Here is a 116,701-nt window from a genome sequence, read left to right on the forward strand (position 1 = left end):
AGGAGTTCCTGGGCGGGGCCGACAGAGCGGCCGCCCCAGGTGGAATGGGAAGGTGGGCGGTGCTTCAGAGACATTGTCTGGAGTACGCTTTTGACTCTACCAAACCCAAAGCCAGGAAGGTTTTCCTCCTGTGTCTTCTTTTGGAGGATTTTATGTTTACGCCTATGATCCATTTAGAGCTAATTTTTGTACCTGCGAAAATACGGTCTTAGGTAACCTCTTTTGCCTATGGATAGCTAGCACCATTTCTTGAAAGAGCTATCCTTTTTCCATTGAAAAACCTTTGCATTTATGTGAAAAATAAAGTTGTCCTTATATGTGTGGTTTAAGACTTTCCTATTCTGTGTCCATATCTGTCTTATCCTTACAAAAATATCGTGTTGTCCTTGATTACTGTAGCTTTAATATGGAGTTGAAATCAGATAGTGTTTGGCATTCAATTTTGTTCTTTTTCAAAGATGCTTGGAATTTTGTGTTTCCGTATGACTCTTAAAACCAGTTTGTCATTTTCTGTTAAAAAGCTGGGATTTTTGTTGCAATTGCAAAGCATCTGTAGGTCAATATAGGAAGACTTTACAATGTTAATAATATCGAGTCATATGCCCTTTGAACAAAGTAAACCTCACCATTTATTTAGGTGTTAAATAACTCTCAACAATGTTTGATTTTTTGTTAAATCTATCTCTAACTCAGATTTGCCCATAAAGGTATGCGGGAGGGGGAAATCATACTTGTGGATGCTATGTAAATGATATTTTCAATTTCAATTTCTGATTGTTCTTTTCCAGTGTGTAGGAAGACAATTGAACTTTTAAAATTTATTTTTAAATAAAAAATTAATAAACTTAAGTTTTCAGAGTTTTAGGTTCACGGCAAAATTGAGCATAAAGTACAGAGAGTTCTCATATACCTACTGTCCCCACACACCCACAACCTACCCCACTACTGACATCTGCTTACTAGAGTGGCACATTTGTTACAGTGGATGAACCTACATTGACATGATTATCACCCAAAGTTCATGATTTACAGTAGTTTCACTGTTGGTGGTATACATTCTGTGGGTTTTGACAGATGTACAATTAACATGTATACAGTATTGTGGTATACAGAATAGTTACATTGCCATAAAAATCTTCTGTGTTCTGTCTGTTCATCCCTCCCTCCCACCTAATTGCTAACAACAACTGATCTTTTCAGTGTCATCATAATTTTGCTTTTCCAAGATGTCATATAGTTGAAGTCATACAGTAGGTTGGGTAGCCTTTCAAATTGGCTTCTTTCACTTAGTAATATACAGCTGAGGTTCCGCCATGTCTTTTCATGGCTTGATAGCTCATCTCATTTTGGTGCTAAATAATGTTCCATTATCTGCATGTACCACACTTTATCCACTCACCAGCTGAAGGACATCTTGGCTGCTTCCAAGTGTTGCCAACTATGGAGAGAGCTGCTGTATACATCCATGTGCAGGTTTTGGTGCAAATAAGCTTTCAATTCCTTTGGATAAGTACCAAGGAATATGACTGCTGGCACATATGGTATAGTTTTGTAAGAAACCACCAAATTGTTTTCCAAAGTGGCGGTACCATTTTGTATCCCACCAGCAATGAATGAGAATTCCTGTTGTTCCACATCCTCTCTAGCATTTGGTGTTGTCAGTGTTTTGGATTTTGGTCATTCTAATTCTAATAGGTGTTTCATTTTCCTTTTATTTTGCATTCCTCCAATGACATAAGATGTTGAACATCTTTTCATATGCTTATTTTTATCTCTGTATTTTCTTTGGTAAGGTGCCATTTCAGGTCTTTTGCCCATCTTATTTATTTATTGGTTTGTTTATTGTTAACCATCACCCGAAGATATTTTCCATTGATTTTTAGAGAAAGTGGAAGCGAGGGGGAGAGAGAGAAACATCAGTGTGAGAGAGACACATTGAAGGAAGTTGTGGCTGGGGATCGAGACTGCAACCAACGGACATGCCCTTAACCAGAATTGAATCTGGGACCTGGGTCCCTTCAGTCCATGGGCCAATGCTCTATCCACTGAGCCAAACTGACGAGGGCCTCTTTTGCCCATTTTTAAATCAGGTTGCTTTTTTTCTTATTGTTGAGTTTTAAGAGTACTTTATCAGATATGCCTTGCAAATATTACATGTGTTTGATAAGCTGTGGCCTTATCTTCTCATTTTCTTGACATAGTCTTTCACAGAGCAGATCTTTAATTTTAATCAAGTTCACCTTATCAATTGCTGCTTTCATGGATTGTGCATTTGGTGGTGTTTGTTTAAAAAGTCATCACCAAACCAAGGGTATCAGGGTTTTTTCCTATGTTCAAGAATTTTCAGTTTTGTGTTTAACATTTAAGTCTATGATACACCTTGAGTTAATTTTTTTGTAAAGAGTGTTAGATCTGTGTCTAGTGTGTGCACATGGATGTCAAATTGTCAAAGATTTGCCAACTTTATCACATTTTTATTGTTTTTAATAGTTTGTGGAGTCTTTAGGACTTTCTCTTTTTTTATGGTTCAAGAGTCAGGTAGATCTTTAAACATTTTTCTATTTTTATTGATTTCGAAGAGGGAGAGGGAGAGAGAGATAGAAACATCAGTGATGAGAGAGACTCATTGATCAGCTGCCTGCTGCATGCCACCTACTGGGGATTAAGCCCGAACCTCGGCATGTGTCCTGACCTGAAATCTAACTGTGACCTCCTGGTTCATAGGTAGATGCTCAACCACTGAACCACACCAGCCAGGCTAGGGTTTTCTGTATATAGAAGTATGTCACCTGTAAATAGTGACAATTTTACTTCTTCATTCCCAGTTTGGGAATGCATTAGGAATTACTCTCTTTTGTTCAGTTTTTTGGAAGAAGTTGAGAAGGACTGGAATGGCCTTGTAAGTTTAGAGAACAGTTTAATTATAGCTATACATAGTAATGGAACAAATTAAGATGACATATTTGTCCCTCCTGATTTTGTTATGATTATTGAAACCAAATAATTTAGTATTTTTTAATTATTGTGCAGTAAAACTTTTTGGCACGTCTTACCTGGAACCAAAATGTATTTAAAAATTAAATAAACTTACTTGAAAAAAATGAAAAAACATAAAATGCAAAGCATCATTATTTGTTCTAACAAAATTTATTATGCAGTAATTACAAAGGTTAAAGACTCTTCCATCTCAAATAAAAATAACTATTATAATTACACACATAACATAGTACCTTATAAGAATGATTCCAATAAATATCACAGAAATACAGTGCATTTTCAAATCGGAGAGACAAATCCTTTCTCGTTCACAGTGTTTGACAATAGGAAGGCCTATTCACTTAATGATCCTAAGGTCATGCTCTTAGTAACAGTCCACACAGAGCTGAGCCAACCCAATTCCTTCAGAATGTGAAGTACCGGGCAAACCACTCCTGGCGCTGGGGATCTGGAGAAGCCACCGGGGAAGCTTCACTCTGAGGAGGACTGAATTCATAAAGAGAGAGACATGTAACCCAGCATTAAGCTGCTTTGCAAAATGAAGGGTAAAGCACATAAAACATCAGTGTGGATGACCCCAAGGGGCTTTCTAGGTGGATGTGTGTTAAAGGATCGCTACTCCTCTACCTAGATTCAGTTCTCCACGCCATGGGGCCTGAGACTACATCAGCAGCTCAGATGAAGTCAGTCCACAATTACCAAAAACAAAAAACAAACAGTTGAGGAAAACAATGTCACCTTCTTTGAATAAAAAAAATAAAAAAAATTCAGGTATGGCGGGGAATAAGAGAGGACAAGATAACATTCCTCTCTTTCAGTGTCTTTTCTCTTTTGGTTAATTTCAGAATCTGACACAAGCACTTGCTTTTTACAGATGTGTGCTTAAATACAGCTAAAGTAAGTAACTAAACCACAGTATAGTATTTTTACTATAGGTATATATTTATATTAAACTTTCACTTCATAATTCCATACGCAAATACTCTAGGGGAAGAGGAGTGCATTAAAAGGTCACTCTCCCCTCCATCTTCAAAGTTACATAACTCATACTTATCTTAAGTCAAACTAAAGATTCTTTGGGCTAGTTGAGAAAATAAAAGAATCCCTACCGTCTTTGGGGGAAATTACAAGGCACGCAACAATGTGTAATGGCAACTCCAGTAGTCATGTTCCTTGAGCTCATGCACATGCATCTTACTGATACCTGAACATACCCATGCACAAGGGAAAATAAGCAACACAAAATATTTAGCAGGAGACACATTCAAAGGTGAACTTGACTATTTTTAATTCTTGCCATTTTTTCTATTTAAAATAATTAGTTATTAACTATGTCATTAGTCACTTAACCTAGAAAAAGATAGTCTACCTGTAAGACTCTTACTAGTGATGCTGCTCTTAGTAAAAATAAGTTAAAAGTAAATAAATTTAAAGCAGCTCATAATCAGTAATAATAAGTAAGCATAAAATGACAGCACCTTCTGACTTTAATCTTTAATGGATAAATAACTGGATTTTGTTTAAATTTTATTCATTAATATACTTAATCAATACCTCTGAGATGACTTAAAATTGGATTGTCAATTATAAACACTATTTATTTTTGCTTATGTATATCATTAAGTTCCCAGAGCTTACATATTTTTTATTTTGGCAATAAGCCTGTGTATTTATAAGTAAGCCTGGTAAACAAGAAAGGGGGAAAAAAGAAACATATAACACAAGAAACAGAAACAAATAAAAGCCACTAAATTAAAACAAATTTTAAGCTCTCTAATAAGGATGATTATTGAAAAATTAGTGACAACACTAAAAATGAAGCAAGAGTCCATAAATATTAAAATTCTAAGCATGGGAATTACATTAACACCTCCTTAAGCATTTAGAAAATTGACTAACAAATTGGGAAAAATCTTTTTAAAAATCAAAAAAGAGTTCTCTAGAGAGGTGATCAATATATTTTGAAAATACTTCACAGTATTTTCCTAGGCTGTTCTTAAAGTAGTAGATTTCTACAATGTCAGAAGATAAATTTCTCAAGTTAAAAAAAAAAGTAAAGAAAAAAAAATCACTGGTGAGACGGGGCTCACCTCAAAAATGTCTTGGGCTCTTTGGGTGGCACTGGCTGTGGAAGTGGCTTGTTGCTGTTGAACTCAATATCGTGGACTGGAGAATTAGGAATGGGATCCAGACGGTTAGGATGTCCATTGCCCACTCCACCAGATTCCAGAGCACTTAGATTGGGAACACTCACAAACCTGTTTGTTGGTGATTTATCATTCTTCTTCTTTTGCTGCATTAAAAATAATACATGTGAGGATAGTCCCTGCATAAGGACAAGTGAGAAAAGAGGAATCACAGAAGATATAAATTTGGCATGGGAAAATTTTGGAAGCTTTCTGTTACATTGGGATGTTAACATGAACCAGTGTTACCCAAAGTGTGGTCTGGGGATCCTTGGAGGTGTTCTTTATCTACATGGAATCCTCACAGACAGACATGCTGCCAGGACAGAAAGGATGAGGAAGAAACATTTAGGAATGGTTCACGGGGAAGGGAGGAAGAGGTGGGAAGAATGCCAAGTGGTAAAGAATACTGGGAGGGAAAGGGGGAAAGAAAGAGGGAAAAGAGTAGGTCTTTCAGATAGCACGAGGATTTAGGCTAAAATTAGGAGAAGGTATAAAGTTAAGCATAATATTAAAAGAGAGTCCTGTGAACTTTAGCCATCTGTCAGAGGGAGGCAGTCCTTGCCTGGAAAAAAAGGGAATGAGAAAATGCTTGGCAATACAGTTTAAAACAAATCTCACATTTCTACTTAAGATCTAAAGTTGACTTAGAGAAATAATTTGGTCTTAAATTTAATGCACCATCTTTCTGAAGAGAGAAAATTAAATATGCATAATTAAGTCTCCTTTCCCAAATAATTGGTAGTATCATTAATTGGCTCACAATCTTTTAGAAAAAAAATAAAGTTTATAAAACAAATCAATTTTTAAATTTTTAATTGTTCTTTAAAATTAACAGATGAAATGGGGAATACAATAGCAGATTATCAAAATTTATCAGCTTGGCCCTAGCTGGTTTGGCTCAGTGGATAGAGCCTTGGCCTGTGGACTGAATGGTCTCAGATTCAATTCCAGTCAAAGGCACATGCCTGGGTTGTGGGCTCAATCCCCAGTGGGGGGTGTGCAGGAGGCAGCCAATCAATGATTCTCTCTCATCATTGATGTGTCTCTCTCTCCCTTCCTCTCTGAAATCAATAAAAATATATTAAAAATTGTATCAGCTTGTAAATCATTAACGTTAGTCTATTTTATTCACACCTCAGGAATCAATGAACATCATCTTACTATGCAGAATAAAAATTAACATGTAAAATACTTTCAATATTCCCATATTTTACTAATTAAATGTATGGTAAATGTATGAAAAAATTTTTGGAAATGACTCCAGAGGTTGGAAAAAATACAATTAATAGATAAGATGGCCCTTTTCCTTTACTTACAAAGTAATAATCTCACTATCTAGACATTGTTCTCTATAGCATAGTCTGTGACCACGGAGTCTCTGATAAGGAGCCTATGTTAGCCTAACTGAAAAAAGAAAGAATAATATTTTCTTCAGAACTATTTGTGGAAATTGAAGTCATTCTTAGGAGTCAAAAATAATTAGAAAGTTCTGAGAGATATACCTTTTGCATTTTCTTCTTCCAGTCACCAGAGGGCATAATGAAACCTACTGAAGATTTCTATTTTAAGAAATCAAAGGTATCATTGGTAAAGTTCTATAGTAATTGTTTTGTAGCTACAAACCTAATTCTAATAAGCAATAAATACAAGGAAAATATTTCAAGCATATCTTGTTTTAACAAGTCTCATAATCTTGCTTTATAATTAAAAAGTTACCTCACCCTAAATTATGAACTTAAAACTAAAACTGACTACATTCATTCATTCACCAATTATTTATTTCGAGCCTTCTATGTGCCAGGCAGTATTTTAGGCTCTGGAGATACAGTCATTCTATTTTATAAAACATCTAAGTTTAAAGTTTGGAAAGCTTTAATTTGTGAAAGGATACATTCCATGTTCTTAACAGAACTTTTTTGGCCTTTGAAAACAAACATTTCTGACAAACAGCCTAACATACCTAAATTAGGCATGATGTACAAATTAACAAAATCCGAATTAAATATCTTTAGCACTAGCCCTTTTGCCAAAATACATGTAATCCTATGAAGCCAATATACATAATTATTTATTCCTTATTACTTGCTTTCATCACTAGAATAATTTTGGTGCCTTACAAGTAATAGGATAAAATTTTGCAACTGGGCAGATATTTATTGAATACCCATTATACCCAAAGCACTATGACGGGAGCCATAGGAAGCTGGGATACAAAGCTGTATAAGACTTAGTCATGTCCATTTCATTTGTCTCTAAGGCTCTTCTATCCTAAAAGAGTAATAAAGGGTCAGAATAGGTTATGTTCCATTTTAATTAAGGAAAAGTCGTTAAGACTGAGAAAAGTAAAGTCTTTCTCTGACAGTCGGTCCAACCCAACGTCCGTTAAGATGGCAGGCCTCACTTAGGGGGGAGCTGTTGGGTACACAGAGCTGGAGGGTCCCCCAGGAGCTGGTGAGCACTAGGAAATGACAAGAAGTTATCTTGAGGAGCCTTAGAAGATAGTTTTCTTTAGAGATATAAAAAACAAAATGACAGCACCCAAGTTTTATCATATGAATAAAATGTGATTTTAAGAAGCATTATCAACAAATCAATGAATATGATGGGAGTCTCATTCTGGAAATGAGTACATAAAACTTCCATAGATTTTAGTCCTAGATCATTAAATTTAAGAAAACATATTTTGGAAGGTTTAGCCTATGCTACTCTAAATATTTTACAAAGTTTTAATCAAGTTTTAAGCCACATCCCTATTTCACAGTGTGTACAGCACATACCTGGGCCAATGGATTAATGACACCAACAGTGGGACTTGAATTAAACACTTTGTTGAAGTTAGTTTCTCGATTGACTAATTCCAGCTGATAAAACTTATTATCCTCCTACGCAAAAGAATTACAAACATTTTCTAGTGAATGTTCAACAACTTAATTGTTTAAATGCCATTTCATTCAAAATTTAATAAAAAACCTGAATGAAGATTGATATACCTTGCTCAAAGATTCTTTAACCTGACTGCCAGTGTCTTAAATACTGCTGGTGGGTAAGTTTTCAACATCTTTCAAACCCTATGCTCCGGCTCTCTTCTCCACCCTTTAATACCTTTTGCCTTAAGACTGGGTCTAAATGTTTTGTGTGTTCCCATCTCTGTTGCAAAGGGCTGACTGTGCAGTTTGGGGCAGCTTAACCTGCATTCGTGGAGCTGTGTGCATGGTTGAGTTGTTTCCACATGTGAAGATGACACTCGGATAGAGCATTATTTTTGAGTCCCGGAAGGACATTTGATCTTGTCTAAGCTCCTCTCTGAGACATCAATGTATGACGGCAGTTGTAAGCACAGACAGAGACAAAGTGAACAGCCCGTACAGAGACAAACACCTCGCCTTTGTCTTCACCAACAACATGTGCTAACTGAATAACCGGACGGGTGGAAGTAAACAGAAGTAAATGGAACCGTGTGAAATGTAGGATTGTGCTCTAGTAGAACTAGATTCTCCATCTCTCTCTTAGTTACCACTATCATTTTCATCATTAATTTTAGCCCATGTGCCTCCCAGTCCACAGAATCGGGGTGTAGTGGAAAGAGAGTGGAACAACCCATGGCTAGATTCCTGGCTTTGTCACACTCTGTGTTGCTTTGGAAACTTACTTTACTCTTTGAAGTCTAATACCTATCCTGTTGTGAGGAAAATATACAATTCTATCTGTAACACTCAGTAAGAGCTAGAAAAATCAATAGCTATTTCTATGGACCATAGATGAACTGAGTATCTTCGAGAGAGAGCCTGTAGCTTAGACTTCGTCGTGACACCTTTCGTCCATGGGAACAGGGTTCCACGGAACACAGTTTAGGAAATTAACTGACTAACCTACAAGAGTACAATGCAGACTAATGCATGAGTGCGCTGACTATTTTTTCCTACCCAATTCTAATTCTGCACGTATATGCAATACGCTTGCTAATTTGGTGCCTGGAATGTCAGGTAATTTTCCATGAATCTACTGCTATCAGACAGAACACTCTGTGAGGCCTGTGCTCACGCTCACAATGCCTGGAGAATTGGACGGTTCATGTGTAGAAGCAGCATAGCACGTGCTCTATCTTTCCAATGCCTGCTCCTGGGTTCATCTACAAACCCCAATCTATTGACTGCCTGTTGCTTTTGGTAGGAACTTCTAAACCTAGACAACAGACTTGTTGTTGTCTACGTCTGGATGCTAGAAGAGATATGTTAAGGGGAAAGGACATCAGAAATAAGTGCTCTTAGGCTCTCTTTGCACGCTGATGTCCAAAGTTTTTAGTTGAAGGGATCGATGAGCAAATAGAATGATGAGTATTCAATTTCTAGTTTTACTCTGAAAGATTTCTCATGTCAGAGGCAGTAAAAGGCACTATGTTAATTGCCGATCAGAACATGTAATTTTAGAAGACTCTGAAATGTTTTATGAGTTTTAAAATGATTGTGTACTTTTTATTCTTAAGGAATAATGGCTTTAATGAAAACAGTGTATTTGTCAAGTTTGTATTTTCTTCCCTGATGGATTTCTCAGAACCCCTAACACCTCATTGTGAACTGAGAATCTTCGAGAGAGAGCCTGTAGCTTAGACTTCGTCGTGACACCTTTCGTCCATGGGAACAGGGTTCCACGGAACACAGTTTAGGAAATTAACTGACTAACCTACAAGAGTACAATGCAGACTAATGCATGAGTGCGCTGACTATTCTTTCCTACCCAATTCTAATTCTGCATGTATAATACAGACACTTCAATAGAACATTAACTGTACATTGACAATGACATAATATTAAACATTTGATATGCACTAAAAATACTGAAAAAAGAGGCACCAAATTTAAATGTTAAAATTACTTAGAATTTCTCTTCCTTGTTCATAACATTTTAATAAACTTTCAATCACAATGCACATAGGTTATACTTTCAATTTTTGTTCAGCATCACTTAAAAATATTTCCCCATGTTTCCCCAATCAACAGTGTATTGATTTGCTACATGGTTACACCAAAAACAAAATGTCTTACAATTAGTTTCTTTATGACATGGTCCCTTTCTGTAAGCATGGCTTTTAATTCTGTAATCATCTGTACATCTTCCGGTTTTGACTCTCTCATTAGATATTTTTCTTCCATTTCTTCTAGTCTAAAAACAAGAAAATCTTTAGCTCAGTAAGATGACTCAGCAAGGTTTGGTAATACCTACAGTTTTTCATATTAGTCCAGTTGAATTCACACAAAAACTAATAACCAAACTTTTTCCTAAAAACTTTAGAGGGTAATGATAGGACTGTTTCAAGAACTAAAGCGGTATTAAAAACTCTCCAGGGTTAGATGCTATTAAAGGCTTTGCTGTGTACTTTTTGAATAATTCATTCATTTTATGCCATTCCAAGAGTATATGGGATTGAGGTAAGGTAAGCTCTGTAGAAGAAATGATATGCTGAATGCTACTAAATTAGCTGGAAATGTAGGCTTACTGTTAGAACTCACCACAAATACAACATTGTGTTATGACATAAGGCTTGGTAACATATACAAAAGGGACAGGGAAAAAAAAAAATACAGAGGAAAGGGAAACAAGGGAACCACATATGAAATCATTCTTTCCTGGTCTATAAGAAATTCAGTTTTAAAATGCTGTTATCAGCTAATCCATATGCACTGTGAAAAAGGTTTATCAGGTTTAAGAGCATTGTATGTCCTTCTAGACCTAGTCTGCCGTGAATGAAATGACAAGGTAACTGGACCGAAGGCACTGAAGACTAGAATAGAGGCTGCATTTTATGAGCAGAAGAGAGTCTAACATTTTGGAACAGGGCAGAATTCAGAAGATACAAATGGAAACTGCTGGCTTAGTTTGGGAAAAGCACTTTCCACTTTAGAAATTTTAAATAATTAGAACAATTAAAAAATCATTATTGTTTTTAGAATAAAAAGGATAAAACTTAAGCTCAATAAAATTATGGTTAATGAAGATTCACAGAAAAATTTATTCAGTCAACAAGATGAATTTGTAGATGATCTGTCTTCAAGGAACTGGTAACCCATGCCCATCCCCTAATTCCAGAGCAGTATCAGAATCTCTGTATTTTAGTAATTTCAGTAAACTCTTCCACTACCTCAGCCCAAGCTAAAGGTGCGCAGATAACATATTTGGTCCCCTATCCAGTCCCATAGCTAAAGTTCTAACCTGGAGGTGGGGAGAAATGAGGGTGACAAGAGGTGTGGGGTTAGGAAGTAACTGTCTCAGATCAGATGGGATTTTGTCAGTTCAGTGTGAGGTTCCACTATCTCTATTTTTGTTCTTTTGTGACAATGCAGAATGAGTGGAAACTGTGATTCACTGAGCTCACATACAGTGACCTTGCTTTTATCACAATATGGCATTTTATGGACAAAACTTTCTATATTTTATGGGCAAAGTTTTTAAGAAGCTTGAAAAACCAGTCAAAGAAAAAGGCATTTGGGTTTAACACTGGAGTAGCCACAAGATGCCACTGGAGTACTTTCCTTATCATCAAAAGCAAGGTAACAAGAACTACTTGCAGCTGAACAAGAATACTTGGTTGTTAATGGTGGCTAACTGCGCCCCGCCCACCCCCCCCCCCGCCCCCCACCCCCACACACAAACACACTTTATGTCTATCTTTTGTTCTAATACAGCGATATTCAACCTTTTTCATCTCATGGCACACATAAACTAATTGCGAAAATTCTGCAGGACACCAAAATATATATTATTTTTTTGCTGATCTGACAAAAAAAATAGGTATCATTTTGATTCATTCGCACAGAACTGCTCTTGTATTGGTTGTTCTCGTTATTTTATTTGACAATCTAAGGGAAAAGAGGTCAGTGCTCCTGGCTAAATAGTTAGGTATTGTATGTTTTAAAAATTCTGTGGCACACCAGTTAAAAATCACTGATCTAGAACAAGAAGAAGGTAACGTAAAGTGAGTCTAAAATCAGTTATAATTCCCGAGCTACCATTTTGCATAATAAAGGTCTGCTCTGAACCTAAATTCTAATATTTGTTTTCATTTAGCTTAAACATTCTTTACCAACAAAATTATCAGTTAATCTTTTTCACAAAATACCCTTACATCACCAAATTTTTTTTTTTCAAATACCTGGATATTAAAGGGAAAAAAATAATTCATTAAATTGGAGAGACAGAATCAACATAAACACAAATGGGAAAGCATTAAAGGAGAAAACAAGTAATATGATACAGATTTAACTTGCAAGAATATTTTCAAAATTATTAGTTTTTTGAAATTCTAATAGGAAGAACACTTGGTCCTACTTTGATACCACTTCAAGTCAACACTAGTTAACTTCCTTCAGTTGCCTCACACAACATTCTAAGCCGGCATTGCTTCCCAAAGCTTAGGTGTGAGTGATTGAAGGTACAGGAGATGATTTTTAACTTGTTCTCCTTTAGTCTTTCTGATCACAAGAAGAAGAGAGTCTGCTTGGGTCCATATATCTTAAATAACCTTCATAATATATGCTTCTTACCCTGTTTCACAACACTCAGGCAGGCCATGAACATCATGCTAGCTAGAATCTAATAATATTGTTTTATTTTCAAAGAATTTACATTTATATAACTATAGCTTAACCTCTATTTTGAATAATAGATATAATTTTTCAGTAGTGATTATGGTTTTACTGTAGAGATAATTAATCTTTTCTGTTAAATTTTTAAGTTAAAATGAACCAATTAAAAATATTAAGAAAACAATATCAGAGGTAGCCAGAAATAACCAAATTCCCAAAGGAAATGTGAGGGAAATACTGCTTTGAGGTAACCGTACAAGTACATATAGTCTTTTTACTCAAAATATGGATTCCCATTAAAAGTAATACAAAAAGAGAACAGACAGAAGTAGAATATATAAGATTACCATTCAGGGTCACTGTTGGATTCTCCCCAGGCATGCACTGATTTTTTATTTTTATTTTTTGGATTTGAGAATATATAGGTCAATGTCTATGATTTATAGACAACACAAACCTAAAATATAAATGCTGCCCTGACCGGTTTGGCTCAGTGGATAGAGCATCGGCTTGTGGACTGAAGGGTCCCAGGTTCGATTCCAGTCAAGGGCATGTACCTTGGTTGCGGGCACATTCCCAGTAGGGTGTGTGCAGGAGGCAGCTGATCGATGTTTCTCTCATTGATTTTTCTAACTCTCTATCCCTCTCCCTCCTCTGTGTAAAAAATCAATAAAATATATTAAAAAAATAAAATATAAATGCCTAAAAAGCTGTATAAAACTGTATTTTTAAAAGTTTCCAAGTTGATAGTCCTCCCATGCTGCTTTTTAAAATAAATAATGGACAAAAATATCATCAAATTGAGAGTTTGAAGCCAAACAAATGTATTACTAGGCACACGTATATTTTAGAACTAGAGGCCTCGTGCACAAAATAAGTGCACTGGGGGCGGGAGGGGGGGGGTCCCTCAGCCTGGCCTGTACCCTCTCGCAGTCCGGGAGCCCTCGGGGGGATGTCCAACTGATGGCTTAGTGCTGTAGTGGTGGTGGGAGAGGCTCCCGCCACTGCCGCTGTGCTCACCAGCTGTGAGCCCAGCTTCTGGCTGAGCGGCGCTCCTCCTGTGGGAGTGCACTGACCACCAGGGGACAGCGCCTGCATTGAGCGTCTGCCCCCTGGTGGTCAGTGCGCGTCATAGCGACTAGTAGTTCTGCCATTTGGTCTATTTGCATATTAGCCTTTTATTATATAGGATTTTAATTGTATAAAGACAAAAGAACTCGGTTATACCATCCTTCTCTACAGCCTGCAGGAAAAGTAGTAACTGAAGGAGTTTAATGGCAAACATTTTTCCCCCCAAAAAATTGTGGACCCAGATGACTTGTGACAATGGGACTACTACATCCTTATCTCACAAAGTTTATGAAAATAACCTGAATGGTAATTTAAAAATCAAAGGACAAAAACAGAAAGCAACAGATAAGAGAACTCAAACAAATTTTAAAGACTAAGTAATTCTGATATGGTGGGTGCTTCTTTTCAATTGGGGGTTACTGACCTACTTAAAGTCCAAGTACAGAAACTCAGTAATTCCTCCAAGAAGAAATTATCTTTTTGCTTCAGTGTAGTGAGAGGTTAATGTAAAATAGACCATTTTTGCATAATAAAGAAGATCTGTTATTCTAGTATATGTTTACATTTAGCTTAAACAGAGTTCTTTAAAACAGCCCATTCTCTCATTTGTTTCTAAAACAAACAAAAACCATGAGGATTTTTAATTAGCAGGGGAGGGTCCCTGCAGCCCAGCCAGCGTGACTCAGTGGTTGAGCATCGACTATGAACCTGGAGGTCACGGTTCAATTCCCAGTCAGGGTACATGCAGGGGTTGTGGGCTTGATCCCCAGTAGAGGGTGTATAGGAGGCAGCCCATCAATGATTCTCTCTCATCACTGATGTTTCTATTTCTCTCTCCCTCCCCCTTTCTCTCTGAAATCGATGAAGATATAGTTTTTTAAAAAATATTTCCATAGAATGTCTGAAAATCTAAGAAAACTTTAATACCCAGCTCTACAGAAGAGGATTTCTAGTAATCATTCCATGAGATACAGAACTCTTATCACCATTTCTACACTGTTTGGAGAGCATTTTCCATCCTTTAAATCTTTTGCCCCCTCTTCCTTGGAATCCAACGGGATTTGGGGCAGGGACAGAAGAACCTTCCAGCTGCTCCAGAGGCTCCTTGCTCCAGGCTTCAGTCCAGGAGGCTGACACATGTTCCCCTGCCACTACCACCCACTTCCAAGGATCCAGGGGTTTTCTGATTTTGAAGTTTGAAAGCCAGCATGCAGTTGATTAGGAACTTCAAAAAGTATACCTTTAGTCCTTTGGGACAGGCTGGGAACAGTCCAGTGTTGTTCCCCTCAGCTCCTAAAGCTGGGATAGACATTTCCTGATCACCATCTCTGTCTAAATGCAAGCCATTCAGCAGCTCTAAGCAAGCTGCCTTTAAGAATATGGGGCAGAATTATCCAATAGTCTAAAACTGTGTTTTCTAATATAGGAGCTACTAGCCCACGTGTGGGTATTTATGGTATTTACATTTAAATTAAATAAAATTAACTGGAACTTAAAAAATTCAATTCCTCAGTCTTGCTAGCCACAGTTCAAATGCTCAACAGCAGTGTAGCTACTGTACTACGTAGAGCAGATACCGGACATTTTCATTATCACAGAAAAATCTGGACAGTGCAGATTTAAAACGTTTGTTTGTTATAAACTAAAAGAGTAAACACCTAAAGCTAGAGGCAATTATATGATGGCAGCAAGTTTCTGGTGAGAAAGGAAGTATGATTGGTTAGCATAAACCTAGTTGAAGTATAAAACAGATGGTACATTTAGAAAAGTAATAAAATATTTTACTTATGAGTAATACTAATTCTTCACTTACTAAAAATGATCATAATAGAAAAACTAAGTTAGTGATTTACTACCTACTGAAGATCCATAATGTACAAAACCATATAAAACAGAATAACGTGAAAACAGAAACCTAAAATATAAATGCTACACTGCTGTTGAGCATTTGAACTGTGGCTAGCAAGACTGAGGAATTGAATTTTTTAAGTTCTGAAAACAGAAACATAACCTTTGCACTTTGGCAATTGTATAATTGCAGTTTCACCCTCCTCAGGGAACCATCGGCCCATTCCCCACAGATCACTGGGGAAAGGGGCCCAACCAAAGGGAGAAAGATGCATGTGCAGTGAAGCTGGGGTGGCTAAGGAATGTTAATTTACAAAGAGCTAAGGAAGGTGACTGTCAGTCACACCTGGGAACAGAGATCCTTGGCCAGAATAGGCGGGGCCACTGCAAGCCCAGGAAAATGTGGAAACACACAATCCCCTAAACAAAGGAGCTTGTGCTCTTGGCTCTTGGCTCTCTTGCATTCGTCCATGTAGCCCAATAGACAAATGGACTGATGGACTGCAACAGGGAACACAAACCAAGCTAGCCTGATGCTGGACTGGATACTGCTCCATTGAAGCCACAGCTACACTCCTTCCTTGGTCCAACAAAGAGAAATGGGACCTCAGAAACTCAGGGGTTTGATTCACAGAAATGAAGCTTTCTATAACACCTCATCCTCTGGTGTGAGTCTCAGAAAATTCCTTGTCTTGGGATGTCGCAAGAAGCCCATCCCCATGAGCAACAGATGGGAACGTGGAGCTCTCCCCACACATGATAAAGGCACTGAGGTTTACTGTAACTCATTTTTGCAAAATGCCTGCGGTTATGAGCTCTTCTACATGGCAGGTATCTGAGCTCTTACTGTGGCTCAAATTACCTCCAATAACAGCAAGCAACAAAAATCACTGTGGCTGGGGAAATGATCTCTTGGGTCTCCTCACTATTTCAAAAGTAATTTTATGAAGTGGTAAATGTTATAGGAAATTCTCAAAAAAGTTTATTCATGAAACAGTCATTGAGTGCCTACTAATGTGAAAATTTGCATTTATCCAGAGGCCGCTGAAGTAAATGCCAAGGGCAGGAGGTCTATATTGTGTTTCAGTTTACGTGAATGCAAGTATATGCTGATATATATATATATATATATATATATATGATTTACTGTGAGTCTTAATTGGTTAAATGGGTGAAATGTGAGGAGATGATTTTTAGGTTGAGGGAAGGAGCTAGGGTAGTAATGACATAGGAGGTTACTCTAGATTGTAGAGGACAACACAGAGAAACTAAGAAAGAAACCAAGAAGGTCAGTATGGCTGAGCCAAATGCAGCAGCCAGGGAATAAGGTGACTATGGGATGAAGCCAGATAAAGTTTATTGAAGCTATGACTTTGACTTTGACTTTGAGACTGAGGATATGGGATTAGTCACTGTTTTGACTTTACTGACATATGTAGAGATAATTATATATCTTTTATGGACCTTTTATTGATGGATTGGAAAAGGAGAGACTGAAGGTGAATAAACCATCTACAGCAGCTTAGAGTAGATTAATTCTGAGATAACTTGAGTAGGACCAGGGTTTGGGCCACAGAGATTAAGTAAATGCTAGTTGCATTGACTACAGCAGTTTATGAAATAAGTGTCTAGGAAAGAGAAGGGCTATTAAACATTGTTTAAAAATTAAGCAATAATTAGAAATTTGGGTTTTAATAATATTAGAGTTACTATGTATGACTTTATTTGTTATATTTTACCTTTATTGATTTTTAAAATCATAAAACAAATGCTTATTATAGACATTCAAACAATATCTAAGTAGAGTATATAACATTAAAAAGAAAGTCTTTGCTCGTCCTTACCCCCAATAACTCCTAATTCTAGTCCCTAAAGGGAACCACTATCATTAAAATTTTGTATTGATTTTTTTAAGATCTTTTGATCTTTTTATAAAATATGTATTATTAGTATGAGCTACTGGTCATAATATGCTCTTTATACTTAACCTTATAATTGGGGACATCTTTTGAGTTTTCACCATGGATGACAGTTCATGATCCTCAGGGACAGTCTTTAGACAAATTTTCATCCTAGTAGAATTATAGAAGTAGCAGCTAATAAACATAATCATTCGACTGACTTACCCTAATTAAAAAATGTCATACACCACAATTACCATCTGTAATATACACTTCTTTTCTTTTTTAAGTATCATTTAATTACTTCAGAAGAGTAGCTAAGCTGAGGTAAGACACAGTGCTCCTCAGTTTATTATCGGCATATGAATTTTCTTTAATATAATGTGACTTACGACACTTGTAAAGCGGCATTTATTTCCTTGAGTAGCTCGTTAGTCTTATTAAAATCTGCCCGCATGATATTTTTCTCTCTGAGGTAGTCTGCTGTCATGACATCCAGCTCTTTCTCAAGTCTCTTGTTTAAATCTTGTTCATGCAACCTGTTTAATTTATTTTTGGTTAAGAAAATGTTATTCTCAAGTCAAGCTTTCAAACTTTCTATATTCTACCAGATTTGAAATGGCTTTAGGTACAATATATAGGAAACTAATGGAAATAACCTAAAGTAAGTTACTCACTTTAATCTTCCAGCTTGTTAAAGTTGTCTCCTTTAATGCTTTTTGAAATAACATTTTAAAAGGATTTTAGTTAATTTTATACAATTGCCAAAGTGGATGAATGCATATACATCATTCAAAAGATAACATTTCATCTACGTTTTAGATTATAACATAGTCAACAAGGTCAAAAGTGGTCTTCAATATCTTATTAGAAGACAGTCTAGCCGAAACCGGTTTGGCTCAGTGGATAGAGCGTCGGCCTGCGGACTAAAGGGTCCCGGGTTCGATTCCGGTCAAGGGCATGTACCTGGGTTGCGGGCACATCCCCAGTGGGAGATGTGCAGGAGGCAGCTGGTCGATGTTTCTCTCTCATCGATGTTTCTAACTCTCTATCTCTCTCCCTTCCTCTCTGTGAAAAATCAATAAAATATATATTAAAAAAAAAAAAAAGAAGACAGTCTAGTCATAAAAATAGGCCTGTATTGCTAAATACCATCACAACAGTCTGTCAGATAACACTGCAAATTCATCCTGATATAATAATGGCATACATACCTCATCTGCTGGTTAGATTCACTTCGTATTCTGAGAATTTCTTTCCCTTTAAATTCCAATTCTTTGGTTAGGGCACTTATATTTTCATGAAGGTGTTGTACCTCCTTATCCAAGTCAGAGATGTGATGCTCTCTGTGCCTTAATTCATCTTGTAGATCTGTTATTCTGCACAACTGCTCCTTACTCTGCAAAATGCAAATAATTCTTAAAAGTTTTCTACATATTTGCTTTCTGTTTTTATCTGAGGCAAAGAAAATGGAACACTGGAATGTCAAATGTAACACATCTGGCATTACTTCAAAAGCAAACTGCTGAAATGAGAACATGTCAGGGCCTCTTCTCTTTCCATATTTATAAGTGTTTATATGCCTACAGCTTCAATAATGTCAGAGCTACAAGAGACCCAAAAGACCATAAAAGCACATTTCCCTCATTTTACGGATGAGCAGACTAAAATCCAAGAGATGATTTGTCCAAGGAAGATTTATAATCAATGGCAGAGCTGAAGTTAGAACACAGGGCTCTCACATACTAAACAAGTTATGTGGTCTACAATAAGATGCTGGCACCATTGTCATTCAACCTAAAAAGGACCCACATCTATGGAGGCCATCCCAACACACATACACACATATCCCATGGCTTAGAAAGCAGACTATGTCCAAAGGCCACTGAAGTAAATGCAGTTATCTTGTCTGAAAGAGAAATTTCCTTCTGTTTTTTTAGAAGTCAGTTTTCTAAAGTTCTACAGGCCTAGCTAGACATTGTTGATTTCAATGTTAGCAGCCCACTTGAAGAAAATATAACTTCCATCCATGATTATAAGGTGCTCATTTAATACTTTCTAGTAATGAAAAGAAAATTTAGGCTGGTCATTTAACATAGCTGAAGACTAATAAAGTAAAAGTCATAAGTCTAATCTACACTAATAAAAGAGAAAGATGCAAATTAACCATACCTTCACAACGCCCACCAGCCAATTAGGAGTGAGTATACAAATTAACCCAACAAAGATGTTGGGTTAATTTGCATACGCAGGCGCCAAGTGGCCAAGAGCGTTCCTCACCACCCCAGCTGCTCTGGGACTCTGGGCAGTGTAGGAAGGCAGAAAGGCGGCTCCGGGCCAGAGCGAAGGTGGTGCTGGCAGCCAGGGGAAGGAAGGCCCATTCTTGCACGAATCTTCGTGCATCAGGCCTCTATTCCTATATAATAAAAGGATAATATGCAAATCGACTAACCGGTGGAACGACTGGTCGCTATGACGTGCACTGACCACCAGGAGGCAGACGCTCAGCGCAGTAGATGCCTCCTGGTGGTCAGTGTGCTCCCACAGGCTGAGCGCTGCTCAGCCAGAAGCCCTAAGCCAGGCTCACAGCTGGCAAGCGTAGCGGCAGTGGCAGGAGCCTCTCCCACCTCTGCAGCAGTGCTAAGGATGTCTGACTGCCAGCTTAGGCCCACTACCCACAGGTAGTGGGCCTAAGCTGTCAGTTGGACATCCCCCAAGGGCTCCTGGACTGTGAGAGGGTGCAGGCTGGGCTGAGGGACCCCCTCCAAGTGCACGAATTTCATGCACTGGGCCTCTAGTAAACCAATAATAGCCTTCATCGCACTCTCTAGAAAATCTAGATAGTAAATAATAATAACTTAAAAATACTAATTATAAATTACTTTTCAGAAAATTGTGAACCTTCAAATCTACTCACATTTAAGAAATAATCACAGAACAGAATGCTTTCTCTACCTGTCTCCTGCTGATGTCTATGCTTCTCTCTAACTCCATTTTAGCAGCTGCCAATTCTTGGTGATGATTATGCCATAACAAATCAATTGCAGCTGCATGTTGATGGTTTAGTTCTGAACGTAAAGAAGCTGGAATCCAAGGATAAAAAGAGGTTTAGCATATTTAAAAAAATATTACAGATACATATATTTTAAAAAAATTGTGATTTCATGTTAAATTTTTAAGTAGAAGAATGTGCAAATTAATATGACAAGATTATAACCCATTCAGAATACCAAGCATCGCCTTTCCTTCATCTTCTAATTCAAACCGAAGAGTCTGGAGTTCCTGCTCCATTTCTACCCGGAAGCCCTCCATTGACTCTCTGTGTGCATCTTTTAATGACTGAAGCTCTGCAGAATGTTTTTGTTGTAAATGATTTTCAAGAGCCTACAATAGTAGAAAGATATTCAAATTATTATGTTAGACTACAGGAAGAAAACTGCAAATAAAAATAAAATAATTACCAAACCCAATTATTACTTAAGAAAAACAAGGCATTTTTAATTCATTTACCAGAAAATTAAATAAAAGATAATCACCATTAAAACATAAATTACTAGAGCCACTATAAACAATAAACTAATCGTCATGAAACTAGTTTGACTCAATATATTGTGTTTGCATTGGAATATGGACTCTCGCCCTAAAGCAGCTTTCAATAAAGACATTTCTAAAGCTGCTAACAGGTGTGACCCACCTGAAATCAATGAATAATTCTTCTTTCAGATTTAGAAAAAACAAGATGAGGGTATTAACATGAAAAAAACTTCTGATCAGGAAAGAAGAGATGGGGGCGCTTATGAATATCAAATATTGTGTAGCTACCTCCTATAGTCCTTCTTTATGACTGCACTTGTGAACAGAAGCAAAGGCTCTGAGAAGAGGTTGCTGAAAAAGGAAACCAAAGCTTTTTGTGTGATTTGTTTCAAAAGCCTAACCAGAGAGAACAGACTGCATGTGGCTAAGACTAAGGAGGTATATGGCCACAGGGGAAAAGACAGAACTCAGGTACTTCAGGTTTAGAGTGAACGGTGCCAGGAGGGGTTTATCTGACTGTAACCTGTCACATGAAAGGTTTCTGGGAAAGATACTGTATTATAACTAGGGCAGCATTTCTTTAATCATTATTCTAAAATGCTGTTTTTACAAATTAGTATTTGGCTACTTTTGTACACTATTTTAAAAAGTGTTTTTATTTCTGAAAAATAAAACATCGCTGAATAGGGTAAAATACGGGACTTTTAGTTTAGACAACATTACTTGGGTAGCTTGGCTACCTAATGATCAACGATAAAATTGCAGATTCTGATTTCTTTTAAAAATGATTAGTTTTGAAAGGACTGAATGTGTAAAATTAAAGTACTAATATGAGAGCTTTTGTGTTATTCCAATTCAAAAATGGCATTCAAGGAATAGATTACTTAGCAATGCAATAGGCCTCATTTTTAACCAAAGGAATTTCCTTGACCAGATCAAGAGACTTCATCTTACTGTATTAAGTGAACTGTTTTTAAAAGGATGGAACTTTCTTGTTTTAATTTCTTTATAACATACCTGTTCTTATATAATAGTGCCTGCTCCCACATAAAGATTTAAGAGACAACTTATATCTGTAATGATTATAGATATTGAAAATTATTATTAGTAAAACTGTATTTGTCTATCAATCTTTATCTTAATTACCATAAGGTCCTTAGGAGAAACTGGAAAATACAATGTTAAGAAATAAACTATACCAAAATTAATCACAGTAAGACTACGTCAAACTATAATTTTAACAAAGAACTGAGTAATGGATATGGGGAGATTCTATATGCATACATCTACTTGATTTAAATATCTCCTGAATGATTTGTTTATATCACTATTTTTCATATAGCCTTTGGGCTGTACATAGGGGATTGCGCTATTTTTAAATGTCTGTAATTTCACTGTGAGTTTTGTACATTTTTTCATAAGTGTGAGGAAAAAAATATATAAATTATTTGGAATACATGCCTTTTGAAGATCCAGCCTGAAAGAGAAACACTACAAATTTGATGAAAGACTACTGTCATTTCAAGATAGTATTAAGTGATTATAGTGGTTACAGCTCAGTCAGACCATGCTGAACTTATTTAATCACTGTTAGCTCTATAACAAACCAGATGGACTAGTAATCTCATCATGAACTTGGCAATGTAATGGAAAACAGATATAATATATAGGCCCTAGTCTAACTTGTCTGTGATAGTGTGTAACTACTGTATATGTTTAAACACTGTGACCCCTACAGGAAGTCATATACTAGAAAACACCTTGAAATAAAGCCACACACAGTTTCCTCGAGTTAAAACACTGGTAAGAATGTGAAGGCTAATTATTATTAGGCTGCTGGACTTCATTTGAATAGACGTCACATTAATCTTACTCTTTGTTCCTTTTCCTTTTCTTCTTCCATAGTTTGAAACGCAAGGACGTGTGCTTCCTTTAAAGACTTGTGTCTCTGTTGATGTTGTTCCTCTAATTCTTCAAGCTCTTGTGTCAGTCGCTGTCGTTCTTGTGTGAACTGGGCTTGCAGTTGCTGCAAAGAAGTCTGGGACTGGGAAAGCTGCAGCTCCAGGTTCTGTTTCAGCAGAGAGATCTATGCCACAGGATGGGACACGGTGAAGAAGAAACACAAGGCACATTTCACAAACCGCTAATCGAAGGGGGGAAGCATTTCAATGATATTCATTGTAGTAAAACAACTGCCTTAAGAAAATGCCTTAAAATGTTTACCATATGTCATAGGTATTTAATCTTTAGGTAGTACCGCTTTCAATTCTATTTTTTAGTCGTTATCCTAAAAATAGAATTTAGTGACATTAAGTTTGTAGACCAAAGAACACTGCAGCTCACATTTAGAAATACAATGAACACCTATGTTGTATTGCAATAAATATTCACAATATGAAATTAAAACAAAAGACAACTACTGTATTTAGATTATAGTCACTTCAAAGAGATAGTATGAAAAGTTAAACTGCTTATTTGTGAGGTAGTAATGTTGAGTTGTTTGGACTGTGGGCTCTGAGTTAAAATTCTAGCCTCACCACTGGCTAGTACAGTGGGGCCTTGACTTACGAGTGTCCCGACTAATGAGTTCTTCGAGATATGAGCCCGATTTTTTGCTTTGAGTTGAGTTGCGAGCTAAAATTCGGGTTACGAGCCAGCTTCAGATACCCCACCGCTAGTTTGCGCAGCGAACATCACAGTGATTTGACATACGAGTAATTTGAGTTACGAGCTCCTTCACGGAACGAATTAAACTCGTAAGTCAAGGCCCCACTGTATCAACACCTCTATGTGAGAATGAAGTATGTTACTATGCGTAGTTCACTTAGAACAGCTCCTGGAATGTAGTAAGTGCTCAATAAATGTTAGCTAAAATGATTTGAGGATTAAAAAGCTACTCTTGAAAAGATTTATCAGCTCATAATTTAGAATCCTTGTTTAAAAAAAGATTTTTGAGTTTTTATTTAACTCAAAAACCTTGCAAACCTTCAAGCTTTTTAAAAATCATAACCATCCCACAATCCTCTAGTTCAGTGATGGCAAACCTATGACACGCGTGTCAGAGGTGACACGCAAACTCATTTTTTTTGGTTGATTTTTCTTTGTTAAATGGCATTTAAATATATAAAATAAAAATCAAAAACATAAGTCTTTGTTTTACTATGGTTGCAAATATCAAAAAATTTCTATATGTGACACAGCACCAGAGTTAAGTTAGGGTTTTTCAAAATGCTGATATGCCAAGCTCAAAAGGTTCGCCATCACTGCTCTAGTTATACCCTTATAATAATGACAGGTGCCTTTATTTCACTATTGAAAACTGATTTGTTACTCCTTTTGAAAACAGATATCAGCCTCAATGTCTGCATTGCTTCTGGGTGTCTTAAAATACTTAAAATTAAGTCCTTTTTAAAAGATAAAGACACGAAATATGTGTATAAATATATATGCATACTTCCCCTATACAGGAACTACATAGCCATATTCTAACAGAAGTCTAATCTAAGGGGAGCTGAGGGGAAAGGGATAAAAGTTGTCAAATGTAGTAACTTACGACACTATGTGTGTTCATATGCAAGTAAAACAGCTCCTGTGACCAGGAAAGCCAATGGGAAGAGGAAGCTTCATAGTGAGCTTTTGTAAAAGGGAAAAGACTCATTTGAGTGATGAAAGGCAGATGTAGGCTGCCTCCCAATTCACAGAGGAAGGCACTGGCAAAGGAAGAGGAAGGGTGGAGAATCACTAGAGATGCAAAATAAGAAAGGAGGAACTGGAAGACAGAAAGGTCAGAGGCAAGCAGCAGGAAATGGTCAGAGGCTACAGCGACGTTGGGTGGATAACCTAACGTCCGGCAGGGTTTGCGACAAAGTTCTAAATCGGGCTTAGTTGTAAAGGTTAGCACACGCTGTTATGAAGACAGTCAAGCACGGGTGAGAAATGACACAGCTGACATGGATGTCCAATCCGTTTCAATGTATTCCCAAAGGAGTGACTGCCTACTGAAAGTTACATGAATTCTGCTTAATGATTCCTACACAAACCCAAGGTTTCGGAGGTTACTTCATGTGATTGGAACCTGGTGGAACTGCAGCGCTCTGACTCCTTTAAGTGGCAGGAGCACCCATGATTTACAGACGGAGATAAACCCTGCAAGTGTGAAAACGGCAGGAGAATGTCACAGCACAGCTCAGGCCACATTTGGAACTAGGAACCTAAGACAAATTATACTCTCTGATTTCTCACCATTTTATGCAAAGAAGATCAGGATGAAATGAGCAGTAAGGACAACCCAGAAAGAAAAAAATAATAAATCACAAAATGGTAAAAGGCAACAAAAATGTGTGTTTGTGAACACTGATATGTAACTAGCAGTCATTTTCTTCTCAGCGAGCTGGTTCTTGAAATAGAGAAGGAATCAACCCACTGTCTTCCCCAAATCAACTCTAGTCCCAGACCTAGCATGGGAACTCACGTGACTGCCATGTGACAACTTGTCAGAACACGTGTAAGGAAAAGACTATGTTGCATGGAAAAAAAAGGATTGGTAATCAAAGCCATTACCTGGCCCTTGTCCAAGTGAGGACTAAAACCCACCCAGCGGAACAACTGCTCACCAAGCTGTCCGCCCTGGTAGGCATGTGTCCACCCAAAGAGAATGGGCATGTATTTCTGATGTGCACATAGGCACCACCATATGGGCTAGCAGTGGCCCTGGATCCTGTCCTCCAATTAAGTGTGCACTTAGGTTAGTAAGAAACGAATCAGTTCCCAGCAGTGCCTCTTAATTCAGCAATACCTCCTTCAAAAGTTCACACATCAAAAAGAGCTCCCATGTTAATTTGACTACAATTTGACTCACAGTTGAACTATTTAAGGATGAAACTTATGAAGAAATATGACATTTAAAATGAATGAAATACAGTGATGTAATAGTTATACATTTAAAATCTAACACTCTCTCAAACCTCACCAGCTTAAATAAAATACATTTAAATATTTAAATATACTTAAATATTTTACATCATAATATACTTTACCTTGAAAGGACTCCAAAGAAATATTTTTCATTTTAGAATATATGATTAATCTTTGTCTCTATACTCAAGAAAATATAAAGCATGTACAAAAAGACATTATCATGCAATTTAGTGTTCAAATATACTTAGTTTAGATATTTTATATTAACTTTGAAAACACACCAAAGTAATATTCAGGCTATCTAAAATCTTCGGATTCATGCTCAAGACAGTAACATGAACTAGATGCAGAAAGCTTTTATCATGCAATGCAGCATCAAAATTTATTTTGTTATTCTTACAAATAAGTTAGTCGAATTGCATCAAATTGACAGCCTTTATTCAGCATGAAAATGACATGAACTTTAAAAGACAAATAATGAGCAAAGCAATGTCAAATGAACTAATGTTTAACAGGTGAGTATACTTAATGGAAATATACATTAATATAAAACTTCACTAATTCAAAATAAAAGAGAACAAAGATGGATTTTACATTCAATAGTTTGGGCAATCTTAATCAATAGGTTTGTGACAGAATTATAGAAAGGCATTTGTTGAATAAATGAATGAGAAATAGCAATTGCTTCAAATTACATATTTAAAGTCTGAAGTATGTGGTATTAGTCCTTATACATTTGTTATAATTTTAAAATTTAATACTTTTTATTTTGTTAATTTTAAATAAACCAAAAAGAATCCTTATTTCAGAAAAAATTTTAATCCTCATTTTAAAAATTCTTGCCACAGCAGTTTAGATATGAATTATATAACACTAGAGGCCTGGTGTACAAAAATTTGTGCACTTGGGGCGGGTGGGGGGGTTCCCTCAGCCCGGCCTATGCCCTCTTGCAGTCTGGGACCCCTCGGAGGATGTCCACCTGCTGGCTTAGGCCCACTCCCTGGGGGGATCGGGCCCAAGCTGGCAGTCAGACATCCCTCTGGCAGCCTGGAAGCCCTCAGGGGATGTCCATTTACCAGCAGGGAGCAGACCTAAGCTGCAGTTGGACATCCTTAGTGCTGCTGAGGAGGCGGGAGAGGCTCCCATCACCACTGCTGTGCTGGCAGCCATCAGCCTGGCTTGTGGCTGAGCAGAGCTCCCCCTATGGGAGCACACTGACCACCAGGTGACAGCTCCTGCATTGAGCATCTGCCCCCTGATGGTCAGTGTGTGTCATAGTGACCAGTCATCCCCAGTCATTCTACTGTTAGGGTCAATTTGCATATTACCCTTTTATTATATAGGATACTGACTGATCAACAGGTACCAGATACTTTGCAAACAATTTTAAAGGCCAAACTGCACTGATAGTAAGCTCTACCTTTTGATTTCTACCACTTAAAATACTGTTGTTTTCTGAAAATAAGATATTGTAAAAATTTCAAAAGGAAAAATTAAAATAAAAAAACATGGACATATTTTTTGAAGAAAGGAAAGCTTGACCTATTTCCTACAGATCAGTTTCATAAGGAGTCTGTGCCTCAACAATGGTGCTCAAAGAGCTCCTTGAAAACAGCAATGGAAACATCAAACCTGAGGTACTGGATATGCCAGGATGTCAATATGGGGCCTGGCATTAATTACCTATAATATTTGGTTGTTGATGCACTGTTGGTGGTTTTTGTCCCTCCCAAAATATCATCTTGTTACATAAATGAAAGAATACAAAAAATATACAAACAATTTGTCCTCAAAACAAAGCAGTTTGTGAGGTAATAAATGTAATCTGTGGTTCTCAAACCTGTCTGTGTATCAGAATCATCTCTGTAGATTTGAATAAGTATATTTGCCCAGGCCCTGACCCCTTGATATTCTGATTTACAGGGTCTAGAATTGGGCCCAGGCCACCTGACATATTTTTATTCTATATTACCAATGTAGTAAGTATTCATTGTGAAAAAATTTTAAAAATATAGGAGTTATAAAATAAAAGGGAAAGCCTCTTTCATTTCCTTTCCTTGCCAAATCCCAACCCCTAAGGGCAACCAGATACAATGACTTCTCTCTCTCTTGCTAGAATTGCCTGTTTTGTTTTCTTTCACTGATTTTACTAAATCACGTGCAAGTGACTGGACGATTTTCACCAAATGTAGAGAAGACATCTGTCGTGATGTGTCAAAACAGTGGCTACATCTTACACACAAAAGTTACCTTGGGGTCCCAGGGCACAACTCAGGAGAACAGTGAGTGCTTAACATCCAAAGTAGCTGAGACAGACCCACGGGTTGCAGAATGGGGCAGACACGCCAATGTGCATTGCACAGAGGAATAAAGACGATGTCAAATGTAAAACCATGAGGTGTCCTGACCTGCAGGTGTTGTTATGTGATGGAGTGGCTTTTCACACACCCAACTCTATGTAACTTTCTCCAAGATGAATATATGCATGGATTTATCTAACAATGGTTAATGATTTTTCCATTAGGGAAGCCAGTGAGTTTGTGGTTTTACAGGTTGCTTTTTCCCGTCACAGTGGAATAAAAAGTACACATATCCACAATAATCAGGTATACCCCATCCTTTTCAATGACTACACAGAATTTCTAGTGTAAACACTGTTCCTTGCCTCCCCAAGAGCCAATCTCCCCCTTTCCTTTCTCCCCAGTTAGCTGACTTGAGTTTTAGGGATTGAATAGAAATCCCTATCTTAAAGAAGGTAAGAAAGTCACAGAAATCTAATTACAAGGACATGCCAACCTGTTTTAGTTAATAAGGTAAAGGAAGTATGGGAGACTTGGGGAAAAGACGTCCTGATCAAAGTTTAAAAAGCACCTAAGGAGAGCCTCTTGCATAAGCACAGTTGGTCAGGACATGATGGCAGGAGTTGGAGCAGCCATGTTGCCCCTATGACACGGCAAACTTAAGGTCAAAAAGCTAACACAGTGTGCATGGCAATGTGGAAGAACAGAAAATACCTGAGTTCTGAACTAAATATCTTAACAACCACTGTCAACTTGGTGCTCTGCTGTTTGTAGTCAAATGCATCCTAACAGACATAATTCCAGAATATAATACACACAAATTACTTTAATCCTTCTTGATGGAAGTTTGGATCATCTCACCTAGTTTTGCTGTTATAAATCTCTCTCTCTCTCTCTCCTCCCTCTCTCTCTCTCTCTCTCTCTCTCTCTCTCTCTCTCTCTCTCTCTCTCACACACACACACACACACACACACACGTACATCCCCCCAGATAAAAAACCAAACAGTTCAATTTCTGATCAGGGCACATGCTCAGGAGTGTGGGTGTGTGTGGGAGGCAACCTATTGATGTTTCTCTCTCTCTCTCTCTCTCTCTCTCTCTCTCTCTCTCCCCCCATCTCCCTTCCTCTCTCTCTAAAATTAATTTTAAAAGTCTATTGATACTAATTTTTCAAAAAATAAACTAGTTAACAAAAGAAGAAATACATTTATTTCCAATTCTATGATAGTCAACTAGTTAATAGTTTTTCAAAAACATTACTGTATCTTATAAAGTAAATATTAAAATAATGAATTTTATGTGTGAGATGTGAAATCTTGCTTGGCTTTATAACAAAATATAAGCTTACTAATACAATGCGGTAGATGTATGCACATACACAGAGAATGGCTTAAAGTTAGAAGCTTTTATTACCCATATACAAAAAACATCTTATTGAAAAAAAAGTGCATTTTTGTATAAGTTTAAGCTCTAAAGCAGTGATGATGTTTATGCAAAATCAAAAGTGCAACATGCCCTTGTGTACAAACTGTAAGTGCCGCTCACTTACATTGTTGATAGATTTATGCAAAGCTTCACCCAGAGAGTGCCGCTATGAAGAAAAGATCACAGGAATAAAGGGAAACATTCAGAAACCAACTCAGTGAAAGAAAGAGGGGGTAAGAGGGAGAGCAAAGCACAGAACATTCATTATAACGTACTCAAGGAAAAGTAAGTTGAAAACAGTTCTGAGAAAGAAATTAGACAAAAAGGAATTTAAGACTTACAGTATAAATTATCTGTTGTCTTTTAAAACAGTGTCTGATATTTGTGGGCTGGCAGACTTACCTATGCAAAATATCAAAGGCTGGTACATTTAACCAGAGTTCAATTTTAAAGTTGATGGTTATTGAAGGAACTACAAGGCCTCCCAAAAATCTACAATCTATTGCTTCAAAGCATTACACTCAGTATTGATGTTGATTCATGAAGGATTTCTCTGAAGAGAAATGAGCAGATGAGAACTGATACACTAACTTGATTGACTACATAATTTGGGGGCCAGAAAACAAATAAGAGATTATCATTGAAAATGTGAAGGTGAATAGTAAGCTGGTTTTGTACTGGGGGAAAGAAAAAAGAGATTCCCTCATATCTTTTCAATCCTATTATCTAGGACATATCTGGGAAATTTATTTACCATTTGGGTTCGTTTTACAGAAGTTCACTGAAATTCTGAGTGAAAAACCACTGGAAAAAACACTAGGCACTCTCTCTACCCCCAAATATGGAAAAAAATGTGAATTCTGTTTCAACTGCTTTACTTTTTTGCCCTTCAAAATACAAAATAACATTAAAAATTTTTATTACTAATATAAACAGAAAAGTTCCTGTAAAATGGTGTTTTCTTTGGACAATAATCAAATTTTCAGACAGAACATGATTATCTTTTTTCCTGTAATGTGATTTATTCCTTGGCGTGTCACAAAGTAAAGCCAGGTTTTATTTGGTAAATAATTTTTTACTAATAACTTAACTAACATATTCTAGGATAGTTTACTGGAGTTGACAAAAATAACTTGAGAAAAAGATTAACTTTCTATTTGATTACTCCATAACTTCTCAATCTAAACTTTCTCACACTTTTATACATATTAACTATATTAATTTTATTTTTACTTTTTTCTTATTCTTTCTCATACTATTAATATTCTTCACATACTAATGAGACCCTTAACTTTCCAGACTTCATAAAACTTAAAAAAAATCTGAAAGATTTTTAGTTATAGTTTTATACCTCTTTGTAGTTCTCAGAACTGATGTCCCAGTGTTAGAAGTTCATCTAAAATGTATAGCACTTGCTTATGAAGTATATTTTATTTTTCACTCTTTAAGGTATCATGATACAAAATTATACGTGTTGTTGAAGATTCCTGAATGAATTGGAAAATTAACCAGTGTGACAAATCAGAGTGGCATGCCAGGTCTTCCCTTAGGGATTTTAGAATTTATACAACAGAAGTATACTTGAATCTAAATTCAAATGGTCAACTACCTCTGTCACCATACAGGTGCAGGCCTTGGAACTATCTAAACCAGTGATGGAGAACTTTTTGAGCTCAGTGTGTCAGCATTTTGAAAAACCCTAACTTAACTCTGGTGCTGTGTCACATATAGAAATTTTTTGATATTTGCAACCATAGTGAAACAAAGATTTATATTTTTGATATTTATTTTATATATTTAAATGCCATTTAACAAAAATCAATCAAAAAAATAGTTCGCGTGTCACCGCTGACACGCGTCACAGGGTCGCCATCACTGATCTAAACCAAAAGGCATGGTCCCTAAGCTTTGACCTGGGGTGACTTACATCACAGACCTCGCAGCGGCAATCAGGAAAGGTACAACTAGTGCTGTTGGGTGGCAATACCGTTAATAGTTAACACATAAATGAAGTAAGTTTATAATTCATTTTAAAAATATTTACTAGAACAGTACTATATTCCAGGAAATATCATAAGCAGAGTGAGGAAACAATTGAAAAACAGTAAAACAAATACACAAAAACAAATAAGAAAAATAAAGTTCATGATAAATATATATATATATATATATATATATTTTTTTTTTTTTTTTTTTAAGGTTTCTGTGATAGGAAATGACTGGAGGTGATACTGGGTTGATGGCAGACAGATGTTTTTAAAGAAGTGACAATAAACTTGGAATTAATGAAGGAGCCAGACACAAAATGAGATGATCTTGGGAGAAGAGCATATGGGCAAATGGATCAGCACCAACATCGCATGTGCGTATGTGCGAGCCACGGTGCTGTTTGTGAGGCTGAAATGAGATGGGAGGTATCTGCAGGGGCAAGTTGGCTTCAGGTCTTGTTGGAAAATGAAGGAGTCGGAATAAGAGCCTTAATTCAATGGTGTGCCCTGAGAGAATTCTGAGCAGGAGAATGGCACGATCTGATTTACATCATAAAAGATCACTTTGGCCCAGCCAGTGTGGCTCAGTGGTTGAGCTTCTACCTATAAACCAGGAGGTCATGGTTAGATTCCCCATCAGGGCACATGCCTGGGTTGTGGGCTCAATCCCCAGTGTGGGGCGTGTAGGAGGCAGCCGATCAATGATTCTCCGTCATCATTGATGTTTCTACCTCTCTTTTCCCCTCTCTCTTTCTCTCTGAAATCAATAAAAATACATTTTTTAAAAAAAAATTTTTTTAAAGATCACTGAGTTCTGTGAGAAAAGTGAACTTGGGGAGGTCAGGTAGGAGGCCATTATATCAGGACTTGGACTAGTGTCTGCTAAGGGAATTGGAAGTGGAGGGAGCTGGATATGTTTTGGAGGTAGAATAAAGAGGACTGACAGATTATGGAAGAGGTAAAAAAATTATAAATTAAGGATGACTCTTCATTTTTTGTTTTGAGCAACAAGCTGTGCCAAGAAGTGAAGATGCTGGGATGATCGATGGAGGGTGAAAATCAATACTTCTGAGTCAGACATGCGAAGGCTGAGATGCCTATTAGCCAACCAAGTGATTCTGAGTTCAGGATAAGAGGTCAAGGCTGGAGGTTTAACTTTATAAGCCACTGACATATAGATGGTATTTAAACCACAAGACTGGATGATGTCACCCTAAGTGTTTAAAAGAATACTGGATGAACTAAAAAATCTATATGCAAATATATTATTTGGCAAGCATTCTACATGAATGAGACCCATGTTCATAAAAAACTGATGCCCTATATAATAGTCAATTTGTTTTAAAGCATCTTAAGCTTCTTGTTAATTTTTCACTCAGTCCCCCAACTCCCCCCGCCCTGCATCTGTCAACCATCAGTCTGTTCTCTGTATCTACGAGTCTGCTCTATGTCATTTGTTCATTTATTTTGTTCTTTAGATTTCACATATAAGTGAATCATATGGTATTTGTTGTTCTCTGTCTAATTTCACTTAGCATAATACCCTCTAGATTCAACCATGCTGTAGCAAATACAGTAGTAAGATTTTATTCTTTTTTATGGCTGAGTAATATTCCATTGTATATAATATGTACTACAGCTCTTTTTACCCCCTTGTCTATTGATGGACACTTTAATAATTATGTATGGTGCCAGGAGCATACTTGAAATATTGGGGGGATCACTTTGTAAAGTATACGACTGTATAACCACTCTGTTGTACACCTGAAACTAAAACAAAATAATATCAAATGCCAACTATAATTGAAAAATAACATTTAAAAGAAAAGAAAAATAACAAAATACAGTGAACTAACACACAATGTTGTATAATATGTCCATAGCTAGAGAATGACAAGGAAAATAGAACTTTATAATATACAGACTCTTAACTACCTGGTTTAAGAGATCTTCTACTTTCTTCTGCCATGAATCTCTGGCTGCATTTTTCTCACGCTCTTTTAACTGAAAAAGTTGAGACATTGCTGACTTCTTATCCTCTTCATGTTGAAGTCTTAGCTCTTCACGAAGTTTAGAACACTCTTGTCTAGAATAAAACAAATGCATTTCCTTTATAAAGAGACTTATTTATCTCAATAACTGTAGTGTAGTTGTTCACATGTTTCCTAAGTAATGAATCCTCCTCAAAAGTCAACTCAGAATAGGAGTTGATTATTGTATAGTTAGGGACTAGAAGGTAAATTGGTAACTTACCCAAGATCATGGGTTTATCAGTTTATCTGTGGCAGAATAGGTACTAGAACAAATAAAGTCTTCTGACTTCAGGTTAGTACTCTTTCTATTTTATATTCAAGGAAATGAAATCAAAAAACAGCAATCTGTATTCAAGCAGGAAAAAAAAATTCCAATTTCTCTGCATCTAATCGTGGGGAAAACTCATTGAAAATGCCGCTACTACGTCTTTAACAGGAAGACAGTATAAGCCACAGAGAAAAACATTTTCTGCACATCTGCATTGATGAGCTTACATTAAGGAGTAAAAACTGTACCTAAGATTTTCAGTCCATTTGATTTCTAGGTCCTGGGCCATTTTGTCCACTCTGAGCGTCTCCTCTCCCTTCAGGGCAGCCAGTGTTTCTTCATGCTGTTGCCTTTCTCGGTCTCGCTCACTCTGAGGAACAAAAACTCTTCAGTAAAGACTAGTCTCCAAAAGCCAAGTCACTGCTGGTTATTTCAAATCAGCAGAGTGCATGCATCGTAACAAATTCTTACAGCACAATAACTGGCAGTGCGATCTATGATAATTACTTGAGATTTTCTGACAATAAAATATATGGTACACATTCTATCATTTAAATGTCCTTGTGCAAACTAGCTTTTATTAAGGTCTATAAATTTAAAAGTTACTTTAAGTAGTTTCAAGACAGCATAATTAATAATCCTAACTAAACCTTCCATATCATGGGTATGTGACTATTAGTCGATTATCTTTACATGTGTGCACATTATATACACAGATAAGTTATTCAAATTCATTCATATTCACATTCAAAAGTATGCTATTTATTCAAAGCTTAAGCATTATAGCTGTACCCCCACTGATATGATTAAAATAATTATGAGAAATTTAGGCTACTGAGTATTATTATTATATAACCTCAAACCAGTGGTCCGTGTGTTTGGTGTTATGGTAATATGATACGATATATATGAAATCCCTCTAGATTAGCATAAACCAAGTGGCTCTCTGGAGCCTGGGGTTGGAGGTGACCTTTTGGACAACACTGGCAATCATCCCTGCCAGCACTGTAGCTATTCTTAGGGTACAAGAGAAGAACAGATGATGGCCCCTCCTTCATTATCACAACGACTCGTTCAGGATCACCCACCTGCTGACTGCAGTTGTTAAGGGGTAAATGGGAAAGAAGCAAGTCAATTGGAAACTGCCATTCCACACTGTTAACCTGGCTATTAAGCAGTGAGTACTAAGAACTGAATTCAACACAGCACTTTATTAGACAGTGCAAGAGTGGGGGGACAGGTTAAAGATAACACACCCTTGCTCTTAAGGAAATTTCCCAAGTTGTGGTAAACTATAATGCAGCACCTATATTTTCTCAATTAAAACTGTCCAGCAAATCAGCAACTGAACAGTTGATAGAGTTTTGCTTAAAATATGTGTCATGTTCTGCTATGTGACAGAACAATGTAAATATGAACAAGAACCTGAAGTAAATGAAAGGGAATCCCTACGTCTAATTCTCAGTGCCAAGATGGGGTGGAGGAGGAAGGCCACCAGGATTAAATGCCCCAAAGGCAGGAAACGGGCTGCAGCAAAGCTAGGGACACAGATCCTCCATGTTTCCATATCAAAACAATTTATATTCTGTCAACATTCATTAGAAATATCTCCACAGTTTATTTTTAAGTATATTTTTACTACCTTATTTTTTATTGAGGTATCACTGAATACCATATTATATTAGTTTCAGGTATACAACATAGTGACTCAATAATTATATACCTTATAAAATGATCATCATGATGCTTAGCAAGATCTGTCACCATATTTATACTATCATCTTCCTGTTACTTTTGACAACGGAAAAAACCACATCTTAATACAGTTTAGTCAGCTTTATGCCACAGAATGCTAATGTTGAGATTATAGTCAATATGTTTGGCATCACATAAATATATTAAGTTGCGTATTACACTAGCTCTAAATTCTAACTATTCCTTGTTACATATTAATGCTCATATCACATAGCCACTAGAGACAGGTAAACAGAAGGAAAAAAAGATTTAAAGAGAATTTAAAAATAAAATGTAATTAGTATTCAAAGTTTTTTGTTTTGTTTTTTAATATATTTTTTATTGAGTTCAGAGAGGAAGAGAGGAGAGAAAAATAGAAACATCAATGAGAGAGAATCCTTGATCGGCTGCCTCCTGCGCACCCCACACTGGGGATTGAGCCCACAACCTGGGCATGTGCCCCGACCGGGGATTGAACCGTGACCTCCTAGTTCATAGGTTGACGCTCAACCACTGAGCCATGCCAGCCGGGCAGTACTCAAAGTTTTCTATTTATAAAAATATCACTACACCTTAGATATAATATATATATATATATATACATACACAAGCTATAGCCACTAATGTTTCTTGTTTATATGCTTTTGAACTGTCATCAATTCTAAGTCAAAAAAAAATTGAAATGTTAAATAAAAGGCAACATTTACTGTGTGCTATTTTGCTAAGCACTGTTTTGTAAATGTTTTATCTCATTTAATTATTACCAGAGTGGTGTGAAGTATATTATTTTCCCCCACCAACTGATCTGATGAGGAAATCGAAGCTTAGAATAAATAACAAGCCAAAAGTTACATACTAAATGGTGGATCCCTCTTTGGGCGGGGGGTGCAGGGGTGGTGAGAGATCAACCAAAGGACTTGTATGCATGCATATACTAAGCATAACCAATGGACACAGACAACAGGGGGGTGAAGGCCTGTGCTGCGGGCAGGGGCAGGCTGGGAAAGGTCAATGGTGGGAAAAGGGAGCATATGTAATACTGTCAACCAATCTGACTTCAGAGCCCATCTGAGTTCTTCACCTCTCTGAAAGAAAAAGTAAGAACTCCCTGACTACTATTCCCCTGGTTTTATGGTTTCTTTTCTTTCCTGTCTAAGGCAGTCTAAATATTCGCTCTGCACCATGAGAATGGAAGGGGAAAGACAGCCCTTTCTGAAATGCGTAGTCACAGAGAATCACTCAGTTGCTATACGTGAGAGTTTTAACTCTTACCAGTAAAATTGCATACAAATTGCTATGGGTTGAACTGTGTCCCCAAAATACATGTGGAAGTCCTAACCCCCCAGTATCTCAGAATGGGACCTCATTTGGGAATAGGGTCAGTACAAATGTAAAGAGTTAAGATGAAGTCACACTGGAGTAGGGTGCGCCCTTAATTCAGTAAGACTGGTGTCCTTATAAGATGTGAGGACACAGGGAGAATGCCATGTGAAGACAGAGGAAGAGACTGAAGTTGTGCTGTCATTAATACAAGGAATGCCTTGGGCTACATGAGCTGGAAAAGGCAAGGAAGAATCCTCCAGTAGAGATTTAACAGGGAGAATGGCCCTGAAAATATCTTTTTTTTTAATGGACTTAAAAAAAGAACAGTTTTATTGATTTTTAGAGAGAGAGGATGGGAGAGGGAAAAAGAGAAACAGCGACGTGAGAGCACCTAGATAGGCTGCCTCCTGCACGCCCCCTGCCACCAAGGATCGAGCCCACAACCTGGCATATGCCCTGGACGGGAAATCAAACCAGCAACCTCCCAGTGCCCAACCAACTGAGCCATATCAGCTAGGGCAACAACATCTTGATTTATACTGTCATCTTCTAGAACTATGAGGACAAATACCTGTTGTATTAAGCCACCCAATTTGAGATCCTTTGTTACGGTAGCCCTAGGAAAGTAAAACACTAAATTATATGTAATGGGATTTTCATAACTTTGAAGCCAAGTGACTAAATGGTATTTTTTACCTTGCTGATGTTCAGATTATACCAGGATTAGGACTTACCTCAACTTTTAATAGAGCATCCTTGGCCTCCTTCAGCCTGCTTTTAGTCAAGTCAAGCTCATTCTGAAGTCTTCCTTGGGAGTCCTGGAGGCTAGCTATGAGTCCTTCCGCCGAGCCCAGCCCTTGTTCACTTTTCCTTACCAGGTCTTGGAGGCGGCCAACCTGCAAGTAAATAGAGTACTTTTAACATACCTCATTGTATTCCACTGGCAAAACAGTCCCATTTATATTCCTAAAGTCTTGCCCCAGCTGGTTTGGCTCAGTGGATAGAGCGTCAGCCTGGGGACTGAAGGGTCCCGGGTTCGATTCTGGTCAAGGGCCCATGCCAGGGGTTGAGGGCTCAATCCTCAGTAGGGAGCACGCAGGAGGCAGCCAATTGATGATTCTCTCTCCTCATTGATGTTTCTATCTGTTTCTATCTCCTTCTCCCTTCCTCTCTGAAATCAATAATATTTTTTTTTTACAAAGATGGCCTTATTCATGGTTGCCCCCTTTCGTGACAATCATGTAAATAAATGGATATAACTCAAGCTCCTGGTTTAAAAAAGAGAAATACAGGTTCTACCATATAATCAAATGCTTATACAAAGGATTTGAAGCAAGGTTAAGATTTTACGAAAGATTGAGAAAAAAGGTATTTTTTGATAAAAAATATTTTTAAACTGCTTTTAAAAATCAAATCACATAGTTCATTTGAGCCCAGTTCTCATGCTATTTTTTTTTATTGATTTTTTTACAGAGAGGAAGGGAGAGGGATAGAGAGTTAGAAACATCAATGAGAGAGAAACATTGATCAGCTGCCTCCTGCACACCTCCTACTGGGGATGTGCCCACAACCAAGGTACATGCCCTTGACCGGAATCGAATCTTCAACCTTTCAATCCGCAGACTGACGCTCCATCCACTGAGCCAAACCGGTCAGGGCTCTCATGATAAGTTTAGGTCAAAACTGATAAACTGTAAATATATCATAAATTCAAATATGTTATAATTTCTATGATTTCATACAAAATGTGTCTCATGAAATTATTAAAAGTTGACTTTTAGGAGCTAATAGACAATTTGTTAAATAAGCAAAGCAGATCGATACCCTCAAATTATAAGAACTAAAACCAATAAATGAAGTATTTTAAATTATCTAGGAAAATACTATGAAGCAAAGATTTCATTTTTACATCATTACCAAGCTTATCAAGACTATGAAAATGAAAACTGGGCTCTGGCCAGTGTGGCTCAGTTGGTTGAGCATTGTCTCATACACTGAGAGGTTGCAGGTTCAATTCCCGATCAGGGCACATGCCCGGGTTGTGGGCTCGAATCCCCAGTAGGGGGTGTGCAGGAGGCAGCCGACAGATGAGCCAATCGATTATGTTTCTCTCTCATCAATGTTTCTATCTCTCTATCCCTCTCCTTTGCTCTCTCTCTCTAAAAATCAATAAAGAAGCATTTAAAAAAATCAAGTAAGTTCAACATTAGAGATAATCCTAAATTTATAAAAATAACTAAGACTCTAGAGACTGAACAAATGTTTGTTTAAATAGGCAAAAACTTTTAAATTCTTCGTAAATAGGAATTACAAACATGGACGTGAGTACAAGCCCCACCCCCAAGCAAGCACCATGTATTTTACTGAGCATCTTCTAAACACTTCCTGTTTCCCTTAGGATAACATCCAAAATCTTTCCCAGTTCTCCCAAGGCCTCTGTGGCATAGCCCCTCTCTCTAGCCTTAGCTTGGCAACTCTCCACCTCCTTGGTCTTTACACTCATTGGGAAAAAGAGTGGCACATGGGTAGGAATTGGGTTCTGAAATCATACTGCCTGAACCGGAATTCTGGCCTTATCCACTTACTATGTGACTTTGGAAAGTGACTTAACTTTTTGTGACTTAGGAGAGACTGTATAAAATAATGACTGAGGCATATTAAGAACTAAATAAAAATTATTATCACTGCAGCTGCCATCATGCTCCATCTATATCGGCATGCTTTCAGTTCCTAGAAACTTCTCATGCCTCAGGGCCTTTGCATAAGCTCTCCTCAGTTTATTCTCTGGAAAACCACTTATCACCATTTTGTAATGTACATCAGACTTGTTATTACTTGTTTCCATATCTGTCTTTTTGTATAATAGGGACCATACCTGGCTTATTCACCTCTGTAACCACAGTGTATAATTCAGTGCTTTGGTCCCTAATACCATTCAATATTTATTAAATAAATGAATGAGTCAGTAACAGAAAAAGTCCATATATTCTTACTAGCAATTAAGAAGAAATAAAAATCTCTTTTCATCTCAATCTGTAAATATTTAACTCCTAAAAGAACCTTCAATGCCTTCACCCTCCCGACCTATGGTATAAGCAGAAAACAGCAATCCCCCTCATCTCTGGTAGCAGCCCCAGAGCATGGGAAGGGGAGCAAGGATGCCTCTGTGGGTTAGGAAACGATTTCTACTCCTCCTGAGGCAGACAGAGTTCTGTGGAAATTTTTAAGTTGTTTCTAAATTTCTTCCACTATAACCATTGCTGAAATTTTGTCAGTAATCCTCAATTATTCGCTTTGGTTAAATACACAGAACTGAAACTGGTGAATCAAAGGACATGCCCACCTTAAGGCTTTTAAACATGCTGCTAAATTCCTTTCCAAGAAAATGGCATGACTTTATAATCTCATCTATAAGCAGCTTTCAAGTGCTTATTTCTCCACCTTTATCAACACCACTGCATGGCCTCACTTAATTTTTTAATCATTGTCAATTTCATGGTAATGAAAATAGCATCTCACTGATTTCATTTCCAGTTTTTAAATGGTAGTGATGTTTAAATTTTTTGATGTTTTTTAGCTCATTAAAAAATGGGGGTGCCTGTTTTTTTCCTACAGTTTTATACACTTTTAAGGTATTAAAGACATAAATTTTTGCTTCTCATACAATGTATGAGAAATCTATTATTATATAAAAAAAGATTTTATATATATATATATATATATATATATATATATATATCTCATGACTAATTGGGACATAGTCTATAAATCCAACATTGGTATAATATTAGAGAATTTATTAATATAAGGTACCACATTAATAAATTACTAGTAAAAAGTATGAGCCAATATATACAGAAAAATCAACATCAGTTTGTGAGTTTTTTTAATTAAGAAGCTAGAATTACAAGAGAGTTCCTAAACCTGATAAAGATAATTTATAAAACAAAACTTTAGAGAAGTGTCATAATTAACTGTGGAATGTTGATATCCTTTACTTTAAGGGCAGGAAACAAAATAATAATACTTAAAGTTTATTATCTCTGGAGAGCCTAGTCAGGAACAAAGGACCAAAAATAATAATAATAATCTCTCTATATAAAAGCCTAAGCGACCGATCAACCAGTCACTATGACATGCACTGACCACTAGAGGGCAGGCGCTCAATGCAGAAGCTGCCCCCTGGTGGTCAGTGCACTCCCACAGCCAACCTCCCCTCACCCAGCTGGCCAGCCCTATGACTCCCTCGGCCCCTCCCCCCACTGGCCAACCTCCCGTGGCCCCAATCGCCTCAATTGCTGTCCAGGCTGAGGCACCCCACCCATGCACGAATTCATGCACTGGGCTTCTAGTAATAACATAAAAAATAGATGTCCCAGGCTGAAGAAAAGTAAGTGCATATGCAGAAATGATCCAGGCAGATTCTTGAGGAGCCAGTCCAACATGGCACAAAAACATTATGAGGGTGATAAAATATAACTGCAAATGCAATAAAAAGGAAAATCAATTACATGTCTATTAGAACTCTGCTTAGTGAGCTCAGAGTATGTAGGCTTGGAGAACACTCAAGCCATTTAGAATTGAGAGCAGGGGGGCCTGCGTGAGAAACACAGACAGTCACTAAACTGCCTTCTAATGGGAGGGGGACACCATCACTACGAAGACTGCATCCTGCCAAGAGAGGTCTGCAGATTTGGAGCCAGCGGTGGATTCTAGGACACCAGAAGAGAGGCTGAGTTAATAATACCAACAAGAATCTTAATTCTCTGTCATTCCCACATGATTTCTCCTCTGGATAAGTGTTTAAATATAATTAAAGAATCCCGAGTGCAAGGTATTAGCCTTCCCATGGGCACTTGTGTATTTTGGCGCGGTTTCTGTGAGTGGAAGCAGAGTGATGAGAAAGCCGGACTTAAAGACCATTGGTAAAGAAGACTCCAGTGAGGTAGGGACAGCTGACAAGACAAGAATTGCCAAGACAAGAACTTGTAGAAATATCAGTCCAGAGTCCACAGGAAGGATAAACTGGAACGGAGGAAAAGAGGACATAGCAAGGCTGTTCTAGGGCACAGCTGAACCAAGGCAAGAGAGAAAAAGGGATGAAATACACAATAGTATGAATCTACATTTTGTTTGCATTTATTCTATTCACAACTTTTTGGTTTTAAGACTTTTATCCTATTCTATTCTTAGACTTTTCTAGTTTTGTATAGAATTTTAAAATTTAGAGGTCACTATCTAGAACTTGAACAGTCTTTTTTATTTATTTACTTAAAAAAAAATTTTTAATCCTCAACCAGAGGATATTTTCCCATTGATTTTTTAGAGAGAGTGGAAGAGAGAGGGAAAGACAGAGAGAAATATCGATGTGAGAGAAACAAATCAACTGGTTGCCTCCTGCAAGCGCCCTGACCAGGGCCCCAGCCGGGGAGGAGCCTGTAAGCGAGGTACATGCCCTTGACCAGAATCAAACCCTTCGGTCCGCAAGCCAAAGCTCTATCCACTGAGCCAAACCAGCTAGGGCTGGAAAGTCTTTTTTAAATGGAGTCAGAGTAGAGAATAGTAAGTCAATGTTTTGCAAAAGAGTAGGGAAACCTCCTTTGTTTTCTTTCCTATACAATGATGTTCTCCTTTGTTTTGCTTTTCCCTCCCAAAGCACCTTGTGTCTGTTTTTGATAGTCAATTTTTACCTGGTGAGATGTAACCAGTGTATTATGAATAATTCAGCATCATTTTTTGATTATTTTTACTCTAGATGTTACTTTCGCTGAAGCTCACTACTTTATACAATGTTATCAAACAAGGTTTTGTCATGAAAACCTAACACAGGTGACAGGTCTACAGAATTCTTGCCTCTTGATTGGCTGTTTTCAGCTTGTCTTCCAGTTCTTTCTTCAGGTTTTCTAGCTCTTGTTGAAGTTGACTTTTATCCTCTTCTAGGTTTAGTTTCTCCTTTTCATATTGTTCCTCCAATTCCTTAAGAAAAAGAAAGTTTAAAAAATTAACAAAATTTCAAAGATTGTATACTTCAAAGGTTTCCAAGAAAAAAAACTATTCAGTTTATATTTTGATAATTTATTCTCCAAATTAGCCTTACCCATAATTAATATCAAAATTAATAGTGAATCAAATTAATCCTGGGGGCTTAAATTATATCTTTCTGAATAACTTATAATGTAGCAGTTAAATAATTTTGTTTTAATCCTTACTTGGGGATATTTTTCCACTGATTTTTAGAGAGTCGAAGAGAGAGGGAAAGATAGAAATACTATGTGAGAGAAACACATCGATTGGTTGCCTCCAGCATGTGCCCCAACCAGGGCCTGGGCCGGAGAGGAGCCTGCAACTGAGGTACATGACCTTGACTGGAATTGAACCTGGGACCCTTCAATCTGCAGGTCGACTCTCTATCCACTAGGCCAAACAGGCTAGGGTTAAATAATTTTTTAAATGATAAGAATATTTGTTCTAGTTCAAGATGCAGTAAACACACACACACACACACACACAAACAAAAGTATGTCATATAAAATGATAATTTGATGAGATAAAGAAAAATTCTGTCTCTTGAATACAGAATTCTTTCATTTTACATTGTTACAAAATCCAATAACACTCTGGAACTCAGTGCTAGACTGGGACATAGTGAAAAATGAACCAGTATAGAGTCAAGACATCTAAAGAACAACACCAGTAAAACTGATACTTAGAGAAGAACACCTACTATTTGCCAGGCACGTATTTAGTACCTGGGATACAAATGCAATGAGACATGGTGCCTGCCTTTAATAAGGTCATGGTATCAGGCAATTAAAGAATATGCGATTAAAATCTGATGCAATGGGAAGTACTGGAGTCTACGGATGGGGAGCTAGCTCTGGCTTAGTGAGGACACCTGCATAGAGAAAGCAATTTCTGAGTACATTCTGAAGGAGTGCACCAGTCAGAAAAGGTGGTGGAGCAAGAGGGAAATATTACATTTAGGCAGAAGAAAAAGAAACTCCGGAGGTACGAGAGTAGTTTAATACTGTATAGAAGTAAGGTGAGAAGAGTAGAAAATGGGGTTCTGTGTCGAGAGTCCCCAAGAGAAACTCCCGGTTGGATGATTTGCTGAGGTGACTCACAGGACTCAGCATGAAGTCACACACACAGCTAGGAAGACAGCAAAAGTATAGGGAATGGAATCATCAAAGCGAAAAGGCACGTGGGTCAAAGCACAGGAAACCAGGCCGAGCTTCCGAAGGCCTCTCACACAGGACTCTCCAACAGGCTGTGAGCACACATGCCGAATATCACCCCCAGGAAAGGTCACAGAGACTAGTGCTCAGGCAGGCAGGCACACCCTAACTAGCATGTACCAAATTCCCAGCCTCTGAGAAGGTAAGCAGATGTTCAGCACAAACCATAGTGTTTACATAAACAGTTTAGGCACAGTGAGCCAGGCTTCTCAGGAAGTGGTGGGAACCCTCCAAAAATTCAATTCCCAGATACACACCAGGGCCAGTCGCACATGCCTTTGTAAGGATGGCAGTGTCAGGCCTGAGTTAACTCTTTTCTGCATGGATTCTCTGCTTATTTACTTATTTACTTTCGAATGGGTGGGGAAATTAGAGTTACAAAGGAAAACATACAGTAATCCTCCCTTATCTTCGGTTTTGCTTTCTGTGGTTTGTTACCTGTGTTCAACCACAGTCCAAGATGAAATAGAAAATTTCAGAACAATTCAGTTTTAAATTGTGCATTGTTCTCAACAGTGTGATGAAATCTCATGATTTCTCACCGAGTCCTATTCCCGATTACTCATCCCTTTGTCCAGGGTATTCATGCTATATCTACTCCTACCCATTAGTCCCTTAGCAGCCGTCCTTATGATAAAGTAATAAGCAATAAGAAATATATAAGAAAGCTTTTAGTAAGCGCTAAAGTGCTATCAGATAAAGCATATAAGCACCATCATTAATACATGCCCAAATGATGTGGTGTTAAATGCCACAGGGTTTGATATCTGAGACCTGAGGTCAAGGCCTGAGAGGTCCTTCTTCCTAGTTGCATGAGCTTAAGGAAGTGTTTAACCTCTCTGTGCCCCTATCACCTCTTCTACAAAATGGGTACAGCAGTGCTATAAGGATTAAATGAAAAGGGGATTAAACGCAAGACATCATTGCAATGTCTGACACACAGTGAGAAACATTAATACTCAACATTTATTTATCACTATATGCCAGGACATGTCTGGGTTCTTTTATTTATTTTTTCTTTTTTTAATATATTTTATTGATTTCAGAGAGGAAAGGAGAGGGAGAGAGAGATAGAAACATCAATGATGAGAGAGAATCATTGATTGGCTGCCTCCTACACGCCCCACACTGGGGATGGAGCACACAACCCAGGCATGTGCCCTGACCAGGAATCAAACTGTTACCTCCTGGTTCATAGGTCGATGCTCAACCACTGTGCCACGCCAGCCGGGCTGGGTTCTTAACACTTTATCTCACTTCACCCTCACAGGAACATTATAAGATGGGTCTTATCTTTGTCAGATGAGGAGCCTGAAGCATAGCATTGGGGGCCCAAGTTCAGGCAGTTAGGAAGCACAGGGCTCAGTGCAAGCCAGATGTGTCAGACACCTTGATTTTTCTACTATGCAACACTGTCTGTCAATGCATTCCTATTAGCAAGCTGAGTACTTCATTGTGGGGAAGCAACACAAATCATTTTCCCAGGGAAGAAGACTGCAGAGAGGGAGTGCTTCATCTGGCTGAGGCTTCCTGAGGAGCACACCTAAGTTGCTGTCTCATGAAGAGAAAGCTCGAGGTCCAAGGAGTATTTCTATTATGGCTTATACAAAATAGAAATGCCTCGTATCAGCTTAGGAAGCTGCATCCCACATCAAGAGCTCTTATGTACGTTATTCTTTGAACCAAGATTTACAGAGTGATTACAAGACAGCGGCCATCAAAATGAAGCAACTCATTACTCCACAGTATAGGTCACATTGGGTCAAGCAACTCATTACTCCACAGTATAGGTCACATTGGGTCATTACAGGAACGCCACGGATTTAAATGCCAACCTAAATTGCATGTTTACTCACCATTTGCAGTTTTTTCTTATCCCTGCTTGCATTACTGTGGACAGCCTCAATTGCCATATGGTGCTTCCAAGCCAATTCTTCCAAAGTCTTAGAATGGGCCTCATTTAATTGAGCCACCTCCCCTTCCAATCTATTTTGCAGGTTTTTTAGCTCCAACTCATAATATTCTTGCTGAGTTTTATTTGCTTCATTTACTTTCTAAAATTAAAACAAATAAACATCAATAATTGGCATCTGCTTTTTTCATCACTGCTATTAGTATTCTGAATACTCAGTAAATAGGTGAACTTGAATGAATTGAGTGCCATGGGATTCAGACTATGGAACGTAGAATAATATATACCCCACTGGTGTTCTGAGAAAATGACAGGGTGGCACAGGCAAAATAACTTTAAAGCAAGTGATAAAATAGACTATTAGTAGGTTAGAACCAAATGTGAATTAGCACATCTGCACACTGAAGAGAGAAAGGCGTCCTATATGTCAAAGTTGTACATAAAATGTACATTACCCATTCAAATGACATTTACTCAATATAATTTTATTGAGTGCCAATTATATGCCTTTACACATTCACAGTCCAATGACAAAAAATCAAAAGATAGTGGTGATATAACTGCATAAGTTCTATGACAGAAGTGTGCATCGCATGTTGTAAGATTATACAAGAAAGGAGCCTAACCTGGTAGGTGGGGAAGTGTGTGTGTGTGTGTGTGTGTGTGTGTGTGTGTGTGTAAGAGAGGGGGAGAGAGAGAGATCAGGGCAAGCTTTTCAGAAGAGGAAACATTTGAGCTGATGATGATTACATGTTCTCTCCTTTACATTCTTACAAGCCCATCAGGAAACTAGAGATGAGAAAATTTCAAACCTAGATCTGATGTCAAAAGCTTGCATTTATAACCATTTATAGCATTTTGAAAGATGAGAAGTAGTTAAGCAGGTGGCAACGTTTAGGTGTGGACAGAACATAAGATATAAGGCTGGGAGTGATCAGGAATGAGGCTCAGAAGTAGGCAGGAGTCAAATGATAAAGGGTATTCTCTGCTAAGAACTCTGAATAGTATTCTGACAGGAATGAGAAGTCATTGAAGTTTAATTAAATGATATATTTTCAAAAGCAATCATCTTGGCAGAAGGCTAGTGAGCTGACTCAAGGCAGGGAGAGTGGGTAGGAGGTTGTAACCGTAATCCAGACACGAAATGACAGGTGCCTAAATCTAGCATCATTGAATGGGTATGAAGAGGAGAGGATGGAATAAAAATACATTGAGGGAGTGGAACCGATGGGCCCTGGTAATAGATAAGGGGGTTAAGGAAACAGTAATCAAAATGACACCCAGGGTTCTGATTTACCAAATTAGAAAGACTGTAGTGCTACTTGTCCTTTTGAGGGGACAAAGTTCTAGGCATGGTGACTTGATATGTTTGTGAGATATAGTGGGAGTTAGATACACAGGATTCAAGTTCAGGGAAAAGATCTGACTTAGACCAACAGAGTTGGGAGCTGTCGCTGATGTTATTGAAATTGATGAGCGGGTAGAAGGAGATGAAAATGCTAGAGAACATCACTGGTAAGGGAACAAACAGAGAAGGGAAGCTCACAAACAAGCCTGCAAGGCCAGGAGATAGGAAGAACACACGAGAGAGCGTGAAACACCCAAAGAGAGGCAATGTACATCAGAGAGGAGTAAGTACCGCGGGAAGACACGCTCTGCCAAGCCCAGCAACCAGGATGCCACTGCAGGTTGCGGCCAATGCAGATTCTGTGTGGTGGTAGGACGAGAAATCAGACTGCACACGGGCAAGGAGTGAATGGAGGTGAGCCGGGGACAAGGACAGACATTTTCCAATATGCGTGGTTGTTGAGGGAAGGAAAAAGAGTGCCCAAGGACTCCCACTTGGTATTGTAGGTAACTGAAAAATTGGGATACATATTCAGAACTACTCTACAAATGAGATGTCTTACTTGTTTAGTCTAGAAATTCAATATGTTGATATATGAATGTTCAGAGCTCGATGTTTGGCATCCTTTTTGGTTTTATAGAAATTTCCTAGGTATATATGTGGTCATACGTTTCATCCCTAGCAAACCAAATACAATTAACCACATATGTACATTTCAGTCAAATAAGAGTCTATTCAGTTAGCCGAAACTGGTTTGGCTCAGTGGATAGAGCGTCGGCCTGCGGACTGAAGGGTCCTGGGTTCGATTCCGGTCAAGGGCATGTACCTGGGTTGCGGGCACATCCCCAGTGGGAGATGTGCAGGAGGCAGCTGGTCGATGTTTCTCTCTCATTGATGTTTCTAACTTTCTATCTCTCTCCCTTCCTCTCTGTAAAAAATCAATAAAATATATTTAAAAAAAAAAAAGAGTCTATTCAGTTTGAAATCGGTTTACATATCTTCATTTTTACATTATAAATTGTTACTGATAATATTTTGAATAAATACACAAATGGGATAGTATAGATTTATACCTTCTTTCCTGGAACAAAATTACTGGAGTGAAGAAATAGACTGAAAAGAGGAAAACTGAACTTTTCTTCCTCTCCTTCCCTGGGGAAGGGGGTCCTCCATTCATTTTACCTTCTCCAGTTCCAGGATCTGCTGCTTCTGTTCTTCATCCAGACTCAGAGTTTTGCTTTGCAAAAAAGATCTTTCTTCTTCAAGCCGAGATAATCTCTCACTGGCCCTTGATTTTTCTGATTCTAGATCTTTAATTGTAACCTCCTGGTTCATTTGAGTTGCTTGAAGCATTCCAATATGACCTACCCCCCCAAAAGAAAAGCGCTCCAATTTAAAAGCTGTTGCACTGTGGTATAAAACAGTCTATATTTATTGACACAGTTGTGTTTGATACCTAAGTGAAGTCAATGGTCTGCTTGTACACATAGTTTTTTTTTTTTTCTTAACTAAATAAAATTGAAATATTTGCCATGGGAATACTTCATACCCAAGTAGAAAATGTTAAAAATTAGAAAGAAGTGCACTGATATTGCTCCCTGCACCCAGGACTATACCACTTACTTTTTTAAGATTTCAAGCTATACAAAGTGAAGCAGAAGCAACTCCTCAGGGATGGGAATAAAAGTATTGGGGGGTGAAACAAAGTAAAGGAGGATGTGCCAAGATTATGGCACCAGAACGAGTAATCTGTTTTTCTAATATCTTCTTTTTCCAAATTCTAGCATGAAGAAGAAGAAGATATCTGTATGCAGGGAGTAAGGACAGCAGACAGCAGTTTGATTGAAACGGAATTTGTTTTAGACAAGACACCAGATAAAGAACTAAGGCGGAGTAGAAGACAGATAAAGACAGCAATGTTATGAAAAAGTGAAATGACAACAGTAAAGAAAAAAGGGGTGGGGGATGGGGAGAGAGATGAAAAGTGAGTGTGACTATTTGAGCACAATTTGCACGTAGCTTGTTAGAAAGGTATTAAATGTACACACTCACCGACAACAGGATGGTGGTTACCAGAAGGGGGTGAAAAGAGACTGAAGAGGTTAAAGGGGGTCAAATATATGGTGGCAGAGGCAGACTTTGGGTTGTGAACACACAATGCAGTACACAGATGATGTATTATAGAACTAAACACTTGAAACTTATATAATATTATTAACGAATGCTACCCCAATAACTTTAATAAGAAATTTTAAAGAGTGAGTGAGATTAGAAAAAAAAAAGTATGGAAAAGCATGTGTTGAGGCAGATCTCAAGGCACCCTGCACCAGCAGCACCTGGAACTCACTCCTCCCGCCCCCCTGCCCCAGCCCTACTGCATCAGAGACTCTGGGGCTAGGGCCCAGCATCTGAGGTTGCACATGCCCTCCTGATGGTTTCTATACATGCTAGGTTAAAAAACGGTTACTTTGGGAAAGGGTAATCTGGGATTCACTGATGAACCATTAAATCAGGCAACATCTGCAAAGAACTAGTTCAAATGGTTTCACCTGGCCCACTAAACACCCGGGCAGAATATAACTTCAGAACTGACATGGGTCGCCTCCTCCTCTGATAAGGACTAGGAAATGAGCACCACAGCCACGTCGGAAGGGGCAACTCAGCTTCAGTACATAAAATGATCCTTATTAATAAGTAAAAATGATGGTGCTGTAAGTCACATATCGTTCCACTAATTTACATACTTTACATGTTTTTAATAGACAAACCCTCTTAGAGTGCACTTTTTAAAAAGTGTTTTATAATTGGTTTTAAAGAGAGGGAGGGAGAGAAAGAGAGAGAAAGAGAGAGAGAGAGAGAAAGAGAGAGAGAGAGAGAGACATCAATAGGTTGCCTCCTGACCAGGAATTTAACTAGTGATTCTTTGAGGCACGGGACACACTCAACCAACGGGCCACACCGGCCAGGGCTTGAACTGCATTTTTATTTTAGTGTCTGGCTTACGGGTGCTTTAACAATTGCTAACTCTTAATTTTTCTATAAAAATATCCATTTCTAAAACTAAGTTGTCATTTGCTTATTTGTGACTAATGAATAAAATATGAGAGTCCTTTAACATAGACTCTAAATAATTTCAAAACATTAGAAGAATTTTGTCTTGAATCAACATTTAAGTGTTAGTTTTTGCTGAGGAATACACCAAGGACGAGGGTCAGACATACTGGCTTTGAGGACAAGGTCGGAAGCTTGCTGTTGCAAACGCTCTCTGGCTGCTGCCAGCTCACTTTCCACTTCCTTGTGCTTGCTTAACAAAGCCATCTCTCCCTGCTTGGCATCGTCAAGCTGTTTCTGAAGACCCTAAGAAAGATCAAGTAGCCATTACTAATATGCCAGAATGATGCTAAGCTAAATAATTAAATTATAAGCATCAACAACTTCTTTTTTTAAAAAAAATATGTTCTTATTGATTTCAGAGAGAGGAAGGGAGAGGGAGAGAGAGGTATAAGCATCAGTGCTGAGAGAGAATCATCAAATGGCTGCCTCCCACACGCCCTTTATTGGGGATCGAGCCTGCAACCCAGGCATGTGCCCTGACCTCTTGGTTCCTGGTTGAGACTCAACCACTTAGCCACACCGGCCAGGCAGCACCAACAACTTCTTATTCAAAAGTCACACTTAGCAGTACCAAGTTTTCAATCTGTTGTGGTGGGTGACACTTATAAACATTTTTAATGAAGGGAAAAGAGAACACAAGTAAACTCAGAGCCCAATATTTTAACAGCCCCAAAGCACTTATGGAAAATACTAACATGTTATTTAAATAAAACCCTTTCGTAGAAAACACTGAGCAAGATTTAAAATTATTGTTTGGATCTTTAATATCTTTTCAGGCCTTTTGGGCCCTGAAGCTCTAGTAGGAAATAGTAATAACTACAGAGTAGCAAAAATGACCCCTTTATTGATTTTTCCCACAAAGGAACAGAAAAAAAGCAAAATGGAAAAAAAAAGTTGAAGTATTCTCATAGAAAAGAAAAAGGAAATCGGGGGGAAAATCCTTGTGTTGGAAATAACATTCTCCACTCACCTGAACACTGTTCTCCGCTGTAACAAGGGCCTTCTGAAGCTTTTGGCATTTGTCACGGAGACTTCCAGCTTCATCCTGTACCATCTGTAACTCTGTCCTTAATTTCCCTATGGTTTTTCTTAAAACTGCTTCTTGTGCCTGAAATTCTTTTCTAAGCTCGGCTTCCTTTTCTTTGCTAGCCTGCAGGCTTTCTGCTGTGAAAAGCTGTGATCTTTTCAAGGTATCAAGCTCATGTTCATAAAAGGACTGAGCTTTATTCAACTTGCCTTCATAATCCTCAATTAGCCTCTTCTGTTCCAGTTTTAGCTCTTCCAGGGTTTTGTTTAGGGTCTCCACCTCCACTCCCTGCAGGTCCCCCGCCTTCTCCTGCCCCTTATGCACCGAGGCACTGTGATCCTGCTGTGACTTCAGCAGCTCCTGGATCTCCTGTCGGTGAGCAGTCCGCAAATCTTCCAATGCCAACCTTTTGTCTTTTTCAAACTGTACTTGGAGTTGCCCAAAACTCCGTAATCTTTCTTCAAACTTCCTTCTAATCTCTTCAACCTCCCTGGACATGGTTACTATGCGTTGGACGTGCTGGGCTTCTGCACAAAGCTGCATGTCCTCGACCCTGTGCTTGTAAGCTTCGAATTCGGCCAACGCCTGCTGCTTCATTTTCATGTGATCCTCTAAGGATGCTTCTAAGACCTGGATCTTCCTCTTAAGGTCTGACTCCTCTGTCACCTTGCTTTTATACTGTAGTATTTTTTCTCTAGTTTCAGCAAAAATTTGTTGGATTTCTTCTTCGTGAGCATCTTTGAGGGCTTGAATCGCAGATTCATGCTCATCATTTTTAGTGTTCAGAGCATATATTACCTGCGTGGTTTGAAAGAAGAAAGGAGAAAATTTCAGTGAGCATACACTTTTTTTTTTTTTGCTTATCTCACTTTTCTTTCTTTCTTTTTCTAACCTGAAGTTAATTCTTTCATTCTGATTGATAATTTTCTATGCACTTCATACTGACTGATAAATATTACATACTGAAACGTCATGCATTGTTTTTGAACTCATAGATTGATTTACTTAGCAAATTGTTTCCTTAGAACAATCCTAAAATATGCATCTGAAGACTTTTTAATTAGGACTTTAAAACACTCAAAATTAAGACTGTTTTACTACAGATAAAACAGTGAGGAGGAAAGAGACAAAGGAGGCCACCTGATCTATGAGAAGGGAGTTTTCCTATGTCCCAGCCTAGCTTCCTGGGGGCGGTGGTGGGATCAGGAGAAAACCTCATGGAAAGTCTCTGCCCGCCACTGGTGGCCTAGAGGGAGGCTTTGCATGAGTGGAGGCTCTGGGCCCTAAACCTTCCCAAAGGCCTCTTTCGCCTGTTTATATCTAATACATTTGAAATTTAGAAATTTCCTTTTCTAATTCCCAATGGTTTTTAAAGCCAGATCCTCCTCTCTCCCCAGGGATCTCCTTAGAAATTCTAATTAGTACTTTCCTGCTCACATATCAAGTGCTGTAGTTTGACTCATCGCCTCATTTTCCCTCTGCCCCCAAGCCAGGCGGTTTCCTACAGCCAAGTGTTCCGGGTACAGGCCTTTATTTCCATTTTAGTCCTGGGTCTTAATGATTCCTTTGAGGCATCCCCAACCTTCATTCCAAATGACAATCTGTTCCCTTTATAGTAACACTTCCCTTCCTCTTTGTTCCCTGACACCCTCCATCACACCACTGTGGTCCAACAGCGCACTCTTCATGACTGTTATTTAAGGCTTAGAGATGTGCCCACTGTCTTCTGAAGAAAAGAGGAGTGAACACACAATCCAATAACCCAGAAGCGAAAAGGCAGTGCCCTGGGGCTCTGCTCATTTTCATGTGCTCTGACTCTGGCTTTAGAAATGAGTCCCAGCATCACACAGCAGACACTGCAATTAAGATGCAAAAGCCTTGCGGTGTTGGTAGAGAACAGTGCTTATGTAACCCCAGGCAATTAGACAGACTACCTGGCTCTTCACATTATCCTGGTAGCTCTGATCCTACTGCTGAATCCAGGCTGTCACCTGCTGGACCTGCAGCAGGAAGGCGCACTGCAGGCCTCTCCACACAGGGCTTTGCTGCAGACCCAGCCCCCTGTCAGTGCCCTCGCTTGGCCTGCTGTAACTATTCTGTGAGATCTACTCAGGCCAAAGGTAAAGACACTGAGGAATGACAGGACCCCCATCTGTCTTTCTCCTCCGAGGTCCACAGGAAGATAGATGCACAGAAGGGAAATAAATGCTTATTTATAGTCTTTATCTTTCTTTAATTACCGTAATTCCAAATCCCAAGTTATGTCCCTAGTGAGCTAACACAGGTCCCCGTGGAGGACTCCTTTCACTTGCACATTTATAAATCCTGGAACATTGCACGGCTTCCTATTCCCTCTCCAGGGCCAGACCTGCCTACCATGCTGATGGCCAGAAAAGACAGGGACACTATGAAAACACAGGCCGGCCGGCGGAGAGAAGTCTGTGTGACAGAATGCCCAGAGCAGAGCTGGTCTGGGCCCCTGTCTGTGTGCATCGCCTATATATTCAGTAAGCACATGGAGGGGAAAGTGATCATCCAAAGGGATGGAATCTCCAGAGAAAACAAGTCACACTGTCAGCACTTTGCTCAACGTAATGATCTTGGAAAGGATCAGTCCATGGTGGAATTCCATCTAATTGGCGATAAAATGTGGGAGGGAAGCAATATATGAGCTTTCTCTTGTCAGTAATTTATTGAAATACTTTTCATTTTTTTTCTAATATTTAATTTCATCCCAGTCTTTCAAGAGTCAGCTCAAGTCCTGCATCCTTTAATAAGTCTTGCCAGACCACCCAAGACCATCCAAACCCATGGGAGTCTAGTCTATCTTTATATCCAGCACTTCCATTCCCTTAACAACACTCATCCCTGAAACTCAATAAATGTTAGAATAATTTAATATTGGGAAGGGGGAGTCTTGAAAACAGGCTGGAAAGTTGTGTAAGGATGTTAAAGAGCCTGGAAATGCAGCTGATGGTATAAAAAGCACAGTAGTATACACAAATGTGAATAAAAGTAATAAAAGGTGAAATTAATAAGGACGGAAGTAGGAATTATAGCATTGAGTTAGAAAGAATAATTTAAGAAAAGGAACCAAAACATCTGACAAATAAGAGGGAAACATTATGGTGAGGAGCTCTATTTCACTTTATATTCTAATGCGGGGGTCAGCGGGCTACAGCTTGCAGGCCAACTGTGGCTGCTGCTGCTGCTCTGAAATGACGCCGTATTGGAGCACAGCTATGCCCATCCATTTATGTACAGCGGCGCCCTCTTATCCACAGGAAATACATTCCAAGACCCCCAGTGGGTACCTGAAACTGCAGATAGTCCTGAACCCCATATACACAATGTTTTTTCCTATACATACCTACCTATGATAAAGTTTAATTTATAAATTGGGCATAGTAAAAGATGAACAACAATAATAATATAGAACAATTATAATAATAGACTGTAATAAACATTGTGTGAATGTGGTCTCTCTCTCAAAATAATTTATGGTGCCGGATGTACAGCATGGATGAACTGGACAAAGGGATGATGCACATCCCGGACAGCTTGGAGTGGGACGGGATGACACGAGATTTCATCAGGCTACTCACAGTGGCGCATAATTTAAAACTTATGAATTATTTATTTCCATTTATTATTTCTGGACTTGGTTAACCATAGGTAACTGAAATCTCAGAAAAGGAAACCGGATAAGGGGGACTACTGTGTTGCCTACAGCTGTTTCCCACTCTAACAGCAGAACTGAGTAGCTGTGGCAAAGACCTTATTACCGACTTCTGTTCTGATCTATACATAGACAAGCCATCCTATCAGATAAAACTGGTCGCCAAAAATAAATTTTAAAATCTCAATTTGCATCAACTCTGTTTACTAGACCACTACAACTCACACACTGGAAAAACCAATTATATGATTTAAAAGTGTATTATATAAAAGAAATACAATATCATAGTGGTCATATATTAATATTTCTTCCATGAAAAAAATGTTAAATTTCTAAAAACATAAAAAGTAACAATAAAAGGGTGACAAACAATAAAAATCAGTAGTGCTCTTGTAAATGACCTTTTGAAATACATCACTATTTAATTATATTATATTAAAATAAAAATGCTATAGCCCAGCCAGCGTGGCTCAGTGGATGAGTGTCAACCTAGGAACCAGGAGGTCACGGTTCGATTCCCGGTCAGGGCACATGTCCGGGTTGCAGGCTTGATCCCCAGTGGGGGACATGCAGGAGGCAGCCAATCCATGATTCTCTCTCATCATTGATGTTTTTCTCTCTCTCTCCCTCTCCCTTCCTCTCTCTGAAATCAATAAAAATATATTTTAGAAAAAGAATGCTATATATAAATTTTCAAGTGAACCTTTATTAAAGGTAGTATCCTCAACTGTTCACTTTTCTAAATAATTACAAAGGTAACCATAGTACCTTTCTCTGATTAATCACTGTTTCTCAGATCAAGGTAATATAAATGTTCTATATTCTTTCAACACATTGCATATATGACTTGAAGTAGCAAAAGTGATACAAACTGGATTAAGACCTAAGTGAAATAATTTCTCCAAGCTTCACGTTTCTCAATGTTAAAAAAGGATCATATTTATTCTATTCTAGTGACGTTGTTAAAAGATCAACCTATCTTTGAAATTTTTAGAATAATGTTACATAAAACTTTTTTGAAAAATATAAAGCACTATAAGATGGTAAGGCTTCCTTATCATTGCATAATTTACTTATAGAGAGAATGAGACTAATTTTACAGTAAGGGATCATAATCATCTATAAAATTGGCTACTATTTCCACATAAGAAAAGGAAACTCCCTAATGTTTGTTTTCATAAACTATTTTAAAAGACACTAAGAGTCATTTACAGTTGTCTGGGACTACGACCATTCATGGAATGGGATAGTACAATCATTGCAGCAATTTCAGGGTTCCACTTTATTCCAATAATGTATAATTTAGCTACAGATTCCAGGGTGAATAAGCAATAGTAATTTTTACTTTTTCTATGAAATTTCCATATAATCTTACCCACAGATAAAATGAGAAGAATTCTAGCTTCCAGTTTTAAAAATGTCACTCAGGTAAAAACAAATAGTTTCTGAAATAGTTCTCATTATTGGCTGCTATGGACTGAATTGTGTCCTTTCCTACAAACCCTCCCCCCCACCCACCACCCCCCGACACACACACAAATTCATATGTTCAAACCCTAATCTCCAATATGATGGTATTTGGAAAAGGGGTCTTTGGGAGGTAATTCAGTTTAGGCAAGGTCATGAGGGTGGGCCTTCTTGGTGGGATTCGTGCCTTTATAAGAAGAGATACCAGAGAGCTTGCATCCTCTCTCTTTCTCTGCCATGCGTGGGCACAGTGGGAATGTCTATGATGATTTGTTATGTAGATCGAGCTGACTGATACATTGGCAATACATATATATGTTCCCACTAAAATCTAACCCATTAGCAATAAAGTATATTCACTGAAAAGTATGTGTTATATTAGCTTTAAATATTTTAATAGGTTTAACATTGCTAAGATAAGGGAATCATTGAATAAATGATGCTACCTTCATACAATGTAATGTCATGAAACCATTAAAAAACACATCTCATTTTGAAGAATATCTCATAATATAAGGAAGAGCTTCTAATATAAGGCAAATACACAATGTTAAATACAATCATTCAGATATAGAGGGAATCTTATAGAGGGGAAAAGGGTGCATGTGTACAGATACATCTTTAAAGATGTGTAAAGAAATATATAACTTTTAACTGAGAATATTCAGTATTTTTAAACCTTCTATAATAAATGTATGTTACTGTTATAATCAGAAAACATTCAACCTTTTTACATGATTAACAGTGCTAAAAAAAAAAAATGAATCAAGCTCTGGCTAGTGTGGCTCAGTTGGTTGAGCATTGTCCCATGCACAGGATGTCAATATTTTTTTCTCCTCCCTCCTCCCCTCCCGTCCACTCTCTATAAAAAAAATAAAAATAAAAGAAAAGAAAAAGAAAAAATATCCTCGCGTGAGGATTAACGTAAGTAAGTAAGTAAGTAAGTAAGTGAAGACGGACTGAAATTTCAATCCCAGGAAGGGTTCACTGTTGAAGCAAAGTCATGGAGAAAATTTGAGGCCAGGATTGCCCGATTTCCATACAAGTGGAAAGTCTGGTGTTGGCTGAGAGAAAAGAAAAATTCCTCCTGAGAGAGAAAGGAGAAAGACTGAGATTTGAGGGAAGGAGGGCAACTCCTGTCTGATTGCTTCATACTCCTCCATAGCAGGGAGATGAGATCTTCCCAGAGCACAGGAGCCAACAGCCATAAATGACGCTACTAACCCAGGCGAGGCCAGCCTCAGCCTTCCCAGTATGTGTGCCTCTAACTCATGGCAGACTCCACCCCACAGCAATCGCAAGCAGACCCTCTCAGCACTGCTCCTCCAGGCGGTCCTTTTCCTACCGGTCTCAATGTTTATTTTTTGTGCATTTGAAAATTCTGGACACTTACTCACTTTCTCTTTCTGATCAATGTCTGGAACAGATAAACATGTAGGCCAACTAGAGAGAGAGAGAGAGAGAGAGAGTGAGTCACCCCCCCCCCCCCCTTAGACTACATATACACTACACTGAGACACAAGGGAACTTATAAAGTAGTAAAAGAGCAAACTCAGATGCCATTTTTTTAAAGACCTGGTACATTTTAAATAAAAGAAGAATATGTTTTCATAATTCGATTTTTCTTATTAAACCCTCAGTTCTTCTAGTTGAGCTAGTCACCAAAAGATTACTGAATAGCTTGCTTAGGGACTCTAATGTTTCTATGGAATGGTCCACCTTTTGGAGCCTGTACACTATAGCATCCTTACAATATAAGGGCATGTTAAAACTGTTTCTCCTTCAGTGATGATGGAATCGTCCACCTTTCTTTTCTTGAGTGGAGACTGTAAGCTAAAACTGGGCTTAAACTGCTCATAACTACGGAGGGAATTTTTAAGAGGCTGTGAGAGTGCTGAGAAAAACAAGGCAACTGGCAGGTTGAATATATAAAGAGGACTTCAACAGTCTTTTATAATATGATATGAGATGTCAACCCTCTTAACCTCTATTCTCACAAAATGCTCAGCCCTATACTTATTTAAATGATTGTAAAATTAGGCCTACTAGGGAGATGCACTGAAGATCTAAAGTTCAAGGCGAGAGGGAGGGGAACAGATGCTACCCATGCAGAGTCATTTAGTCCTGGCAATGAATTACTTCCATTTTTCTTCATTTCTTGGTACAGTTTCTTTTCTTTTAAGTTAGAACGAAAACAACAACAAAAACAAAAACCAAAAAAACAAAGGCTGTTCATCACACATTATGTAATCAAATTAATTCCAGCAACAGACATATGTCCAAATGAAACATTTACAAGGCAGTTAGCAACAACAACAAAATGCTCATTTGAATTTATTTAAGCCAAGGGCACTATAAAACTCTAATTTAAAGAGAGCTTTAAAACCTAATTGCTTTGGAAATTTTCTTTAAAGATAGGTTTGCTCTCTCTGAGTTTCTATAATAATTGTTGAAAAAGTCTTTTTGAAAAATATTTAAAAGGTCCAACAACATTGGAGGTAGATATTTTCCTCTATGGTGATGTAGAATACATCTGTTTCCCCAGAAGATTTAACTTGACTTCTAAAATAGCAAACAGAATTCTTCTTATAAGACTTGTTGAGGGTCCATGCAATGAGATTTGGCTACTAAATTTAACAACAAAAAATTAATCAACAAACATAGTGAATGCCTTACCATGTGCTCAGTACTTTTTAAAATGCATTCTGACAAAGAAAAGTATAAATGTTCTTACTTAATAGAACTTACTTAAATAGGACTGCTTAAAATAAAACATACAAAATAATGATAGATAATTTTAGATAATATATGCTAAGTGTAGAGTACAGAATACTATGCAGAGCATAAGAAGTTGTCAGTAGAGATGACTGGATGAAGACTGCTGTAGGCAGGAAGGCTTGACAGACAAAGGATGTTATAGAGAGCTGTGAGGAAAGTAACCTGGGATCAGGGACGAGACAGGAATGATTTCAGTGGCTGGTGTGGCCAGATAATCCTGAACAGAGAGGGTGAGGCCAGGGGAAGCCGAAGTTCCTGGTGACAAATTTTATCCCTGCAATTTAAATGGGAAGTGGGTCTCTCTAGGAATTTTAGGAAACTTAGAATCCATACACATTTTTCTGTTTGTATGATAACAGTGGTGCTGGACAATGAATCTAAGACATATTTTTTCACATTTAAACATCTCTTAAATTAGGATGCATCTTAAAGTCAATTGTGTATCGTAGTTTGACTGTTTTTTCAAGATGCATCTTGAAAAATCAACCACTATTATGAATCAAGAGTGCTATGAAGCCATTAGGAAGAGTGGATAAGTGAAGTATTTTATTATTAAGGAAGAACATAATTATTAACCCCTGAACCTCTTGCTCACAAGGAATAGAAGAGACCAGATGCCAAAGAGCAGGAAGGAGCAGGGATGTCTAAGTTGTGTCCTTATACAAAGCAAAGAGTTCAAGGCCAGAGAAACCAGACGTAGAAATAGGAAGTGATTTGTCAAGAACGGAGAGAGAGAAATGCTACTGATAATTAAGCAAATTGATTTGTCCAGCACAGTGCTGGAAAAGCAGGGGTAAAATGAGGGTCTGATAGGCTGTTTCCAAGTTTGTTAAGAGCAGTTAAGCCCCCAGGTTATCAGTTGGATCAAGCAGACAATTAACTCCTTCTTTACTGGTAAAAAATAGAAGGTTCTCTATCAGATAATCAAAACAAGAGGATAAGAATATTCCAGAGTTCCTATGCCGCTGAAACAAGATGGAGAGTGAAGCGTCCTCAGCCAGGAAGAAGGATGATGAAGCCAGTGTAAGGTCCCAGCAGGTGACTGGTACCTTCTTTTCAGGAAGCCCAGGCGGGCAGCCCATTCTTCTATGGCTTTCCCGCCTCCAACTTTAAGAGGCAGGGCAACAAAAGTATGAATTCCCTGCACCACAAATCAAGTCAGGGCAGCCATAATGACTGCCATTTCTCCAGTATTTGGGAGAGGCCATACCAGACCCCAGCCCTGCTCTTACATACCCTGATCCTGTGCCTCTGCCAGGAATGTGGAACAGAAATTAAGAGAAATGAAGAAGAGCAAATGCATGACAACAGTTACCTGGTCCATCAGAGCATCCACAGGGCTGTAGAATCTTTATTGGTAAGAACATCCTGCCCTTGGACTGATGGGTGGAGTTGGAATGGGAGGGCTATAATGTGTTATCTTGTTATTGGCTTCATAAGAGCGTGGATGTCAGCGAAATAATAAGGTCAGTCAGGTAGGATTGGGATAAGATTTTCCTATGGAATTTATATAATAGAATCTGGTGAGACATCCTCCTTGAAAAGTCAGAGGCTTCAGAACCAGTGGCCATCGGAGGACCTGGTTCCCAGATACCAGTAACTAAGCATGAGACTCAGGTCCTGAGCTGGGATCCGGCCTCTCTGAATATCTCCTGAGGCCTCTACTACCTCAGCCTTTGACTAGCGCTTATCTTCTCCAAGTCACGTACTCCCTTCCAATCCCTGACATCAGCTACCTAACTCACGCATAATTCAAAGACTTAAAATAATTTTAATTATCTATTTTGGATATAGACACCTATATTCTAATTTTCTCATTTCCTCCTTTCACACCTAAATGTGCTGTTAAAGAATGAAAATATACAAATGTGTCACCTAAGAGTTCTTCCTCTACTGTTTCCTTCACCCCTGACACAAAGCCATTTTTAGGTCCTATCAGTTACACTTCCAAAATAGGTCATGAACCTCTGCACACCTCTCCATCTCCATTGTGACCACCTGAGGCAAGGCCACCATCCACCAACCGTCTCTGGCTGTAGGGCCAGGGCCACTGCAGTGGAGATCCAACTGATCACCCTGCTCCACTGGAGCTGTGCCGCAATCCATTCCTCACCCAACAGCCAAAATATAAAATGTAACATAACTCTTGCTTACAACCCTAAATAGTTTTGATCATATGCATACAGGGGAAAAAGCCAACATCCTTTTTGTGGCCTTCAAAGTTGTACCTGTCCTACCTAAGCCTAAAACTACTTTCAACGAATGAATCAACAAACATACCACCGCCGACGGAACAGGAAGCAGCACCAGCTTACAGAGACCAGTTACACAGGCTGTGCTGACAGAGGCTTTGTGTAAAACTCTCGGAGAAGCTGAATTTCTACACATTGAGTTTTCTTAATATCTATAATAATAAAAGTATAATATGCTAATTAGACCAGATAGCCGAACAACCTTCTGGACGACCTTCCGGACGAAGCTGGGGCTGCGAGAGCCAAGCCCCTTGCACGAATTTCATGCATCGGGCCTCTAGTAATAAATAAGTATAATATCATCCTATATAATAAAAGCATAGTATGCAAATTGTCCCCTCGACCAGGATTTCATCAGGGAGTTCGACCAGGGGGCGGGGCCAGCCTGGGGAAGGAGGGAGGCCCCAGCCAGCAGCGGTGGCAGGCAGCTGGGGGAAGAGAGGGAGGTCCTGGCTGAGAGCTAGGGACTCTGCCAGTGCATGAATTTCGTGCACTGGGCCTCTAGTATATAATAAATCAATCAAGAGTTAAGATAGCAGCATACAGTACCCTTTACTAAAATCAATAAACAGAATCAGCAAATGATTTTAAACAGAGAATTAACTTAATCCCACTTGTGATACCATTGTAATAACCTGGTTATTATTTAATAGGAAAGGAGGAAAGGGAAGACTAGATAATATAGCATGCCATTTATACAGCTTTGCCATGAAGTTGTAGTTAACATTCTCCAAGTCTGTTGGCTGATAGACAGGGGAAGGGACTGGACAAAGGCAGCTTAGACGCATGCCCAGTAAGTTCTGAGTGACGTGGGAAGGCACATATCTCTCAGTCACACCTGGAAGCAAGTCAGTGGCCAGAACAGGTGTGGCCACTGCAAGGAAACGAAACCTGAATATTTGACTCCTAGACAACGGGAGTTCTCTCTCTTGGCTCTTGGCCCTCTAGCTCTCTTGGGATTTCTGTTGCAGGAGGTACACTCCCCTGCATCACTCATGTGGCCCATGGCCATGTGGACTCCTTACAATGGATTTATGGATTGAATCTGGACTGAATGTCCTGGACCTGGCTGCAACATGGAACGGAAGTTCTGGACATTGGCACTGCTTTTGGCTCTACTGCAGTGATGGTGAACCTTTTGAGCTCGGCGTGTCAGCATTTTGAAAAACCCTAACTAAACTCTGGTGCCGTGTCACATATAGAAATTTTTTGATATTTGCAACCATAGTAAAACAAAGACTTATATTTTTGATATTTATTTTATATATTTAAATGCCATTTAACAAAGAAAAATCAACCAAAAAATGAGTTTGCGTGTCACCTCTGACACGCGTGTCATAGGTTCGCCATCACTGCTCTACTGGAACCCAGCTGCACCTTTTCCAGGATGGGGTTAAGGGGCATGGGACTTTGAAACCTGAGTAATGTAACTCCACACAAATAAAGTCTTTTACCACATCTCATTCTCCTGTGGGGGCTTCTGAAAATGCTTATTTTAGTGGTACCCCAAGAACCACACTCCCACAGGCAACAGGAAAAGCCCACTAATTTCTCCAATAACACTTGCATTTTAGAAATTAAAATTCTGGTTGCACAGTGGAGGATATATTGGATGAGGTTAGACTATAAAGGCATCAAATAACTTGGGAAACAGCATCAAAATAACTTGGGAAACAGCCTTGAGATTCCTAACAAAAACTTTGGCAGGGAGAGATGACACCTGAGTGAATTAGTAGGTTAGACATGGCCAGGGAATCTGGTGGTTGATTCAAAGCAGGAGGAGAGATACCCTCTCTCAGCTGTTCAGTCTATCAGGAGGTTATGTACTTCTACAAATTTCATTCTATCTTCAACCAGGACTCAGGCCTCATGAGTCATAGCAGGCCTTTATAGCACCTGCTAACTGAGGTTACTCACATGACCGACACTCTGCAGCCCCCATGGTGATTGCTGTTTCAGACATACTGGGATGGAGCAGATGTAACTCAGGGGCCTTGACTCCCAGGTCTATAGTTCTGCTCTTAGTTCCTATCTGATCAGGTACCTCTAAAAATACATCACCCCAAATCTCTCTAATTTTCTCTAAGACTAATTGGGCGTAACCATTTTTCTGCCCAATTAACAAAGGATATTTTTCGATTGATTTTTAGAGAGAGTAGAAGAGAGAGGGAAAGACAGACAGAAACTTTGATTTGAGAGAAACACATGGATTGGTTGCTTCCTGCAGGAGCCCCAACCAGGGTCCAGGCCAAGGAGGAGCCTGCAACCAAGGTACGTGCCCTTGACTGAAATCGAACACTTTGGTCTACAGGCCAACACTCTATCTACTGAGCCAAACTGGCTAGAGCCATTAATAACTTTTGATACCTTGGTAGCCATCCTCAATTTGACACAGGGGTAAGAGGTAATGTAAGAATCACCAAGTGGCCTTTTAAAAAACTACATATTCAATCCTCTCTCCCATTATGATGGCCACCCACACAACTACCAAGAGGATTGACTGGGTGGAAAAAGGATTAAGAACCACCTACTGCTTTACTTAAATACGAAGATAGGGGTCTATAAAATTAATTCAGTAATCAAAAAGAAGAAATACCTTCTAACCTATTTTATAAGAATAAGAATTCTAAAATATAACAGCGGTAAACCCTATTAAATTCTAAGAGAAGTTACTCTGTGTTTTTGAAATGTTTTTTGTTGTTATTTCCTATGGTGAAAACATTTTCAGGTCTCAATCTACTTCTCTGCAGGAACTACATATAGTTTAATGAGATAAATATTATGCTGGGCTCCCTACTGAGAAAATATCAGTGCCATTCTGAAAGAATCTGAAGTTAAGAAAGGTAATGAAATTCTAGGAAAGAGCTTTAAAGTTGTCAATATTAGAATTCTTTAGAGAAAAAAAAATCATATTTAATTTAATGACCAAAAATATACATATTCCTCTTTCTACTATTCCATCTCCATTTTTTTACAGGAAATTTTAAAGAAAATACTGTATGTAACCTTGAAAGGGAAGTTAAGGTAAATGAGCGAATTACAATAAAATAGAGCATGTTAGCTTGGCAATTACATACAATAATCCAGATTTTCCAAAGTGTAGGGCAGAGGAGATGACTTTAATCAATAAATTTGTTTCAATGGTCATCCTCCCATGCAAATCTCAGGAAATTCCTTTCCTTATGACATGGCAAGAACTCCACTTCCACTGGTAACAGGTGGAGACGCAGAGGGCAAGCACCCCATGGATAATATGAGTACTTCACTCCTTTGTAGAGCTGACAATATTCCATTATATGAATATACTACATTCTGTTTACCCATTCATCAGTTGGATAGATATTACAAATAATAGCTATTATAAAGAATCCTGCTAAGAATGTTTTTGTATAAGTTTTTACACGGACATATTTTCAATTCAAGTAGAATTTGTGGAGAGTAGCTACAGCGTTTGGACTGATGAGAGGGCACAGTCCTCTTGTGGCAAAGCCACATACAAGTCCCAGCTTGGAAGGCAGAGCCCTCCCAGCACAAAGGCTATGGTTGTATGTAAGCTTGACCTTAGAGTCCAACCTTGTAGTCCTAGGTAGCTGAGGGATGTGGGCTGCGGGAGGTGCAGCAAGTGCTGCAAAACAAAGCTTGATAGAGTTCAGAGAATTGCAACAACATGAAAGAAGTAGATTTGAAACCCGAAAGAACATTGTAAACATCTTGACCACTCCCTTGTTTTGCTTTGTGTGATCTGACTATAAAATAAAGCTTCGGCTTACAGGTCGTGTCACTGTGTCCTCTTCCAGGTACAGTGATCCACCTGACCCTGACTATATTCTCTTGTCTGTTTTCTTTAATCCTTCACTGCCCCTCCTCAGGTTCACCACTGGCCATGCTGGGCACAGTTCAGAATTGATGAGTCATTTGGTACATCTATGCTTGTTAACCTACTGAGATACTGAAAAAACGATTTTCCAATGTGGCTGCATCATTTTACAATCCCACCAGCAATGTATGAGGCTCCAAGTTCTCCATATCTTCACCAATACTTTTTTATTCTTTAAAAAACATTATCATTATAACCATCCTAGTGGGTGTGAAGTAGCATCTTGTGTGGTTTTCATTTGTATTTCCCTAATGACTAGTGATGGCAACCTAATTCTTGGGACTTTTTAGCCTCCATCATCATGTGAGCCAATACCTTATAATAAATCATATTTATATATTCCATGACATATTGCTAAATGAAAAACTGAGGCATAAGATTTTAAGAGTTTATTTGAGCAAAAATTGATTAGAAACTGGCAGCACCCAGTAATCACTGGTATGGAGAGTGATTAGAAATGGTCCACTGACAGGAGCCAGATGAGACTTACAGAGGAGAGGTGGAAGCAAAACAAGGAAATTATTTGATTGTTTATAGCTTACAGCCTAGTTGGTTATAGCCTGTGACTGGTTGTCCTTACGTTTAGATTTTGTATCTTTGAGGCACTTTCAGGTTAAGATTTTAGTTTGCTTACATAGGCTGCCATGGCATCAGAGCCACCTCGGCCTAATGGCCTCCTTGCTTAATTAACGTAACAATATCTACCATTTATCCATCCATCCATCCATCCATCCATCCACCCATTCATCTCTGCTACTGGCTCTCTTTCTGTAGAAAATTTTAATATAGGTGCTTAAGCCCTGGAAGCTCCTTACCCCACAAACAGGCAAACAAGCAAAAACATACAGAGGACTTTAGATTCGATCTAGTGGACAACAAAGAGAAAATGAGTCCCTAGGCACAGGATTACATGTATTAATAGAATCATACCACGAAGCAAGATAAGCTGAAATAAGGAGAGCATGAAAGTAAGGAGACTACCAAAACAAGGTCTACATTGATTCTTACCTGGGAAAATGAAAATGAAAACCTAAAGGATATTTCAAAGAAAAAAATAAAACTACTTAAGAGAGAAAAACAGAAAAGAAAAAAAGAAAAAGATTTAATTGCAAAGTTCCACTTTAAAAGGAGGGTAGGGTCAGACTGAAATGCTAGAATTGAGAAAGGAAAGTAGGTTTTTTTGGGGGTTGTTTCTTAATTCTTTGGCATGTGAGAGATGTCTGATGGAGAAGATGATTAATTCCGTTTTGGACATGTGGCATTTGAGGTGATGGCAGATATCCAGGTACAGATGACAGTCTTAAAAGATGAAATGGACAGAAGTTTCCTAAAATTAATTAGGGTTCTCCATCCCACAGTAACATTTTATGCTCACCAGAATAAATCTCTTGTCTTATTCAAGGACATCACTTGGCATTAGGCATTAAAGTAACCGGCTACTGGACCAAGGTTCTACCATGCAGTCAGTTTATCAGCTCCATCACTAAATCTTCAACTACCTCCCAAACTAAAGCTATTCATATTCATATAATCTACTAGAACTTCCTTCCTTTTCAGAGTGATATAAATTTGGGCAATCGCACATCCTGAGCATTTACATTGTGATAAAATGAAGCCAAGAGACAAAAACAGAAGAGCAAAACTATCATATACATCCAGTGTTTAAACTACAAGATTGCTAACCTCCAAGATTTGTGTATCTTCCTTCATGACACAACCACCCCTTATGTAACTATCTACCTACCCCTCTTTCCAAGAGTCTAAAAGGATAAAAATAAGAACTTAATCAGACTGAAATTTCTTCCACTATATGGTTAAAAATTAACGTAGCATAACTTGAAACCAACAAAAGCTGCTACCCAAATACTCACATATACACTCTTACCACTAAAGCAAAGATCCAAAATCTTGGAAGTAATCACCAAAGTCCTTGAAATTATGGTCCTCTTGCTTATTATTCCAACAAGTGAAACACTGGCAAGTGGCTCAGTGGTGACAATATCCAAAGTGCACACCATTATAGTGTAACTTCTAACATTCTGCATATTTTTCTTTCCCTTTACTGAAACTCTCATTCCCAAACAATTTTTTTTTTTTTGCCAATGATAAACGCCCACAGTTAATTTTCCCATTTATTCTGATAGTTCAACTTCAGAAACCATCATATCCAACAAAACCATTTCCTAGGATTTGGTCTCCAGCTTTAAAAGCGTATTTCTAATATCCTCTTTACTTATTGCAATTATTTAAGTTTTTTCATCCTTTCATTCCAATCTATGTTTGAATTAGGTCATGACTAAAGACATTACTTGAAGCAAGATGCTGTGCACCCAATTCTAACCATGATAAGTAAACATTCTGTCAGGCATGAGAATTATTCAGCACTTATCATAAACAAAGCACCATACCAGTATCTATCAATACTTCACATGATTATCATTATAAATGCTTTATTATTGAGAGCTGGCTATACTGAATTTTATATATCTACTCTCATCCACAAGTATTGTTTGCCAGAAAAGCATATTTTAATGTTTTCAACAAAAAGACAATTCTTGTTTGATATATAACCTTTTAAAAAAATTCTTTAATGTTTAAAGTATTACATAAGTCTCCTTTTTCCCCAATTGACCTCTCCCTGGCCACCAACAGCTCCTAGCACATGCCCTCACCCCCCACCCCATCTGTGTCCATTAGTTATGCTCATATGCATGCATACAAGTTCTTTGGCTGTTCTCTTACCCCCTCACTCCCTGCCTTCCCTAAAGGTTATACAATCTGTTGGATGCTTCTATGACTCTAGTTCTATTTTTGTTCATCAGTTTATGTTGTTCACTATATTTCACAAATGAGTGAGATCATGTGATATTTATCTTTCACTGACTGGCTTATTTCACTTAGCATAATGCTCTCCAGTTCTATCCATGCTGTTACAAAATGGTAAGAATTCCTTCTTTTTTATAGTAGCGTAGTATTCCATTGTGTAGATGTCCCATAGTTTTCTAATCCACTCATCTGCTGATGGACACTTAGGCTGTTTCCAAATCTTAGCTATTGTAAATTGTGCAGCTATGAACATAGGGGTGCATATATCCTTTCTGATTGGTGTATGTTTTCTTGGGATATATTCCTAGGAGTGGGATTACTGGGTCAAATGGATTTAACATTTTTAATTTTTTGAGGAAACACCATACTGTTTTCCACAGTGGCTTCACCAATCTGCATTTCCACCAGTAGTGCAAGAGGGTTCCTTTTTCTCCACATCCTCTCCAGCACTTGTTGTTTGTTGATGATAGCCATTCTGACAGGTGTGAGGTGATACCTCATTGTTGTTTTGATTTGCATCTCTTGGATGATTAGTGACTTTGAGCATGTTTTCATACGTCTCTCAGCCTTCTGTATATCTTCTTTTGAAAAGTGTCTATTTAGGTTTTTTGCCCATTTTTTGATTGGGTTGTTTATCTTCCTTTTGTTAAGTTGTATGAGTTCCCTGTACATTTTGGAGATTAAACACTTATCAGAGATAACATTGGCAAATATGTTCTCCCATGCAGTGGGCTTTCTCATTGTTTTGTTGATGGTTTCTTTTGCTGTGCAGAAGCTTTTTATTTTGATGTAGTCCCATTTGTTTATTTTCTCCTTAGTTTCCTGATATATAATCTTAATATACACTCTTCAAACAATTGCACTTTTATAAATATAGCCTATTTTATAACTTGTTACTATATTTAATAGGTATAAATTGGTCACTCACAATTCATAGTGTAAAAAATAAAGGTCTTCATTTTCCTGATAGAACTGTTTTCTTAGAGTCTTTGTGTAACTACTTGGCAGAGAAAAATTTAATCCTGATGTTTCTAAGTGTTTAGCCACTTCTATAATAGTTTAGTCTTTTCAGAAAATGTTCAGTTAAAATCAGGTCCTCTCCGTTACAATTCAAAGCTTCCTCCTAGAGCTCTTTCCCATCCAAGGTCTCCCTCATGTCACCTCTACTTTCACCCTGACTGTCTGTGCCCTCCATGTGTCAACAAAGAGCTGCCTGGGGATGCTGCTCTTTTACTGACACTTGTTGAGGGTGAGCAAGCTGTATATCTGTCAATATATCCTCTGGCTAGTTCTGGAAGGTGTAGTGGAAAATTATGGGGCAAAGGAGCTATAGGCACTGGCAAGACAGTGGCTGGAATAAGAGCCCGAGCAGTCTAGGATGGATAAAGAATTCAGTGAAGAAAGGAGGGGCTGATGAATAGGGAGAAAAATGGACAAAGAACCAAAGGGCCTGCCTGGAGATGGGCAAAATTGGAAAGAGGAAGACAAAGAAGAAAGGTTAAGAATTTCATTCATTTAGTCAACAACTACAGAATGCCTTCTCTGTGGTTATTCTTGAATTTAAGATTGAGAGGAAAAGTGTTTGAGTAGCTTGAAGAGGTCAAGAACCGTGAGGCTAGTCCTACCTGTTTGGTGCAGATACAGTGTCAGCCTGCGGATTGAAAGGACCTGGGTTTGATTCTGGTCAAGGGCACATGCCCAGGTTGCTGACTCGATCCCAGTGCGGGGTGTGCAGGAGGCAGCTGATCAATAATTCTCTCTCATCATTGATGTTCTCTCTCTCTCTCTCTCCCTCTCCCTTCCTCTCTGAAATCAATAAAAATATATTTTTTTTAAAAAAAGAACTGTGGGGCTAGGATGGAGATGGACTACCCATGGACAGTGACTCTCTGCTGAGTGTGGGAAGCAACAAGGACGGGTCCAGGTAGAAGAGCAATGGGCCTAAACCTCAAGATCTATATTTACATGAGTCTAGGAGCCACGGTTACAAGCTGCAGTGAGAGCTAGAAGGAAGAAGATGTCATCTCCAGGACCTCCGCTTAATGAGATGGGTGAACACAGCGGTCACATGCAAAGGCAGCAGAAAAGCAGTATCTTGGGAAGAGAGCCAGGTTTTTAATTAAAGTAAGGAGATAAGAGTGTTTTATGAAGAGATGTGGCTGCAGAGACATTTGTTCAGCATGGAATGAGAGTTCTATAGAGCAAGCATAAAGCTGAGTGTCCAGGAAAGGGAAGCACACAGCTGCCTGTGGATGAGCTAGATGGTGCAGAGGCCTGCATTGGGAGCTGGGGTCCAGGGACAGAGATGTGAGCTTGCCTGAAGCTTCCAAAATGCACTCTGGACTTGCCATTTTGGACATATAACAGACTGGATTTCACACAGGATTCCCCCAGAGTGAAAAATGCCATTTGATGTATGACTCGTCTTATCATCACAGTAATCATCCAGTCACTGCCCACATGCAGTGCAGATTCAGGCCTGAGACTCGCAAACTTCCCTCCTATCCCAAACCTGCTATTGCCTTTGGAGCTTTCAAAATACTTGAGGAATCTGAAAGACCAGACTGACAGTTCTTTGGGATTCCTGACTCTAATAACCTCTGCTCCCTAATAAACATTCTCAAGACTGTACCCTGGATATTCTTATAACTTATTCCATCTAAGAAGTCTTAAGATAGCCCCTAGTATCCCTCAACCTCTGGGTGTTATCTACATACACACCAATGGTCCTGTCGACTCCTAAATTTTCCTATCTGTTGGCTCTATCCTAGCTCACTTCCTTCCCAGCAGCACATAACTAATGGTAAATTAACCAAAATACTCTCTATCCAAGCTCTTGAACTCTCTTAAACCCAAGTTCTTCTGCTCTACCTCCCAGCCAAAACTCAGACTCTGTATTAATCCTTTAACAACCTGCCTGCTTCTCTACATTTGGTAAACAATGGTCCTCCCCATAGGACTGCATAGGACTTCACAGAAAACTGCAAAGCATTCAAGCTGATACCAAGTGTCACATCTAATTTTTTCTTGGGACAACGACATGTCTCCCTGATCTTTTCACTTGTCTCTGGTCAGCTATTTTCTCCTCCTTCCCCCAGCAATTATTCTAAATGTTTTCTACTCTGCTTAAGGCCTCAACCACTCATGATTTTAATCACCACCTATATGCTAAGGGCTTTTAAATTTTAATTTCTAGTATGAATCTCTCCTTTTAGCTTAAGAAACATATGCAAATGTTTGCTAAATATTTCTACTAGACCAGTGGTCGGCAAACTCATTAGTCAATAGCGCCAAATATCAACAGTACAACGATTGAAATTTCTTTTGAGAGCCAAATTTTTTAAACTTAAACTGTATAGGTAGGTACATTCAACTTTAAATTCATGGTTTTCGTCTTCCGTTTTTCTTTGCTGCTTCTTTGTAGCCATCTCAAACAGGGCACCTAAAAAATGTTTCATTTTATAATAATAAAGCCACCAACACAAAAGAATTACAATTCTTAAATTGATGACAAAAATACCTGTAGGATTTGCAGCTGGTTGGAAAAATACAGGTAACTTTATGCTTCGAGTAGGTACTTTTGTCACCCGCGTGTGATTTGCACACGCGACTAGCACTAACCACTGCACCATGAGACTTCGGACTGACTGGCTCACTCAACTCAACTCGTGCATGAATCGCGCGAGCCTCCCCCGCGCTGCGTATCCCACAGCCCGACCGACCGACACCCCCCACTTCTTCTAACGCCACTTCTTCAACATAGACTCGCCCAGGCCGAAAACCGACTTCTGCCCACGGGCCACGAAGTTTCAATCGCACTGTACCTGCGCGCCCGCACGTGGTATTTTGTGGAAGAGCCACACTCAAGGGGCCAAAGAGCCGCATGTGGCTCGTGAGCCACAGTTTGCTGACCACTGTGCTAGACTATACATGTTCACTATCTCTCCCATCAATTCTGCTGCTCTCTTGGTGTGACCAGCCTTTAAAATGGCCCCAATGATCTCTGTCTCCTGATATTCTAGTTTTGTGCAGTCACCTCCTCCATTATACTATGGGTGGTCTGTGTAACCAACAGAATACAGCAAAGGTGATGCTGTGACACTCTGAGATTGTTATGAAAAAACTAACACTTCCATCTCGGTCTCTCTCCTCCCACCCCCTCACATCACTTGCCACTGAGAGGCCCATGTAGTGAAGAACTTAAGTCTCATCCTAACAACCATAGGCGTGAACTCCCAAGTGGAAGCTCCAGCCCAGCCAAGTCTTCAGCTTGACAGCAACCTCATGAGAAGCCCTGAGCCAGAACCACCCAGCTAAGTGGATCCCTCAGCTTCAGACACTGTGTGAAATAATGGTTGTTGTTTTAAGCTGCTAAACTTAGGGGTAATTTGTTACCCAGCAAGAAGTGTCAGGACAGAAAACAGTAAGAGTAATTATCTGCCAAAGACATTCTATTCAAACTAGCAGTTCTTTAAAGTTGTCTTTATGTTGGGTAAATTGCAGAAACTTCCAACCAAATGTGCTCTAGCTTCAGAGAGTGTAAGATGTCTAGTTATCTTCAGATACTTAGACAAAGGCTTTTACCAAAACCAACTCCTACACTGACAGTTCGTGCTGGGAAGGGAGTAACTGCAAACATATTTTAAGCAGATGATAAACATAAAAAATAAAACTTCAACAAAATTAAAACATCATTATATTTTTAAAGGTTTCACTCCACCCCACGGAATAATTTATTTTGTGGAAGAGCCACACTCAAGAGGCCAGTTTTCCGACCACTGACCTAGGGCAATGTGGTAGATTCAGGTTCAGTTTAGGAAGATTACAATTTACCTACAAGGAGAGAATCTGCTTGCAGTTTTCTCCCATGCTTATGATTGCAGGGTGGCTGCTAGCTGATTGGCAATCACACAAAAGATGAGTATTCCCGCCCCCGCTGCCCCACCCGCCCCTCTTATTATCTTTTAGGGAGATAATAAGAGTCGAAGTCACACTCATATTAGAGTGTTTAAGGTGGTAATAAGAGTCCCAGTCCCACAGGCCGTGACAACAGCTGACAAACCAGAGCTGAGGCTAAGAAAACAGCAGATGCAAAGTTCTGCATCCATTTTTAGATACCGTGCATCCTCGTTATTCATGGGTTCCATATTTCCAAATCCACCTACTTGCTACAATTTATATGTAACCTCAGAAATCTAACACAGTATGTTAGATAAGCTTCCTCCTGGCATGAGTTCCAGTGCCGTTGGCCGGAGTTCACTGTTAATAAAAGATGTGTATTAAATAAGGTGTCTTTCAACAGAAACGCACCTAAAACAAGGTTAGATATTGATTGATGAAAATATGACCAGCGGGTGTCAGAAACATAACCCTGTATTTCCCCTGGGATAACTTGATACTACATGACTCTCTCAAATAATGAGAGTCAACTGTATTTTATTTGCTGCTAAAATTTACTTTTGATAGCTGTGGTCCCAAATACTGTAGCACACATCTGCATCAAAAGGGAAAATACATATAAAACATAATTGTAACATATAAAACATAAATGTCAGCAGAGTCTGAACCAGAGGGAAGAGTGAGTAGAAACTGACCTTTATTGACTTCTCCTACACAAATCATCTCATTTAATCTTTTCAATAATTCTATGAGAGAGGCTTTGTTATTTTCATTTTACAGATGAGGAAACTGAAGCTCTGAGAGGGTAAAACACTGAAGGTCACAAACTGGTGAGGAGGGAAGCTGAAATTTAAACCATACTATATCTAATCGGGAAACCACACCTCTGACCCACATGGTGGGCACAGCTGCCACACTGAGACACATGACTCTGGGCATGTGGCTCTCTGCCCATGAGACCTAAACTTAATCCAGACCCGTGAGCTCCTGGGATTCAGAAGACTGGAATTTCCCTTCCCCCTAGCCAGTGGTCGGCAAACTGTGGCTCGCGAGCCACATGCGGCTCTTTGGCCCCTTGAGTGTGGCTCTTCCACAAAATACCACATGCAGGCGTGCACGTACAGTGTGATTGAAACTTCGTGGCCCATGTGCAGAAGTCGGTATTTTGTGGAAGAGCCACACTGAAGGGGCCAAAGAGCCGCATGTGGCTCTCGAGCCACAGTTTGCCGACCACTGCTCTAGACAATTATGCTATTGAGGTGTCCATTATTCTTTAATTTATTCTTAAGACCCTCCTTAAAGAAGAATTTGGAAGGCACTAGCCTAGTTTCTTTATCTAAGAAAACCAGATATATAAATTCTACCGAAAACAAGCCAGACAGAAAAAGTTGCTCACACCTGAACATTTTATATATGTCATGTAAAATTAATTGTTTTATTAAAATGTTCACCTGCTTTATTCTCGTCACATTTTCTCAAGTCTATTGGAAAAAAAGAAGAAAAACTTATAGTTTAAAAATGGAACAGTAAATTAATATTGTTAACAAATGGTGCCTAGTATAGTATCTTTTATGGACTAGGCATTTGACAAAAGTTTACCAACCATATGGACCCATATGCTCTATTTTAGTCATATTTAAGTATATCTTCTTTTGTTACTCTGAGTAGAGCACTATATTCGGCACACACACATACAAACACACAACTTCCCCTCAAAATTACACATACTCTGTTTATATAGTGTTTCACTAAGCAAACGAGCTAAGAATAAGAATGAAATACTATTCAGTGTTTTGGTTATGAAATGTTTTTTGAAAGAAATGAGATTCTGGTAACACTGTGCTGAAGGAGAAATAGGATGAAAAATGCAAAGACCTGTGAACACGCAGACGCACATTCAGCAGAATAAATGAAATCTTTCCGACCAGAAAGCCCAATGTCTAGAATATGTAAACAGTCAAACTTTGTAATTCATTTTATAAGAAAGAGAGCCACTGCAAATAAAAGATAGAATTTATTCAGAAATAAAATGTCAGCATATGCCACAGGATTAGCATAGGTTTGGCCTAATCTCCCATACTTGTACCGAGATGAGAACAATGGCTTGAAAGGGATAAAGGACTCCATGTAATTTATAAACAGCATGGTTTACATGTAAACACATTAGTTTAGGGATGGCTGGTGTGGCTCAGTGGTTGAGCAGGAGGTTATGGTTTGATTCCAGGTCAGAGTACACGCCGGGATGTACTTGATCCCCAGTAGGGACCATGTAGGAGGCAGCAGATCAATGATTCTCTCTTATTATTGATGTCTCTCTCTCTCTCTCCCTCTCCCTTTATCTCTGAAATCAATAAAAATATATTTTTAAAAGATTACATTCAAGCTACTGCATAATAACATAGCAAAGCTGCAATATAACAAAGAAAGAAAAAAAGATGTCGCATTTAGCATGTTCTAAGCTAAAACAACACATCATAACCAAAACTGAATATATTATAAATAATACCTAGGTAATTCAAACAAGCCAACAAGTGAAGAGTCACATGTACTTAATGTACAAAAAAGGACTGTTTGAAAATATCATTGGTTTTGGTATTATCTAAACACATTCTAGTTACTGATACAGTAAAAGCAGAGTTAGTATTAAATGACTGATCATAAGACTTTATTTGTTAAGAATCTGGTATATCAGTTACCTATCTCTGAAATGACAAATGATATTTATATTTAAACAGAGTGCTTATATTTTTATTTTTGCATCAAAAATATAAGTATATTATGAAAGCAGTTTAAAAGGAAGCCAATAAACATTTAAATATTTAAGAGTGATTTAACTTGGTGGAAATGATCTAGCATTAACCCAGAAGACAAGCAGACACAATTCCTCAGACTACTACTGACTTTCTCTACTGTATAACAAAATTACTTGAAATAGCATCATCATAACCACCACCATCATCATCTTTAATAAATATTTACTAAGCTTTTATACTATGTGCAAAGTATTCATACTGAAGTCACATAAAATATGCTACAGTCTCTACAGCTGAGGAATTTACAGTCAAATTAGAGAAATGAGAAGACGTAGTGCTAGGCCTAAGGAACACAGAGCAACCACTTGCTGCTCTTGCAGCCTTACAGTACTCTACCTTATGCTAATTATGTCTGCAAGTGATAAATGGACTGAACTATATCGAAAGTGCAATCAACTAAGAGGTACTGGGCGAACAGTAAACACAACAGGATATTAAAAGGGAAGTTTCTATTGAGAACCCAAGACAATCAATGTTCCAAAGCAGGTGCCAAAGCAGTCTCAAAATTTCCAAAGGCAGCCTACAGAGAGAGGTGCGGAGGCGTGTTACCTCCTATCCCCAACGCCTGGGAGAGAAGCTTCCAGGTCACAGAGGAGGGTTCTGGAGCAGTGTTCCTTGGAGAGTGCTCTGGGAACAAGTGTTCTTGCCCCAAGGAAAAGGGTGGTGGTGGATGCTTAGCCTTCACCTAAAGTCTAGGGGGAAAGCTTCTGATGGGACCACTTGAAGAGCTTGATATGTGTCTCACACACAATGAAGAACACAACTGAACTGGTACCTGACTCATCCCCGGGAAATCTAAAGATGAGGAGCTGGATAAAGAGGCTTGTGAGGGCAAATGAGAGATGGCTGAATTGGGACCACTTCCAGAGGTTGCCTGGGCAAAGAATGAGTGCTACCTATCGACCAATGTGGGCCTTAGGGGAAAGAGACAGGGGAGGCTGGGGTGGGGTCACCCAAATCCATCCAGGAGGGTTACCTGGAGCTTGAACAGACCTCAGCAAAGTGAACATGAAGGTCCCTGCCAGATCCAAGAGGCTGAGGAAGGAGCAAGCAACCAGCCAGAATTTAGACACGTTTTCAATGCCAAGCAACGGGAGGTGGAAGTTAGAGAAACCTCGTCTGCTGCTCCTCTTTCCTCGCTTCCCTTCTCCCTTGTCCAACTTGGGAGGGTCAGAAACCAGGACTGGCGAGACAAAGCAGGAGCAGAAAGCCCAATCAGAAGAAAAAAAGTCATGATGCCCACTTCCCAATTACTGGCTTCCTCCTTGCTACTGGCAGAGCTAGGGAGTGAGCACAGGGAGAAGCTTGATCCTTAGCTCAGCTGCTGCGGGGTTTTTATTTGTTGGTACTGGACATCTTGATGATCAAATTGAGACCTTAGCAACTTACCTACTGAAGAACAACTTGCATGATCTAAAAGCAACCAGAAAAGTCAGGTTGATCCATGGGCAGGGGATGAACGGACCTCACAGAGTAAACTGAAAGGGACCGTGGGTCACAAAAGCTGCTTTATTATTACACCCACAAGTCCTGTTTTACAACCCAAAGAGCTAAAGAGCCAACACCTTGGAGAATAAAGAAGTATACAAGTGTGATCCTATAAAACAGAAATCTATCCACCCAGCTGCTCTGCCAATCCTAAGATGGTTCGGCCATTAACAAATCCAGAAACTTGCCACAACATGATTCAAGAATCTAATAGATAGAAATTCTTAAAATCTGACATGAGCAACCTACATATAATCGACTGGCTTTAAAGGCAGAGACTGTGCCTTGCTCTCTGCTGTGTCTCTAACGCTTAGCGAAGTGCCTCTTACATAACAGGTGCTCAAAGGACCGCTGTTCTCCTTTCCATGAGATGGCTGCTGTGTCAGGTTCTTAGGAAACAGGATCTCAACCAATATTTCTGCAGCTGCGATGGCTTTTTAGTTAAAAATATATTGAGCCCTACTGTGTGCAAAATTATAAATCAGATTGCTTTCATCCTTTTCCTTTCACAGCCAGCCAAATCTCTGCCAAACGCATGTTGTATTTTTCAATGCTGTACCACAACAAAGCAGAATAAATGTGAAAAAGTTAAACTTTCAAACAGAAGAAAAATTAGTATACATATTTTTTAAAGTTTAGCAGAAAATTCTCAAAAGAAGTACTATATCCATAATGCTATTAAATGTAGAATGGTTTATTTAAAAAAAAAAAAAAGAGGAACATTGAAAAATATATTATCCAGTATTTTACAAATACTTTGTTTGTTGGCATATAATATCTCTTTTACTTAATACCAGCCTGAATTAAGAGCCTGGTATCTCAGAGTTATAGTATCATTATCCCTCTTTAAAGACTAAGGAACTGAGGCTCCGACTTCAGTGACCTGCCCACGGTCATACTGTTAGTAAGTGGTAGAGCAGGAGTTTGAACTCAAGACAGTGTGTCAGATTACCAAGCCATGCTGACCATAACGCTGAAGAGTTGGGTTCTACTGACCCATTTCAATGTAATGGTTACCTTTATAATGTCTAACTTTGAAGTATAAGCTATTGCCAAGTCCCAGCCACAGTTTTATTAACAAACCTATGCTAATGTAAATTTATTAGTAAACTCATCATGAGTGAAACTTCTATACAGCAAATACCAGTAAGGTGTAACAGTTGATGTATTACTCATGCTAGCATTTGCATGGCATTTACAATGTGTATGTGATTGTAAAATCTGACAGTTTCCAAAACGGTACATTAGAGAAGCAGGTCTTATGGTATGCTTCACAAACTAAACCCTACTATCAGACTGTTTCATTCTCACACTCTATCTTAGAAATAAAGGCATGAGACAGGGGTGGGAGAAATGCTAGACATTTCAATATAACTCAGTGTTTCTCAATCTGGGATGATCCCTCAACTCTCACTCCAGGTACATCTGTCAATATCTGGACAATGTTTATCGTCACGACTGTGTAGGGGGGTGGGGAGGTGGGTGTCACTGGACCCTACTAGGAGGCACCTGCTAAACATCCTGCAATGCACAGGACAGCCCCGCCCATTCCCAACACAGAACTGTCCAGTCCAAAATGTCAATAGTGCCAAGGCTGAGGAATGAGTGTGAGAGCTTAAATGTCTGAGGCGCTTAGCGGAGTGGGTGGTGCAAGTGGTAGAGACTGTAACTATAAACACTAATCAGGAGTCCGTGTAACAGTCAAGATTAGGTGCCGCACTGAAGCCGTGATGAGGACACGGCCATGGGGGCAGTCCTCTGCTTCCTTAGATGTGAGGCCAGTAGTGGAAAGAGAGAAAGTGACAGCAACTGCTAACAACACTCCCACCTTACACAGTTGTGCTACTTTATTTTTTTCTGATAAAAGAACAGGAAGTTGAAAAAGTGTAAGTAAAAAGAAAAGTAGTTTACTGGAGAGATGAGAAACTTCTTCTGTAGAACGGTACACAGTTTCACTACCAACGTATTGGGGGTTTCTACTACTTAGAGCAGGGCTCTGGAGGGTACGATCTAAAATAAGAACAATGGATGTTACGGACACAACATAAGAGAACATCAGAATAAATAAACACCCATGGGCTTCGTGTTGAACATCAATGTTCTGAAGATCAAACCCGATTTCAAGAAGCCTGGCTTGTAGCTCCCAAAGGTATACTGTACATGTTTGGGTGGTATTGTATCATTCTTTCTTGGGCCTGCCTTTCTCTGAATTCGGGGACCCTCTGTCACAAGAGGAAACAGTAAAAACTGGACACATACTCAACCTCCCAGACAGTGCTGACATAAAACAACAAGCAAAACTTCACCAAACGTTGCTTTGCTTTGCATGGCTGAGTGCGTGCACCCCTGCCTGTCTCTTCCATTTGATCCCTCATCCTTGGTGGTACTTGTCTTCCTACCCTCAATCACAATTCTTCACCAAAATCTTTTTATCCTCTTCATCCCCTTTTCACTCCCATGTCCTTCTTTTCCTCTCTTCCAACTCTTGTCTTCCTTTTCTCTCTCAAAAGTGCCAACCAGTAATGGAATTAGATGAGAATTTTGGAGTGATAAGAGTCCGACTTTAGAGGTTCCCTAGTGACAAAGCCCCACAATGCCCCTCTCTTCAGCTTAACAACACTCCTAACAAGTGGTTAGTTGAATCAACTTAATTGCATTAAGATCTATCACTTCACCTAATTTTCAGAAACCACCAAGTGGGTATTGAGAGACTGCTCCTGAGATCTAAAACAGGGCAAGATGATCTAAGTTGCTCTTGCTTCACAGATACCAACTCTTTCTCCTTAACAACATTTACTAAGCCTGTAACGCTCCCCATCCAAGCACCATCCAAAACGACAGGTGGCCAAATGTGCCGGCTGTTCGCCTCTTGATAATTATTTTCTGATAGTCTCAAACAGTTAACTAAATACAGAGACGATTCATCTCATAAACCTTGTTGGACACTTTGTCAGGATAAGGAATGACTCATTAAATCCCCAAAACGACAGGCAAGGTATGTTTTACCCTCCTACACTGGTTGCAAGGTTTGTTCTCCCTTTAAATAGGGAACTAGTGATACTGATTAATTCCGAAGATTCCGGGTCACGTTGGGGTACAATACTTCATTCGGTGGAGTATAATGCCTCGCTTGGCACAGGCAGGCGAGCAAAACCAATGGGATGGATGACCGTGGGATAAAGGAAGTAGATCCCGAGTTGTTCGGAGCCGGCTAATCCGGGCGGCGGGGTCCAAGCCCCATAAACGCGGCTGAGCCTCCGAGCTGTCTCCTGCAAACTGATGCCGCCAGCATCCTACCCAAGTTTGAACGGCTCCCGGAGGCGAGTCTCCGGTGGTTGCTCCCGCAAAACAGCCCCCATCCACTCGCCCCGGGCGCGGGGCGCGCAGCCTCCCGGCCGGCAGGTGCACCCCGCGCGGCCCGCACCGGGTCCCGCCGCGCCCCCCGCGCCCCCTTACCTTGGTGAGCTGGGCGATTTTCTTGCTCATTTTCAGGTGCAGGTCCGGGCTGTAGTCCAGGCTGTGCCCCGCCTGCTGCGAGGGCACGAATTTGGCCGCCCCGGCCGCCGAGCCGCCGTAATAGTGCTGCTGCCAGCTCATGCCCGGGGTCGCCATCTTCCCCGCGGACCCCGGCCGGGGCACCTGCCCCCGCGCCCGGGAGGCGGCCCGCGGGGCAACGGCGTCCGGGAGGCAGGAGCCGGAGGGGCTGCCTTGGGACCCGACACCCCGCGCCCTCCGGCCGCTGCGGCCGGCGCCCTCCTGCAGGCGACCCCTGGGTCACCCCCGACCAGGGACGGGGCGGCCCCGCCGATCAGAGGCCGCGGGCGACCCCGGCGCGGGACAGACGCCCGGGATCGGCGGCGACAGCCCGGCCCGGCCAGCACTCGCCGGCTCCGAAGCTCGCGCCTGGCGGGGGCGGCGGGGCCCGAAGGTCCGGCTCCCACGGGCACCGGGGGCCCAGCGAGGCGGCCGCGGGCGCTGCGGAGGGAGGAGGCGGCGGGCGGGCTGCTGCGGGGGAGGCGGGGACATGGAAGGGGCCGCGGGAGTCGCGGGGCCGCCGTTACCAGGGCGCGCGGCTCCCGGCCGGAGCGCGGGGACGGCGACGTCATTTCCCCGCAGCCAGGCCCCGCCCCGCGCCGCCACTGGCCGCTCCGCACCCGAGGGCCGTAGGGGCGCCTCGCGACGGGCGCGCTGGGACCCGCGCCGGGGGCTCCCAGGCAGGGACTCCTGCGCCCGCGACGTGCGCTCAGCCCCGCGTGCGGCTCTGGGTGAACAATTCTGCCGGAGAAGATGGGGTCGTGGGCACCTTTGTTGGCAGAACGCGCGCCGGTGTACGAGCCTGTCCACGTGCATCCTCCCGTGTGGGGGGCCTCCGACTCCCGCCTGCGTTGACCTCAGCCCCGAGACCCGGGGCGCTGAGATGGCAGGAATTTGATCAGCCCTGCCCTGCCCCTTACTTTCCAAGTCACACAAATAGGATTGTTAACAATGTCTAAGGCCAACCTCCTCATTCAAAGCCAAGCGGCTAGGTGTGGGGAGAGCACACCTACCAGTCCCTCCCTTGGTGTAGAGTCGCTTTCTCCCTCTCCTGGAGCCTGAACGTTTATGGCTAGTTAGTGGAACGTTTATGAAGCCAGCCGGCTCCAGTAAAGGGGGAAAACAAGATGGATCAACATGTCAGCTCCTTAAGGGGTTAGGGCTGGGCCAAAATGTGTCCTTCCTTGTGCATTTTCATCTTCCCAAATGTGTTCATTCCCTAGTGATTTTCTCCTAACATCCCTTACTCCTAAAAGTCAAGTGATTTTTTTTTCCTTTTAAGGTGTACCCAGGTTGAAGTAAATAGGTCGTTTGGGGGCAATCTTCACACCAACTTCAAAAATGTAGAATTGTGACTATTTTTACAATATACGTTCTCCGTGCAGTTTTGCAGAACTGAATTCCCCACATTGTAATATGTGATTTCTCTTTAGCATGCAAATAAACATCACATAGATCTGAGATTATTTACAAATTCGAACAGGCCCCAGATTAACAAAGTGTTTGTGACAAAAACCTAAACCAGCAAGGTAAAGACTGAATAAGATCTTGAAACACTTCCGGGACTGTTGGAATTTCAGAAAGGAAGCCTGAAATTGGCTACCTCTTTTCCCAGATGCTAGGTATTTAGCTCAACCCGGAATAGGCCTTTCAAAAACTAAATCAATGAGTTGTCTGGTTTCCAGGTTCTGAACGGAGCAGGTGGCCAGAAACAAATATCAGGGAAATCGTGCTCCCTTCTTAAGCTCTAATGATTAAATCTAATCAAAGAGAATTAGGAGCTTGTGTTCTTTCATCACACTCTAGGAAGATTCCTAATCATTTCAGCTCTCGGGTTCTGTACATTCTAAGCAGATGTATATGTTCCAGGGCCCCCTGACGAGTTGCCCTCATATTTTATAGCTAAGTCTTGCCAGGGCAAAGGAGGTGTTTTTGTTTTTGTCTCTATGACACAGTGGAAAGAGGACAGGACTAGAAACAAGGAGACCAATGTATGGCCTCAGCAGTGTCATGGAACCTGTTTGCCACCCTTAAGCGCCTCTGAAGAATCGGTCCCTTCCCGCTGTAACTTGGGAGTTAGAGGCTGCCACTCTTGTCCACTGGTAGCTCACTCTGAGCCCCATCACATGAGATTCTGCCATGACTATACAGCATAGCCCAAGAGGCGCCTGTCCCTAAATGCCACGCTCAAAAGTCACCAGTGTCACTCCATGGATTTATTATTTCACCCTACCATGATGGGATAAAAACAGGTTCTCAAGTGGGAGAGGCTAGTTAAGCAAGAAATCTTTGTTAAGTACTGTACCTGTTCCTCTGATAAGATGAAATATGTATTGAATGCGTTCAGTGCTGAGGCTGCAGTGATGACTAAGAATCAGTCTCTGTCCTCAAGAAATGAGCAGCTAGTGGAAAAGACAGACAAGTAATGACTAAGATGCAACACAGGGTGGTAAGTGTTAAAGGAACTCGCAAGAGGGCGCTTAACCTAGCCTTGGTGCCAGAGAAGGCTTCACACACAGAAAGGTAATGTTTTTTTTAATTTTTGTTTTTTAAATATATTTTTATTGATTTCAGAGAGCAAGGGAGAGGAAGAGAGAGATAGAAACATCCATGATAGAGAATCATGGATTGGCTGCCTCCTGCCCAACCTCCCACTGGGGACAGAGTCCACAACCCAGGCATGTGCCCTAGGACTCGCAGACCCTTCAGTCCACAGGCCGATGCTCTATCCATTGAGTCCAGATAGGGCCAAAAAGGTAATGATTGAATGAACTCCTAAAGACAGGTAGGGAAAGCAGACTGCAAGCTCTGAGGACAGCAAGCACGAAGCCCTGGAGATGAGAGAGAACATAACCCATGTAGGGACTGTAAGTGGTACAATATGACTGAAGCAACGAATTTGACGAGATGTCAAAATATGACATCGAAAAGCAGAGCAGATGTCAAGATTTGCTGGGGGCGGGGGAGGAGGACTTAGTTGCCTTGATAAGGAGGGTGAGACTTTATTCTTAAGGAAATGATGAGCCACTGAAGGGCTTTAAGCAGGAGAATGAAATAATAAGATTTGCACTTCAGTAAGCAATTCTTGTGACTGTGGGAAATGGATTACAGAAGCAACTTTCTAGATGAGAAGACCAGTTAGCTAGGAGGCTATTGCACTTACTCTTGTGAAAGAGGATGGACCATCGACTTAAAATATGGCAACGAGAATAGAAGAGATGATAGGTCATCTCCTCTCAGGGCCCAGCCTGTCCTTGGCATTGGTAGGTACAGGGCTGATCCTCCAGGCAGCCCCCACCCCCACCCCTGCCCCAATTCAGAACTTAGAGACAAAGCAGTGCATTTGGCACAGTCCAACTTGAAGCTCCTTCCCTTCCCTCATTTGAAGGTTTGACTCTGTCACCCTGTAGGATGAGAAATGGGGTTAAGAAGGAGGAATTCAGGGAGTACGAAGAGTGGGGGCCGGAAGAGGCAATAATGAGAAGAGTCCAGATTTGGAGAAATTATAACTAAAGGAACATTGAGGTCAGAACAATGATGACATTATCTTTTATTTTTTCCATCTAAGTGGTTCACACTGTTCTCTCTCACCTCAGCCTCCTGACTGGTTCTGTTCACAACTTTCGAAGTGCTTCTTCCCTTTTCAGAAATATTCGCTTAAGTAAAAGAGCTTAGCTTTCAATTCTTCACCTCTTTTCCTCTTTCTGCTTCCCTCCCTACTCTCCGATTTCTCATGCCACCTTTATAAAAAGAGCAACGAAAAGCAATGACCAAAATAAAATATGAGCCATCACAAACCTATAGCTGTAAAACAAGTTTTACATATCCACTCAATTGAATTAAGAAAATGAAAAACTGAGATGTTTTTCATTTCTCAAAAGCAGATTCTGCAACAAGGGTTTGGATACACGTAGTTTATTTGGAGAGGGATGGCAGAAAGCATGGTGAGGGAGGGAAGTGAGACAGGAAATGGTACATTGTTCCTGTGCAGGTGACGCGTGAACAACTGGGTTCATCACCACTGTGGACCCTCCAGAGACTGCAGAACACACCGGAAATAGTCCCAACAAGGGGCGAGGAGGTGGGAGCATTTACCCATCAATACCTACCCATTATCGGTTCAAGTTTGCTCTCAGGGCATTAACTCCCCAGGCAGAGAGATACTTAAGGTAAGAAGTCACTGGAGGTAAGCAAATTGTCTACCCAAGCACAGCTGACCTCCAGGGTGGGCTGAGGGGATGTGAGCAGGGCACTGATATCACAGTTGCTTATTTTTGTCTGCAAAGTCATCTGTTAATTTGGTTTTCTTCTCTCTCTGAATTAACTGTTTTAGTTTACTTAGAACAGTAAAAACACTTTTCTATATCCCGATTACGTTTTTGTAGGTTCTATGAAAAATAGAAATACCCTCTCATGTTTCTCACAATTCATTTTCTTATTAACGATCTCATTTAATCTCGAAACAGTCCTTGAGATAAATATTATTAGCTTCACTTTACCATAAAGTTCCCTTTTATTTTCATGTAAAATGTACATAGCTCTCTATTCCTTAAGTGTGAACCACATACCTCTTTCCAAAAGCACCATGGAAAAAGGAAAAGGAGTAACTTTAGAATATAGAAGCTTACAGATTTTATAACATAGAAACCTACAACTGAAATCTATATGTTCATGTTGACCAATGTTGCCCCAATATATTTAATTTAAAAAATAGAGTATAGAAACTGACAATCACTACCTTAGCCAGGTCTTCACAGTCAACATCAACAGTGACAAGTCACTTTGATAGCAGGTACCTTTGATATGATGTGATGAAGTGGGACTTTAGCTCTGTGGTCTTCCTCCCCCTAACTCATAAGCCCAGTCTAATTATGAGAAAAACATAAAGCAAATCTCAGTAGAGAGATGTTTTACAAAATACTGACCAGTACTCCACAAAACTCTCAAAGCCGTCAAAATCAGGGGAAGTCTGAGAAACTCGCAGCCAAGAGAAGTCTAAGGAATATGGCTATTAAGAATAGTGTGGGCCCTAGCTGGTTTGGCTCATTGGATAGAGCATCGGCCTGCGGACTGAAGGATCCTGGGTTCGATTCCGGTCAAGGGCACATGCCCAGGTTGCGGGCTCGATCCCCAGTAAGGGGTGTGCAGGTGGCAGCCGATCAATGATTCTCTCTCATCATTGATGTTTCTATCTCTCCCCCTCCTTTCCTCTCTGAAATCAATAAAAACAAAAAATAATAAAAGAGTAATTTGGTAGCCCAGCTGGCATGGCTCAGTGGTTGAGCGTCAACTTATGAACCAGGAGTTAGGGTTTGATTCCTGGACAGAGTATATGCCCGCATTGTAGACTCGATCCCCAGCATGGGGCATGCAGGAGGCAGCCAATCGGTGATTCTCTCTCATCGTTGATATATCTACCTCTCTCCCTCTCTCTTCCTCTCAGAAATAAATTAAAAAATTAAAAAATTAAATCAATAATGATAATAAAAAAAGAGTAATGTGGTATCCCGGATGGAATCCTGGAATAGAAGAAAGGCAATAGCAAAAACTAAGGAAGACTGAATAAAGTACGGAATTCAGTTAACAATATTTTATCATTCATTAATATAAAATGTTAATAGAGGAAACTGGGTGTGGGGTATTGGAAACTCTCTGTACTATTTTCATGTAAATCTAAAATTGTTCAAAAATAAAATTATCAAGTGTCCATCAGTAGATGAGTAGATAAAACAACTATGGTATATTTACACAATAGAATACTACTCGGTCATAAAAAGGAAAAAAAAATGTTACCCTTTGCAACAGCATGGATGGACTTGGAGAACATTAAGTTAAGTGAAATAAGCCAGTCAGAGAAAGACGATTACCATATGACTTCACGCATATGTGGAATTTAATGAACAAATATAACTCATAAGCAAAATAGAGACAGACTCATAGAGAGCAAGCAGACAGCTCTGGTGTATGTGGGGGATGTTGGGGAGGAGGGTGGAGGGATTGAGAAAAAAAAAAAAAAAAGAAAGAAAGAACTCATGAACACAGACAACAGTATGGGGAGGGGGGAAAGGGGAGGATGGAGGTGGAAGAGGGTAGAAGGGAGATAAATGGTGATAGAAAAAAAACAAAAATAGGTTAAAATATATATGGGATACAAATCATTAAAACAGACGTATTAACTTTCTAGCTATGTTTTCTGTTTTTCCAATAATTTCCATCTAAAGAAAGTTGTTTTTGTCTTTTAATAATAGAAATACACATGAAAACAGATTCATATGACAAATTCACTATAATCTGTACTTTGACAGCTAGTATATTTATTGCCAAGATACTAGTAAATTATTGGCAAGCATTAATTTTAATTAACTGTGTGTCACTAACTTAAAGATGTCAGTCATGAACAGCCGAGTGTCATTATCATTAAATTACCTATTCTATACTTAAATTGCATCATTATTCGAGGTCAGAGAATTGTCTTGGGTTTTGAGCATGCTTTTTATAAATGGTCATTTGTGAATTGGATAATATCAGGAAGTGAAATGCTATAAAAAAATCAAACTAATTTATTTAAAGAGGGAATATATTAAACAATAATTTGTATAGCTATTACCCAGAGTGGGACCTTTGGTCTTTTTCTATCTTTTTACAATCTAATGATTTTTGAAAAACAAAGAAAGCTAGAGCTGACTATGCCACTAGGTTCTTTTACTAATTTAACTTTCATAATTAGAGGTCATATGAATTATTCAGAATAAACTCAGTATATCTACTTAATTGCTTGGCTCTCATCTTAGTTTTGAAACTAATTAACTGGATGGACTTTGGTAAATTAACCTTCTGTGTCTCAGTTTCCTCATTTCTAAAAATGACAAATAGTAGTTAGCTCATAGTTCACAAAGTTGTCAAGACAATAAGTGAAGCAATAAGGCATGAAAAGTATTTGGTAAGCAAGGTATATTTTAGAGTATTAAAAGTTCTTGGTAAACACAAAATTCACTGAAAAAAATCTTTGAGACGTTATATTGAATAGAAAAGATTCTGTAAGAAGAGAGATTGGTAATTGGGACTAACTTTTTCCAAAAATGAAAAAACAAATACAAAACCCATATACCTGTGTTATACTAATTCATCCAGGTTACTTTGTGAAATATTTCTGTACACTATATATCCCTTTCACAGCTCTCATGGGAATATCAAAAGTTAGGGGGAAATCTATTATCTTAAAGTTGTAATAAACCTTAATTAATAGAAAACACCACTTTATATATAGTGAACATTAAATATATAAACTGCATATGGAAACTAATTTCTGCATGATCATAGTCTGCCAAAGCCAGTAACTTCTCTCACAGATACTTCTGTTCATAGTGCTTTCCTCGGTTTCATGGGATTGTAAAGTTTTTTTTTAAACTTCTATTTATTAATACCCTGAATGTGAACTCAAGGTTTCTGAAGCAGAGTGGATTATTACTTGCTTATGGCAAATAACTGTTTTTAACCCTATCATGACACAATGAGAGGTAGATCTGGTGTTATCCTACACATAGCAAAGTTTGTAATGTAGGCAAAGAACCCCCAAATATCTGGATTTTGTTAAAAATCCTTACCTGAGGATATTTTTCTTCTTGAAAAGGGAGAGACAGAGAGAGAAACATCAATGCTCCCCAACCAGGGCTGGGGATCCTGCAACAAAGATGCACTAGTGCCCTAGACCAGAATCAAATCCAGGACCCTCCAGCCTGCAGGCCGATGCTCTATCCATTGAGCCAAACTGGCCAAGGTGATATCTGGGTGTTTTTATGGGAGGTGAAATCTGTCTCCCCTCCCCTCCTGAAAGGCAGGGACCAAAACCATTGTTAGAAGGACCCTGGGTTCTTAACTCTTACCCTTTCAAATGTAAATAAATCTCTCCAGGGGAAGATAAGATTGGTACCTCCCTGAGGGGTTATGGCCATTTCCCAGCTAACCCAAGTGTGGGGCTGAAATGCGAGATGCTAAGCACTCCAGCACTGCAGGCCAGGGGGACAAACTTGAAGGGCACATTTTTTAAAGGATGTTGTAGATGGAATTTCTATCAGGAAAGGTGGTAGAATAGAGAATCTCCACACTTTCTCCCTTTGAGTATGTGAATAAGTAAAAAGGACATGATTCCCACCGCCCCGCTATTACTAGTCTGAGAAAATGTAAGATGTATTCATTAGTTAGCAACATTCTTTCCAAATATCAACTGCATTAGAATAAAAGGTCAATCGGGCCAGGTTCTCAGCGGAATGAGGGTTTCTGGGAGGAAGGTCCAGAGCTGTGTTTTAATGAGCGCCTCACATAATTCTATGTGCTCCAAAGTCTGAGAAGCACATTGATGATGATGATGATTTTTGGTGTGGAGAGAGCTCTTGCAGGATTGCCACGACATTCCTTTTCTTTTTATTTGTGATTAATATCAGTAGCTATTCCAGACCGGCTGATGTCTGGAGATGGGGTGGGTAAATTCCCCCTTGACACCCTGACCAAATAGTTCCCTTTTTGTTTAATGCGGTGGAAGTGTGAGGAACTGGAGGACTTGCCCAGGGCAATGTGGAAGCTTCTCCAGGGACCTGGAGTCTTTTCCCTCTTCTAAAACAATGATACATGCCCCATACCTGCCCCAGGCTGTACCGTACGCCTCTGGACTTCAGCTAGTTCTCTCCCAGTCAGTGGTTGAAGGAGGAGGCAAGCCTTTGTAGCTATTCTTGGATCTGCCAAAGTTCTATCAATCTGGGGTTGTTACTCTTGAAAATTGTTTCCTGACTTATTTTTTAGGACCCTCTGCCTTTTCGATGTATACTTCTCTTCAAATTGCAGAAAGCAGCTGGTTTCCCGGCCCCTCTCCATGGGTTGAACATGACTCTACCCCTGGAGGTTGGGTTGGCTTCTTCTTTGGAAGGACTGTTCCAGGCCTTGCTGGGTGGTTTGATGGAGAGTGAAGAGAGCTGCTGGTCCATGAGCTGAGACTCAGGACAATCTGGGGCTGAAAGGGCGAGGGCTACGCCCTCCATCTTGCCACAGGGTAAGGGCTACGCCCTCCATCTTACCCTGGATCCTCCATTTTGGGGCAGCCATGTGCTCGGCAAGGAGCTTCTTCCCGGAAGCCTAAGCCTCTGCTAGCCACACCCAGGACTTCTTTAAACTAACCAATGACATCAAGGGAAGTGTGCACTATAGATATGACCACATCCTGTGTAACAAGACACCGACTTGCGCCTGGCTAATCGACAGGGCCCACAGTCCTTTCTCCTCCCCTTACTCCAACCCCCCTATAAAACCTCTCTCCGCACAGAGTTCTCTCTCTCTGCCACTTTGCTTGCCGTTGCGTCGGTGAGTGTGGTCGGGGAGCCGAGCTAGCTCGAATAAAGACTCTTTGTTTTGCATCGGACTCGGCTGGCTCCCTGGTGGGCTTTTGGGGATCTTGAAATCTGGGCATAACAGGGCACCCTAGGATGCTACCTGATTTTCCAGTCATCAAGGGTTTGAGTGGAGTTCGGAATGCTGAACCAATCATCTCTATTCTCAGGAAACAGGATGGTCCCTCTCTTAGTCAACTTCGAAACTTTTTCTTCCTAGCTTTTGAGGGCACCCACAAGCTGACCCAATACTACACATCTATTCTCCACTATTTTCCAAAACAAGATTTCCTCCTCATCCCACAATTAAATCAATTGAGTTCATATCTCTTTGCTTTTTCTTTCTTTCTACTTTTCTACTTGGAAAGTTCTTCTTTTAAACCTTCTTCCTTCACAAATTCTTTCTATTCCCAACTCCTCCATAAAACCTTTCTCAATTATTCTTGGTCTTAAGTATTCTCAATTTCTGTATTACTTACCCTCCAAATGATATAACTTAGGCATTAATTATATACTGTGCTACACAATTTGCTCTGTTTTTCTTATTTTTCATTCTCTAACTAAATTATAAGTGTCATGATACATTCCCCACCTCTCACTTTACAAATGCAAAACCTGCTCTTAGTATAGGGAAGAAATTAAGGCCACAGACTTAGAATTGGTTTTTGCACTCAGGCTCTCCCCTCCTCCCCCTGGCCCCCACCCCCACCCCCACCCCACACACCTGCTTAGTTCTGTCCCATTGGGTGCTCTGATTCTGGAATATGTTTTCCAAACTCTCTCATTTTTATTTATTTATTTAAAAAATATTTTTTATTGATTTCAGAGAGGAAGGGAGAGGGAGATAGAAACATCAATGATGAGAAAGAATCACTGATTCACTGCCTCCTGCACGACCCCTACTAGGGGTCAAGCCCGCAACCTGGGCATGTACCCTGACTGGGAATTGAACCGTGACTTCCTGGTTCATAGCTCAACATTCAACCACTGAGCCACACCGGCTGGGCACTCATTTTACTTATTTACAATGAATCATTTTTCTTTCTCTCTCTTGGATGTTGATAAATGTTCATTTCACAGAATAGAATTATTAGTTATGTACACAAACCACCAAATGTTCTCACAAAACATAATATGGGTGAAAACAATTATCTTGACCTTGTGGCATTTCATAAATGAATTATTATTAGCATTGTGGTAAAATAGGACAAATTGAGCTCTTTAATGAATAGGCACTCCTACATTCATGAGAATTTTTATGAGAAATATTAGGCAACTCAAGTCTACTCTTATTATTTAAAAAGTCATTCTTTCCCAGCCAGTGTGGCTCAGTGGTTGAGAGTCAACCTATGAAACAGGAGTTCATGGTTCGATTCCCAGTCGGGGCACATGCCCAGGTTGTGGGCTTGACCCCTAGAAGGGACGTAAAGGGGGCAGCCGATCAATTGTTATCTCTCATCATTGGTGTTTCTATCTCTTTCCCTCTCCCTTCCTCTCTGAAATCAATAAAAATATATTTTAAAAAATAACAATAAATAAAAAGTCATTCTCAAAAAAAAAAAATCGTTCTCTCTGCTATTTTCACTCCCAAATGCCATTCATTCATTTACCTAAAGACCTACTAACTCGTTACTTTAAATACCACACAATATCTGCGTTAGTTGCTTATTTTTAGATGCACACTGATTAAAATATAATTCTGCACTATATTTTAGGCACCTTTTCTCAATTAAAAACAAGTATGTTAGTATTTCTGTCTTTAAACACACTTTTCACTCGTCTACCTGTCTTGAGAGTACCCATCCATCTCACTCAGGGGCTGGGTTCTGCTTCATCTGCCATAAACCTGACCATGTTAATTTAACCAATTAGGGGACTATTTTCCCCACAAAGCAGGAAGTAAGAAGTTCTTCGGAAAGTGATCAACCCAACTAGATAGAGGCGGTGGCCCCGGGGTGATTGGCACCTCACTTGAGTCACCTTCCCCAGGCTTCTTTTTCTACTTTGCAATGTTGAACATGTGGCTTTTATTTTCCTGGTCGTCTCATGGTTTCAAAAAGCTGCCCCATATTTTGTTTCCCACCCAAGTTTAATTAAGAAGCAAGCGAACCAAACACACAAAGTAGAACAATAAAGCAAACAAATGACAAGGAAGGAGGAAGGGCCTCCTGCATCAGGAAAGCAAATCCTTTGATCTGCAGTGGACTTGAGTATACGTCTCAAGGACAGAACCGTGTCACGTTGTCCCATCTAGCTGCACGGGAGACAAGGAAATATAGTGCTTGTTTGTTTGTTTGTTTTCTGGTAGGGTACATGTGGGCCTAATAAAAATGTGTTTTTTATTATTAGGGAAGAAGGTAAAAAGCTATCAGGTAAACAATTAGCAGCATCTGTTGCAGGAGGCAATTCACTCATGAACGACCAACACCTAGTTTCAATGTTCCCAGATGTGGCTGGGAGGTTATAATGATACTTTTCAGGTGAGGTTGTTGAAAGCTCTGAGCAAATTTTAAGCACTCAGATACTGCCCCTGATTCATTAGTCTCTTATATTTCACAACTGAAGTACTCCTCATTATAACCGATTGCTTCAAATTAACCCAAATAAATGCTTCGAATGTTCCTTTTACTGAACGTAGGAGACCTAGAAAAAATGTTGATCCTGCTCTGAAGGGGCAAAATTTAATACAGTACAAAGCCGCTGGGCTTCTGGGAAGCATGTTTAGTTAATGAATATTTGCTGCCACCTACTGTTTCAACTTGATATTGATCCTGGTCGTCAGCAGTAACTGGAGCATGCTAACTCCAGGAATGAAAACTGCCATGAGAGGATCCTTGCCACGGCTACAGCCACACGCTTTTGTAAAGTTGAATGTTCTATCGACACACCAGGTTCATAGCAGTATTATGTGCAATAGCCAAAAGGTAGAAGCAACCCAGGTACCCATCCACAGATGAATGAGTGAGCAAGATGGGGTATATACATACAATAGACACTTTTTAGCCTTAAAAAGGGAGGACATTTTGACACATGCTACAATATAGATGAATGTCTTTGAAGACACTATGCTCAGTGAAGCAAGCCAGTCACAGATGGACAAATACTGTGGGGTCCACTTCCATGAAATTCCCAGAGCAGTCAACTTCACAGAGACAGAAAGTAGAAGGGTGGTTAACAGGGGCTGGGGGAAGGAGGAATCCGAGGTAAGTGTCTATGTGCACACTGTTTCAATTCGGAGGAAGGTTAAATAGCTCTGGAGATGGATGGTGATGATGGTTGCACAGCAATGTGCATGGACTTAGTGCCACAGAACTGGACACTTAAAAATGGTTAAAATACTGAGTTTTATGTTGTGGATATTTTACCATAATAAACATTTTAAAAAATATATTACATTTCCAGGGAAGCAAGTAAGCTAATTCTGTGGAAAGCAGAAACTGGGCATACTCTAATTTATATTACCATGTAGCAACACATTGGTGCTGTTTTCCCTACTCCTGAAAAAGCAGGTCCCTGGCTGCTGATGAAGAAACTGTCATGTTCTCATCACTCTGAAAATTGTTTTGGCAGCATCAGGGATGTAGGAATTTAATGTCCTACAAAAAAGAGTGTAGCAGATTTAACTGCAGGGAAAAAGACAAGTAGGGTAATTTGGGCAATTCATATTTCTCTAAAAAAGCAATTTCTTGGTATATGGATCTGGATAGTTTCATGACAAGATGTAGTTTTTGGACTGTTCAACAGCCTTAGAAAAATTCAAAAATTTTTCTATGGTTATTTGGTAGTTTTAGAATATAGAAAAATAATAAGACCATGGTTATGTATATATATTATTTTAACTTAAATACTATAAAATCCTGGAAAGAAAGCACACCAGGGCCTCCTATATCCATGAAATGATTTATTACATAGGATTTCTGAACGATCATATTTCATATAGAATCTGCCATACATAATAACTTCCATCCAGGTTATGTTTGAATCATTTAAAAGATCTATTAAGATAATATCTTTTCTGGACATTGAAAGTTTAATGGGTTTTACACATAGCAGTCTCCTTATCCCTTTTCCTCTTTCAGTTTAGGGGTTTCCACCACAACACGTGATTGAGATGCCCAGAAGCTATTCTTCTGAGGAGCCCATCTCACAGGCCTCGCTCCAAAGAGAAGCGGAATTTTATTCTTTTAGAAATAAAATCAGGAAAATGACCGCAATCCTGTTTCATTACTTGAGATAGTCACACTATTTTTTTTAAAAAAGGAAACATGCATAGAAAAGATAGAAAGTGAATTGAGAAATATATGTAAAATATCAGGAAAGATGCAAAGGGGTAGATGTAGCACTTTTATGGCGGAGTTGTTACTATTTTTTAAAAATAATAATCTTATTGCTAGATAATTCTAATATCCTACAGATCATCCTTTTAAAGTATATAATTCACTGATGTTATTATATTCACACAGTTGTGCAAGCATCACCACTATCTAATTTTAGAATGTTTTATCAGCTCAACAAACAAACAAGCAAACAAACATCACCCTGTACCCATTAGCTGTCACTGCCCGTTCCCTCGCTTCCCTCAGCCCTGCCAACCATCAACCTACTGTCTGGTTTTACGGATTTGCCTATTTTAGCAACAGCAACATTCAAGTGCAGATCTCTAAGATATTTGATATTTAAGTATAAATGGACCCATCACTTGTATCACTGAACCTGGCTTCATGCTACATAGTTAAGAAAGCTGAGTGGGATGAGAATAAGACAAAGCAGTTCCTCAAAAAGGCATAAGGTCTGAACTGTCAGTGAGACAGAACACTGCAGTACTCTCTGTTTTGCCAAGGAAGTGATGCAGTACCTAACAGAATTGGGCTCTATTTATCATCCTTTCTAAGTAGACTATCTGTCACTGTTTAGTGCCCCTCTTTTATTTTAAAGTGAATTAACTGATCCATCACCTAAGAGGACTACTATTTCTGTGTAGGGTTACGATCTTTTTAGAAGTACCAGGTGGACAGCCTCCCTCTGTAAGGAATCTTCTAGCCCAGTGGCCAGAGGAAAGTGAGAAAATGCTTCCAAACAGCATGCCTCGCATTAAAGGGCTCCTGGGGGAATTCAAGTATTGATGGTGCTTTTAAACCTTTGCTGTTTATGTTGACAAGTTGATTGCTGTTGACACTATAATAGACTAGAGGCCCAGTGCATAAAATTGTGCACAGGTTGGGGGGGGGGGAGGGTCCCTCAGCCTGGCCTGCACCCTCTCACAATCAGAGACCGCTGGCTCCTAACTGCTCGCCTGCCTGCCTCATCGCCCCTAACCACTTGCCTGCCTGCCTCATCACCCCTAACCACTCGCCTGCCTACCTGATCGCCCCTAACCACCTCTACCTGCCTGCCTGATCACCCCTAACCACTTGCCTGTCTGCCTCATCACGCCTAACCACTCGCCTGCCTGCCTAATTGCCCCTAACTACTCGTCTGCCTGCCTGATCACCCCTAAACTGCTCGCCTGCCTGCCTGCCTACCTGATCGCCCCTAACTGCCTCTGCCTCAGCCCCTGCCACAGCGACTTCGTCCAGAAGGATGTCCGGAAGGTCGTTTGGCTGTCTGGTCTAATTAGCATATTATGATCTGATTATTATAGATATTTGGTCATATAATCTTTGGGGAGACATTTAGGTATTTAGGAAGTAAATATAGGCAGTTATATTTTTAAACTGTGGAAAAATATATCTGGAACATTTGTTTTCTCCTTACTCTATTTTTAATTTTAAATCAGCCATTTGCTGATGGTGGGATTACATTCCAGTTGTAATATGCAGGTTTAGACAGTTCTTTAGACAGAAACATTTACAAAGCACAACCCCAAAACCTATTACATATTACAACTGTAATAATTATCAATTACTATTTATGGGCCCCATGTTACTGATTATAAGTAAATTGGTCTTGAAAATTCTCATTTTGTTTCTTTTATAAATTTAATATGTTCTTGGCTAGTCATAGTTTTAGTTAATCAGTATTTATGGAGTTAAAGATGATTGCCAAGGAAAAATTTTAATTTAAAGGATTTAACATATATATGTCTTTATTGATTTTAGAGAGAGAGGGAGAGGGGAAGAGAGAAACATTGATGAGAGAGAAATATCAATATCTGCCTCCTGAACGCCCTCCCCCGACTGGGGATTGAGTCCGCAAGCCCATGTCCCCTCACTGGGAATTGAACCAGCAACCTATGGGTGCATGGGTTGACACTCAACAACTGAGCACACTGGCCAGGCTAAAGGATTTTCATCTTTTCATTTCATTTGGTTTCATTACCTATCCTATAAACAACTTAAATTCTGGCAGGGTTACTATTACTTCAATTCTTAGCCACTGTGTTGAAGATTTCTTATGTATGTTAACTATGCAAAGAGCTTTACAGTATTAAAGTTCATCTTACAAGTTCAACAACTTTTACTGACTGGCAATATTTTGTGTATTTTTAGAATTAAGTTTTGTTGAAGCCCATGACAGCATCTCTTAAATGTTTAAATCAGGGTAATAATAATTATAATTAGTCCATCGGCTTTAAGTTTATTGTCAGTAAGTATAATTTTAAAAAATCGACATTTATAAAATTTTACCTGGGGTGTAAAAGCTTTCTCATACTCTATTAAAAAGATGATAGTTTTATACACTATTAAAACGAGTCATGCTGAAATCATTGCTTACAAGGGGTTCATCTAAATGATAATGGGCACAAAAAGTAAGTTCCACCCTGGTAGTAGAGGTCTTATTTTTCCATCTGTTGTAGCTAATACTTGAAAAGATGTAGTAAAGTCAAGAACGAACTAATGGTCCATTTAGAAGATCAAATAAACCATGACCCAAATGGTTTATTTTATTTTACATTTTTAAAGTACTTTGGTAGTGATTACTAATCTGTAAAAAGGGACACAACCGCAGAACCTTTTCAGTGTAAAAGTTGCTTTTAGCTTTCTTGGGGTTATGTTTCTGATGAAAAGTGATGAACCCTTTGGCCCAGAAAAACTCATATTTGCATAAAAATTCCTGGGATCACTAGAGCCCTAAAACTCCCATTTAGTTAGTCTTGGAGGAAATATTCATTGTAGTTAAGCTAATTTTACAAATGCATTGAAAGGTATTACTTAGAAATATACTTTTTAATAAATACTGTTGTAGCTTGATATTTAGAAATTTTAATTTACTTCTAGTTCCTAACATTTATTAGCAGTTTGTTTTAGGATAAGCTTTCAGAAAATTTGTATACAAGTCTGGTTTCATCCAGCTTCATTAATCAATCAATCAACAGATTCATGGTTAACAATTACTATTGTGGCCTGCTATAAGCAAGTCCAATAATGACATATTATAGCCTTTTTCTTCAGAGTTGGTTTCTTACTTTCATTGAAGAGCTGGTTATATTTTCTTGTCAGTGTTGGAGATTTTGCATTTTCTGGTATATAAATTACATATCTACAAATTTGCACCTACACCTGGCAAACTACTGTTGAATTCCCAAAAACGTTGGTGTGATTGATTCCACAGAGAGTCCATAGGCCAGCATTGGACCTACTGAGGGAGAGTTTTCAGAATCTTCCTCAGCGTGTGGGCCACAGGGAACTTGTGCCAGGAAGTAGCATACCAGCAGCAAGGAAGCCTGACAGTGGAGTTAGGGTGTGGCCTGGAAGGAAGAGCTTCTGCACAGTGGGTGTGTCAGTCAGGGGCCCAGCAGGAAACTGATGGCACATTCAAATTAGGATAGTTTATGGGGTCCATTTGCAAAGAGATAATTACAAAAATTAGGGTAGGGAAGTTATTACAACAGTGCGGGAACCTGGGGCTATGAACAGGGGGGTTGTCACCACCACCCTTAGGTCTGAAGGACCAAGACAATGGAGAGGTTACCAGAAGCGGGAGAGGAAAGAGCCAAAGAGAGCAGGTCACCTTCTGTCCAGGGACTCAGCCAGCCCAGGGTGACCTCACTTAGAGGGAGCCGGGGGAATAGCACCTCTCTGTCACTCTCCTCCCAGCCTCTGACCGCTTGCTGGGCTCTCTTTTGTCAAGACCCCAACAAGAGCCTTATGGAGGTCAGCCTCCTAGGGCAGAAAGTGATAACAGGTAACAGATGGAGAGCGGATCTTAGGGCAAAGGGAGGGTTCTTCCAAGCAACCCTCAACCCGGAAGTTAAATGTTTGAAACGCCTCTTTTTTTTCAATCATGAATGACATTAACAACAAAAAAATTGTGATAAAACACTGTAGGGGTAAAAAATTTTCCCTCTCTAGGTACTTTGGCTGGTCTAATAATTAAATTAATATAAGACAGGAGAAAAACAAACTTAATTTTGTATGTATGAAAGCCCCATATAAATATGATACTCAAAGTGACCAAAACAGGAAGCTTTCATACCTTTCGACAAATAAACAATAGTTGGTGAAGAATTGACAAGACAAAGGGGCTGGAGCGAGGGGTAGTAAATTGTTGGAGAAGTAACAGGTTTGTTTATATAGCCTCCTGGGCCCTAAATTCCCTGTCTCTGGTGATAAGGATGCCTTCTACCCTCCTGGTAGAGGGCGAGTACCTTTCAGTTGGGAGATTTATCTTTTGTTTTCAGGGGAACACAGGAAGGGCAGAGTGTCCTTTTGCTATCGGCTGTTTCTTAAGTACCTTTAATTCAAAATAATCAATATGCCAAAGCGGCATATTTTGGGTTGACATATTCTGAACCCCTTCAATACACATAAAATAGAATTCATCATCTTAACCATTTTAAGTATTCAGTTCAAACATGTTAAGTACATCCACATTGTTGAACAACCAATCTCCAGAACACTTTTTATCTTGCAAAAGTAGAACTCTATACCCATTAAACAACTCCCCATTGCCTTCTCCCCCTGGCTCCTGGAAACCCATCTTCTACTTTCTGTCTCTAGGAATTTGACTACTCTAGACACCTCATATGAGTAGACTCATAGACTATTTAACTTTTTGCATGGCTGGCATTTTAAAGATGGTGTTCATAGGCATTTTGTAGAAACATTTATTTGCAGTCATTAACACAGCATTTTATTTTGGAAGAATGTTCTACTTGCTAGAGATCCCAAACGTGACAGATTTGCAGCATAACAAATAATACAGGCATAGGGCATTGGAAACAGAGTTGATGAAAACCAGTGTACTTTAAGGGTAGAGAGAAAAATTAAGCATGTCCCCTTCTTTCCCTAGATGTTGTAATAGTGCTGGGAGGTCCTCAGAAGGTTAATCAGCATTGGAGCTCCGTGCCTGGGCAGAGACACCTGCATGCAATCTGCAGGGACAGCACTGAGAGAGCTCGGCCTGTGGCTTACCCACCCAGTGCCAACCTGCGCTCACCCCTGGAAAGCCATCCAGGAAGCAGCTATGGTGGGGCTTTCCCACCCTTTTAGAGCCAAGATCCATTTCATTGGGATGCTAATTGCCTTTTTCTGAATTCCTCTCATAATTTGTCTTTACATGCATTTTAATCTAATTTCACTCTCATAATTGCTTTGAGATGAATTGTTATAAGTTTATTTTAGTCCACTAGAGGGAACCAGAGGGATTTAGAGTTTAGACAACAGAGCCAACAAGATTCACAATGCCAGTATTAGAGAAATTTCCAGGGGTTCTCAAAGTGAGCTTACTATCAAAATCACTGGTGTGTGTGTGTATGTGTGTGTGTATGTTTTATTCTTACTTTTAAAACTTATTTTCATTTTTTAAAAATAGATTTTATTTTTAGAGTAGTTATAGGTTCACAGCAAAACAGCAGGAGTTTTAAAAACATGCACTTTATAGACTCTGCCCCAGATCCACCAAATCAGAAGCTTGAGGGTGAGGTCTGGGAATCTCTCTTATAAGGGTTGGTGGAATTCCAATGCCTTTGTAAAAAGTCTACTTAACTATATCAACTTAGAGCCAAGAACAGGGGCAGGAATGCATTAAACATTATCTAGCATACACAGCAGGATATAAAAACAGAAGCTCATGATGAATATGGTTATATCTTGATATTGATATTTTACATTTATGACATATACATAGGTCATGAACTTATCAATTTGTGCACATTAAATATCTGCAATTTATTTTATGCCTCAACAAAGCTGTTTTTTAAAAAGTACCTAAACAACACACAACCCTTGCCTCCTGTGTAACCCTAAACAATAAAAAATAAAAATAAAAAGTACCTAAACAAAATTGCATGTAATTCCAGCAATATAAAAATATAACAAAATAAAATATATATTGCTAATAATATTATAACATATTCTATTAATCATCATCATAATAATAAATATAAAAATGTTTAATAACAACAACCTAAAGGCTCACAAGGATTTAAACATAAAAAAAGATAGATGTTAAACACTTGGAGATTGTCAATATTTAGAGTATCAGTCATATGTTTTTTCAATTAAACAATTTCAGTTGCTAAATAGAACCCACATCATTCACTTTGAGCCACAGCAAAATTTGAATAGAGTAAGACTTCCAGCTTCAGAAATGAGATTTTAGGAAACTCTTAAATCAGGAAACAGTATATTGTTCCTGAAACAAGCATTTTGAGAAAGACCACCAGATTCCTATGGATCTTACTCAGGGACTGGAAATAAATATCCTGATCCGACTGCCATCAGGCACAGATGTTTCCACAGTATCAAATACATCCTGCCAAACTGGCCCACAGACACAGCTGCTTAAAAAATTACAGAAAGCAGAGCGGGCACAGAGATCATTATAGGAAGAGACTTAATAATTTTTTTCCACATAAAGAGCACTTTAAAATAAAATGAAAGTAATTTTATTGATTTATAGGAAAGTATGTTAGAAAACCCAAATGATAGGGAGAAAATCAGTAATCTAGCTTAGAGACACCACACTGCCTGCCCTATGGACGCTGCCGGCCCTGTGGAAATTTATAAATTTATTTGTTTATGTCAACATCAAATAGCCAGAATCCTTGTGATCAGAGCTGACCTTTGTAACAAGTCTCTAAAACCTAGCTTGAATATCAAATAAACTCACAACACCACCCCCACCAAGGTCCACCCTAACTTGGTATTTGCTATAATCTCATGGTCAGAATCGTATTTTCTGATGCTAATGTATTTTCTAAGCCAATGGTTAAAAGAATGTCTCCTGAGTTACTCCTCCCTCTAAAGCCATAAAGATTCTGAGCACAGTCAAACTTAAAACATTTCTCCTGAAAGACTGTTCTGGCTCTAACATTTTAAAATAATAATTTAAAAAGTTGCAAGGCCCAATAGGCCAACAAATCCTGATCAGTGTGGGTAGATTGGCAGCAATCATAGAGTTCTTCATTATTCTTTCTTCAAAGGTTAATTTACTGTGTATGGAGGGCCCTCATACACTTTTATAGCCTAATATACTCAATCATAAAACACAATCTTGTATTATGTTTTATGTTATAGATATATTTCAACTCAGAAAAACAGTAGTGTATTGGGAGATGAGGTGGAAGAAGTTATAGAGGTAAATCTATTCTTTTAAAATTTATTCTCAAAGCAGCATTTGGAAGGGAGGTTATGTGAGGGAGAACAATATAATAATTTATATTGATTCTTACAAGTAAAGCATGCAAATGAATAAAATTCCATTTCTAGCTAACGTGATTACACAATCATGCATTGCTTAATGATAGGGATACATTCTGTGAAATGTGTTATTAGATGATTTTGTCATTGTGCAAACATCATAAAGTGCATTTATACAAACCTAGATAGCATAGCCTACTAAACACCTAGGCCATGTGGTATAGTCTATTGCTCTTAGGCTATAAGCCTGTATAGCATGCTACTATACTGAATACTGTAGGCAATTATAGCACAAAGGAAAGTATTTTTATATCTACATATATCTAAACATAGCAAAGATACAGTAAAAATAGGGTACCCTATATAATAAACGGCTAATATGCAAATTGTCCCCTCCACCAGGAGTTTGACTGGGAGTTCAACCAGGAGTTTGACCAGGGGGTGGGGCTGACTGGCCAACTGCCTGCAGCCCCTCCCCTCAGTCGGCCCGCCCGATTGGCCCTGATCAAGGCAGGCTGGCCGGACCCCACCCATGCACCATTCATGCACTGGGCCTCTAGTAAAAGATAAAAATGGTACATCTGTTTGAGCACTTATGAATGGGGCTTTTTTCTATTTTTAATTTTTTTAACTTTATAAACTTTTTTGTTAAAAACTAGGACACAAACACATTAGCCTAGGCCTACACAGGGTTAGGATCATCAATATCACTTCTTTCACTTTTACATCTTGTCCCAGGTCTTCATGGGCAACATATGCACAGAGCTGTCATCTCCTATGATAACAATGCCTTCTTCTGGAAGGTCTCCTGAAGGACCTGCCTGAGGCTCTTCTTGAGATGTCCCTCTTTTCAGAACTATGTCTATGATGGTTTGCTTGTTCTTTATTTTATTATTATCATAGATTTGCTTGGAAGCAGATAACGTACCATGCACATTCCTCTCTACCAATGAAAACCTTTCAGTGTTGGGGTCCATGGTTTTAAACTTTTTAAACAAATATATATTTTATTGCTCTTTTACAGAGAGGAAAGGAGAGGGATAGAGAGTTAGAAACATCGGTGAGAGAGAAACATTGATCAGCTGCCTCCTGCACACTCCCTAGTGGGTATGTGCCTGCAACCAAGGTACGCGCCCTTAACCGGAATCGAACCTGGGACCCTTGAGTCTGCAGGCCGACGCTCTATCCACTGAGCCAAACCAGTTAGGGCAGTTTTAAACTTTTTAAGGAGCTTGTTGAAGTCTGCAAACCCATCACTGTGAATTTCCTTCGTTCCTTTTCTTGTCTTGCAGTTTCCTTTCCTCTTGCCTCTTCTTCAGCTGTATGTTCCCGTTTCAGTTCCAACAACTCATTAGTCAGTCCCTCTGGAACCACCTCTAGGAGCTCCTCACCCAGGTTAAAGTTGTTTGCTGTCTCAACAACAGCCATGTTGATTTTTGCAACCTCCTCATCCTTGGCAAATTCTTCGAAGTCCTGGGTGAACTGTTTGAATGTCTTCTCCCAGGTGCCATTTATATACTCCTTGGTGACATCACCTCAAGCCCAAGCAAGGTTCTTGATGCAGTCATAGATGTCATCTTCCAGAATTGCATCACTGTCTTTGTCAGTTGCAGGAAGCCTGAGCAAAAGTCCTTCTCCGGTATTGGCTGCTTTAGCTCCTTGATCCCTTGGTTGGATTAGAGAGGCAGTGTTTGGAAGGAAAAACATCACTTTGATATTCAGATGAAGATCACCAATAAAAGGAGGATGTCTGGGAGCATTATTAACAATAAGCAATATCTTGAAAGTTATATTATTCTCCATTTCGCTGGCATAGCAATTCAGTTCTTATTGCCCTGGATTACCCTGGCAGTGTGTGGTGGCTGATATGCTTGAAGGTCCCAAGATTCTCACTGTGCCAGATCACAAAGGGCTTCAATTTGTAGCCTGTAGTATTGCCCCCAAGCATGACTGTTCGTCTGTCCTTAATCACCTTGAAACCTGGCATTGACTAGATCTTCTTATAATAAGAAGAAGTCCTTTCTGGCATCTATTTCCAGGATAGGGAGGCTTCATCCATATTGAACATCTGCTCTGGCAAGCAACTGTCTTCCACAATCAGCTTACCTAGAGTTTCCAAAAATTCTTTGGCTGCTTTCAGATCAGCACTTGCAGACTCACTACTCACTTGCACATTATGTGATGAATAACAATTCCAGGGCTAGCAGCACATTCAATACCGTAGCCAGTTCCAGGCTTTTCTTTTAGCGTTGCACACAAACTTTTTGTTTTGGCAGTGACTGTAATGGTGCTGAGAGAGACACACTGCTGTATCTTGTCCTTAGTCCTGGTTATTAGAAGCTTCTCCATGTCTGATGTAGGCCCTTCTCAAAATTTTGCTAGTCTCATTGTCTTCAATGAAGCAGATCCTTTAACAGTTTCTGTCATTTGGTTCATGTTCTTTAGATTGTAGATATGGTGGAATAGGATGTGCCTGACTGGCAAGCAATGACCATCACTGAGTTTCACATTTGTAGTCTTTAATCACTTTTAATTTCATTTCCAGGTCAGTAACTAGATGTGATCTCTTACTGGCACCATTAGCAGTAGATTTTATATGTTTAAGGGCCATGATAAACCAAACAGCTCAAGATTAAATCAAGCACAAGGGAAATTATTCAATCAAGAGAGGAGGTAAACAAGAGATGTATAAGGCTGCTGTTGGTGTAACATGGCATAGTGTTTCTCAGCAAACTTCTTTATAAGTAGAAAGAGTACATTCGAAAATAATGCTAAAATGTATAGAAAAAAGCCAGAACAGTTGTTTATTTATCATTATCAAGTATTGTGTACCATATGTAATTGTATGGGCTATCCTTTCATATAACTAGCTGCACAGTATGTTTCTTCAGTTCAGCATCACCACAAACACATGACTAATGCATTGCCCTATGATGGGGCAATGGGGGTGACAACACTAGGAAATAGGAATTGTTCAGTTCCATTGTAATCCATGGGACCACCGTTGTCTATTTGGGCCTTCATTGACACAAACTCATTATGGGGCACATGACTGTAGAATATCCTTTCCTATGTAATCATGTCCCATTTTGAGAACAAAATTTTAAAAAGATTTTTCCATAAAAGTATTCCATTAATATTATTTTCTGTTTTGAAATGGCAAATGCTGAATTTTGTGTAGATTTTAAAAATATATATTTTTATTTATTTCAGAGAGGCAGGGAGAGGGAGAGAGAGAAACATCAATGATTGGTTGGCTGCCTCCCGCAAGCCCCACACTGGGGATCAAGCACACAACCCAGGCATGTGCCCCGAATCGAACCATGACCTCCTGGTTCATAGGTCGATGCTCAACCACTGAGCCACACTGGCTGGGCAGTTTTCTGTAGACTTTAATGATACTGAGTATCAGAATATATTTTTCTCTCAGACTGATAGATGCCAGAGGGGTGGGGGTTGAGGGGTTGGGTGAAAAAGGTGAAGGGATTAAGAGGTACAAATTGGTAGTTACCAAATAGTCATGGGGATGTAAAGTGCATAGGGAATATAATCAATAATATTGTAATAATTATGTATGGCCAGATGTGTATTTAAATATTGGGGGGGCATATTATAAAAGTACTAGTATATGATTGTTTAACTGCTATGCTGTACACATGAAACTAATACAAAATAATATTGAATGTAAACTGTAATTGAAAAAATAAAAAGTATATATTTTTCTCACAATAAAAAATACACTTACACTGTTTGCCAGAAGAATCAATTTTAGTTCTTTGCCGGCCCCTATGTGATAAATATTTTTATCAGCCTGTGGTTGCAAATGAAATACAATTTGCAATAAGTTAGTTGGTGGCAAACCCTGGTCACTCCTCCTGGGCTGGCTTGGCCAGAGGACAGCAGCTCTTGTTGAGGTTCTGACGGAGCTCCAGCCCCACTAGATCATTAAAATTGTCAGCTGGTGGTGCAACAGCTGCCTGGAACCCAGTGTCAAAAGCTCCTCCACTCCAAACCGACATTTTAGAAGAGAAAGGTTTCCCAGTGTGAATGCCGCTTCTGCTTCTCATTCATTTGCAAATTTCCTCTCTTATTTATTCAATCTCTGATTTTTTCACACAGTAGCCACTCCTCATTGTGCCCTGTCTATCCCATCCAGTGAGATGGATTACATCTCTCTTTTCCTTGGAATGGGGATGTAGCCCTCTAATGCTCTGTTGCATAGGGATCTATTAGTTCCTACCAACTGCTGGGAGTTGGCACTTGAGGTGGCATCTATTTTCTACCTTGGCTTTAAGTAATACCTTTCAGAAACATCAATTACAATTAAATTTTCCCTTGGTAATCAGAAGCTTATGGGTTGGACTGGGATTCATATGATCACATAAGACAATCGACGTCAGGGGAGGATAGAAAGGAGCCCCTTCTCTGGGGCTCTGTGGTCACTCTCCCAGGAAATGACCGTGACATCTCCCAACAGTGCTGGTGTCCTTAGGGAGAAATGTAGAATCTCCATCAAAGGCCACAGAGAGGTGGGGGGAAGGGGAGTCAGGGACAAATGCAGCACGGAGGAAGTAGAGGAACTGAGGGTGTTGGCAAATGAATCCTCCTTGTTCTATCTCAGTTAATACAGCTAAGATTTGGAGATTGTTCTGAATTAATCAACAGAGCCAAGCCAAAGGGAAAAAAGTGAACTTGGTTGGCTGAGCCACTAAAGGTGGTCTAAGTGGCTCAAATTGGTGGCTTGGGTGGTTGAACCACTAAAGTTTTATGAGAGGTTGATACAAAGCTGACAACGGAAAAGCTAAGCACCAACATAATTTACTTCCATTGAGGAAAGTGTTTGTTCCAGGTCAGGCCCGGGCTGGAAGACTGTGAAGACAGCGTGAGTGACAGGGTCCCAAATGACCTGCTTCGTAAGAAGGGACAGTTAATTACAAATGCTCCCTTCATTGCAATCAACACCTAGAGTTGGAAAGAGCAGGGACCCAGGGCTAAAGCTGGCAATAAAGACAGGCTTTGTTCATAAATATTACTGGTCTGAGACTTCTCACGAAGTTGAAGAACTGGGTCATGACAAATACTGTTTCACTGTGGGTGTTTATATTCCATTATGGCTGTTTTTGTGTGACCAATGGGCGAGAATCTTATCTGAGTTTTGAGAAATAGTAAATTCTCAGGAGGAAGCATGAGTTCCAAGGAGAAAGCTTGGCAAAGTGTTTAGTATATAAGTAAACTTCTACGAATTGGTTGTTGCCAACTGCAGTCTACAGCCTGATTCCTATACAGGCTTCTCAATGTGAGTTTTAATTTATCCTGGATCATTTTACTAATTTATCTGAATTATCTTAATTGATTGAAAATGTTCGACAGATAATTTATATTTTCACTTCTGACAGTGTGGTAGGTTGAGGGAGGTGGTGTGTGTATTTAGCTCTGGGCCAATAAGGTATTCCTCAAACCACTTAACCAGGCCATTTTTGGGCAGGGATACAAAACAGTGTTTCTAATGCAGTCCTTTTTATAAATTCAGGATATTCTGTGAACAGCATTATATTACACTTCTCCTATATCACAGTGAATCTTTAGTGTTTATATGTAAATTCTTTAAAAACATGACTTTTCTCTTTGACAAACTAAAATCTTGGATAAATAGGTGTTTTTTTTTGTTTTTTTTTTAAAGCCTTTCTCCTTCCTTTCTTTCTATCTTCCATCTTTCCTTCCTTCACTGGTAACTGACACAAAAGTAAGGAAACTGAAGATCTCCTACACAGAAGTGAAAGAGGAATTCTGGAAGGCTGATTAACTGTAGTTTTTAAGTATGCATAGTAAAATCATAGTAAAATAGCTTGCATTGCCATTAAAAGGCTGGCAGTAGTATAACTTCCAAATAGAGGAAGAAAAATGGATTGGGAAAAACAAAACAAAATAAGTCTCACTCAATCTAAAAAAGGGAAGAAAGCTAAGAGAGAGAGGAAGGAAAAAGAAAAAACCCCAGAGAAGACAGAGAAAAAGAAACAGTTAGCCAAATAGAAAACACATGATACAGTGCTAGAGAAAAATCCAAATATATAAATAATCACAATAAGGTCTTAAAGGCAAATCTTGGCAAACTAAATAAAACCCTGCAGTATGCTCTCTATAAGATAAATACATAAACATAAAAACACAAAAAAGATAGAAAGCCAAAGGATTGGGAACATATCCAGGCAACATCTAAATGAAAACTGCTATAACTAAATTCATACTAGACAAAACATAATTTAAGGATCACATTATGATGGTAAAAGTTAAATTCCATCAGGATGATATAATAAATCAAAACTTGTATGTATTTTAATGAAGTCTCAAAATACATAAAGCGAAAATGGACAGAACTTTAAAGATGAATTCATAAATCCATAAGTATAATGGGAAATAGTAAATATCTCTCATAGTAAATGATAGATAAAGCAGACAAAAATATCTATAAGGATACAGAAGATTTAAAGAGCAAACTCAGCAAAGTATACACATTTCTTTGAAGAACCCATGAAACATGAAAATTGACATTGTGCTATATCATAATCACACCCACTCTGTATAAAGCCTCAGTTCAAAGGTCTGGTATCATTTAGATCACTGCTCTAATTAGTTTAGAGAGCCTATGTGCAACTAGCTTAGAAATCTTTAAATGTAACAAGAAAATCCTATACATTTAGAAATTAAAAAAAAAATCACACATGTCTAAAGATTAAAGAAAAAAGTGAATGAAGATTAGAAAATATTAAAATATAAACAACTATAAAAATACTACCCATCAAATCTTTGGGGATCCAAATCAAGTGATATTTAGAGAAAATTTCTATTAGAAAAGAAGTAAAGCTCAAAACTGATGAATTAAGCATCTAACTTAAAAAGTTAGAAAAAGAAAGTAAAAGGAAGAAAAAAATGCAATCTGAGCAGAAATTAATAAAATATAAAACAAACATACAATAGAGAGGATCAACTTAGACCAAAGTTGAGTCTTTGGAAAAACTTTAAGAGCAAACCTCTGGGAAAGTTAAGGAAAAATAGAGAGAGTACTCTAAAATAAACAATATCATGAATGAAGAGGGATATAACCAAAGATGTACAAGAGTCATTATTTAAAAAGTCATAACCAATGGACACAGACACTGGGGCGGTTGGGGCTTGCCCTCAGGGGTGGGAGTGGTGGTGGGGGGGGTGTCAATCAGGGAAAAAGAAGACATGTAATACTTTAAACAAACAAAAAATAAATAAAAAGTCAATAAATGTTAAACCTAGATGAAATGAATAAATACTTTAAAAAATATAACTTGCTAAACTTATCTTGAGAAGAAATGGAGAATCTGAATAGTCCATTAAAGGAATAAAAGTAGTAGTTAAAAATCCTTACACAAAGAAATATTGACTTTCAAATAATTCCAAACTGACACAAACCCTTTTTGAGAATAGACGCTGAGGGACTACTCCTCAATTTATGTTATGAAGCCAATACTACTTTGATGCCAAATCTAGACAAGGACACTGCGAGCAAAACCACAAACCAAAAACATAAAACACTTCACCTTCATCCATGACCACAGACACAAAATCATATTAGCAAATTGAACCTGAAACAATACAAAAAGATACTACCTTATGATCACATTGCATTAATCCCACAAATGCAGTGTTGGTTTACTTTTAATTTGTTTAAACTTCATAAACAAATTAAAAGAGAAAAATCATGTGATTATTCCAACAGATGAAGGAAAAATGTTAGAAAATCTCATTCATTCAGATCAGGGAAAGTCTTGGTTGACAGATAACATTATTGTCACAACTTGGGTTCCTCGGGAAGAAGACTTTGAGCTACAGATGAACAGGCCAGAGGTTTATTAGGGAGTGTTCCTGGTGTCAGCACCTATGGATTGGAAGGAAGTAGGATTGGGCAGAGGGACCTCAGTGTAGCTCAGGGAAAGCCTCAGGCAAAACCCTAAAGGGAGCTCCAGTATGAGGCTGGCCTGTCCGACTTGGGGTGAGTAGGCTGGGCCTCAGTAGTCTGCCAGGGGTTTGTCAGGCTCTGTGGAAAGCCCTGCCTCTGCTCCTCCTGGACTGAGAAACTGTGCTTCAAGCCAGGGGCCCCGTCTCCCATTCCGTGTGTCAGGCCGGCTTGTCCGAGTGCCAGCTGGCTTGTCCCAGTCTGTTACTTCTCAGCTGTTCAGCTGGACAGTCATCGCTGCTCCAGCCTTAGTCGTGTCTTCTCTTCTGGGTTTCAGACACTCCGGCAGGAATTACTTAGAGAGACTACGAGGAATCGTGGAAAGATGTGGAAGGCAGAACACCTGTGTTCTCTCCCTAGCTCCCGCACAACAAGCTGTGTGACTTTAGGGAAATCAGAGCTTCAGTATGTTCATATGCCACCAATGTGTATTACTTTCTTACTCCCAAGTTTTGGGCTAGGTGTTGAGAAGTCAGTGACACATGCTATGAAGAGAAAGTGTAGGATGCTGGGTGGGGAGGGTGGGGAGCCTTCAACTCACCTGGTGGTGTAGGTCTTTCCAGAGGAAATAACCTTTGATAAGAGAAATGACGAGCAGGAGTTACCAGGAGTAATGGGGGAGGAAACACATTCAAGACAAAGGGGACAACATGTGCACAGCCCTGAAGCAGGAGGGACTTAGCATCTTAGCTTTCGGTTGGATCAAAGACAGGCCTGGGAAGAGGGATCCACGATGAGGCTAGGCAGGAAGGCAGGGGCAAGAGCATTCCCATGTCCCAGGACCAGTGGTGGGAGGAGGAGAGAAACAGGCTCCCAGATGTTTTCAGAAGCTCACTCCCACTAGAATGTGGAGATGTCTGGCGAGGAGGAGAGGTGGCTATGGCGAGCTCAGTGAAGTGGCCAAGGAGGAGAGTGGTGTGGAACAGGATGGGGAGAGTAGAGGTAAACAAACATGGTAATCATTTCCAACCAGGTGACAATGCCTGCAGACGGCGTTACATCTACCTGGTTGGCCCAGAGGGTCATTTACTGGGTACGACATTCATTCAACAACATTTATGGAACCAGACACCTTTCCAGGTGCTGAGGATAGAGCAGTGAACAAAACACAGACCCCTCCCCCTCAGGAAGCTCACCTTCTAGCAAAATGGTTCACATTCTCACAGGGAGCATCAAATGAGATATGCACTAGTAAGCTACCCAAATGTGAATGGTTGCTTCGGAGTCTCTAGTTCACTTGTTTCTAGAGAACACTGTTTTCAACGTCCTCCCTGTATTAACTCCCTGTGGCTGCTGTAATAAATTACCACGCACTTTGTGGTCTAAAAGACTACAAACATATTACCTTGAGTTTTCAGGTCAGAAGTCCGAAATGGGTCTCCCTGAGCTAAAATCAAGGTGCTGGCCGGGCGGCATTCCCCCGAAGGTCCGTGGGGAAAACTGTTTTGTTGTTGTTTTGCCAGCTCCCAGAGGCCCCTGGCATCCTTGGCTCGTGGCTCTCGCATTGTCAAAGCAGCAATGCCAGTAGAGCCTTTCTCACATCCCCTCACTCTGAATTTCCTCTCCTTCCTTTCGCCTTCACTTACAAGGATTCTTGCGATTGCATTGGCCCCACCTGGATAATCCCGCAAACTCTCCATCTGCAGATCCTCCCCCTCAGCGCATCGCAGAGTCCTTTTGCCGTGTAGCACACGGCCAGGTCCTGGGGCTGGGACGTGGACATCCTTGAGGGCGGGCGTTATTCTGCCTGCCACTCTCCCAGGTGCAGCGTTAGCAGGTCTGATCATGCTGCGGAATCCAGTTTTCTCTTCTCTCCTTTTGGATTTGTTCCCTGTGTGTTACTGAGCAGTAAAGGGACTGAAACACAGGGACAGCCAGAGCTGAATCAGTCTCTTTTTTCTGTGTCTGAGAGGTTTTAAGAGAACCCCAGAGAACTCCTTGATGAAAGGGCCAAGTGTCAAAAACACGGGTCTCTCCCAGGCTGCTGGGGAGAAGCCCTCAGAGGCCTGCTTCCGGTTGTCACGGCTGACTCGCTGCTCTCACAATCGACCAGCCGTATCTGGAAATCTTTAATTGTGAGCGCTCTGTTGAGGAAGATTTCCTACCTACAGGGTTACTAGCCGGGGAAAAGAAAAAGACACATAGAGGATATTTCCTGAGCCCTGGCTGGACGGCTCAGTTGGTTGGAGGGTCATCCTGTGCACCAAAGAGTTGCAGGTTCGATTCCCAGTCAGAGCACATACCTAGGTTGTGGGTTCGATCCCTGGTTAGGGCATGTCTGGGAGGCAACTGATCGATGTTTTCCTCTAGTATTGATGTTTCTCTCTCTCTCTCTCCTCTTTCTAAAAATCAACCCACATATGCTTGAGTAAGGACAAAAAAGAGAACATCTCCTGACACACTTTACAGCACAGAGACAGGCAACAATTCAGGCAGAGAAGAGAAGATTTGGAACTTTATCCTTTTTTTTGGGGGGGGGGGGCGGTGAATTTATGCAAGTCCTTAAAGTATTAAACTTTCTTATAATGCTGCTATTAAAATATGAGAAAAGCTATCACTGGGGGGTTTTAGTGACCCATTTAAAACGAAATTAATTGGCATTTCATCGTCAGGGACCAGCTGCAGCTTAATTAATCTCTCCTGTGGCCGCTCTAGAGGAGCAGCTCTGAGAAGGAATAAAGGACTGTGTTCAAGTTCCCTTTTTACCTTCAAGCAGATGACTAGGGTTTCCTGACTCCAGGTAAGAAATGGATAACTACTCATAGCAGGTGAAAACGTACTCCCTTTTGATTCACGATCGTGTGAGATGCTTGGGAAGTCTGCATGGCTACAGTGTCCTGCTGGCTCCTCAGCCCTCCACACCTGCCTTTCGCTGGGACCACCAAGCACCCGTGAGCGAGGGCCTTAAGGACTGGCTGCGCAGGATGGTTTAAAATATGTGGGCGATGCCCGGCTGGTGTGGCACAATGGTTGAGTGTCAACCTATGAACCAGGAGGTCACTTTTTAAAAAATTTATTTATTTTTATTGTCAAAAGTTTTACATATGTCTCCTTTTTCCCCAATTGAACCCTCTTCCCCCCTCCCCCGCCAGCCATTCCCACCCTGGGCAAGCCCCCACTGCCCCAGTGTCTGTGTCCATTGGTTGTGCTAATATGCATGCATACAAGTCCCCTTTCCCCTACCATTTGTCTCTGGATCTATTCTTGTTCATCAAATTATGCAGAAGGTCACTTTGATTCCCAGTCAGGGCACATGCCCGGGTTGCAGGCTCCATCCCCAGTGTGGGTGTGCAGGAGGCAGCTGATCCATGATTCTCTCTCATCATTGATGTTGCTATCTCTCTCTCCTGCTCCCTTCATCTCTGAAATCAATATAAATGTATTTTGGAAAATAAAATGTCTGGGTGAAAATGGGCTGGAGAGGAAGGCTGGGAACAAGAATGTTCAAGAAGGCAAGGCCGTTGTCTGAGAAATGATGCGATCTGCCCTCACGAGTTGCCTCCCGTGTGACAGGGACCGGAGTGCACACTACAGGTGAGCTGCAGAAGGGGCAGGGGAGTGACCTTTCTGGTCAGTGTCTTCATTGCTTACCACGTACCACGTGTCTCGTCAGATCTGCTGCTCCAGTGACAATGATTCTCCATTTCCCCTGGCCTGCTGAGAAGGTCCCTGGGAGAAGCAGCCAACCTTACTTACTTTAGGTGAGGACGAACGGGCCTCATCTTTGAAGGGAAAATGCACAAGAGGCCCCCCATGCGCCATATCCACTTTCCGGGACTCACGGGCCCTTTCTTTCATCATTTCTGGGCCATTCTCAGAGCCCTGCTCTCGCTTTCTCTCAGTCCTTGTCATCAGCATCAACTCGTCTGCGCCTTTCAGTGCCTGCAACTAGTTCCCCAGTCTTAGTTCTCGCCACTGTGGTCTCAAGTCTCAAGGGCATGGGCCGAAAGGCAGGGCTGCTTCCGCCAGAAACTGAGTCTCCTTTCCCACGCTGCATGCAGGAAACCGGGTGAACGGTGAGGGTTTGGGGGTTGGGGGTGGAAGGTGGGGGGAGCTCTCTTTCCCTTTCAGAATCCTGGCCTCAAAACCCTGCTAGGATTTGCATGCCCTACTTCATTGCGCATTGCGGTCTATAGCCGATGTCTTTCTATTAAAGCCAGAATCGATTCGCGAGGTAATAAATGGAAGAATCTTCCCCAGGCTTTCCAGCAAAATTACTTGTGCTATTAGTAGCAGTAAGCAGGCTTTTACAGCTGGAGATAAGCTCTTCTGATGTTCTGTGTGTCGGGATGTGAGAGATCCAGGGCTGCTAGTGTGGCTGCGACCAGGAGGCAGGGCAGGAGGGAAATGTGGCCATTAGTGTCCGTGGTCCCTGGATGGGTTCCTGCGAGGAACTGCTCTTTAATTCTTTCCCTAGAAAGCCACAGCTCGTTAAAACCAGCCAGACAGAGAGCGTGAAATAACAGCACTTAAACTCTGACTTTGCCTTAGGGTTTAGTGACCTGCCTGGTTAAACTGCCCTCGTGTTGACTTTAGAGCACAGCTGCCTCTGTAAATAAATCACCAGGTGGCCCTGTCCCAGCCTCTGAGAAGCATGTGTCACCTGGTCTGTCCCTTCTCCCCCAGGCTGGAGGCAGGGTTGGCATCAACTGCAGAGGCCTGTTTGCAGGGTGGCTGAGCTGCTGACTGTGGAGATCAGCTGAACGCCTTTCCATTAAGTCCATCTCGGGGCCCAAGAGCTGCAGCTCCCAGGAGGAGGCTGTGCACAGATACCCAGCAGCACCTTTCTCAAGAGATGAACCTGGGAACATTTTCAACGAAATCTTATGTTGTTATTACTGTTATGATAGTCTTCTCTTTTAAGGAATCACTTAATGAGTCCTTTTTAAGCCCAACTAATCCTCCCTTAATTTTCTCTCCTCTGGAAATGCTGATTTTCACATGTTGGAAAATGGTCATTCCTCTAGGGCACAGGGGTAAGTGAGCCATTTAGCAGCAATACAGTTAAAGCGTTGAGAGTGAATCATTTCTATTCCTAGTGCCTGTAAATCTGTTTTGTGTGTCCCAGGTTGGAGGATGCTATGGGGCACGTGGACGAACATCTGAAGACACTGCATCAGCAAGGCAGCCTGGCCTCTCTGGGGTGTGGTATGTATGGAGGTGGCCATCATTGAATGGGCCCGGGAAGGACACAGAGAGCTCACAGCCCTGATTCACTTCCCGAGAGAATCCTAGGCAAGCCTTTTGTTTCTTCCTGTTCTCCTTGGACAGAGGGAAATGCAAAACAGCAGAGAAGATGTTTTTCAAAGACCAGAAGCAACAACAAAAATAGCATAAGGAGCCGACTTGATCTACTGAAGTCCATGCTTAATGTCCTTCCTTGTCCCAGGGATAAAAACGACATTGAACATTTAACAGTGCACAGCGAGTGTAGGCCCCGTTGGAACCAGAGGGACACTCAGTCAACAAGAATGGATTTAACACTGAAATAAACCAAGCAGCACAGGGGGAGGGAAGTCCTTGCAGTCAGAAGACATGCCAGCTGAATGTCAGCTTCGCCATGATCGTTACTTTCATCCAGTAATGCTGCTTCAGCATCTACAAAGTGCATTTAATGCTCACAGACATCCTGGAATATGTCTCCCCGGAAAGTAATTTAAGTCCTAATCCCAGCACCTGTGATGTGACCTTATTTGGAAAGAAAGTCTTTGTTGATGTAATCAAGTTAGGATGAGGTCATACTGGATTAGGATGGGTCTTAACCCGATGTTAGTGTCCTTATAAAATGAGGAAAATATATATGGATGTAATGAATTCAGAGAGGAAGGGAGAGGAAGAGAGAGAATCATTGATCGGCTGCCTCCTGTACTCCCCCCATTGGAGATCGAGCCCACAACCCAGCATGTGCCTTGACTGGGAATCAAACTGTGACCTCCTGGTTCATAGGTTAATGCTTAACCACTGAGCAACACTGGCTGGGCTAAAATAAGGAAAATTTAGACAGATATAGCGAGGAGAGTGCTATGTGAAGACACCGGGGAAGATGGCCATGTGGCAGCAGAGGCAGGCGTTATAGCCATGCAGCTGCAAGCCCACACCCGGGACTGCCACCAACACCCAGAAGCTCGGAGAGAGGCAGGGACAGATTCTGAGCTGCCAAGAAATAACCTGCCAACACCTTGATTTTGGACTTTTAGCCTCAAGATCTGAGAAAATACATTTACTGTTTTAAGGCCCATAGTTCGCAGTACTTTGCTATAACATCCTTAGGAACCTAATAGTGCAGGTATTGCATTTTCATTTTATAGAAGAAAAGCACAGGTTTCAGAGATGTTAAGAAATGTGCCGAAGATGACAGAGCCAGTAGAAGGTTAACATTGAGACTTAAAAGCCAGAA

General features: G+C 39.8%; 1 protein-coding gene across 14 annotated transcripts; it reads right to left on the reverse strand.

Annotated features, from left to right (window-relative positions):
* Positions 1–3,136: 3,136 nt before the first annotated feature.
* FAM184A (family with sequence similarity 184 member A) lies at positions 3,137–81,594 on the reverse strand. 14 transcript variants are annotated; one of them, XM_070417571.1, is made up of 21 exons: positions 81,284–81,594; positions 51,692–52,546; positions 50,829–50,964; positions 48,790–48,971; positions 46,204–46,401; positions 42,963–43,085; positions 37,844–38,005; positions 34,301–34,422; positions 33,687–33,837; positions 29,888–29,929; positions 22,994–23,206; positions 20,817–20,970; positions 20,542–20,669; positions 18,801–18,985; positions 17,979–18,125; positions 17,674–17,757; positions 10,229–10,346; positions 7,964–8,068; positions 6,689–6,745; positions 5,256–5,290; positions 3,137–3,483 (listed from the first exon to the last, which is right to left on the reverse strand). In XM_070417571.1, the coding sequence occupies exons 1-21, from the start codon at positions 81,437–81,439 to the stop codon at positions 3,402–3,404; spliced, it is 3,435 nt and encodes a 1,144-aa protein (XP_070273672.1). In that variant the 5' UTR covers positions 81,440–81,594; the 3' UTR covers positions 3,137–3,401. The 14 variants fall into 14 exon arrangements, with proteins under 14 accessions (XP_070273672.1, XP_070273666.1, XP_070273667.1 ...); XM_070417565.1 differs by having other exon boundaries at positions 5,088–5,290; XM_070417566.1 differs by lacking the exon at positions 29,888–29,929 and having other exon boundaries at positions 5,088–5,290.
* Positions 81,595–116,701: the final 35,107 nt, after the last annotated feature.

This window comes from Myotis yumanensis, unplaced genomic scaffold (assembly GCF_028538775.1).
Source record: "Myotis yumanensis isolate MYYU_CA2020_CCGP unplaced genomic scaffold, mMyoYum1.0.hap1 SCAF_6, whole genome shotgun sequence".
Classification (NCBI taxonomy): domain Eukaryota; kingdom Metazoa; phylum Chordata; class Mammalia; order Chiroptera; family Vespertilionidae; genus Myotis; species Myotis yumanensis.

Coding starts and splice junctions, on each gene's coding strand:
- FAM184A (XM_070417565.1), bottom strand. CDS start 81,439: ATGGCGACCCCGGGCATGAGCTGGCAGCAGCACTATTACGGCGGCTCG. Junction 52,547..81,283: donor AAATCGCCCAGCTCACCAAG/GTAAGGGGGCGC, acceptor CAAACCACGCAG/GTAATATATGCTCTGAACAC. Junction 5,291..6,688: donor GGAAGAAGAAAATGCAAAAG/GTATATCTCTCA, acceptor TTTTTAATGCAG/CAAAAGAAGAAGAATGATAA.